This window comes from Chelon labrosus (genome assembly GCF_963514085.1).
Source record: "Chelon labrosus genome assembly, chromosome: 14".
NCBI classification, from domain to species: domain Eukaryota; kingdom Metazoa; phylum Chordata; class Actinopteri; order Mugiliformes; family Mugilidae; genus Chelon; species Chelon labrosus.
In genome coordinates this window covers 4,826,663-4,948,480 of record NC_140347.1, presented here as the reverse complement: position 1 = coordinate 4,948,480, position 121,818 = coordinate 4,826,663, and the positions used below count along the sequence as shown (strand labels likewise).

At 41.0% G+C, this 121,818-nt stretch overlaps 8 protein-coding genes and 1 long non-coding RNA gene across 10 annotated transcripts in view; all 9 read right to left on the bottom strand.

The window, feature by feature from the left end:
* Nucleotides 1-4,061: 4,061 nt before the first annotated feature.
* Nucleotides 4,062-13,610, bottom strand: LOC311499398 (protein NLRC3-like; the record flags this gene model as incomplete). The annotated part of the gene is made up of 6 exons (XM_084560348.1): nucleotides 4,062-5,785; nucleotides 5,908-5,954; nucleotides 6,098-6,271; nucleotides 9,998-10,171; nucleotides 11,220-13,020; nucleotides 13,565-13,610. 6 exons carry the CDS (start codon nucleotides 13,608-13,610, stop codon nucleotides 5,253-5,255), a joined length of 2,775 nt encoding a protein of 924 aa, XP_084416474.1. The 3' UTR covers nucleotides 4,062-5,252.
* Nucleotides 13,611-21,793: 8,183 nt separating this feature from the next.
* On the bottom strand, nucleotides 21,794-37,519 carry LOC311499818 (protein NLRC3-like). 2 transcript variants are annotated; one of them, XM_084560949.1, is made up of 9 exons: nucleotides 36,922-37,519; nucleotides 34,314-34,627; nucleotides 34,098-34,211; nucleotides 33,372-33,447; nucleotides 30,904-30,949; nucleotides 28,884-30,681; nucleotides 24,879-26,883; nucleotides 24,689-24,735; nucleotides 21,794-24,556 (listed from the first exon to the last, which is right to left on the bottom strand). In XM_084560949.1, the coding sequence occupies exons 2-7, from the start codon at nucleotides 34,400-34,402 to the stop codon at nucleotides 26,688-26,690; spliced, it is 2,319 nt and encodes a 772-aa protein (XP_084417075.1). In that variant the 5' UTR covers nucleotides 34,403-34,627; nucleotides 36,922-37,519; the 3' UTR covers nucleotides 21,794-24,556; nucleotides 24,689-24,735; nucleotides 24,879-26,687. The 2 variants fall into 2 exon arrangements, with proteins under 2 accessions (XP_084417075.1, XP_084417074.1); XM_084560948.1 differs by having other exon boundaries at nucleotides 21,794-24,735.
* A 69-nt stretch (nucleotides 37,520-37,588) lies between these two features.
* Nucleotides 37,589-78,685, bottom strand: LOC311499823 (protein NLRC3-like). Its single transcript, XM_084560957.1, has 8 exons — nucleotides 78,593-78,685; nucleotides 48,974-49,049; nucleotides 47,655-47,877; nucleotides 45,664-47,464; nucleotides 43,827-44,000; nucleotides 40,496-40,669; nucleotides 40,324-40,370; nucleotides 37,589-40,210 (listed from the first exon to the last, which is right to left on the bottom strand). Exons 1-8 carry the CDS (start codon nucleotides 78,655-78,657, stop codon nucleotides 39,693-39,695), a joined length of 3,078 nt encoding a protein of 1,025 aa, XP_084417083.1. The 5' UTR covers nucleotides 78,658-78,685; the 3' UTR covers nucleotides 37,589-39,692.
* LOC311499820 (stonustoxin subunit beta-like) lies at nucleotides 69,812-71,709 on the bottom strand. Its single transcript, XM_084560951.1, has 3 exons — nucleotides 70,868-71,709; nucleotides 70,667-70,713; nucleotides 69,812-70,539 (listed from the first exon to the last, which is right to left on the bottom strand). The coding sequence occupies exons 1-3, from the start codon at nucleotides 71,053-71,055 to the stop codon at nucleotides 70,013-70,015; spliced, it is 762 nt and encodes a 253-aa protein (XP_084417077.1). The 5' UTR covers nucleotides 71,056-71,709; the 3' UTR covers nucleotides 69,812-70,012.
* Nucleotides 71,797-76,413, bottom strand: LOC311499819 (NLR family CARD domain-containing protein 3-like; the record flags this gene model as incomplete). The annotated part of the gene is made up of 2 exons (XM_084560950.1): nucleotides 74,654-76,413; nucleotides 71,797-71,992 (listed from the first exon to the last, which is right to left on the bottom strand). The coding sequence occupies exons 1-2, from the start codon at nucleotides 76,174-76,176 to the stop codon at nucleotides 71,797-71,799; spliced, it is 1,719 nt and encodes a 572-aa protein (XP_084417076.1). The 5' UTR covers nucleotides 76,177-76,413.
* Nucleotides 78,686-79,216: 531 nt separating the features above from the next.
* On the bottom strand, nucleotides 79,217-81,936 carry LOC311499827. Its single transcript, XR_014699470.1, has 3 exons — nucleotides 81,508-81,936; nucleotides 79,431-79,744; nucleotides 79,217-79,328 (listed from the first exon to the last, which is right to left on the bottom strand). It is a non-coding gene; the product is annotated as an uncharacterized lncRNA (long non-coding RNA).
* Nucleotides 81,937-83,125: 1,189 nt separating this feature from the next.
* Nucleotides 83,126-90,751, bottom strand: LOC311499825 (NLR family CARD domain-containing protein 3-like). The gene is made up of 9 exons (XM_084560958.1): nucleotides 90,583-90,751; nucleotides 90,325-90,480; nucleotides 90,080-90,155; nucleotides 88,749-88,794; nucleotides 86,716-88,519; nucleotides 85,853-86,026; nucleotides 84,901-85,074; nucleotides 84,705-84,751; nucleotides 83,126-84,582 (listed from the first exon to the last, which is right to left on the bottom strand). Exons 1-9 carry the CDS (start codon nucleotides 90,669-90,671, stop codon nucleotides 84,053-84,055), a joined length of 3,096 nt encoding a protein of 1,031 aa, XP_084417084.1. The 5' UTR covers nucleotides 90,672-90,751; the 3' UTR covers nucleotides 83,126-84,052.
* Nucleotides 90,752-104,347: 13,596 nt separating this feature from the next.
* On the bottom strand, nucleotides 104,348-106,892 carry LOC311499397 (protein NLRC3-like; the record flags this gene model as incomplete). The annotated part of the gene is made up of 3 exons (XM_084560347.1): nucleotides 104,348-106,185; nucleotides 106,380-106,605; nucleotides 106,869-106,892. 3 exons carry the CDS (start codon nucleotides 106,890-106,892, stop codon nucleotides 104,381-104,383), a joined length of 2,055 nt encoding a protein of 684 aa, XP_084416473.1. The 3' UTR covers nucleotides 104,348-104,380.
* Nucleotides 106,893-118,073: 11,181 nt separating this feature from the next.
* The window catches only part of LOC311499396 (uncharacterized protein), a gene marked incomplete at its 3' end in the record, with an annotated part of 14,321 nt that continues 10,576 nt past the window's right edge, over nucleotides 118,074-121,818 (bottom strand). Inside the window, 6 exon segments of the mRNA XM_084560346.1 lie at nucleotides 118,074-118,621; nucleotides 118,744-118,790; nucleotides 118,934-119,107; nucleotides 119,754-119,927; nucleotides 120,987-121,545; nucleotides 121,548-121,818. The exon segment at nucleotides 121,548-121,818 is cut by the window's right edge and continues 968 nt beyond it. Coding sequence (XP_084416472.1) covers nucleotides 118,074-118,621; nucleotides 118,744-118,790; nucleotides 118,934-119,107; nucleotides 119,754-119,927; nucleotides 120,987-121,545; nucleotides 121,548-121,818 — 1,773 coding nt within the window.

Here is a 121,818-nt window from a genome sequence, read left to right as displayed (position 1 = left end):
TGTGCCGGAATGGGATGAAGGCGGTAAAGCTCAACAAGGAAAATGCCATAGTTCTCTAGTGACGTACATTGTTCGGGACGAGAGATGTAGTTCACTAAGCGATCTCATACAAAACCTAATGTTGTTCAGCTTATTTACGTCAAATAATGTGAAAAATTATCTTTTAAATTCACACGCATCATATGTGAAATTTATGCCACAATTCGAACGGGACCAAAAAATAATTATGCCGTTCATATTTTTTCGAAAGATGGGTCCCATGACCCGGAAGTAGAGGGGCGGGACTTCGGCTCTCTATTACAGACACAAAAAATCAATGCATCACACATTATGTGGTTAGCTGCCTGTGATTATACACCTGGCCACTAGGTGGTTTCATGTGCACATGAAGCTTCGAGAGATGAACCCTTTCTCGAACCAGTTGGCTCAAGTGGTTCGATGCCTCATGAGGCTTCATCTCACCATCACTAATTTAGAGTCACTTCAGGTTTAGTCCTGGTGGTTTACTTCTGAACGGGCAGATGGAAACAAACAACAAAATTTATTTGTTTTTATTTTATTTGTAATTTATTTGCTCGGAAACTGTAATATCCGCAATTGCGCTATACACCGGAACTGACTGCTCTCTCTCTATCTCAAATTCAAATTCAAATTCAATTGTGTCTGTGTGTGTGTGTGCCTCGATCACTCACTGTCCCTCAGGGTGTGGCATGTTAACACATACTGGGCAGCAAGGTGTGCCCGCTCTCCTTCTCGAGGAGTATTTTTAATTTGGAGCGGTTGTCCAGCTCTTTGAAACCTGGAACCAAAGAGCTGAACTTGTTCCAATAAATTTTTCTCGTGTCATTTAATTTTGTACATTGTAGGAGAAAGTGCATCTCCGTCTCAACCTCACCTGTCGAACAGTGACCACATTTTCTGTTTTCTTTTGGTTGCCATGATTTTTTGTGTCTTCCTGTCTGGATTGCCAGTTTGTGGTCACTGAGCCTGTACTTGGTTAGGATCTGTCTCTGCTTTCTATCTCTGACAGTAGAGAGATATTCTGCTAATTCATAATCTCTTTTAAGGGCAAGATAACATTCCAATCTACTTTGGTTTTTAGTTGTTTCTTCCCAATGGTCCAGATAGCTTTCTTTAGATTGTGCTATAATTTGCTTTACCCTGATTACTGTTTGTAGAGCAGTGTTGTTGTGAGGCTGGTCAGAGTGTGTCTGAGAGGGGGCAGTTAGCCTCAGGACCAGCTGACATAGGGGACTCTTCTCTGGGCTCAGCTCTTGGGTTTGGAGGGCTTTGGAGTGGAGGGTGTCTGTGGGGCTGGATTTCAGGTGGTTAAAGAAGTTGAGCGTTCTCTTCTGAATGTTAATTATCAGTGGGTATCTGCCTAATTCTGCTCTACATGCATTTGTTGGTGTGTTTCTGTGTACATGTAAAATGTATCTGCAGAATTCTGCATGTAGAGATTCTGTTGGATGTTTGTCCCAACGGGTAAAGCTCTGATGACTGAGTGGACCCCATACTTCACTACCGTACAGCGCAATAGGCTGGATGACACTATCAAATATTTTAAGCCAGATTTTTATTGGAATATGGACATTATAAAATTTTCTCTTAATTGCATATAGAGCTCTTCGAGCTTTTTCTTTTAGTGCATTCACTGCCATGTTGAAACTCCCTGATGCTGTTATGGTTATACCAAGGTAGGTATAACTCATGCTGTGTTCAGTGACATGATTATTGATGGTAAATTGGTGTTTGTTCTCATGACACCTGGGGCGTTTTTGAAAGATCATGACATTGGTTTTCTTCATGTTTACTGCCAGGGCCCAGTTCTGACAGTACTTTTCTACTACGTCCAGCTGTAGCTGTAGTCTTTGTTCAGTAGGAGACAGTAGAACAAGGTCATCAGCATAGAACAGAGACTTCAGCTCTCTATCTAGGAGGGAGAGGCCCGGAGCAGCACATTTATCGAACTCAACAGCCAGTTCATTTATATACACATTAAATAAAGTCGGACTTAGATTGCAACCCTGCTGAACGCCTCTTCTCTGGGGGAAGAAATCAGTTCATTTGTCTCCAATTTTAACAGCACACATGTTTTCCAAAAACATCGATTTAACCAAATCATACATTTTGCCACCTATGCCACATTTTCTCTCTCTCTCTAGCTCTCTCGTTTGTCTTGTATGTTTGTTGCTGTTAATGTTAATGTATGGTCATATTTATTTCTATAAAGAAATATTCAAAAAATTCAAAAAATTAAAAAATGGGAAAAAAAAGAAAGGAAACAAAATGAGCCATAATGTCCAATTATCGTCTCTTGGTGATACTACTAGACTTCTTTCTAATACACTGTCAGTGTTTTACCAGCAGGAGGCAGTGTGGCGCTTTGCTTCTCCCATGGACTCTTGTTATTTTCTCAGTCTGCTGAGTGAAGCTGCTCTGAACAAAAGCACTTGTGGCCTGTCTCATTCTTTCTCCTGTTTTCCATGAATCTTATCTACCTATGGGTTCTATAGTCAGGGACCTGGAACATTCCCTCATACCTGTGGTGACATGTTATGCTGATAGTTATCACATTAGAAGATCGTCCTTGATTGGTGGCGCAATTGGTGTGGAGAAGGAGCCAGGAACCTTTTATCATCCTATGATCAGAATAAGAAAGACATATATGAACAGAACTATCTCCATAAACAAGACAATATGTTGATGATCCTGCTGATGCCTTTTGATGTTGATATCGTGGACATTATACAGAATACTGGAAGTTTTATGGCTGTTATTTGGGACCTCCAGCCCAGTTCTGGTTCTTTCAAATGAAACAATATACATTGCCTGACCAAATGAAAATAAAAAAAAAGTCTCCACCTGGATTTAACTAAACAAATAGGTAGGAGCCTCCTATTGGATAATTACTGCATGGGTGATTATCTTTCAGCTGGCAACAAGTTATTTAACCCCAACAGACTCAATGAGTGGCTTCTCGTTTCTTCAACAACCATGTCTAAAGACGCATCCTGTGGTCGTGGAAAAGATGTTAGTCTGTTTGAGAAGGGTCAAATCATTGGCATGCATCAAGCAGAGAAAACATCTAAGGATGTAAGAACTGTCCAACGCATTATTAAAAACTGGAAGGATAGTGGGGAACCATCATCTTCCAGGAAGAAATGTGGTCGGAAAAAACATCCTGATTGATGGTGATCTGTGATCACTTAAACATTTGGTGAAATCAAATGGAAGAAAAACAACAGTAGAACTCGGGGCTATGTTTAATAGTGAAAGTAAGAACATTTCCACACATACAATGTGAAGGAAACTCAAGGGATTGGGACTCTGGTGGAATGGAAGAAGGTCATGTGGTCTGATGAGTCCAGATTTACCCTGTTCCAGAGTGATGGGGGCATCAGGGTAAGAAGAGAGGCAGATGAAGTGATGCACCCATCATGCCTAGTGTCTACTGTACAAGCCTATGGGGGCAGTGCTATGATCTGGGGTTGCTGCAGTTGCTCAGGTCTAGGTTCAGCAACATTATGTGTCCAAAGAATGAGGTCAGCTGACTACCTGAATATACTGAATGACCAGGCTATTCCATCAATGGATCATATTCCAAGATGACAATGTCAGGATTCATGGGGCTCAGATTGTGAAAGAGTGGTTCAGGGAGCATGAGACATCATTGTCACACATGGATTGTCCACCACAGAGTCCAGACCTTAACCCCGTTGAGAATCTTTGGGATGTGCTGGAGAAGGCTTTGTGCAGTGGTCAGACTCTCCCATCATCAATACAAGATCTTGGTGAAAAATGAATCCAACACCAGATGGAAATAAATCTGGTGACATTGGAGAAGCTTATTGAAACAATGCCACAGAAAATGTGTGCTGTAATCAAAGATAAAGGAGGTCCAATGAAATATTAGAGTGTGGGACCTTTTAATTTGGCCAGGCAGTCTACAATGCTGCTTACATGTTTTTCTAAATAAAAATGACTCAAAACTTCACAAAAATCAAATCAAACAAATGAAACTGAAATATACTTTTTAAATAAATCAGGGATTTGTCTCAGTCTGATCTTCACAACACATGTTTGTGGACAAAGGAGCTTTCTGAGGAGCTCAGAGAAAGAGTTGTTGTTGCTCATCAGGCTGGAAAAGGTTCCAGAATCATCTCTAAAGAGTTTGGAACCCACAAATAATCCACAGTCAGACAGACTGAAGATGACGTGTTACCCTCCACAGGAGTGGTCCAACAACAAAGATCACTCATTGAGAAAATGTTTTGTGGCGAGATGAGACCAAAGCAGAATTGTTTGGTCTACTTTAGCACCTCACAGATATGTAATTTTGGCACATTTTCATGAATAAACAAAAAAAAAGAAGATGAACCAAGATGTCTCCCCGTCCCCAACATTGCTGTCCACATGGATTCCAGCTTGGTTCATCTTTTCAAACACTTGTTTCAACAACTTGTTGTTTCTCCCTCCATCTTTCTGTTTCCTCCTGGAAACTGTATCTATTTAGACGAGACAAACATCTGACCTAATGCAAACACACTGCCAAGTAAAATGAAAAAACATTCCTTCAGGACTGTGGTGCTACATCAACCTATACACAACCAAGACAGAGCACAGAATTATATGTACAGACAGAGCAAGACAATACAGTACAAGGAGACACAACAACAATAAAACTAAATAATAATAATAATAATAAAATGAAAAATAAAATAATAATTTAATTATTTTGACAACTGAGATGGAAGTAATGGGAAGAAAAAAATTACAAAACTATTTACATATTGAGAAAGAAAATCTAAATGCTCAGCCAATATGAACTATATATTAAAACAATTGTAAATAGACTGTATATGAAACTACTCCTTATCACCAATGGCCAGTCAATGGAAGCACTATTGGCCAATACAGATCACAGGGTCTTATTTTACATGTTTCAATGAGAGTAAAAACAAAGTACTTTTTTTTCCTCCATCAGTTCATCAGGAATAATGAACCTGTAGAAAATAAACAGCGTATATATTCGTAACACATAAAAGCAGAACTAATAAAGACTTGCTTTCCTCTGGAATAAATCATAAATCATTTTTGTAAATTAAAAAAAGTAGAAAAAAAGTAGAACGTGCAGAGAACATCAAGTTTGAGACACTCGTAACATCTTAATTTCCATGGCCAACACATGTGTGTGATGTGTCAAGACTGACCAATCATTGACTGTGTTCAGTCAGCAGTGTGTTTCTTGTCTACACCTCACAAATAGACACAGAGGAGTTGCATCCAAATTCAAAGCCAGGGTAGAGAGGTTCAGTGAATGTGGAGTGGAAGGTGTAGAGAGAACGCAGTTTGCCTTTAAGGACTTCATAGAAGGAGATGGTTCCAGCAGAGTAGTTCACATACACTGCTACTCTGTGAGATACAGAGGAGAACAAGAATGGAAGCACTGTTTGTGTTTTCTTGTGACAAACCACAGAGTAACCACTCTCAGAGCACTGCAGACTCCAGGACTGACTGTTCCTCCCAAAACAACAGTCTTCAGTATTTCCTCTTTCCTCGTTTGTTTTATAAGCCACTCCTATGAGTATGTCTCCTGTCCACTCCACCTCCCAGTAACAGTGATCAGTAACTCCATCTGTACAAAGAACCTGACAGTGGTCAAATGTCTCTGGAGTTAGATGACGTGTCTGCTTCTCTCTTAGCACCTTTGCCTTTGTGTTGTTGTCAGACAGGTGGAGGTATCTGTTTGCTGTGTCTGGGTCCAGTGTGAGTTTACAAGCATCTGATTGAGAAGACACATATATTTATTATTGGAACAGATCAGTGTTAGTGTCCTAGGTTTATTACATGAAAAGTGTCACTATGATTCATTTTATTATTCTGGTGAATCAAACACACACTTACACTTTCTCAGACCAGGTTTCATTCTCTGCTCTCCACCATGGTCCACCCTGAAAAGAAGAAGCAGCCAGACCACAATGTTATCTTATCTATAATTCTGAAAGATGTATATCTATGAACATTTCCTAAAGTAGTTGTCATCCAATATGAATTCTATCAAAGTTGAAAATGAAGAAATGTTGTGTGTTCATACTTGAGTGTGTCCAGTCTCCAGTCTGGATTCTCTTTTATATCAGACAGCAGCTTCACTCCTGAGTCTCCTAGATGATTGTAGCTCAGGTCCAGTTCTCTCAGATGGGAGGGGTTAGAGGTCAGAGCCAAGACCAGAGAAGAACAGCCCTCCTCTGTGACCTGACAACCTGACAAACTACATAGACACACGATTAGACACAGTCTATAAGCGTCAGTTCCTTTAAATAAAGACAAAATCTACTGTGGAGCCACTGATGCTGGTGTGTGTGACTCAAAGGAAAATGTTTTGTGGTTTTGGTGTAACCGGTGGATATCCAGATAATGGATATTAAGGACAAGAGATGCTGTAATAGTCTGAATAACAACTTAAAAAGAGTGAGGGGAGTAAGAGATGAGACGCTGTCTGAGACAGGGCTGTTTCACATTTAGCCATTTTTAACTGTTGTTGTTTACTTGATAAACATAAAATGTTAGTTGTGTCACTAACACATCTGCATTCATGATTTCTTGGACTGTCATTCCCATCAGTCTCAACTGTACTTTCTATTTAGCAAATGTTAATCATTAGCATTACTGGTGTTTTATATATATATATATATATATATATATTATGGCATGCCGTTCAGGAAATTAATCTTTGAATATATTGAATGAAACTTTGAATATATGGAATGAAACTTGAATATATTGAATGAAACTTTGAATATATTGAATGAAACTAGAATATATTGAATGAACCTAGAATATATTGAATGAACCTAGAATATATTGAATGAAACTTTGAATATATTGAATGAAACTTTGAATATATTGAATGAAACTAGAATATATTGAATGAACCTTAGAATATATTGAATGAACCTTGAATATATTGAATGAACCTTTGAATATATTGAATGAAACTTTGAATATATTGAATGAAACTTGAATATATTGAATGAAACTTTGAATATATGGAATGAAACTTGAATATATGGAATGAAACTTGAATATATGGAATGAAACTTGAATATATTGAATGAAACTTTGAATATATGGAATGAAACTTGAATATATGGAATGAACCTTGAATATATGGAATGAAACTTGAATATATGGAGTGAAAGTTTGAATATATTGAATGAAAGTTGACTGACGTCAGACTTCACGGCAGTGCCTGCGGCCATCTTGTTTAGCGTGTAGATGCTGCAGCAAAAAGTGACAATGAGTCAGGCCACTCGCAACCTCGTTGCGGCAATATTAAACAACGAGGACATGATAAACACACTGGCGAATGCGTGTACGGGCCAAAATCGTCCCGATACCCCTGCCCAATACCCTGCCCGTTCTTCTAACGAAGAAGTTCGCTCCTTTTTGACCGTGGCAGAACTATTAACGGAACACTCTGCTGTGTGTAGAGGTCTGCACGTAGGTCTGTATGGTTAGCTTGATATAGCCTAGTTTTCAGGTGATTTAATGAAGGTAAAACACAGTGAATGGCCGTGCGTAACGACACTGCGCTCTGACGCGGCTCTTCTCCGGGACTGGAGAAGCTGCTGTGGCTACAGGGATTTCGTGAACTGAAAGAGAAGCTCTTCATATATTGTTTAGATGCAAAAAGAATCACCCACATTCATAGACCAATGCAGGCTGAATATTTAGTTTAGTATTGAACGTATTTGATGATCGACGACACATTGTCAGCTTTGGGCACGTTACTCACACAGGGGACTGCAAAAAGGAGCGAACCTCTTAGAAGAACGGGCAGGGTATTGGGCAGGGGTATCGGGAGGATTTTGGCCCATACACGCATTCGCCAGTGTGTTTATCATGTCCTCATTGTTTAATATTGCCGCAACGAGATTGCGAGCGGCCTGACTCATTGTCACTCTGTCACTTTTTGCTGCAGCATCCCCACGCTAAACAAGATGGCCGCAGGCACTGCCGTGAAGTCTGACGTCAGTCAACTTTCATTCAATATATTTAAACTTTCACTCCATATATTCAAAGGTTCATTCTGTTGGGATCTGAACCTGGTGGTGCATAATCAGGTAACCACATGGCTGCTTTTGTCTTGGGAACAAAGGAGCCCTGGAAAAACCCCAGTATCCCACAATCCTCTAGGTGTGAAAACTGACCAAGCAGTTCACTGGCTGACAGTGGCATGTGACCTCTGAGGTCATCAGGTCATATAAAATGCACCGTTTGGCCTTTGTTCTCTCTCTTATTCTCTGATCCTCTTACCCTCTTCAACTCCACACCTCCACGTGGAGAACCCCAGCTGCTTGGCTGCAGCTGGGTGCCAGGCCTGTTCTCCTTACAGCAGCGAAGCGAGATCCTGCTGAGGAATCTACACCAGGTCTTTTAGCCAACAAACAGAAGGTTTGCAGGCTAAACTCCCAAACAACAGGAGCCACACGGCTAGTTAGCACCGAGCTGCTAACAAGCCACTTCAAAGGACTTCAAGGAGCGGCCAGTTTCCCTCCAACGTCTGCCATCAGGAAAACACAGCAAGGACTACAACTTTTCCCAGTTTGGCCTTCCATCAGGAACTGCCAGCTAAAGGAGCAACACACCAGAAATTGACTTTTCACCAAATCTGGTAGTATGACCTGGGCCTAGTCAAGCTAAGCTAAGCTAGAGTTAGAAATGTTGATTTGATGTGATATTTGTGTTTATTGAGTTGTTTATAGTATAGTGGTTTGATGTTAGTTTAGATTTTGCCACACATAGACTCAGGGTCTTGCATGCTTAACTAACCACTCTTCCTCTAACCTGGCACCTCATAAAACCCTTATCACATTCCACATATCTACTGGCCAGCACATGGTCTGAGTGTCCCCACTCAGCAGCCATCTTGTTTCCTTTGTGTTCAAGCGGCCATCTTGGCGGCCATCTTGGCACGCCCACCCGGCGGCCATCTTGGTACGCCCACAACTGGCGGCCATCTTGACACACCCACAACCAGCGGCCATTTTGGCTCACACACACACACACACACACACACACACACACACACACACATACCTGTATTGAGTACACTGTAGTTAGCTTGTATGTTTAATTTTATTCTTGTTAATAAATGTCTTTTAAACATACCTGTCTGTTTAATATTGCACAAGAGTGAATATTGCCAACTTCTACACTGCCAAGAACTCCAAATTCCTTCACCTTAACTAGTTGTTAACGTGGTAATTTTGGTTATAGTTATTAAGTTAATTATTAATCCGAACTCCAAATTGACAATTTAGTATAATTTATAAGACTGTTTTGATTAATTGGCTATCTTTTCCCTTCCTAGAAGGGTGGTGCCCCGAGGTGATCTAGTAATTCAGATCCAATTATTTAATAATAAATAATTATTTTTGATAATTATTAATTATTCATGATAGCCAAACCCCAATACTGAGTGCCTTAGTACCAGGCCCAACAATTCCATATATTCAAACTTTCATTCAATATATTCAAACTTTCATTCAATATATTCAAACTTTCATTCAATATATTCAAAGGTTCATTCAATATATTCAAGGTTCATTCCATATATTCAAGTTTCATTCCATATATTCAAGTTTCATTCCATATATTCTAAGGTTCATTCAATATATTCAAAGTTTCATTCAATATATTCAAGTTTCATTCCATATATTCAAAGTTTCATTCAATATATTCAGAGTTTCATTCAAAATATTCAAAGATTAATTTCCTGAAAGGCGTGCCATAATATATATATATATATATATATATATATATATATATTGGCATCTCCAGAAATCCAAACAAAAAAAAAAAAAAAGATTCTGGAAAAAAACAAAAAGCAATTATCTACCTTAGTTTCATTACAAATAAAATGTGTACAGATGAGAGGTAACATCACAGACATTCAGCAGCATTCAAACATCATCAACTACTGACTCCTGACCTGAGAGTTTCCAGTAGACAGTGTGGACTCTCCAGTCCATCAGAAAGACGCTTCACTCCTGAATCCTTCAGGTCGTTATCACTCAGGTCCAACTCTCTCAGACAAGAGGACTGGGAGCTGAGAACTGAGGCCAGAGCTTCACAGCTTCTCTCTGACAGGTTACAATCACTCAACCTGAAAAGAAGAAAGTAAGAGGACATAATGAGGTTGTCTGTCAGTAGTTGATCCCTATTTATTACAATCAGTATATTTCATCATTGATTTTTATTTTTTTTTTTACCACTCCACGGATATTGTGTTAAACCACAGTTTTGTTGTACTGAGTTTAAAGATAAGCCTTAATATACACGGATCAGCCACAACATTAAAACCACTGACAGGAGAAGTGAATATCATTGACCATGTTGTGACAGTTCAATGTTCTGCTGGGAAAATTTGGGACCTGGCATTCATTGGTGTGGATGTTACTTAGACATGTAGCACCCACCTAGACCAGACCAGGCACCCCCACCCCATAGCAATGACACTCCTTGATGGCAGCAGCCATCCCCAGCAGGATGCAGCCTGACACAGACACACACAGAAAAACGCTTTACGAACAACTAAAAAAACATGAAAAACAGCACAAGGTGTTGCCAAATTCACTGGATCCCAAATTGATCAAGTATCTGTGGGATGATCCACAGAGGCCCCTCCCCTCAAAGGCCCCCCCAACAACATTCTGCTGCTTGACACCACAGGACACCCTCAGAAGGCCCATGTCCATTCTCTGATGAGTCACCACAAAGGAGACCTGCATAATATTAGGAAGGTTGTCATAATGTTATGCCTGATCGGTGTAAATCCACAGGTTCATCTCCAATTCTATGTCATCTGAGTGAATGTAAACTTTTGACCGACTAAAATTGAGATAAATTTATATATATGATTAATCTAAGCTTTCAAACTAATTGTGTGTCATCTGTGCTTAGACTGCTATTTGACCGACTGGCTATGAATGTGTTGGATGTATTTAAATAGGTTCCTTAGATACATTTTAATGCTTTGCATTTCCTGGTTTCCTGGTCTGTACATGATAATCTTTATCTCTTGATAAAATGTAGTGCTCCAGAGAGGTTGTATTGTTAAATAACTTTGTAATTGTTTGATTCAAAGTGCTATATGTATAAATGTAAACATCATGTATGGTAATATACTGTATGTTGCAGACTTTTTCACTTACAGAGCTCCTCTGGAGGCTTTGATGACTGGCAGCATCCTGAGCAGAACATCTTCTGAAGCAGAAAATTTCTTCAAGTCAAACACATCCAGATCTTCTTCTGATGACAGTAACGTAAAGACCAGAGCTGACCACTGAGCAGGAGAGAGATTCTTTCTGGAGAGTCTTCCTGAACTCAGGTACCGTTGGATCTCCTCTATTAGAGAATGATCCTTCAGTTCATTCAGACAGTGGAACAAATTAAGGCTTCTCTCTGGAGGAAGATCCTCATTGATCTTCTTCTTAATGTACTTCATTGTTTTTCTGTTGGTTGTTTGTCTGTTTCCTCTCTCTTTCACCAGGCCGTGTAGAAGACTCTGACTGGTTTGAAGTGAAAGACCCAGGAGGAAACGCAGGAACAGATCCAGATGTCCATTTGGACTCTGTAAGGCCTTGTCCACAGCACACTGGTGGAGATGATCTAGATCAGCTTTGTGTTCAAACAATCTATACCACCAGGATTTTTGTGATTCTCTCAACAGATTGACACCATGATTAATGAATGTCAAATGAACATAGAGAGCAGCCAGAAACTCCTGAACGCTCAGATGGACGAAGCAGAACACCTTGTCCTGGTACAGTCCTCTCTCCTCTTTAAAGATCTGTGTGAACACTCCTGAGTACACTGAGGCTGCTCTGATATCGATGCCACACTCTGTCAGGTCTGATTCATAGAAGATCAGATTTCCTTTCAGCAGCTGATCAAAAGCCAGTTTTCCCAGAGACTCAATCATCTTCCTGTTCTCTGGACTCCAGTGTGGATCTGTCTCAGATCCTTCATCATACTTGACCTTCTTCACTTTGGTCTGAACCACCAGGAAGTGGATGTACATCTCAGTCAGGGTCTTGGGCAGCTCTCCTCTCTCTCTGGTTTCCAACACATTCTCCAGAACTGTAGCAGTGATCCAGCAGAAGACTGGGATGTGACACATGATGTGGAGGCTTCGTGATGTCTTGATGTGGGAGATGATCCTGCTGGCCTGCTCCTCATCTCTGAATCTCTTCCTGAAGTACTCCTCCTTCTGGGGGTCAGTGAACCCTCTGACCTCTGTCACCATGTCAACACACTCAGGAGGGATCTGATTGGCTGCTGCAGGTCGTGTGGTTATCCACAGGTGAGCAGAGGGAAGCAGTTTCCCCCTGATGAGGTTTGTCAGCAGCACATCCACTGAGGTGGACTCTGTAACATCAGTCAGGATCTCAGTGTTGTGGAAGTCCAGAGGAAGTCGACACTCATCCAGACCGTCAAAGATGAACACAACCTGGAACTCTTCAAAGCTGCAGATTCCTGCTTCTTTGGTTTCAGTAAAGAAGTGATGAACAAGTTCCACCAAGCTGAACTTTCTCTTTTTCACCACATTCAACTCTCTGAAAGTGAATGGAAATATGAAGTGGATGTCCTGGTTGGCTTTGTCTTCAGCCCAGTCCAGAGTGAACTTCTGTGTTAAGACTGTTTTCCCAATGCCAGCCACTCCCTTTGTCATCACTGTTCTGATTGGTTCATCTCTGTGAGCTGATGGTTTAAAGATGTTTTCACATTTGATTCTATTTTCCAGTTCATCTATCTTTCTGGAAGCTGCTTCAATCTGTCTGACCTCATGTTCATCATTGACCTCTGTTGACTCTCCCTCTGTGATGAAGAGTTCAGTGTAGATCTGATTCAGAAAGGATGAGTTTCCTGTTTTAGCAACCCCCTCAAACAAACACTGGAACTTCTTCTTTAGTCTTGATTTGAGTTCACGCTGATAGAGTCCAGAAGGAGTTCCTGACAAATGAAAGATTAAATAAACTGTAGATGTTACAGTAAATCTTGGAACCATACACAAATATTTGAGGGTATTACACCTTCTATTAAAAATATTCACCAGGATTCATAACACCATCAACCAAGTTTCTATATTTTATTTTATTTTTATTTTTTTTTTTTGTTTACGCGTAATGAGTCCAACAACACCAAAGCAAATTCCTTGTATGTACAGACATGCTTGGCAATAAAATCTTTCCCATCCCTGACTCTCACTCTTTCCAGATTTTTTTTTTTAACCAAATCTTTCATCTTATCTTATAGATATACTTTACTTGTAGTTTTTTAATGCTTTTGATGTCTGTTATGCATTTTAAACCCTGTTATACTTGTACGGTGACCTTGGGTGTTTTGAAAGTCACCTAAAATGTATTATTATTATTATCCAGCTTGTTTGTCAAGGACAAATATTTTTGTGTTCAGCTCAGAAAAATGTACTGCTCTGTTACGTATAAGTACAGACTATTTTCAGGAGAATAAAATGAAAATATTAAAGGTCGCTTACTACTCAGCAGACAGTCAGCCAGCTTCTCTTTCTTCATTTCCCTCATGTAGTGCAGAGTGATCTTCAGAAAAGCTTCTCTGATGATGCTCTTCTTCTCTTTCTCTTCACCATCCACCTCCTCATCCTCCCTCTGGCTCTTTAAAGTCTCTTGGTTTAGACTCAAAAGATGCTGGAATTTCTTCAACTCATCCGTCACAAAGCTGACAATGTTCTCTTTAAGAACCTGGAACAAGATGTTAAAATCATTTTGTGTATACAGTTAGGTCCACACATTTTTGGACACTGATTCAATTTTTGTTGCTTAACAGCTAAAGCCTTATAGAACCGGTCCATGATTGGGCCATTCCAGATCTGTCACAGGTCCCCCCTGGGATTATAGCTGGAATGATATCCCCTACGGTGATAAAGTGTGTACAGTTCCTGCTGGTAACGCTTTCTAATCATGTCTTGCAAAGCTTCATCTACACACAGAGAGAAGCCTAAATAGTTTCCTGCCATTAGCCCACTGTCAATATAAAGTTTAGTCAGTGTCATGAAAGCCGAGAGGATGCATTATTAGACAGAACTGTGTGAAAAAGGGAGCAGAGTTGTGAAGTGATCAGTGTACTGGATCAGGTGGAAAGAAAGTTGGACAGACCTGGTAAAACTCAAATGTGTAGTGAGAGACACCCGGGAACAGCAGAAGGGGCTAGCAGGACCTATGACCAGGTCATTGGTGCCTTTGTGGCTCAAACCTAAGAACACCCAAGTGGGCCCCAAGCAGAAGAACTTTAAATTGGTGTGAAAGATGTTCTGATAAGGCTTTGTGGATAAGACAGCCCAACAAACTTGTGGACAGCTTACAACCTTGGGCCAAGCTATCTTGTCCTTGTATAAGTGACAGCTGTGTCCATATCCACTACACTGAGTCAAGCATATTTACACAGTGTTTTGGACTCCACCAAGGCTGCTCCTTGTCTACAGTCTAGTTTATGATATTCGTGGCCAGAAGCTCAAAGCATAGCTTGTTGTTTAACAGCTAAGTTTCATACACACTCTAAATACAGAGTCCAGGTCTGTTTGTTGATCCTGAGTAGACTGAACCCTGGGATCCTCTGCACTCTCTTGAACTCTGCAAAGAAAAGAAAAAGGTTAATACAATATCATATTGACACCTACAGCAAATGTAAAGTGCTATGTTTCGGGTAAACAGTGATAAAACAAGACACAGTATGGTATTTGTTACAGGAATTTTGGAAAAAAGAAACTCTATACACCTCTCTACACCTTCATCATAATAAAATACTGGTATCAGTAGTTGGCTGTTGACCAGGAATATCTTGCAAAAATTATTGCACAAGGATTTGTGGGTGAAGTAAATGTCGTAGTTTTTTTTTCCATTTATTTGTTTTATTTTTATTAGTTTTTTTACAAAGGTATATTATTTTCAAATAATATTGCAGCATGGATATCTGAAGAACTGAGTCCCTCAGTCTGGGATCTTTTGGCCAAGCAGCGATAGGGGTGAGTCCTCCTCTTTGTGCGCTATAACATATATTATATATTGCCCAAGATGGTGGCACGGGTGCACACAGCGGCTCGGGGCTCTCGGCTTTTTACGTTTTCATTCATGTTTTTGTTCGTGTTTTCACCTGCATTTCAGAGGCTCAAAGCGCTAATCTAGTACGGAAGGGGTGAACTGTGGGAATTGGAGGAAAACGGATTTGTGTACGGCCCTGACTCACCTGCAGCATCCTAACACCTATGTTACGATGCTCGCAAACTTCTACAGAGCCACCATCGAAAGCATCCTGTGTCTCAGTGTGACAGTGTGGTACGGCAGCTGCACAGCACAGGACTGGAAGGACAGCCCAGGTGGTGAGGACAGCACAGTTGGTTGTGGTCGTCTACCAGATCTGGACTCAGTTTACGCTGCTCGAGTCCAGAAGAGGGCCAGATGCATTGCAACAGACCCCACTCAACCGGGCAACGCACTGTTTGCATGGCTACCATCAGGAAAGTGGTACAGGAACATTAAAACAAGCAAACAGACTCAGGGACAGGTTCTTCCCCAGAGCTGTGAAAGCAATCGCCCCCCTGTAGCAAAACCATCCCCCTACAGAACCCTCACACATGCACCTTTCCCCCACCAGTCCTCAGCAGTAGGACAATCACACATTCACAACATCTCATAGACTGAACTTGCACTAAGCTGTACTTTATTTACATTTACATTTCTTCTTGTTGTTTAATATTTTCCACAAGTGTTTTATTTAAATGTTGTGTTATTTATATGTGTGCCTCTTAAGCTGGAGTCTCTGCAAAAATTTTGTTATGTTCTCATAATGACAATAAAGACTCTTGATTCTTGATTGATACAGTATGTTGGATTAATTATAGTTAAATCTGTGAGGAAAAAATGTGGGAACATAAAATGTCTAATTATCCAAATTATCCATGACCCCTATTGAAAACCTCTGTTACAGAGCACAATGACTGGGTAGGGGAACAAAGTTAAGGTGTTTATGTGTTTTTATTTGGCTCCTTTTCATCTGATCATCCTCACAAGTGTTCTGTGTATATGACAAAACACTACATCTCTTTGTCTGCTCTGCTCAACTAATGCCCAGAGTGTCCGATGTCTTCTCATCTGACTGCTTGAGACAATCCACAATTCATGTACTTGTATTACTCATATGGTAACGTTTGTCCACCAGAGCTGTGAGCCATACGTGACCCCAACCTCTTTTCCTGCTCTGGACCGTTTCGCTTCTCTGAGGCATCAGATTTATTTGTAATTGTATAAAATTAACCATCCTGCTCTATACTGTAAGTTATGTACAGTTTGAAAGAAAGAAATAATACCTTAATATGAGTCAGCTTGAATCAAATAAGACTTTAAAGCTGTTATTGAATTATGTTGACTCACTTTGTTTCTGAAGAATGTTGTCCTTTAAATGGTAGCTCCATGGACCTGTCACTCTTCATGGACACACCGCTGGGTGGAGGAGGTTCTGTCCTCTCCTGCTTCTCTGGTCTTCAACACATCACATACAGAGCTTTGACAGTTAATGATGAAACTGGGATGATTTGAGTATTGAACTCTGTTATGAAGAACAATGAACAGTTACGGTCACTGGATTAATTTCATCACATTATCCTGTATCCTGTGTAAATTCTGTCACGTTTCAGGCCAAACCATTCAAATATATTTGAAAAAAAATTCCCTGAAGATAATGAGTCAGATGTATAGAAAGACAGAAAACTAAAAAAGAAAAAGAAAAAGTTTACTCCTTTTGACTTACTTAGTTTCAGAAGAACGTTGTCCTTTAAAGTCAACAGGTTCATACATGGACCTGTCACTCGTCATGGACACACAGCTGGGTGGAGGACAGTCTGTCCTCTCCTGTGTCTCTGACCTTCAACACAACACATCCAGATGTTTGACTTTTCCTGATGAGACTAGAGTGACTCTGAACTCTGACATGAAGAACAGTTGTGGATTAGGATCCAGATCTCACCTGTGAGCTTTGGTTTGGTCGTCATATTCCTCACATGGATCTGGTTTAGAGGCAGAGAGTCCCTCTTCTCTGTCCTCACACTGATCCATAACAGAGCCGACACCTTAACACAAACACAACACATCATTCCATACTAATGGATGGATGCCAAACTCATCACCTGATTGTAGAGGATCTCAACCCAAACATCAGTGAGGTTTGTACCAATCAGACTAAGCAGCACATTGGACCTAATGAAGTTATTTCATGAGAATAAAATGAGGTCTTACTGGTTTATGTTCAAGAAGAACTGAAGTCTGTCTCACATGCCCCCCCCCCCCCCCCCCCCCCAAACGACAGGTAAGTACCCAACCGTTAATGGAAATTAGCTGCACTGGTTTCTGGTTGTTTACACAACAAGCAGGTTCCAGTAGGAGTAAACAGTAGTTTGCACACAAGGTAAGCAATATAAGTGTAATGTACACCAATAGAGAATTAAAATATAAAAAAATAAAATAAAAAATAAAAATAATAATATAGACTGAATAGACTGAATAAAATAAAAGACTGAATAAAATTGTGCATACTGTTGGTCCCTGGGTAAAAAACTAATCCTGACCAGTTTGATAAAAGAGATAAAAATTAATATAACCCTAACATACTGTACATGTTTGTCCTTCCACAGTGTTTCTCTTTTTCGATATCCTGAGATTGTAATTATAATTGTACCTCACTATAAAGCGTTTCCAAGATTAGTAACCTTAATCTGTTATATTTACACGAGAAACAGCATTAAACTTTAATATTTATTTATTTTTGTTGATCCTGTTGATGTCATGTGAGCAGATCTGTAAACTGTCATCTTCACTAGTGCAAAAAATATTCACGAAACAGCCCCTGTTCTTACTTCAGCTATGATTCCTGTAAAATGGGTGGCTTTGTAAATCTTGTCTGTGACTAAACACAACTAAAACGTTTGTATGATGTTCACAAAGCAACCATTGGACATCAAACATTCAGGTGTATTTTTGGGAGGACGGGAAATTCAAGTACCTTGGTGTGACACTTGATTCCACACTATGTTTCAAGAGCCACATTAAAATAATATCTAATACAGTGAAATTCAATTTGAAAAATTTTAAACAAATACGACCTTTCATAACACTTGGTGCTGCTAGAATGTTTTTACACTCAATGATCCTGTCACACATTGAATATTGTTTTATATGTTGGTCGCTGGCAGGTGTAAATACATGCAAAATCATTGAATCACTCCATAAAAAACCTTTAAAGGTCTTTGATAGAAAACCAACGTCATTTGAGCCTTGAGAATTTTAAAAATCTTAAACTTGCTTGTTTGATGTACAAGGTGTTACATGGACTTGCCTCAACTCCCATGTCTGACTTTTTTAAAAGAAGGGCTCACAGCGGTCTCAGGACCAGGGCCTCCTCTAGAGGGGACTGTGAGGTCCCACACCGAATAAAACAGCCTTTGGACAAAATGCTCATTCTGTAAAGACCAGTAAGATCTGGAACAGTCTTCCACTCTCCATCAGGGAGTGTCCCACATTACAAAACCTTCAAAACTAACCTCCAGCAGCAGTTGAAAGCAAACCAGTATTGCAGCCATTGACTTTCATTCTCTTAGTAATGTACTGTCTTGTAATCTATTGTCCTGTCCTATGTTTTATCATGTTTTTGTTAGGGACTGCGGATGCAAATTAGCATTGTTGCTATAATCCAGGATATTTACGTCTATTGATGTCAGAATAGAAGCCCATTAATGTGCACTCCCCCTTCAAATGAATAAATAAATAAAAATGAGCTCCGGCACTGCTCTGAAAATGAAAGTAAAACTGTCTGTCTACGCAGAATACCACAAACTAAACACTAGCTCAATAAACTGCATAATAAATAAATAAATTCATATCAGACTGAATGTTTAGTCATTTCTTTACGTCTTTAGCAGCATTAGGTTTTATCTTTTATTTGAACTTATGTGCGTTAGTTGTACTTCCTCTTATCTGAGGCCTACAAGCGTGGATACACTACACACACACAGGAGTGAAAGAAACCAGGTTATATATCGGTAAAGGTAATTAATTACTATTATGTGTGGAGAAAGAGAACAAGGACACCAAATAAACTGTTTGGCAAAAACTTTCAACCACTCCGCACCAGTGATGATGTTCTAACAATCAAAAGTTTAAACCTTACCTGCAAAACTCTACTCAGAAGCTGGATTTAGAGTAGTGATGTTACGAGACATGCCGAGGTTTCGAAGCGTGTGTCGAGTAACGGAGGGGGCGTTTCCGCGAGAGGAGCCAAAAATAATGACGTCTCGCTGCCCGGCTGTACCACGTGACTGCTTCAGAACGCGGTTCGGATTTTGCCGCGAGGTTTGACAGCAATATAAACCCCTCGGAGTTTTTGATAGTCAATTCAGAGTGTGGATAGCGTTTATATAGTTTGGAGAGTTGAGAGGTGAGAGATATGGTTTAAAGATTTAGGAGAGTGAGGAGAGAAAGATAGGTAAGAGGATGGAGCCAGCTAGGAAGAGACATATTCAGTGCCCTCTTCGTTCCACAAGCACTTTCACTTTCCTCTGCCTGTTTAGGCCCATGCCATTTACCTAAAGTGACAGAAAAACAATATTACACAACCTGCCATATCATATGGCATATGGCATTTTGGGAAAATTTACACACAGAATACATTAAAAAAAATATTTTATCATACACATGTGATAATTTAAGTAGAGAAATTATTTGGTCATACACTTTTTTTGTAATTCATAGTCATTCCCAAGAGGCATTACAGACACAAAAAAAATCAATGCATCACACATTATGTGGTTAAGAGCTACAGCTGCCTGTGATTATACACCTGGCCACTAGGTGGTTTCGTGTGCACATGAAGCTTCGAGAGATGAACCCTTTCTCGAACCAGCTGGCTCAAGTGGTTCGATGCCTCATGAGGCTTCATCTCACCATCACTAATTTAGAGTCACTTCAGGTTTAGTCCTGGTGGTTTACTTCTGAACGGGCAGATGGAAACATACAACAAAATTTATTTGCTCGGAAACTGTAATATCCGCTATAGCACCGGAACTGACTGCTCTCTCTCTCTCTCAAATTCAAATTCAAATTCAATTGTGTGTGTGTCTGTGTGTGTCTGTGTCTGCGTGTGTCTGTGTGTGTGTGTGCCTCGATCACTCACTGTCCCTCAGGGTGTGGCATGTTAACACATACTGGGCAGCAAGGTGTGCCCGCTCTCCTTCTCGAGGAGTATTTTTAATTTGGAGAGGTCGTCCAGCTCTTTGAAACCTGGAACCAAAGAGCTGAACTTGTTCCAATAAATTTTTCTAGTCTCATTTACTGTTGTACATTGTAGGAGAAAGTGCATCTCCGTCTCCACCTCACCTGTCGAACAGTGACCACATTTTCTGTTTTCTTTTGGTTGCCATGATTTTTTGTGTCTTCCTGTTTGGATTGCCAGTTTGTGGTCACTGAGCCTGTACTTGGTTAGGATCTGTCTCTGCTTTCTATCTCTGACAGTAGAGAGATATTCTGCTAATTCATAATCTCTTTTAAGGGCAAGATAACATTCCAATCTACTTTGGCTTTTAGTTGTTTCTTCCCAGTGGTCCAGATAGCTTTCTTTACATTGTGCTATAATTTGCTTTACCCTGATTACTGTTTGTAGAGCAGTGTTGTTGTGAGGCTGGTCAGACTGTGTCTGAGAGGGGGCAGTTAGCCTCAGTACCAGCTGACATAGGGGACTCTTCTCTGGGCTCAGCTCTTGGGTTTGGAGGGCTTTGGAGTGGAGGGTGTCTCTGGGGCTGGATTTCAGGTGGTTAAAAATGTTGGGCGTTCTCTTCTGAATGTTAATTATCAGTGGGTATCTGCCTAATTCTGCTCTACATGCATTTGTTGGTGTGTTTCTGTGTACGTGTAAAATGTATCTGCAGAATTCTGCATGTAGAGATTCTGTTGGATGTTTGTCCCAACGGGTAAAGCTCTGATGACTGAGTGGACCCCATACTTCACTACCGTACAGCGCAATGGGCTGGATGACACTATCAAATATTTTAAGCCAGATTTTTATTGGAATATGGAAATTATAAAATTTTCTCTTAATTGCATATAGAGCTCTTCAAGCTTTTTCTTTTAGTGCATTCACTGCCATGTTGAAACTCCCTGATGCTGTTATGGTTATACCAAGGTAGGTATAACTCATGCTGTGTTCAATGACATGATTATTGATGGTAAATTGGTGTTTGTTCTCATGACACCTGGGGCGTTTTTGAAAGATCATGACACTGGTTTTTCATGTTTACTGCCAGGGCCCAGTTCTGACAGTATACTTTTCTACTACGTCCAGCTGTAGCTGTAGTCCTTGTTCAGTAGGAGACAGTAGAACAAGGTCATCAGCATAGAACAGAGACTTCACCTCTCTATCTAGGAGGGAGAGGCCCAGAGCAGCACATTTATCCAACTCAACAGCCAGTTCATTTATATACACATTAAATAAAGTCGGACTTAGATTGCAACCCTGCCGGACGCCTCTTCTCTGGGGGAAGAAATCATTTAATTTGTCTCCAATTTTAACAGCACACATGTTTTCCAAAAACATCGATTTAACCAGATCATACATTTTGCCACCTATGCCACATTTTCTCTCTCTCTCTCTCTCTCTCTCTCTCTCTAGCTCTCTCGTTTGTCTTGTATGTTTGTTGTTGTTAATGTTAATGTATGGTCATATTTATTTCTATAAAGAAATATTCAAAAAATAAAAAAAATGGAAAAAAAAAGAAAGGAAACAAATAGAGCCATAATGTCCAATTCTTGTCTCTTGGTGATTCTACTAGACTTCTTTCTAATACACTGGCAGTGTTTTACCAGCAGGAGGCAGTGTGGCGCTTTGCTTCTCCCATGGACTCTTGTTATTTTCTCAGTCTGCTGAGTGAAGCTGCTCTGAACAGAAGCACTTGTGGCCTGTCTCATTCTTTCTCCTGTTTTCCATGAATCTCATCTACCTATGGGTTCTATAGTCAGGGACCTGTAACATTCCCTCATACCTGTGGTGACATGTTATGCTGATAGTTATCACATTAGAAGATCGTCCTTGATCAAATCTGGATGTCACAACGTTGGTTTTATTCTGCCTGCTGTCTATTTTAGTCTGGATCATGTTCATCTTCTTATGGTGTACTCTATGTTACTATGACATATACCACTCTACTGTCCATGTTTGTGGATCATCACCTGACGCCAACACGTCCTGACTGGATCTGAAAAGCTGTGTTGATTGACAAAGTGTTTCTGTTATTTATTTACCTTCATGAGGTATTAAATCTCTAGTAGATGACTCTCATCACTGAGTGTCAGTAAAACCCAAGACTGGAGACTGACAAATGTTCTGTCTTCTTTTTACTGCAGTCTTGTTAGTGTATGTGTGGTCCTGTAACAGCAACTAGAGAGAAAAATAATCAGCTCAATTCACTGAATACCTGCCTCTTTATACCCTTTATAACAAGGGTATTAAATCAGCCTTCCACTAGGTGGCGCAATTGGTGTGGAGAAGGAGCCAGGAACCTTTTATCATCCTATGATCAGAATAAGAAAGACATATATGAACAGATCTATCTCCATAAACAAGACAATATGTTGATGATCCTGTTGATGCCTTTTGATGTTGATATCGTGGACATTATACAGAATACTGGAAGTTTTATGGCTGTTATTTGGGACCTCCAGCCCATTTCTGGTTCTTTCAAATAAAACAATATACACTGCCTGACCAAAAAAAAAAGTCTCCACCTGGATTTAACTAAACAAAAAGGTAGGAGCCTCCTATTGGATAATTACTGCATGGGTGATCATCTTTCAGCTGGCAACAAGTTATTTAACCCCAACTGATGCAATGAGTAGCTTCTCATTTCTTCAACAACCACGTCTAAAGACACATCCTGTGGTCGTGTACCAAAGTAGAATTGTTTGGTCTACTTTAGCACCTCACAGATATGTAATATTGACTCATTTTCATGAAAAAACAAATACAGAACTTTATTGAGAAAGTGGTTCTGCTGACAGGAGTTTTTATTATTATTATTTATTTTTTTTTTTTTATTCAAAGCTTTATTGACAGTCCTAAATGTCCTGAGTAGAAGAAGATGAACCAAGATGTCTCCACGTCCCCAACATTGCTGTCCACATGGATTCCAGCTTGGTTCATCTTGTTTCAACAACTTGTTGTTTTTCCCTCCATCTTTCTGTTTCCTCCTGGAAACTGTATCTATTTAGACAAGACAAACATCTGACCTAATGCAAACGCACTACCAAGTAAAATGAAAAAACATTCCTTCAGGTCTGTGGTGCTACATAAACCTATACACAACCAAGACAGAGCACGGAATTATATGTACAGACAGGGCAAGACAATACAGTATAAGGAGACAAAACAACAATAAAACTAAATAATGATAATAATAAAATGAAAAATAATAATTTCATTACTTTGACAACTGAGATGGAAGTAATGGGAAGAAAAAAATTACAAAACTATTTACATATTGAGAAAGATAATCTAAATGCTCAGCCAGTATGAACTATATACTAAATGAATTGTAAATAGACTGTATATGAAACTACTCCTGATCACCAATGGTTAGTCAACAGAAGCACTATTGGCCGATACAGATCACAGGGTCTCAATTTACATGTTTCAATAAGAGTAAAAACAAAGTATTTATTTTTTTCTCCATCAGTTCCTCAGGAATAATGAACCTGTAGAAAATAAACAGCGTACACATCCGTAACACATAAAAGCAGAGCTAATAAAGATTTGCTTTCCCCTGGAGTAAATCATAAATCATTTTTGTAAATTAAAAAAAGTAGAAAAAAAGTAGAACGTGCACAGAATACCAAGTTTGAGACACTCATAACATCCTAATTTCCATGGCCAACACATGTGTGTGATATGTCAAGAGTGACCAATCATTGACTGTATTCAGTCAGCAGTGTGTTTCTTGTTTACGGGTCACAAACAGTCACAGAAGAGTTGCATCCAAACCCAAAGCCAGGGTAGAGAGGTTCAGTGAATGTGGAGTGGAAGGTGTAGAGAGGAAGCAGTTTGCCTTTAAAGACTTCATAGAAGGAGATGGTTCCAGCAGAGTAGTTCACATACACTGCTACTCTGTTAGATAGAGGGGAGCACAAGAATGTCTGACACAAAAATATTTCAGTATTATTGTGCCAGACAGAGTAACCACTCTCAGAGCACTGCAGACTCCAGGACTGACTGTTTCTCCCAAACCAACAGTCTTCAGTGTTTTCTCTCCTTCTGATTGGTTTAGAAGTCACTGTTACAAGCACATGTCCTTTCCACTTGACCTCCCAGTAACAGTGATCAGTAACTCCATCTGTACACAGAACCTGACAGACATCAAATGTCTCTGGAGTAAGTGCCTTTGCCTTTGTGTTGTTGTCAGACAGCAGGAGGTACCTGTTTGCTGTGTTTGGGTCCAGTGTGAGTTTACAAGCATCTCATTGAGAAGACACATATATTTATTAATGGAACAGATCAGTGTTAGTGTCCTAGGTTTATTACATGAAATATTCTGGTGAATCAAACACACACTTACACTTTCTCAGACCAGGTTTCATTCTCTGCTCTCCACCATGGTCCACCCTGAAAAGAAGAAGGCTTATCTTGTTATGTTGTAATTTCATCTAATACTGAAAGATGTATATCTATGAACATTTTCTAAAGAAGTTGCCATCCAATGTGAATTCTATCACAGTTGAAAATGAAGAAATGTTGTGCGTTCATACTTGAGTGTGTCCAGTCTCCAGTCTGGATTCTCTTTTAGATCAGACAGCAGCTTTACTCCTGAGTCTCCGAGATGATTGTAGCTCAGGTCCAGTTCTCTCAGATGGGAGGGGTTAGAGGTCAGAGCCAAGACCAGAGAAGAACAGCCCTCCTTTGTGACCTGACAACCTGACAAACTACATAGACACACAATTAGACACAGTCTACAAGCGTCAGTTCCTTTAATTACAGACAAAATCTACTGTGGAGCCACTGATGCTGGTGTGTGTGACTAAAAGGAAAATGTTTTGTGGTTTTGGTGTAACCAGTGGATATCCAGATAATGGATATCAAGGACAAGAGATGCTGTAATAGTCTGAATAGCAACTTACAGTTTTTCTCAATTACTAAAACACAATTTCTGAAACCTTGCTCCATTTTCTCAAAACCTTAAACACAAAACCTCAGCTTCAAGCACGATTTACAAAACCTCTGACTCCTCTTGCAAAATCAAACTTTGGCCTCAAAACAGTTTTACGTGTGCCCAAAATGAAACTTTGGCCTCAAAACAGTTTTACCTGTGCTCAAAATCAAACACTGCTCTCAAATAATAAACAAATTGCTCAAAATTACATACACTATCAAGCAGTCAATAAACAATACACCAAAAAATAGAAAACACATTGTTCAAAACATATAGTTCTCAGGGAGAAGTACATTTTTAATCTCAAAACAAATTTCATATGTTTCTGTCATTATACAAAAAGCTCAAAATTGATCAGAAATTACTGTTTTGCTCTTTGCATTTCTTTTTTGTTCTTCCTCCTTCTTGTACCCTTAGTTTTACAGTGCTGTACCCTGCATCTCAAAAACTTCATCTCTGTGATACTGTAATTCTTGTTCTTTGATGATATGAACCTGTAACCAGTCGAAATCTATTGAGCAGTCAGTACTGAAAACAAATGGAAAGCACAATGTTCAGGGCCATACAATTTGTTTATTGTACCATACACAGCCTACAATGCACTGTGCTACAGTATACAATGAAAGTGACAAAAATCAAAGGACAAAACATGTGATCAATGGGCTTCTTCTTGTCTTTGGGCTGGGTCAGGCCAGAGCACTTCATCGACATCACATGCAATATTTTCCCACCTTCAACAACCTGTTTGCTCTCTGAACTGGCTTATATTGGTTGTCACATCATTTGAAAGAAGTGAAATCAATTTTGACTGATTGTGTTCAATCAATGACATTTCTGCTCTCTTTATATGTAATTGTTGCCACTTGTGTTTACCAGTATGGATGACATGTGCATTAGAGTGCAGAATGTGTTTTAAGAATGAGAATGTGTTTAGAGTTTTGCTAAACCCTGTGAAATGGTTTAAGGTATTGACAACAGACTGAACAGTTAGCTTAATGAGTTCAAGCAACTGAGAATGTTCTTCAGCCAATGGATTTTAGTGTTTTAGCAACTGAGAAAAACTGTAAGAAGAGTGAGGGGAGTGAGAGATGAGACGCTGTCTGAGACAGGGCTGTTATACATTTAGACATTTTTAACCGTTGTTGTTTACTTGATAAACGTAACATGTTAGCTTTCTTGCTAACACATCTGCATTCATGATTTCTTGGACTGTCCTTCCCATCAGTCTCAGCTGTACTTTCTATTTAGCAAATATTAATCATTGGCAAAACCAAAGAAACAAACAAAAACTAAAAATTCTGAAAAAAATACAAAAAACTGTTATCTACCATAGCTTCATTACACATCATGAGTATAAACTGTGTACAGATGAGAGATAACATCACAGACATTCATCAGCATTCAAACATCATAAACTACTGACTCCTGACCTGAGAGTTTCCAGTAGACAGTGTGGACTCTTCAGTCCATCAGAAAGAAGCTTCACTCCTGAATCCTTCAGGTCGTTATCACTCAGGTCCAACTCTTTCAGACAAGAGGACTGGGAGCTGAGAACTGAGGCCAGAGCTTCACAGCTTCTCTCTGACAGGTTACAATCACTCAACCTGAAAAGAACAGTGAAGAAAATAATACTGTTTTACACATTGTTGTACAGAAAAGAAACCAACGTCCAAACTACCTTCAACCTTTTGTCTCGTGTTAATGCTGCAACTACAATGCATGATGCAGAATTACTTAGTTAAGAACAATCAATTCCAAGTACACAAGTCATAAAAGCAGATTTTTACCACTCCATAGAAATTTCGTTAAACTACAGTTTTGCTTGTAATGAGTTTAAAGAGAAGCCTTAAGCCCAAATTATGCTTCCGCGTTGACACAGCGCGTCCGTGGGTACGGACCTATTACGGACCTATTGCGTCCTTGCGGACCCCCGTGCGTCCTACGCAAGGGCCAGACGTGCACCTCCCAAAAATCCTCGACGCGCGTCGAGGCGACGCAACAGCAACGCAGCAGCAACGCAGCAGCAACGCAGCGGCATTGGCTGTGATTGGTCCGCTAACTACATCCGCTGGAGACCGCTTTTCCGGTTTCCACTCACAAACATCATTGTCTCCTTTGTCGTGCCCTAATTTGCAATAGAAGTATTTCTTCCTCTGCTTGAATAATTTGGAGCTCCAACGCCAGTCTCTCTGTCTCGGTGTCCATCGTACACTGTGACTACGACAAAAGCCGGAAGGTAAATAACGAGGCGAGATACGTCACAAGAGTCTCGGTCGGTCGGTCACAAAAAATCATAGCGCCCTCTACCGCTGTGGCATGCATTTCGACACGTAAACCCCACGCCGAACCATCACGGTCTCACGACTGCGTCCGAGCAACTGCGTGGCCATTGCGTGACCATTGCGTGATCACTACGCGGAAGCATAATCTAGCCTTTAGTATACACCAATCAGCCACAACATTATGACCACTGACAGGAGAAGTGAATAACATTGACCATCTTGTGACAACTGAATGTTCTGCTGGGAAACTTCTGGACCTGGCATTCATTGGTGTGGATGTTACTTAGGGCCCGTCCACACGTACGAAAACGATCTTTTCCCTCTCCGTTTTCGATCATCGTTTCAAGAAATATCCGCGTCCACACGGATCCGTTTCAGCACGACCGAAAATGCTACTTCCTATTCCAGGCCTATAAGTGGCGCTGTTTCAGTTTCAGAAATTCACCAAAAATGGAGAGGAAGATGCGGAGCATGCGCATAAAGCTTGAGCGCTGTTTACAAATCGCCTTTTTTGCTCAGCGTGGTGGCACAGGAGCATGATATTTTGCCCTGGTAACCCTAATAGGCTCAATATCGTCTCCAGCATGTAGCATGTAGTCCGCCATTGTTGTTGTTGTTGTTACGAGACATCTCGCGGGATGTGGAAGGCTGCTCGGGAGTGTGGCGATGACGTCATCGTTTTCCCCGTATTCGCCGTCCACATGAAAACGCAAGAGCTGCGATTTCGAATTTCTCCACCCTGGGACCCGTTTTCAGAAAAGTGCGTTTTAGGGCTATGCGGTTACAGGATACGTGTGGACGAAAGGCCAAAACGATGAAAAACTTATGCGTTTCGGCGTTTTTGCGTTTCCGTGTGGACGGGCCCTTAGACATGTAGCACCCACCTAGACCAGACCAGGCACCCCCACCCCATAGCAATGACACTCCTTGATGGCAGCAGCCATCCCCAGCAGGATGCAGCCTGACACAGACACACACAGAAAAACGCTTTAGGAACAACTAAAAAAACAAAACATGAAGAACAGCACAAGGTGTTGGCCTGGCCTCCAAATTCACTAGATCCCAAACTGATCAAGTATCTGTGGGATGATCCACAGTATTGGATGTATATAAATATGTTCCTTAGACACATTTTAATGATTTGCATTTCCTGGTTTCCTGGTCTGTACATGATAATCTTTATCTCTTGACAACATGCTGTGCTCCACAGAGGTTGTATTGTTAAAGAACTTTGTAACTGTGTGATTCAAAGTGCTATCTGTATAAAGGTAAACATCATGTATGGTACTAATATACTGTATGTTGCAGACTTTTTCACTTACAGAGCTCCTCTGGAGGCTTTGATGACTGGCAGCATCCTGAGCAGAGCATCTTCTGAAGCAGAAAAGTTCTTCAAGTCAAACACATCCAGATCTTCTTCTGATGACAGTAACGTAAAGACCAGAGCTGACCACTGAGCAGGAGAGAGATTCTTTCTGGTGAGTCTTCCTGAACTCAGGTACCGATAGATCTCCTCTATTAGAGAATGATCCTTCAGTTCATTCAGACAGTGGAACAGATTAAGGCTTCTCTCTGGAGGAAGATCCTCACTGATCTTCTTCTTGATGTACTTCACTGATTTTCTGTTGGTCGTTTGTCTGTTTCCTCTCTCTTTCACCAGGCCGTGTAGAAGACTCTGACTGGTTTGAAGTGAAAGACCCAGGAGGAAGCGCAGGAACAGATCCAGGTGTCCATTTGGACTCTGTAAGGCCTTGTCCACAGCACACTGGAGGAGATGCGTTAGGTTATGTTCATCTTCAAATAAAGTATACCAGTGAGGTTCTCCCAGCAGATTGACACCATGATTAATGAATGTCAAATGAACATAGAGAGCAGCCAGAAACTCCTGAACACTCAGATGGACAAAGCAGAACACCTTGTCCTGGTACAGTCCTCTCTCCTCTTTAAAGATCTGTGTGAACACTCCTGAGTACACTGAGGCTGCTCTGATATCAATGCCACACTCTGTCAGGTCTGATTCATAGATGATCAGGTTTCCTTTCTGCAGCTGATCAAAAGCCAGTTTTCCCAGAGACTCAATCATCTTCCTGGTCTCTGGACTCCAGAGTGGATCTGTCTCAGCTCCTCCATCATACTTGACCTTCTTCTCTTTGGTCTGAACCACCAGGAAGTGGATGTACATCTCAGTCAGGGTCTTGGGCAGCTCTCCTCTCTCTCTGGTTTTCAGCTCATCCTCCAGAACTGTAGCAGTGATCCAGCAGAAGACTGGGATGTGACACATGATGTGGAGGCTTCGTGATGTCTTGATGTGGGAGATGATCCTGCTGGCCTGCTCCTCATCTCTGAATCTCTTCCTGAAGTACTCCTCCTTCTGGGGGTCAGTGAACCCTCTGACCTCTGTCACCATGTCAACACACTCAGGAGGGATCTGATTGGCTGCTGCAGGTCGTGTGGTTATCCAGAGGCGAGCAGAGGGAAGCAGTTTCCCCCTGATGAGGTTTGTCAGCAGCACATCCACTGAGGTGGACTCTGTAACATCAGTCAGGATCTCAGTGTTGTGGAAGTCCAGAGGAAGTCGACACTCATCCAGACCATCAAAGATGAACACAACCTGGAACTCTTCAAAGCTGCAGATTCCTGCTTCTTTGGTTTCAGTGAAGAAGTGATGAACAAGTTCCACCAAGCTGAACTTTCTCTCTTTCAACACATTCAACTCTCTGAAAGTCAATGGAAATATGAACTGGATGTCCTGGTTGGCTTTGTCTTCAGCCCAGTCCAGAGTGAACTTCTGTGTTAAGACTGTTTTCCCAATGCCAGCCACTCCCTTTGTCATCACTGTTCTGATTGGTTCATCTCTGTGTGCTGTCAACTCTGGTTTAAAGATATTTTCACATTTGATTCTATTTTCCAGTTCATCTATCTTTCTGGAAGCTGCTTCAATCTGTCTGACCTCATGTTCATCATTGACCTCTGTTGACTCTCCCTCTGTGATGAAGAGTTCAGTGTAGATCTGATTCAGAAAGGATGAGTTTCCTGCTTTAGCAATCCCCTCAAACACACACTGGAACTTCTCCTTTAGCTTTGATTTGAGTTTACGTTGACACAGTCCAGAAGGAGTTCCTGAATGAACAAATGACAGATTAAATAAACTGTAGATGGTACAGTAAATCTTAGGAGCACAGACAAATACTGAAAGGGTATTAGACCCACTACTGAATATATTCAGCTTGTTTGTCAAGGACAAATATTTTTTTATTCTGCTCAGAAAAATGTATAGCTCTGATACGTATGAGTACAGAATATTTTTATCAGACTAAAATAAAAATATAAAAGCTTACTTACTATACAGCAGAGAGTCAGGCTGCTTGGTTGCAAAAGCAAAACTAATCTGTCAGAGAGATGGCAAAAACAGTAGAAGTGTGTAAATCCACAGTTTGGCACATTCTAAGCAAAAAGGACATACTGGTGAGCTCTGCAATAGAAGGTATGGATGTACACAAATGACAACAGGGAGTATGATCGCAGGTGAAGAAAAACCTCCAGATGAACCTTCTCCAGAGGTAGGCAGATCATTATCTAAGTCTACCATAGAGAGAAGGCTTCATAAGACCAAATGAACAGAAGGTTCACAACAAAGTGCAAACACTTCATAAGCCCCAGTAATGGAAGATCCAGATTAGACATTATCATAGGACATCTAAATCAAGCCAGAGCATTTCTAGAATAGCATTGTTTGGTGAAACTGAAATCATCCTGTACTAGAATGACAGGAAGATAAAAGTATGGAGAATTCTTGGAATGGACCATGAGCTGAAGCATACAACATCATCTGTAAAACATTGGAGGCAGTAGGATGGTGTAGGCATAAGGTACATGGTATCCAATGGCACTGAGTCTCTATACTTTATTGATAATGAGACAAAGACAGAGGCAGATAATGACCCAAATCATACTTTGTTTTAGATACATATATGTTTTAGATCAGGGGTCCCCAGGGAAGTAGTGCTGGTAGATTGTGTGCTATTCAGAGAAATGTTTTAATGTCATCTATCATCTATCCTCTCTGTGACATTTGACACTTGATTGAGGTACAACACAATATCAAATTGAAGCCTGGACTTGTCTAAGATCTCCCCATGCATTCATGGTCAAACACACCAGCTGCTGCAAAACTCTAGCATTTGAAGTAGTTAGCCTTCAAATTTATATCTACAACTAACTACAGAGGGGATATAAAAATAAGTGGGAGTGTTGGATCAAGAAAGAAATCAGTGCAGTGGCAGTCATCAAAGTAAAGTATTGTACCATAAGGTTCATGCAGATGAAGTGTGGGAACCCCTGTTTTAGATGATATTTTTCTTCAACCCCTTGAATTGAAGCTGAGCTTGAACTTTAAGCCTGTATTCATTATAAAACTATAACATGAACATGTTTTGGTAAATGCTTAAATCAACGAAAAACATAGATTGTTTAGGACAACACACAACAGTGGCCTCTTGGAACAGACTCTTGTTAATATTTGCTCCCCACATCAGCACATTTCATCTACTACACCTGGACTACATCAGTCTCTATGTGTATGTTGTGTTCCACATGACACTGATTGATGTCTGTCAAAAAGTACAAGATTCAATCTGTAGTACTCCATAAACCAGTATGTTAGTATTTCATTAGAGGCTTGTTATTTACAGTTTTTCTCAGTTGCTAAAACACTAAACTCCATTGGCTGAAGAAAGTTCTCAGTTGCTTGAACTCATTAAGCTAACTGTTCAGTCTGTTGTCAATACCTTAAACCATTTCACATGGTTTAGCAAAACTCTAAACACATTCTCATTCTTAAAACACATTCTGCACTCTAATGCACATGTCATCCATACTGGTAAACACAAGTGGCAACAATTACATATAAAGAGAGCAGAAATGTCATTGATTGAACACAATCAGTCAAAATTGATTTCACTTGTTTCAAATGATGTGACAACCAATATAAGCCAGTTCAGAGAGCAAACAGGTTGTTGAAGGTGGGAAAATATTGCATGTGATGTCGATGAAGTGCTCTGGCCTGACCCAGCCCAAAGACAAGAAGAAGCCCATTGATCACATGTTTAGTTCTTTGATTATTGTCACTTTCATTGTATACTGTAGCACAGTGCATTGTAGGCTGTATATGGTACAATAAACAAATTGTATGGCCCTGAACATTGTGCTTTCCATTTGTTTTCAGTACTGACTGCTCAATAGATTTCGACTGGTTACAGGTTCATATCATCAAAGAACAAGAATTACAGTATCACAGAGATGAAGTTTTTGAGATGCAGGGTACAGCACTGTAAAACTAAGGGTACAAGAAGGAGGAAGAACAAAAAAAAAAGAAATGCAAAGAGCAAAACAGTAATTTCTGATCAATTTTGAGCTTTTTGTATAATGACAGAAACATATGAAATTTGTTTTGAGATTAAAAATGTACTTCTCCCTGAGAACTATGTTTTGAACAAAGTGTTTTCTATTTTTTGGTGTATTGTTTATTGACTGCTTGATAGTGTATGTAATTTTGAGCAATTTGTTTATTATTTGAGAGCAGTGTTTGATTTTGAGCACAGGTAAAACTGTTTTGAGGCCAAAGTTTCATTTTGGGCACACGTAAAACTGTTTTGAGGAGAAAGTTTGATTTTGCAAGAGCAGTCAGGGGTTTTGTAAATCGTGCTTGAAGCTGAGGTTTTGTGTTTAAGGTTTTGAGAAAATGGAGCAAGGTTTCACAAATTGTGTTTTAGCAATTGAGAAAAACTGTAACAGCTGGGTTTTATACACACCGTAAATATAAAGTCCAGGTCTGTTTGTTGCTCCTGGGTAGACTGAACCCTGGGATCCTCTGAACTCTGCTCAACTCTGAGGAGAATATAAAAAGGTTAACATAATTACATAAAGACACCTACAGTAAATGTGTAGTGGTACGTTATGAAGAATGTTGATAAAAACAACACCAATATATGCTCTGTCAGGAATGTGTATGAGACCAGTACTGATAATAACTCAAATATAAGAAGCCTTATCTACTTGTTTTGTTTCAGAAGTGTTCTGTCCTTTAAAGTTAATGAGTTCACCCATGGACCTGTCACTCTTGAAGGACACACAGCTGGGTGTAGGATTCTCTGGCCTTTAACACATCACATACAGAGCTTTGACTGTTAATGATGAAACTGGAGTAATGTGAGTTTAAACACTGACATGAACAACATCCATGAACAGTTAGAATCCCTAATCACACAGGGAGCCTCTAATCTTTCCTGAACTCTGGAGAGAAAATATAAATATTTAGATCATATCATGAACTTTTACTGATGGAATTTAGGAGCTTTTCATTTCCAGTCAACTATGAGAAATGATGGTACTTAGCAGGTTTACTGTTTGCTTTGCTTCCACACCAGTGGTACAGCTTGACTAGTGTAACCTAGTTATTGCTCCTTTAGTTGCATTTAAATTTCATCATGTATGAAGTAATACTGATAATAACTCAATTATAAAAAGGGTCCACTTACTTTGTTTCAGATGTTTTTTGTCCTTTAAAGTCAATAGGTTTACCCTTGGACCTGTTACTCTTCATGGACACACAGCTGGGTGTAGGACAGTCTGTCCTCTCCTGTGTCTCTGACCTTCAACACAACACATCCAGATGTTTGATTTTTCCTGATGAGACTAGAGTGACTCTGAACTCTGACATGAAGAACAGTTGTGGATTAGGATCCAGATCTCACCTGTGAGCTTTGGTTTGGTCGTCATATTCCTCACATGGATCTGGTTTAGAGGCAGAGAGTCCCTCCTCTCTGTCCTCACACTGATCCATAACAGAGCCGACACCTTAACACAAACACAACACATCATTCCATACTAATGGATGGATGCCAAACTCATCACCTGATTGTAGAGGATCTCAACCCAAACATCAGTGAGGTTTGTACCAATCAGACTAAGCAGCACATTGGACCTAATGAAGTTATTTCATGAGAATAAAATGAGGTCTTACTGGTTTATGTTCAAGAAGAACTGAAGTCTGTCTCACATCATCAAACTAAACAAAGACACAGACACAGAAAAGTTATTCAGTTTGTCTAAACCAAATCTAAACCTCTTTATAAATACATGGGGTGATGTTGTGCGTACAGTTGGTCCCTGGGTAAAAAACTCATCTTGAACCAATTTGATAAGCAGTGGTGGTTCTACATTGAATTACGCCCCGGGCAAGACCCCCTCCGCCCCCCTCTGTTGGCTAATTACAGGACCTAACGTGGAAATAAATAATAACTGAACTTGGAACAGTTTTGTTGTAAAGCACATCTTACGGTGAAATTAGATCTGGTGTTTGTTAAGACGAATTACTGTTGTATATTGCAAGCATCATAGTAAAAAAGGTTAACAAACGTATACCACCAATTAACATTAGCCCTTCATTCATGACATGGATACTGTAATCATACAGAGAGAACATAGCATACCTTTATCTTTTCTTTTTTTCCCTAAATTGGTCACCTGATAGCTTTGACCTTTTTCTGTCCATCTCTGCGTTTATTTGACACTCGACAATCAACAGATTTCCATCCCCCAGCGCTGTGACTCACTATCAGAAGTCAAGACTAAACCAATTCACTTTGGTGACCACAGAATCGTTTTGTATTACCCAAGGGAGTAGGTTTGATTTTGAGATTGGTGGGGACACAAAAGTGCTCCAAGGCAGCACTCCTGAAAGTTGACGTTTTTTTACATTGGCAATCATAATTTCACATCATAATATTAATATTACCTAATATTAATTAATTATATTTTATAATTATAAAATCACATGATCATCTAGAATGTGAGGTTTTGTTGTATATCCACCACAAAGTTTCTTCATTTGTGTTTTTAAACCGTTGCTCACTTCTACACAAATACATGAAAATAAGAATTAAAAATAAATTTTTAAAAAGTGTTTCTCTTTGGCATTAAATATTCTCTTTTATTCAATATCTGTGTTGTTGAGCCTCTACCTATACACCCTTGAAGTAACTTACACATTGACTCCTAAAGAAGTCTTTTATGTCGAGTTTTCTTTTCTTTGACATCCTGATCCTTCAAATCCTATACAGCACACACGTACACGCACGCAAACAGACACAAACACAAATGTAAATGACACCATTGATATTAAAATCCGTCTAGCTGACGTGACCCATGAAGAACAAATGCCGAACATGTTGACAACTTACATGACTTACACTCGCAATGTAAGTTAGCGGGAAACCGGCAGCCAATCAGGGAGCGATATTTAGGTTAGAGGCGGGACTTCGAGCAGAGACCGACATTTAACCCTTCGTGTGCCATAATCATTGCCTAAACACTACGGACAGCGGTTGTATTGATAGTGACAACACAGTAGCGGCTGAATATTGGTAGGGACGTGTCCCCAGCGTCCCTACCCAATTTCTCTTTCTCACACACAGCTTCTGTGCACGGCACCTTCTCAGCAAGCAGGGGGCGCCAATTTGCCAGTTCCCCACACAGTGATATGACGGATACAGAAAACCATGTAGCGGCGCAGATTTCTTTGTTTATTTTTTCCAAGTGCTCGTGCCGCCGCCCTTGTGTCATGAAAAAAGGCCGCCCGTGTTGTTCGCCCGTGCCTAAAGCCGCTACTGTTGATGTGAATGTGAATATAACCCTAACATACTGGGCATATTTGTCCTTCCACAGTGTTTTCTTTCCTCTGTGTTTTCCTTCCTGATTTCAGGTATCTGAGGGTGGAGCTAAACTCTTATTATAGGCGTGATGATCTTTACAAGGGCTACGTCATAATTATAAAAACACATTTGTACCTCACTATAAAGCGTTTCCAAAATTAGCAACGTTAATCTGTTAAATTTACACGATAAACAACATTAAAAATGAATCTTCATTTGTTTTTGTTGATCCTGTAGATGTCATGTGAGCAGACCTTTAAACTGCGTCACTGCTCTGAAAGTGAAAGTAAACATGCCTGTGTGCGCAGAATAAAACTAATGAAGCACTAGCTCAATAAACTGCATAAAAATAAATAAATAAATAAGACTGAATGTGCAGTCATTTCTTTACCTCTTTAGCAGCATTAGGTTTTATCTTTTATTTGAGCTGGTTATGTACGTTAGTTGTACTTCCTGTTATCTGTAACGGTACTGGATACACACTAACAAGCGAGTTAGCAGAAAAACATCGATACACACTCTCAGACAGGAGTGAAATAAATCAGCTTACTGAAAGAGAACAAGGACACCAGATAAAAAAAAAAACAAAACAGTTGCAACCACTCCGCAGCAGTGATGATGTTCTAACAATCAAAAGTTTAAACCTTACCTGCAAAACTCTACTCAGAAGCTGGATTTAGAGTCACTTCAGGTTTAATCCTGGTGGTTTACTTCTGAACGGACAGATGTAAACAAACAACAAAACTTTCTCTGCACAGAAACTGCGACATCCGCTATTAAAGCCCCACAACAGACTGCTCTCTCTCTCTCTCTCTCTCTCCTTTGTGTTTGTGTGACGCACATAAAACATATGGTCACATTTATAATATTGGTTTATGTTTTTGTTCAAATAGTATTTCTGTAAGTAAATATTAATAAATAAATAGAGAAAAACAATAGAGCCATAATGTCCAATTCTTGTCTGTTGGTGATACTACTAGACTTCTTTCTAATACACTGTCAGTGTTTTACCAGCAGGAGGCAGTGTGGCGCTTTGCTTCTCCCATGGACTCTTGTTATTTTCTCAGTCTGCTGAGTGAAGCTGCTCTGAACAGAAGCACTTGTGGCCTGTCTCATTCTTTGTCCTGTTTTACATGAATCTTATCTACCTATGGGTTCTATAGTCAGGGACCTGGAACATTCCCTCATACCTGTGGTGACATGTTATGCTGATAGTTATCACATTAGAAGATCGTCCTTGATCAAATCTGGATGTCACAACGTTGGGGTTCTTCTGCCTGCTGTCTATTTTAGTCTGGATCATGTTCATCTTCTTATGGTGTACTCTATGTTACTATGACATATACCACTCTACTGTCCATGTTTGTGGATCATCACCTGACGCCAACACGTCCTGACTGGATCTGAAAAGCTGTGTTGATTGACGAAGTGTTTCTGTTATTTATTTACCTTCATGAGGTATTAAATCTCTAGTAGATGACTCTCATCATTGAGTGTCAGTAAAACCCAAGACTGGAGACTGACAAATGTTCTGTCTTCTTTTTACTGCAGTCTTGTTAGTGTATGTGTGGTCCTGCAACAACAACTAGAGAGAAAAATAATCAGCTCAGTTCACTGAATACCTGCCTCTTTATACCCTTTATAGCAAGGGTATTAAATCAGCCTTCCACTAGGTGGCGCAATTGTTGTGGAGAAGGAGCCAGGAACCTTTTATCATCCCATGATCAGAATAAGAAAGACATATGAACAGAACTATCTCCATAAACAAGACAATATGTTGATGATCCTGTTGATGCCTTTTGATGTTGATATCGTGGACATTATACAGAATAATGGAAGTTTTATGGCTGTTATTTGGGACCTCCAGCCCAGTTCTGGTTCTTTTAAATAAAACAATGTAATATGCAGAGCAGAGAAAGGCTTACCTGAAGTCTCACCCTTTATTTTTTTATCGAATTCTCTCAGTGTGATACAGTATACAGAACACACAGTTAACATCAAAATTATATGTGCTAAATCAACAGGTACACAATGAAAGCGTTTACAGTTGAAAAGTTTTTGAGTCATGCAAGTTAACCAAAGATCTAAAGACTGACCTGGACTTGGTCAGGAATATTCTCTTCACCTGAATGTAATTTATAAATAAAAACACAGAAATATACATATCTATATCTAAGAGATAGAGCAAGACACAATAGATACATATAGAACATGTTATTAAATATACAGTACACATATTATAGAAATAAATGGGATTAAACTCTTGATGCCCACAAATTCTAATTGACTAGATTACAAATCAAATGTCGAAAACTCATGCACAAAACTTCAAGTTAGAATAATTTAGTTTTCAGAAACATTTCTCTTTTTAAACCCATTTATACAAATCATATTGTTACAACCATTTCATCAGAATAGGTGAAAACTATTTGATTCCAAAAGCGTATATATTATATTTGATATAAAAAACACTTTTAGTGGAGTATGATGACTGATAATAATGTATGACTGAGAGTTTCAGATTGACATTAAAGAATCAGGGAAAACTCTCAAACTACCAAAATCATTCAAAAGTTAAAGGTTTCCAAGTATTTAATTTATTTATTTATTCTAGTTGCTGGGTTATTATAGATTAGGGGTTGGCCAACTTCTGATATTTTAAAGTCGATTAATATGTAGTGAAAGTTGAGTCAACTAAACACAGTAGAAAATAATGCTTTGAAACAATGTCTAAATTCTTGACCTGAATACATATCGCAACGTCTCACACAAAAGAAACTATGGAGGATTTTCTTCAAGGTAACTGAAGCTTGAACACGTGCTACTGTCGGCCGAAGACCACATCAACACCATAAACACTAATTCTAATATGCGGTTCTCGCTCGGCAAACTCTACCATAACTTCCATCTCGGGCATGGTGTGTTCACTGACATCAAGGACAAAAAAATTTAAAAAAACACACTCTAAAACCACAGCAACAATATCAACTAATAGAATACAACAGACTTACAATAGTACTTCACAGCGTGTTGTTAGATGGGATAGTGTATCAGGTATTTCTCTGCAGCTAAAGGTCTAATAACTTTATCACATAGTTGATGTTCAGCCTCCTCTCTGTTACCACAGGACGTTTGGTGAAGTTGTGAACTGACTGCTGTCCAGAGGATACGGACCGTTCCCCTGCTAGCATTAGTGGATGTCTTTTCAGAAGTCAGTTTGTCAGAAGAGGTGAAGAGGTCTATTATAGATTGATATATTTATAATGATAAGCTATCCTTCATGATCAGATGGCAGCAGATTTACAACTATAAGGTCACTGGTTCAAATCCTCTCTACGTCCATATCTGACGCAAAGCTCTTAAATATTCAAACTGCTCCCTCAACAGCTGTATCTATTCAGCAGTGTGTTTCTCATTTGATTACAGTTCACAAATAGTCACAGAGGAGTTGATTCCAAACCGAAAGCCAGGGTAGAGAGGTTCAGTGAAGGTGGAGTGGAAGGTGTGGAGAGGAAACAGATTGTCATGAGAGACTTTGTAGAAAGAGATGGTTCCAGCAGAGTAGTTCACATACACTGCTACTCTGTTAGATCCAGAGGAAGAGAATGGAAACTCTTTTTCTGTCTTCTTGCGCGTGCCAGAGTAACTCTTGTCAGAGCACCGCAGACTCCAGGACTGACCATTCCTCCCCAACCAACAGTTTTGAGTATTTCCTGTTTTATAAGCCACTCCTATGTATATGTTTCCTTTCCACTCAACCTCCCAGTAACAGTGATCAGTAACTCCATCTGTACACAGAACCTGACAGTGGTCTAATCTCTCTGGAGTGAGATGACGTGTCTGGCTCTCTCTTAGTATCTTCGCCTTTGTGTTGTTGTCAGACAGCAGGATATATGTTGTGTGCGCCGTGTCTGGGTCCAGTATGAGTTTACAAGCATCTGCTCAAGAGAACACATATATGTATATATGTATCAACAGATTATTGTTAGTGTCCTAGGTTGATTAAACGACACTATGATTAATTGTATTATTCTTGAATCAAAACACTTACACTTTCTTGGACCAGGCCTCATCCTTTCATCTCCCCCGTGGTCCACCCTAGAGTAATAAACAGCCAGAGCAGATAAGATAAGATATTCCTTTAATTTGTGGCGATAGCAACTGACATTTTCTCTGAAGGATTTGTCATCCAAAATGAATCTATGACAAATGATAGCTCATACTTAAGTATGTCCAGTCTCCAGTCTGGATTCTCTTTTAGATCAGACAGCAGCTTCACTCCTGAGTCTCCTAGATGATTGTAGCTCAGGTCCAGTTCTCTCAGATGGGAGGGGTTAGAGGTCAGAGCCAAGACCAGAGAAGAACAGCCCTCCTTTGTGACCTGACAACCTGACAAACTACACAGACATTAACAGACATATTTAGTCCCAGTATGCAAGTGTCAGTTCCTTTAAATACAAAAATAAAATAAAATAGTATGGAACCACTAATGCTAGTGTAGCTCTGTGGATTGCTGATGATGACTTAATGACCAATGTTTTGCTTTAAAGACAGATATTTAGTGTTTTGACTTGACTGGAGTGGTGCAACACAAAGTGGAGAAGTTACAAAAAGTTTATTTCAAGAATTTACATTACTAAAGACAAAATGGCAATGAGTGAGACATGGTTGAAACATCTGCAGCAAAAGAGTGGGGTCTCTTCAGGCCTCTTCAGTCACGCTTTTATCCTTATGAGAGACGGGGTTTTGCGACAGGATTGTTTCATACTTACCTCTTTTAACACTGTTTTAACAGTTTTTGTTTACTTGATAAACTCAAAGCCCCCAGAAGAAGTGCCACCTCAACATTATGGAGGGATTTTTGTGTCCTTGTGCAGTGTTGCCAGATTGGGCGGTTTTCCACCCAATTGGGCTACTTTTCTTTACGTCAGGTGGAGGAAAAATACATTGGGCGGATGAATAAAATTTGGGCTGCTTTTGTCCACATTTAGCGAGTTTTTAATATTGTGAAAACAGCACTCTCACTCTGTCTCTATCTCTTAAATAAATAGCTTTAATAAATAAATAAATAAATAAATAATTGACGTGAGTTGTAGGTTGACATTTTTTATTATTTTTTTTTAAATCAACATCATTTCATTTGGCAACTTAACCGTGACGTCAGTTCAGCAAACGCACTGTAGCCGCGCTGAATTTGAAGCGGGTGGCCTAGCTAAGTTAGCATCATGCCGAAGTGGGGGAAATATAAGAAATCCTACAGGAAGGAATGGGAGACCGACCCTGAACTTAGACCTGGATCGCGGCTGTCCCAGGAGACGACTCTAAAGCCCGTTGCAAGTATTGTAACACCGAAATAAGAGCTCAGCTTAATAATCTGAAAGAACATGGCACCACAAAAAAACACCAGTCCCGCTGTGTGCCGAGTGTGAAATCTTTTGCTGTACCGATGGGATCTAGTGTAGGACAAGGCACAGTCAAAGATGACCAAAAACGTCGTGAACTTAGGATTGCAACCTACGTTGCCTGCCACACTTCCATCAATGCTGTTGAGGACTTGTCAGATATACTCCAGGAGGAGATGGGAGCATTCAAAATGCACAGGACAAAGTGTACAGCTGTTATCACATCTGTTCTGGCACCACATTTCAGAGAGGAGTTAAAGGAAGATGATGGTGAGTCTCCATATTCTCTCTATCTGGACGAAACTACCGATGCATCAGTTAACAAGCTCCTCTGCATATGTGTGAAGTACCAATCACAGAAACACAACAGGTTTGTCAGTACTTACCTGGGGCTTGTTGATCTTCTCAGCGCTGATGCTCAAGGCATATCAGATGCGATTGTTTCTTTCCTGAGTGAATGTGGCCTGAAACATATGGTGGGGATCGCTACGGATGGGACAAGTGTTATGGTCGGAAAAAATCATTCCGTTTTCACACTCCTCAAACAAAAGCAGCCTAGTTTACATCTTATTCGCTGTGTTTGCCACTCATTGGATATAGTGGCTCATAAAGCAATGCAACTTCTTCCAAGCAATCTGCACTATATGATGAGAGAAACCTACAACTGGTTCGCACACTCAGCAAAGCACCAGAGTGAGTATAACAGTGTCTACAGGCCATCAATGACGGAGGCTATCCTCTGAAATTCATATCCCCCAGTGCAACCCGTTGGTTGGTGATCTCGGACTGTATCGAAAGAATTTTAGAGCAGGAAGATGTCCTCAAGCTACACTTCAGTTTGGTTTCAAGTGCCGAACACTGCTATGCAGCCAGGCTTTTGAATGAAACGTACAGTGACAAATCAAACAGTCTGTACATGCACTTCCTCCGGCCCGTGTTGATGGAAATCAAAACTGTGAACAAATATTTCCAGCTGGAAACGGGAGATACGCTGGGTGTTTTTAGGGATCTTGACAGGCTGCACATGTCGACATTGAGGAGAGTTGATAAGCCCAGCGTATTACGCATGAACAACGACAGTCGTCTCAGGGAACTTGACCTTAAATCATCCAGCCTCTACCTCTCACACCAGGACGCAGACCTGGGCTCCTCATTCCAACAGCAGCTGGAAGCCAGCACATTAGCGCCGGAGCTGAAGGATAGAATTTCCACGCGCTGTTTTGATTTTCTGAAAGAAGTACTGGTGCAGTATCAAATGCGTCTTCCTGCATCAATGGAAATGCTCCGGAAACTGGAGCTTTTTTGTCCGAAGCTGGTGATGTCAACAATAAACAGGCCAGGAGTAAAAGACTTGCCCGCTGAGTTTTTTTCTTGTTCGGTGGACACCTTGGAGAGCCAGTGGAGAAACATTGCATCAGCCGGCTTCTCAGGTGATCAGGCCATTGACACCTTTTGGCTGGAAGTTGAAGCATTTCAAGATGCTGGAGGAAACCAGTGTTTCACAGATTTAGCACCGGGTGTCATCAGATTGCTCACTCTGCCAATATCAAATGCCCACGCTGAGAGAGCGTTTTCCCGTTTTTGACGCTGCTAAAGGATGACGCCAGAAATCGCATGGGATTACGGCTCCTTTCCAGCCTCATGGATGTGCGCTCTGGCCTGGGCAGAAACGGATTGACGTCCTCATACGTAGTCCTCATACGGGTCATTTGTGATGTAAATAATGAAATTTATTAGGCCTACACGGCTTACAAGTGCACCTTTTTACGTGCAGCTGACATTTTTACTAATCTGGGCCTGGCGCTAGGATGCCAGAGGTTCATCTTGCAATTTGTGTAGCCTGTGGTTGATTTACTGCGCTCTTGTTGGTTGCAATTTGCAAAATAATTATTTATCTATCATTTATGTGTGGTTATTTGATGCAGATATGACGCTCTGAATATTTACGATGGTTTTCTATTTTCTATGTGTTACGGGTTTACACGGGTGTCTGGCAACTTCGTGGTTTGGGCTGGAAACTGTCAATCTGATCTGGTAACACTGTCCTTGTGGTCCTGGGAGCTACAGTATATTGCTATGTTGTGTAGCAATATGATCAATCATCCCAAACATAAATCAGCATTTAAACAGAAAAAGACTAATATCTCCTGACCTGAGAGTTTCCAGTAGACAGTGTGGACTCTTCAGTCCATCAGAAAGAAGCTTCACTCCTGAATCCTTCAGGTCGTTACCACTCAGGTCCAACTCTCTCAGACAAGAGGACTGGGAGCTGAGAACTGAGGCCAGAGCTTCACAGCTTCTCTCTGACAGGTTACAATCACTCAACCTGAAAAGAAGAAAGTAAGAGGACATAATGAGGTTGTCTGTCATTTCAACAAACTATATTTTAGCCATCTTTTTTGGGGGGGTTTTTTGAGCGCCGGTTGAAGCTGGCAGCTGCTTGCAACAGCTCTTACTCTCTCTCTTTTTTCCAAATTTAATTCACTTTTTGCTTCCCTTTTTGTGGAGATTACTTTTGTTTATACTTTTTCAGACAGCATTGCACTTTTTTAGTTTTGTTTTTTATTGGGAGTCTCGCCATAGCCAAATATTTTTAACAACATCCAGACCGGCTGGCGTAACTATGCAAGAAGTGGCCAGCCTGCGCATTGGTTACAGGAGGGAGCGGCTGATCGCCCTGCGTGGCGCTGTGGAGTTCCCTCAGGACGGACATGGGATTCCCCCGGAGATGCCTCGTGGGACCCGCCGTGGATGCCGAGCAGTAAAACAAAATCAAGAAGAGACGCTACACTTCTCAGCGCTGTTCTCCCCTCCGTTACCATGGGCAACGTGAGATCGCTGCCATTTAAGACGTTCGAACTGGCTGCACTCTGCAGGCTCTGTGGTGGCGTCCTGTACGGAGTGGTCTGCTGGAGCAGTGGCATAGCAGAGAGGGAAAGGAAGAAGCTGGATAAGATCATCAGGAAGTCCAGCCCCTTGGACTCGGTGGGGGAGGTGGGTGACGGGGGAGTTCTGGCTGAACTGTCCTCCATGCTGGACGATGAGTCCAGCCCCCTCTCCATGGTGACCTGACAGGACTGAGCAGCTGCTTCAGTGGCAGACTGCTTCACCCTCCATGTGTGAAGGAAAGATACAGAAGGTCTTTCCTTCCTGCTGCTGTTAGGCTCCACAACGAGCACTCCTAATATGTGTAACATTATTACACCTTATGGTGTAATAACACCAGTCTGTGCAATATGTCTATCATCTATTCTATATCTGTCATTTCTGCATGCTGTTGCAAACTGCAATTTCCCCATTGTGGGACAAATAAAGGTTTTCTTATTCTTATTCTTAAATACTCTTAATACTTACACATTGTTCTACAAAAATCATGTAATTCTTACTTACCGTTACCGTTACTGTTCTCAAACAACCTTCTTATCTCAATTTTACCTCTCATTTTAATGTTGTATCTACAATTGGCAATCCAAAAACTACCATAATATGTACACACCAACCATGGCAGAATTGCTTTGACTAAAAATTACTATGTTGAATGTATAAACACTATTAAATACACAGATCAGCCACAACCGGTGAATAATATTGATGACCTCATTAATGTTTTTCTGGGAAATCTGGGTCCTGGCATTTATCTGGAGATTACTTTGATACGTGCAATAACCTGAACATTGTTGAAGAACATATGTTCCATCCATCCTGCATCCATTTGTGTTCCCCAGATAAGCAACACACCTACCCGTCCAAATATAAGAAAACATGATCCATCAGACCAGAACCACGTTTTTCCACCGCCGAGTTCTGATGTGTCCATTGTTTAGAGTCTCATAATCAGATTTTGTTCTTTGATTACTAAGTTTTCCAGGGATGCAGTCTTGTTAAAATCACTTAGTAATCGTGTAAATGGGCGTTATCTATAAAAGTAGGGAGACCTCTCCATAAAAACATGTATGGTATTGATATATTGTGCAGAGTTTTTCACTTACAGAGCTCTTCTGGAGGCTTTGATGACTGGCAGCATCCTGAGTAGAGCATCTTCTGAAGCAGAAAATTTCTTCAAGTTGAACACTTCCAGATCTTCTACTGATGACAGTAACGTAAAAACCAGAGCTGACCACTGAGCAGGAGAGAGATTCTTTTCTGAGAGTCTTCCTGAACTCAGGTACTGTTGGATCTCCTCTGTTAGAGAATGATCCTTCAGTTCATTCAGACAGTGGAACAAATTAAGGCTTCTCTCTGGAGGGAGATCCTCACTGATCTTTGTCTTGATGTACTTCACTGTTATTCTGTTGGTTGTTTGTCTGTTTTCTCTCTCTTTCACCAGGCCGTGTAGAAGACTCTGACTGGTTTGGACTGAAAGACCCAGGAGGAATCGCAGGAACAGATCCAGGTGTCCATTTGGACTCTGTAAGGCCTTGTTCACAGCACACTGGTGGAGATGATCTAGGTTATGTTTGTCAAACAATCTATACCATAGTGTGGATTGTTGTAATTCTTCTATCAGATTGACACCATCATTAATGAATGTCAAATGACAATAGAGAGCAGCCAGAAACTCCTGAACACTCAGATGGACGAAGCAGAACACCTTGTCCTGGTACAGTCCTCTCTCCTCTTTAAAGATCTGTGTCAACACTCCTGAGTACACTGAGGCTGCTCTGATATCGATGCCACACTCTGTCAGGTCTGATTCACAGAAGATCATGTTTCCTTTCTGCAGCTGATCAAAAGCCAGTTTTCCCAGAGACTCAACCATCTTCCTGCTCTCTGGACTCCAGAGTGGATCTGTCTCAGATCCTCCATCATACTTCACCTTTTTCTCTTTGGTCTGAACCACCAGGAAGTGGATGTACATCTCAGTCAGGGTCTTGGGCAGCTCTCCTCTCTCTCTGGTTTCCAACTCATCCTCCAGAACTGTAGCAGAGATCCAGCAGAAGACTGGGATGTGACACATGATGTGGAGGCTTCGTGATGTCTTGATGTGGGAGATGATGCTGCTGGCCTGCTCCTCATCTCTGAATCTCTTCCTGAAGTACTCCTCCTTCTGGGGGTCAGTGAACCCTCTGACCTCTGTCACCATGTCAACACACTCAGGAGGGATCTGATTGGCTGCTGCAGGTCGTGTGGTTATCCAGAGGTGAGCAGAGGGAAGCAGTTTCCCCCTGATGAGGTTTGTCAGCAGCACATCCACTGAGGTGGACTCTGTAACATCAGTCAGGATCTCAGTGTTGTGGAAGTCCAGAGGAAGTCGACACTCATCCAGACCGTCAAAGATGAACACAACCTGGAACTCTTCAAAGCTGCAGATTCCTGCTTCTTTGGTTTCAGTAAAGAAGTGATGAACAAGTTCCACCAAGCTGAACTTTCTCTCTTTCACCACATTCAACTCTCTGAAAGTGAATGGAAAAGTGAAGTGGATGTCCTGGTTGGCTTTGTCTTCAGCCCAGTCCAGAGTGAACTTCTGTGTTAAGACTGTTTTCCCAATGCCAGCCACTCCCTTTGTCATCACTGTTCTGATTGGTTCATCTCTGTGAGCTGATGCTTTAAAGATGTTTTCACATTTGATTCTATTTTCCAGTTCATCTATCTTTCTGGAAGCTGCTTCAATCTGTCTGACCTCACGTTCATCATTGACCTCTGTTGACTCTCCCTCTGTGATGAAGAGTTCAGTGTAGATCTGATTCAGAAAGGATGAGTTTCCTGCCTTTGCAGTTCCCTCAAACACACACTGGAACTTCTTCTTTAGATTTGATTTGAGTTTACGTTGACACAGTCCAGAAGGAGTTCCTGAAAGAACAAATTACATTTGTTATTAATGAAGGATTAAATAAACTGTAAACGTTATAGCAATCTCATACAGAAATTTAAGTTTGACTTCTGCAGCATACCCCTGTGTTGTTCAGGTCTGATATATATGAGTACAGAATATTTTAAGGCAACTAAAATAAAAATGTAAAAGTTGTCTAAAGTATCTTACTACTCAGCAGACAGTCAGCCAGTCCCTCTTGCTTTATTTCCCTCATGTAGTGCAGGGTGATGTTCAGAAAAGCTTCTCTGATGATGCTCTTCTTCTCTTTCTCTTCACCATCCTCCTCCTCAGCTTTCCTCTGGCTCTTTAAGGTCTCTTGGTCTAGACTCAGGAGATGCTGGAATTTCTTCAACTCATCCGTCACAAAGCTGACAATGTTCTCTTTAAGAATCTGGAACAATATGTAAACATAATATTCTATTAAAATGCAGTCCATATGTTTTTGGAGGCTGACACAATTTTAGCTATTTTAACTTGGTTGCAAAGAACAAACTAATCTGTCAGAGAAATGGCAAAAACAGTAGAAGTGTCTGAATCCACAGTTAGGCACATTCTTAGCAAAAAGAACATACTGGTGAGCTCTGCAATAGAAAACATAGATGTGCACAGAGGACAACAGGGTGTATGATCGCAGGTAAAGAAAAACCTCCAGATGAAGTCTATGAAGTCTTGGAAGTCTACCATAGAGAGAAGACGTCATAAGACCAAATGAACAGAAGGTTCACAACAAAGTCCAAACACTTCATAAGCCCCAGTAATGCGGCCCTCCTCATTCAGAGATGAGGGGGGCAGCTGTGGCTCAGTAGGTTGTCCACGAACCAGAGGGTTAGCAGTTCGATCCCGAGGAATGTGCCACATGCCGAAGTGTCCTTGAGCAAGACACTAAACCCCCAGTTGCTCCCAGTGCATGGCACTGACGTGTGAATGTGTGAGTACTTGTGTGAGCGAATGGGTAGATGTGTCTGTGACTGTAAAGCGCTTTGAGTACCAATAGGTAGAAAAGCACTGTATAAAAGCAAGGCCATTTACCATTTAATGAAAGATCCAGATTAGACATTATCATAGGACATCTAAATCAAGCCAGAGCATTTCTGGAACAGCATTGTTTGGTGAAACTGAAATCAACCTGTATTTTTCTTCAACCGCTTTAACTGAAGCCGAGCTTGAACTTTAAGTCTGCATTCATTATAAAACTATAACATGAACATGTTTTGGTAAATGCTTAAAGTAACAGAAAGTATTAATTGTGAAGGACAACACACAACAGTGGCCTCTTGGAACAGACTCTTGTTAATATTTGCTCCCCACATCAGCACATTTCATCTACTACACCTGGACTACATCAGTCTCTATGTGTATGTTGTGTTCCACATGACACTGATTGATGTCTGTCAAAAAGTACAAGATTCAATCTGTTTTACTCCATAAACCAGTATGTTAGTATTTCATTAGAGGCTTGTTATTTAACAGCTGGGTTTTATACACACCGTAAATATAGAGTCCAGGTCTGTTTGTTGCTCCTGGGTAGACTGAACCCTGGGATCCTCTGAACTCTGCTGAACTCTGAGGAGAATATAAAAAGATTAACATAATTACATAAAGACACCTACAGCAAATGTGTAGTGGTATGTTATGAAGAATGTTGATAAAAACAACACCAATATATGCCCTGTCAGGAATGTGTATGAGACCAGTACTGATAATAACTCAAATATAAGAAGCCTTATCTACTTACTTTGTTTCAGAAGTGTTCTCTTCTTCAGACTCAATAGGTTTACCCTTGGACCAGTCACTCTTGAAGGACACACAGCTGGGTGTAGGATTCTCTGGCCTTTAACACATCACATACAGAGCTTTGACTGTTAATGATGAAACTGGAGTAATGTGAGTTTAAACACTGACATGAAAAACATCCATGAACAGTTAGAATCCCTAATCACACAGGGAGCCTCTAATCTTTCCTGAACTCTGGAGAGAAAATATAAATATTTAGATCATATCATGAACTTTTATTGATGGAATTTAGGATCTTTTCATTTCCAGTCGATATGAGAAATGATGGTACTTAGCAGGTTTACTGTTTGCTTTGCTTCCACACCAGTGGTACAGGTTGACTAGTGTAACCTAGTTATTGCTCCTTTAGTTACATTTAAATTTCATCATGTATGAAGTAATACTGATAATAACTCAATTGTAAAAAGGGTCCACTTACTTTGTTTCAGATGTTTTTTGTCCTTTAAAGTTAATAGGTTTAACCATGGACCTGTCACTCTTCATGGACACACAGCTGGGTGTAGGACAGTCTGTCCTCTCCTGTGTCTCTGACCTTCAACACAACACATCCAGATGTTTGACTTTTCCTGATGAGACTAGAGTGACTCTGAACTCTGACATGAAGAACAGTTGTGGATTAGGATCCAGATCTCACCTGTGAGCTTTGGTTTGGTCGTCATATTCCTCACATGGATCTGGTTTAGAGGCAGAGAGTCCCTCCTCTCTGTCCTCACACTGATCCATAACAGAGCCGACACCTTAACACAAACACAACACATCATTCCATACTAATGGATGGATGCCAAACTCATCACCTGATTGTAGAGGATCTCAACCCAAACATTAGTGAGGTTTGTACCAATCAGACTGAGCAGCACATTGGACCTAATGAAGTTATTTCATGAGAATAAAATGAGGTCTTACTGGTTTATGTTCAAGAAGAACTGAAGTCTGTCTCACATCATCAAATTAAACAAAGACACAGACACAGAAAAGTGATGTTGTACATACAGTTGGTCCCTGGGTAAATGACTGATCGTGACCAGTTTGATAAAAGTCAATTCAACCCTAACATATTGTACATATTTGTTAAACTGCAGGATTTTCTTTCCTTCATGTTTCTCTTCCCTCATTCCGGGTAACTGGGGGCGGAGCTAAGCTCTTATTACAGACACACAGTTTCATCAGATATAAATGCACCAGGACCTGCACCATTTCCTCTCTGTGTCCTTGATGAAATCATACTGCTTGTTATGCATCTGCTTACTGACTAGTAATTGTAATAAATATGGTATGGATTCATTGTGTATTTACGAGTCATATATATATATATATCGATATATATCTATATCTATATATATATAGATATATATATATATATCGATATATATATATATATATATATATATATATCGATATATATATATATCGATATATATATATATATATATATAATTGCTAGGAATAGATTATAATTATGAAGTTTTTCTACTTTTTGTACATTGCTATAAAGCATTTCTGTACTGACTAAGTCCTAAACGAAGTCTAGTACTGGTTGCTAATATGGCGGATTAATTTAAGACGTGCGCCCAGTATGCTCGAACATAGCAAATGGAGAGTTCAGTGTTAAATTTATCTCGCACGGTTTATTTACCTCCATATACAGCGGCAATAACTTTAACTCATAATACATGTAACCAAAATAACAAACCGAATTGCTCACTACAAAGGCAAGGTACAAGACACGTAGGTACATAGGCACAGTCGAAAACTGTTTGCTTCCCAAATCAGCAACACCTGTGTCTGGGTTTCCTCTCGGTTAAATGGCCTACCTGGCTGACCCGAGGTCAGCTGAGCCACAAAGCACATACAGCCCCCTAGTGGCACAGGGCAAAATTACATGACATAATACAAAATGAATATGGCTCATACACTCCAGCCCCTAATTGCGTCTGCCAGAGCAATTACACCAAATTCAAAAGAGCCATAAATACAAAAAAACAAAAAAAAAACAAAAAAAACCCCAGCCCATTTTAAATGGGAACCAATTACTCTTTAGCTTCATTAAGCAAGCATATTTTAGTTATGGGTCGTTCAATGATGTTTGTCTTGGTCTTCAAAGAACCACACGTACCAGACCTCTCTTATCAGGGAGGGTTTCCAGGACTCTTCCTAGCATCCATGACCCACGTGGTGCTGTGGAATCCGCAACCATGACCAGGTCTCCAGGAACAAAACTCCTCTTCTCCTGGTTCCATTTTTGACGCTCCTGTAAAAGCGGTAAGCACTCGCGAATCCACCTCTTCCAAAAGAGATCTGAGATGTACTGGGTTTGTTTCCACCTTCTGCTTGCGTAAACATCCCTTTTGTCGAACAGTCCTGGTGGGAGAACTGGTTTTCCTTTAAGGAGTAGCAGATGGTTTGGCGTCAATGCCTCAAGGTCGTTGGAGTCCTCTGACAGCCTTGTGATGGGGCGATAGTTGAGCATAGCTTCAGCCTCACAGAGCACGGTATGGAACCCTTCGTCATCCAAGGTTTGCTGATGGAGCACAGAGCACAAAATCTTCCTAATCATCTGTATCATGCGCTCCCAAGCGCCACCATGATGTGATCCAGCTGGAGGGTTAAAGCTCCACTTGATTCCCTTCTTCCCTTTCAGTGCGGTCATGATTCAAAGAGGCTAAGGCTTCTCGCAGCTCCCTTTCTGCACCCACAAAGTTGGTGCCATTGTCGGATCTCAAGTGTGAGACTGGTCCTCTTCGACAGATAAACCTTCGCAATGCGTTGATGCACGAGTCTGAGTCAAGGGAATAGGCCACTTCCAGGTGCACGGCCCTGCTTGTCATGCAAGTGAATACTACTCCATATCTTTTCACGATGCTACGCCCTCTTTTCACGTCAACTGGCCCAAAGTAATCTACGCCAACGTTAGTGAACGGCGGTAGATCAGGAACCACTCTCTCTTCTGGCAGGTCTGCCATTTTTTGCTCACCGGTTTTTCCACTATGGAGCTTACAGATGAGGCATCTTGATATGATCTTCCTCACTGCAGTAGGTCCACTTGTGATCCAGTACTTTCTCCTTGTAGCGGAAAGAACATGATTTCTACCTCCATGTCCAAGCTGTAAATGGATATGACGGAGGATAAGGTCGGAGATGTGTTGGTCTTTTGACAAGATGAGAGGGTGTTTAATGTCCTCAGGGATTGCTGCCTTTTTCAGCCGTCCCCCAACTCGTAGAAGTCCTCCTTCTAGAACCGGATCCAATTTGAGGATGCTGCTACTTCTCGGCACTTGTGGCTTGCCAGAGGTTAGTGCAGCAAATTCAGAGGGGAATCTCTCTTGTTGGCAAAAAGCGATTATGGAGGTCCCAGCCTCCAAGAGATCTTCCAGCGTCACCTTCTGATTCCCAAGTGATGTTGAGAAAGCTTGCATCTACTTTTGCACATCCAACCTTGCTGCTCCAGTAGCACTAGTGTTTGCACAATCCAATTCTTTTCTTTTCTTCCTCAGTTTGAGCAGAGTTCCTTTCAGCTTAATGAGCCACGCAACTGCAACCTTCAATCTTTGCCAATCAGAGAAATGGGTCATCAGTTGCGATGTGGCGTTGGTGTCAACAAGTATTGCATTGACCGTCAAAGTTCTCTTTACTTCTGGGTCGTCGGCAGTGACACTTGTATCCACAGGAAATGTTGGCCACGTTTCTTCAGGTTCCCGTAGGAATTCTGGGCCTTCTATCCATCTTTGCTTCACAAGATCTTCTGCCTTCAATCCACGTGAAGCATTGTCAGCAGGGTTCAGGGATGTGGGAACGTATCTCCACTGCTCAACTTCCGAGTTGTCCCTGATGGTGGTTACCCTGTTTGCTACAAAGGTTCGAAATCTTCGGTCCTCATTTTTTATGTACTTAAGAACTGAGGTGCTGTCAGTCCAAAAGCAAGTCTTCTTTAGTGGAAGCTGGAGCTCTGATTGAAGCATCTTGTCCACTCGTACTGCAACAACGGCAGCAGTGAGCTCCAAACGGGGAATGGTGACAGGCTTCAGTGGGGCCACTCGGGCTTTGTCAAATAAGAAAGCAACATGAACCCTCTCATCCATGTTCTGCATCCTCAGGTAAGTAGCCGTACCAAAGCCGTTCTCACTCACGTCGGCGAAGTGATGCAATTGGGCGCTGACAGTCCTCCCAAATCCTTTAGGCTTCATACATCTGTGTATCTTGAAATATGCCACCTTCTCAAGATCTGTCAGCCATTTGTTCCACTTCTGCTGGAAAGCTGGAGGTATTGGATTGTCCCAATCACACTTCGTCCTGTATAAGTCCTGCAACAGCAGCTTGGCGGGGAGTACTAGAGGTGCCAGGAATCCTAATGGATCGTAGGACCGAACTGATGATAGATAGCATGCCTCGCTTGGTTGCCGGCTTCTCCTTGATTTTCAACTTGCATTTAAAAGTGTCCGTCTCGATACACCACTGCAAACCCAAAGCTCTGTCCAACGGTAGTTTTTCCCTGTCCAGATCAAGCTCATGCAGGTTCTTGGACTTGAGGTGCTCTGGGAAGCTTTGAAGCACTTCTCGACTGTTACTGATCCATTGAGTGAGGGTGAACCCTCCTCTGCCGCAAATGGTTATAAGGTTCTTAACCATGGTGACTGCATCCTTTTCAGAGGGAAGACTCTTCAGTAGGTCATCCATGTAGAAGTTTCAGTTGACCGTTTCAATCACTTCTGTTGGAAAGTTAGCCTGATTGTCTTCAGCGGTCTTTCTAAGAGCGAGGCAGGCGACACTGGGTGATGAAACCGCTCCAAATAAATGGACAGTCATGCGATGCTCTACAACATCTTGCTCCAGGTTACCTTGAGGCCACCATAAGAATCTTAAGTAGTCCCTGTGTTCCTCTGCTACCTTAACCTGGTGGAACATAGCCTTTATGTCCGCCATTATGGCCACTTGTTCCTGTCTGAACCTCATAAGAACTCCAACTAACGAGCTGGTGAGGTTCGGTCCTTGCAAGAGCTGACTGTTGAGTGAGACCCCTTTGTACTCTGCTCCACAGTCAAACACTGTGGGTTGAAAGCTTTGACTGAAGGTAGTATTTGATTGTAACTGAGGGGGTTGAGAGCCTTGAATGACAGTTGGCTTTGGCATGATAGTTGACGTGGCTAATGGTGAAGTATTGCTTTGCAGTGGTAGAGATACATTGCTTTGCAGTGGTAGAGATGCATTGCTTTGCAGTGGTAGAGATGCATGTCGCTGTGAGGGTAGAGACACAAATATTGAGGCCTGTGGATTGAGAGAGGTGAGCGGGAGCTTAGATCTAGCCTCATGTAGGAAGCCATTCCATCAGATTGCCATGAATGGACACCACTACAACTACTGGACGCTGCTACCAACCTGTAGCACTGCTAGCTTAGCAGAAGTGGCAGCTATCTCAGTATCCAGCTCAAGTTGCTCCCTTTTTCTCCTCAAGATGAGCTCCTGCTCCTCCAATGCATGCTTATCCTTTAAAGCCGCAGCTCGAGCCAAAAGCGCGGCCTGTTCCGCCTTCGCCCTGCGTCTGGCTGAAGAAGTGGAGGATCTGCTACTTGAGGATCCACTACTTGAGCCATGGTGCCTTGAGTGCACATTTGAAATGCTGTCTTGAGGTCGAATCTGATCCTCCTCTTCCTCATCCTTTCCACCAGCAGCTCCATTTCTATTGCTGGCATCAACCTCATTTCCATTTCCAGCATTGACATCAACAGTTTGAGAACCATCCCTTTCATGTTCCTTTAAAGTGTTGTCAAGAACCGCGTGCGTTTCTGTTGGTGCAATTACATTTTTAGTTTGGACAGTTTGAGTTTGCTCAGTCTGAGTTTCAGTTTGACCCGGCAAATCATCATCATGATCATCACCCACTTTGGTAGCTGGACAAGCTTTAGTGTCATACAACCATTGATTTGTACCCACAATAAACTCATTGATATTCAACATTTTAGCTTGTTACCATATTTCATGTTTGTTTGCTTCATCAGCAGGCAATAAACCCAATAAAGATGTATGCACCTGCTGTATTTTGTCACACAACTCATTGAACATGTTAAATTCATTTTCAACCTCACTTACATGCTCTTTATCACCCATCAATTTAGCAATAGATTCTTTTGCGTTAGACAGTTTAGCAAATCTAAATTTCTTTCTTTTTCTAAAGTGCTTATTTTTTCCAACAAAGCTTTGGATGTTAGTTTAACCACGTTTTTCAGTTACAGATTTTAACCCTGCACCCACACAAAGTTCAGTCTGAAGGCCAAGTTGGCCTTTTTTCTCTTCGGCCATAATGACCACACAAAGTGAATTGGCTTGTTAATCAATAAGCCTCGCAAAATAGTTTGTGTTGCGCAACAACTCGTCTAAACGCGCAAAGTTATTTTAGACGGTTGCGAGTTTGCTACCAATGCATTGGGTTTACGCGAATGTGTGCACACAAATTACAATGGCCATTCACAATATCAGCGCTGATCACCACGTACCCCAATCGAGCGTTGGCCAGCTTTGATGAATGGTGTCCCGGTGTGATGATGCTGGTATTCCGGTGGCCTTGTAGCTCGCTCCGATGCAGCTCCAATCAGCAATCGGCAACTCCAAACATTTGCCCACCTCACATCCGTGGTTTCCAAACGAACACCGTTAAATCCACAATGTAACAGGTCCGCGTCCTCTCGATGAACAGTTATCCAAATCGAATCAGTTTTCGATCTAAATGTACTGACTAAGTCCTAAACGAAGTCTAGTACTGGTTGCTAATATGGCGGATTAATTTAAGACGTGCGCCCAGTATGCTCGAACATAGCAAATGGAGAGTTCAGTGTTAAATTTATCTTGCACGGTTTATTTACCTCCATATACAGCGGCAATAACTTTAACTCATAATACATGTAACCAAAATAACAAACCGAATTGCTCACTACAAAGGCAAGGTACAAGACACGTAGGTACATAGGCACAGTCGAAAACTGTTTGCTTCCCAAATCAGCAACACCTGTGTCTGGGTTTCCTCTAGGTTAAATGGCCTACCTTGCTGACCCGAGGTCAGCTGAGCCACAAAGCACATACAGCCCCCTAGTGGCACAGGGCAAAATTACATGACATAATACAAAATGAATATGGCTCATACAATTTCCACAACAGAGAAAAAAACAGAAAACCATTAAACAGCAATACTAATTTATTTTTGTTGATCTCGTCGAGCTGAACTGGTAAACTGCGTCACTGCTCTGAAAATGAAACTAAACCTGCCTACCTGCCCAGAATAACACAAATTAAACACTAGCTCAAATGAAATGCATATTACAGATGAACAACTTTCAACAACACATCCTTAAACCTTTACTAATTTATTTACACCTTCAGCAGCATCAGGTTTTATTTCAACTGGTTTTACCTCGTTTTACCTGTGGCCTACAGACCTGGATACGGTCTGACAGCTTCATAAAAACCTTGACATACACTCTCACTCAGATGTAATAGAAACCATCTTAGAATTATTGATGAAGACATAACTTTTATATATTTAACATTATGTGAGGACAGAAATGAATGAAGACTCCAAATAAACCCTTTGGCAAAATATTTAAAACAATTTCACCCGAACCATAACAGTGATGATGTTCTGAGTCCTAACAAGTAAAAGTTTAAATCTTACCTGCACTTCTGGTCACTTCAGGTTTAATGAGAGTCACAATGGTTGTTTACTTCTGTACAGTGTGTGTGCTGGAAACATCATGAAAGTCCTTACCTGTACGAAACAGGTAAAACCTGATAGGGAAGTAGTAGAAGCACCGCCTCCAGACACAGATACAAAACTCTATTATACAAGTTTTCAGGTAATCTTTATTTGAAACTAATGGACTATGACCTTAATTAACAAACAAAGATTATTTTTCAAGATTGCTTATCAGATTTTATGTCTCAAAATCATAAAATGAAACAAGAAAATAAATGAAAGACTCATTTATGTGCAGTCTCACCTAGGTCTGACAATGAAAATGGTTTCTCCCCAAACATAGTCAGAATGAAAACACTAAGCTCCACCTCCAGACACACTTAGTTATACAACTTCACGTCCAGACACATTGTCACCTTAAGCCAATACGTCCTGATTGGATCTGAAAAGCTGTGTTGATTGACAAAGTAGAAAGACCACCGTGTTGAAACAGCATCAGAAAGGTGGTGATTCAGAGTGGGGGTGCCTGGTCTGATCTAGGTGGGTGGCACATGTCTAGGTTGCACTTCCGGGTTGAAGTGTTTGCGCTGCACGCCAGATCGTTATCGCATCCTGAGACCATTTTAGCGGTTTTTGTCCCACAAATCGTGGGTTGTTTTTAGTGGATTTTACTTCTCGTTTAGTTCACTATCGCAGTTCTTCCGGATTCGCAGAAATCGCCAGCTGCTTAACCTACATACACTGTTTGATACTACCTCTGCTGTTCGCCAGCCTATTAGCTGCGCCGGCTAAGCTAACCGCTACCAGCGCTCAGACCAACAGACAGCACTTAGCTAACTGCACCACCAACATTTCAGCATCGGCTGGGAGGAACTACAACTTTAACCACCTGATCCACTTACCGAAGCCGAATCAACGCAGCAGGCCCAGAAATGGGCCTCTGCCGGTAAGTACTTATCCCTCCCACACTCCACTGCTTTTTCCCCAGAACCCTCCACCCCTGGACGAGTCATGCCGCCACTCACCTCATCTCCAGGATGCGACAGTTGTCTCCACAAGTCACAGACCATCTCTGAGCTGGAAGGCAGAATCTCTGCTTTACATCAAATCATAAACGAAGCAGAATTCATGGACTCCATGTATCCTGGCGCGACTACATTGTCAGTCTCTAACGACTCTGTTGTCGTCCTGGGCAAGAAGTCTGCTCCTCTATCCACTGAAGAACTTGATAAAACTGTCCCCGCTGCTACCACTGATGTCTCTGCTGACCACTGGGATCACCGAGGAGCCAAGCCAAAGGTTCTACTGGGACCAACCTCCACCCCCGGCGAATGGACCGTTGCCGGCAGAGGCAGACATGGTGGAAAACTCCTCAATCGCCCCCACCCACCTAAAGCCCGCAAATTGTCCACGTCCAACACGTTTTCCAGCCTGGAGGAGCAGGAGCAGGACCCCCCTTTGCCCCCATCATCTCTTCCCCTGGAGTCTGAAGGCCCCTCCGCTGTGCCTCCACTCTCCGCAGTCAGGCCCGGCTTTCCCATCTCTCCCGCTGCCCGCTCCTGGCGGCGCTCCTCGGCAAAAATACACTTTACCCCTTGCCCCAAAAACAGGCCGCCGACTAAGCCCCTGTCCTCTGAGCATGTAAAACCATCTTCACAAAATTACCCCGACTCCTCACCGTCATCGTCTGCCATCAAACACTCCATCTCCCATGCCACTTCTCCTCCTCCAGCGGCTGCCCCAACTCCTCTTTTCCCTCCGACGGCGCTGATTCTCGGCGACTCGCTGGTGAGAAACATCCGTTTCTTCAATGCCATTACCCACTGCATTCCGGGGGGCACAACTGTTGATATCCTGAACAAACTTCCCAGTCTCTTAACGTCACTTCCATCATCCATCACAAAGATAATTGTCCATGTTGGCACATGTGACACCAGTCGCCGGCACTCGGAGATTACGAAAGCCAATTTTATTCGTCTGTTGGATCTCCTCAGCAACAGCGGTAAATCCATTTTCATCTCCGGCCCTATCCCAAAATTGGGCCGCGGCCCTGAGCCTTTCAGCCGCCTTCTTTATCTTCACACCTGGCTGCAGTCAATGTGCGGCTCATTCAAGATTAACTTTATCCATAACTTCGACTCTTTTTGGTCCCGCCCCTCTCTTTTTTCACCTGACGGCCTCCATCTGAACAAGTCCGGGAGTCGCTTGCTTGCAGCTAACATACAGCACGCCGTATTATATCAGCTGTCCATTCCTGCGTGACCATGATCATCATTACCATCACCTGGCCTCTTAGCGCCTCCACCCCTGCCCACCCAATACAACCGAGCACCTTTAATTAGTGCCGACGCCCTCTCGTGGAAGGATGTTCAAATTACCCATCCTCCGTTTTTTCGTGGCTGCTCTTCCTCGCCCTCCTCTCTGTGTGAGTCACCAGTTACAACTGATCTCACTAGCTCCCCCTCTAGGCCATCTTCATGCAGTACATAACCTATCTACATCATTGTATCCTCCAGCAGGCCAGTTTTGTCTTCATTTAGACGATTTTCTGTTAACCCCAACAATCTTGTTAATATTAAATGTCACACTAGCCCGCCCTTAGACTATGATCCCACTACTGCACAGCCTCCTCCCACTCCTGGCCAAACCATACTCAAATTTGGACTTTTTAATATCTGCTCTCTCTCCAGTAAAGGACAACTTCTACATGATTTCATCAGTGGCCACAGGTATGATGTCTTATGCCTAACAGAGACATGGCAACAACCAAATTATTTTTCCCAGCTGAATGAATCTTCTCCTCCCGGGTATGTTTACACCAGTCAACCCGTGCCATTGGACGGGGGGGAGGTATCGCAATAATTCACCGCAAGAAATGGAAAGTCTTGTCTGTCTCTATCCCAGCCCACCAGTCATTTGAATCTCTGGTCATTCAACTGAACGGACCATCTCCTACTATAATAGCCACTGTTTATCGTCCACCTAAGCCCAACACCGATTTCATCAGTGAATTCTCTACCTTCTTCACTCACATATCCTCACTCAGCCCTAACATAATTCTACTGGGTGACTTCAACATACATCTCGACAATTTGAAAAATTCTCTCACAAAAAGCTTCACATCCTGCCTGGACAGTTTTGGATTAGAGCAGTTTATTGACTTTCCCACCCACTCAAAAGGACACATTCTGGACCTGATCTGCTGTTCTGGTACTACTCCTTTTAACTGTTCTGCAATTGATCTCCCCATCTCTGACCATAAGCTTATATCATTTAATGTTAACCTTGCACTATTCAAATCTAAACTACCTTGCATCATATCATTCCGTAATATTAAGGACATTGACTTAACTGCTCTGAATACTGGCATCACTGCCCTCCCCCCCTTCAACCACTTATCCACTCCCGATGAACTGCTTTTCCATTACAACACTGGACTTCATAATCTACTCGATTCCCTGGCTCCACTGAAAACACGGACTGTCACCTTTACCCACTCTGCACCCTGGTTTACACCCGAACTCCGTCAGCTTAAGGCCAAAGGACGTCAACTGGAACGCCTCTACAGGAAATCTGGCCTCACCATACACCAGGACATGTTCCATAACCACATTCTCCACTACAAGGCCATGCTATCTACTGCCAAATCACTTTATTTTGCAAATCAAATCAATTCAAATGATGGGAACACAAAGGCTCTCTTTTCTCTGGTTAACAAAACTCTACAACCCCCGGACTCTCTTCCCCCTCACTTCTACTCAACTGATTACTGCAACGTCATTATGGAATTTTTTAACACAAAGATTGACGCTATCCACCAACAGCTAGCTCACAGCACACACACCTCACCCCTCCCACCTGCCCAAACTATCTCCTCTACATTTTCTAACGTCAAATTACCCTCGTTTTCCGACATATCTGACCTCATCGGGAAAGCAAAGCCATCCACCTGCCAGCTCGACCCCCTGCCAACTGGTCTTGTTAAAGCCTCCATACACTCTCTCACCCCTCTTATAACTGCCTTTGTCCATTCCTCTCTCACCTCTGGTCTTGTCCCTTCGTCTCTCAAATCAGCCTCAGTCACCCCTATACTCAAGAAACCTGGTGCAGACCCCAACAATTTCAGTAACCTCCGTCCTATCTCCAATCTGCCATTTTTATCTAAAGTTCTTGAAAAAACAGTTGCATCCCAGGTCCATGCCCACCTCTCTGACAATAACCTATATGAACAGTTTCAATCTGGTTTTCGCCCTTTACACAGCACAGAAAGAGCTCTGTTAAAATTCTCATTTCAATTCTCATTCTCCTTGACCTAACCGCAGCATTTGACACAATCTCCCACTCCATTCTCATTCATAGACTAGCCTCCATTGGTATCTCTGACACACCTCTCAATTGGTTCATCTCATGTCTCTCTGGCCGTTCATTCAGTTAAAAACATTTACATCCCGCCCATCCCCCCTTTTCTCTGGTGTTCCCCAAGGCTCTGTTCTTGGTCCTCTTTTATTCATCATCTACCTCATTCCCCTTGGCCAGATATTTCATAGGTATAATATTAATTTCCACTGTTATGCGGATGACACCCAGCTCTACTTGTCCACCAAACCCAGCTCCACCTTTCCACCCACTTACCTCTCGGGCTGTATTCAGGAAATCAGAACCTGGTTCTCCACCAACTTCCTTAAACTCAACAGTAGTAAAACCGAAATTCTTCTCATTGGCACCAAAACCACCCTATCTAATATAAACAACTTCTCTATTCAAATTGACAATTCCCCCAGTCTCCCCCTCTCCCCAGGTTAAGAGTCTGGGTGTCATCCTTGACACCACTCTTTCTTTCCATTCTCATATTAACAACATTACCCGTTCAGCCTATTTCCACCTACGCAATATCTCCCGTCTCCGTCCATCCCTCTCACCTGAAAATACTGCCACTCTTGTCCATAGTCTGGTCACATCCCGTCTGGACTACTGCAACTCCCTTTTATTTGGTTTACCTGACAAATCCATCCATAAGCTACAACTGGTTCAAAACTACGCCGCACGAGTCATCACTAGAACCCCCTCCATAAGTCACATAACACCGGTCCTGCAGCAACTCCACTGGCTTCCTGTCAAATTCCGTATCATCTACAAAGTCCTACTTCTCACCTTCAAGGCATTAAACAACCTCGCCCCTCACTACCTCACTAACCTGCTCCAAATAAACATTCCTGCCCGCACTCTTAGGTCATCCTCATCACAACAACTCACCATCCCACCTGCTCGCTTGACCACCATGGGGTTCAGAGCTTTCTCCCATTCAGCCCCCTGCCTGTGGAACGCCCTCCCGGAACACTTAAAAAATTCAGACTCAGTCACCACCTTCAAATCTCAGCTCAAAACTTATTTATTCAGACAGGCCTACTCCATTCCATAGTCTCACTTCTATCTCCCATTCTATCTGTCATTTGTATGTTCTATATGTTCTATATTATGCTTGTGTGTACTTTAATTGTGTTTTATTTTAACTATTTTGTGTATTGAATTGTGTTTTATTTTAAACAATTTGTACGGTGACCTTGAGTGACGTGAAAGGCGCCTATAAATAAAATGTATTATTATTATTATTATTATTAGTGCAGATGACCCAGCCCAGGAGGACCAGGACTGCCCACCTAAGAGGGCCTGAACTGGAAGCTTGAACCTGTGGGACATGCAACAAGAAATCCTTGCAGAAAATGATGTTCAGGTTTAGAGGAGACAGCACACAGACCTGCAGCGACAGACAAGAATACAGATTAGACCTGGACCGTGAAAGTTCTCAGTCATCCAGGTCATGGTATATCCAAAAAAGGTCCAGTTGCCTTTTTTGAACCTTTTTTGGATATTAGACCTGGAATAAAAAACTGATATAAAATCATATATATCACATAAAGAAGCTTTAATGTGTAAAGTAGTGTAAAAGGATGTATCACTGTAAGAACATCGTACAAAGACAGAGAAATAAATCAGTAATTTAAACACTTACCTGATGCAGCTATGATGTAGAGAAGAAAGGTCTCCATCTCTGTCTGTTCCCTGTTTGTCTCCTTTAGTCTGTGACTGTAGACAGTCTTCTTCTTTCCTTAAATCCATGCAAATGAATCAGGTAAACTAGTTTGTGTGTCAGGCAATAAATGAATGCTCTTCTGTATACAGACGTCAAGTTAAATGAAGAAGAACGACTTTATTTACATAATTCAGTCTCGACACTAAAAAGAAATGTGCCTCACGAAGCTTCATGATCCGTGCAGCTTCATCAGACATAAGACAGGTTTATCCCACGTAAGGGAAATTTCCTTGACACAGTAGTACGGAATTTGGCAAAAAAAAAAATATATATATACAGAAAACAGTGACAGGGAAAAAGTTACCAGAAAAAAACACAAATACAAAAATTTTGAAAAACATATACAAAAATTAACAATACTCTGAAAAATGAAAAAATATAGAGAGAAGAAAGTAGAAATATAAAGATATTCTGTAAATATAGTGTGGTTGTGGAATAAACTTTACAAATAAATAGATGCTTAAACATTGGAGAAAAAAAAACATGAGTTGGTGTACTGGAGAGACTACGAAAGGATGACACCTTGGCCGGTAGAACCAACCTCTCCCCAGAACAAGTCTGCGTGTTGCGTGGTCACCAGTGTTGCCGTTCGTGGCCAGTCTCTACATGGAGGAGGGAGTATATAAGAAACCCACTCACACTGATCAGTATTTATCATTTGATTCCCACCACCCCCTGGAGCACAAACTAGGGGTCATCAGAACTCTTCAGCACCAAGCACAGACTGTACCAACAAGATTGGACGGCAAGGAGAAGGAGCAGAAACACATCAAACAAACACCCAAGACATGTGGATATCCCATCAGGGCCTTTGTCAAAGGCACAAAAAGATTTCCCAGAAAGGACGGAGAGGAGTACAACAAGAGGGAGAACACTGTCATCCCCTACGTGGCTCGGGTATCGGAGAAACTCAGGAGAATTTTCAGAAAACACCACGTTCCAATTTATTTCAAACCCGGTAACACACTTATGTTAACTTTTGTATTTTAATGCTGTCTGTCTTCTGTGTTGGTAAAGTTCTATTCTATTCTATTCTATTCTATTCTATACTGTTCAGTGCAGTGAAAAGTGTACAGACTTGTACATTGGGGAAACCAAACAACTTATCCACAAACGCATGTACCAACACAAGAGAGCCAGCTCCTCAGGAAACAATTCAGCGGTCCACCTACAGGACAAAGGACACTCCTTTGAAGATAACAACGTCCAAATCTTGGCCAGAGAAGACAGATGGTTTGAAAGAGGAGTAAAGGAAGCAGTCTATGTCAGATTGGAAAAACCTTCTCTGAGCAGAGGAGGTGGACTGAGATTTAATCTGCCATCAATTAACAATACAGGTGTAACTTCTGTCCTAAAGAAGTTTCAACTCCATTCACACCTCGAGACTGGAGCCTCTGACTGATAATGGGTCGTTAGAGCCCCATTCACAGGGAAGAGGACGGGGACAAAACAGTCTCCCCTCAACAACAGGTAAGTATCTAGCTGTTGATGGAAATGAGCTGCACTAGTTTCTGGCTGTTAACAGAAACAAGTCAAGCAAGTTTCTGATGGGTACCCACTGAGTTTATTATTTAAACCACCAATCCCTAAGAACTAAAGAAGCTACCCGGATGAGTGGAGAAATTCTTGTCAAAAAACTCTACAAGTCCAGTTGCCTTTTTTGAAATGTTTTTTTGGATAAACCATGACCTGGATGACTGAGGACCTTCACAGAGCCTTAAACTAATTTTGAATTGTGCTGTGTGTCATATCTTCATTTACTCTTCACCAGTAACAGAAATACTGATATTTACACATCTCTACAAGTTCTCAAAGTGTTCCCTCTACTATGACACCACAAGTATTCAAACAGACATTGTGGTTACAGAGATATACTCATTTCATTATGGGTATAACATTTTCAAGCAGAGGCCTAAACTACAGCTAGCAATAGCCTCTACTTCATTGGACACTATTTTAAACAGACTACTCTGACTAACTAAAATATAATAAGTAAAATATCACACTTATTTCTATTACTCCGTCTGAAATTCTCTGACAAAAGCAAAAAAACGCCTCATATAACCTGAAACACAAATAAACTCTGCTCTGTCGTTATATTCACTTTACTGATTTGCTTTTGTAATGCATATCTTGTGTCGAGGAACCTTCTGGCACTTACCTTTGTAGCTGTCAATAAGTCTTGACATAAACTGAGACTTGTCAGTTCAAGACAGAATGTGTGTCTTTGCATCATCTGCTGGCCTGATTCGTCTTCTCCTTTGGGACATAATGGCTCTGTGAAAATAATTTTAATCACTACTACACATTCAGCATAAGAGAATTGTTCAGTGAGTCATGAGTTGTCTAGATCGCTAGCTGCGAATGTTAGCATGTCGGACGAGATGCTAATATTAGCCGCTAGCGATCTTTGCTAACGGTAAAAGTGACTGCTTAATGGTAGTTAGACAGCTTAAAAGTCGACAGTTCTCTTCAGATAAACGATTTGTTATATTGGTTAAAATTGCCTTTACATGCTGGGTGTAATCAATGCACAAAACGACTAACAGTAATAGGCTATTACAGCTAAACGCTAAGTTATCGTAATAAAGAAACTGACGTCACTAAGACAGGGCTGCCAAGTCTCACGCTTTGAGCGTGACAGTCACGCAATTTGACGCATTCTCACACCACACGCCATACTTGACATTTCTCACGCTTATCAATTCTCTCTCTATTTGTTTTTCATTTTAATAAACTTTGGTCCTCGCCTTGCTGTAGTCCGAGTGACTCTGATTGACTGACCGAGATAACCAATCCCAGACCAATCAATCAGTCCTTTCTGCCTAAATCTAACCAACTACGGGAAGGCACCACGCAATGTCAGTAGCAACGTAAGGCGGACCTTGGCGTCTCCAGCTTTCACTAGAGCATCCTTTCACACACAACAGCGCCGACATTAGAATACCGGACCGACATTCTTCTACTGCTTGCTGGAAGACGGGACGGTAGGTAAAACCAATTTTGTTCACTGTTGATTCGCTGTTTCTCATTGAGTTTTCTAGTTAATATGTACAGTTTTAAACTGTGTTATTCGCTTAACTAGGACGAGTTGACATGATGCCTAGCTAGCGTCTCAATGCGTGCACTCTTCCAGTGGCACTCACTTAGCCAAAAGTTTCCAAAAGAGATGAAGTTAGAAGCGACCAAACAAACACCTCCATGTTTTCCCTATTTAAAAACAGTAACACGAGTAGTTACACGACCAAGGTGACAAAGTAAAACGTGGCGCTTTTCTAAGCAGGTAAAAGGAGTACTCCCTTTTACCCGCTTAAAAACGCGCCACGTTTCCCTAAAAGAAACCAGAGTCCCTTGAATCCATTTTTAGAACCAATGTAAAAGTTTAAATGGTATTCAATCAAGCAGTAACATGTTGGCTATCTTAAGTTTTTGAAAAGATGTTAGGTAAGAGGAAGAGACCGTCAAGGCATCAAAATCTGCAACCAACACCTATAACATCAAATATGTCTCTGGTTAAATGATGGAGAGTTGGTTGAAATTAAATATTGACAAATAAATGTCTTTTGCCAAAATTTTTGTTACATTTCTCATTTCTAATTTCTGGTTAATTAAGACTAGCATTAGGAGGCCACAGAGTAGGGAGAGCCGCTGGCATGGAGGTGAGGACAACAGTCTTAAGGTATGAATCGATGTAAAATGGGCCAAATCAATGTCAAAGGCCAAATGTTTTTTGCCGCTGGCAGCGGCCGAAGGCGTCACAACACCAAAAGTCTCACTCTTGGAATTTTCCAAAACTTGGCAGCCCTGCTAAGATATAAATGATATAAATTGAACAAAATCATACTTACCTATTACATGCAGATATATAACTTTACGGTAAATGTAGTAAAATATTTAATGATTGTCAACCACACACTCCATCTTCAGATATGTTCTTCTTCTTTAACCTTGATTATTGTTCTTCTTCGCGGGATCGTATAGCCGAGCAATTTGATTGGCCAAATGTACCCACTTCCGGCCCTGGGCACCCACTTCCGGGCGTTCGTACCTTTGGCCAATCAAAGTGTGTATAAACACTTCCGGAAAGTGTGGGTGGGTGCAATACCACTTACAAGCTCCAGGGTTGCTAGTGTGCAAAACTTTCACACACACTTACACACACATTTCTAATGTTTGTCACGTTGTGGGCCAAGTTGAAATAAAGCGAGAGGGACACCAGACAAGTTTCAAAACAATATCCTGAGTGAACACTGACATATACCAGTCTGTGATAATGGATCAACATAAATGTCTCTGGTCATAATCATAGTGAAAATAATTCAGAATTTCTGCTGTTTTTACTGAAAAATAATTTGTAATTTTATGTAAATGAGGTGTATCATACCATAAATTACAAAAATACACGTGAATACAAAACGTCTGCAATAAACATGAAGACAACACAATGGTTAAAATCAGCAATATACCAATCAGGCATAACATTATGACCACTTTCCTAATATTGTATAGGTCTCCCTTGTGGTGACTCATCAGAGAATGGACATGAGCCTTCTGAGGGTGTCCTGTGGTGTCTGGAAACAGAATGTTGTTAGTGGGGGCCTTTGAGGGGAGGGGCCTCTGTGGATCATCCCACAGATATTTGATCAGTTTGTGATGTGGATCATTTTGAGGCCAGGTCAACACCTTGTGCTGTTCTTCATGTTTTTTTTTTTGTTTTTTTTTAGTTGTTCCTAAAGTGTTTTTGTGTGTGTGTCTGTGTCAGGCTGCATCCTGCTGGGGATGGCTGCTGCCATCAAGGAGTGTCATTGCTATGGGGTGGGGGTGCCTGGTCTGGTCTAGGTGGGTGCTACATGTCTAAGTAACATCCACACCAATGAATGCCAGGTCCAGAAGTTTCCCAGCAGAACACTAAATAGTCACAAGATGGTCAATGTTATTCACTTCTCCTGTAAGTGGTCATAATGTTGTGGCTGACTGGTTTATTTGTACTTTACTATAAAGCGTTTCCAAGATTTCATTTATCTGTTAAACTTGCATAAGAAACAACATTAAACATCAATCTTCATTTATTTTTGTTCATCCTGTTGATGTTATGTGAGATGAAACGTTAAACTATGTCACTGCCTGAAAATGAAAGTAAACCTGTCTACCTGCCCAGAATACCACAAGTTAAACACTAGTTCAATGAACTGCACAAAAATGTTTAAATCTCTAGCAGATGACTCTCATCACTGAGTGTCAGGCAAAACCCAAGACTGGAAACTGACAAATGTTCTGTCTTCTTTTTACTGTAGTCTTGTTAGTGTATGTGTGGTCCTGCAAAAGCAACTAGAGAGGGAAATAATCAGCTCAATTCACTGAATACCTGCCTCTTTATACCCTTTATAACAAGGGTATTAAATCAGCCTTCCAGTAGGTGGCGCAATTGGTGTGGAGAAGGAGCCAGGAACCTTATATCATCCTATGATCAGAATAAGAAAGACATATATGAACAGAACTATCTCCATAAACAAGACAATATGTTGATGATCCTGTTGATGCCTTTTGATGTTGATATCATGGACATTATACAGAATACTGGAAGTTTTGTGGCTGTTATTTGGGACCTCCAGCCCAGTTCTGGTTCTTTCAAATAAAACAATATAAGATGCAGAGCAGAGAAAGACGTACTTGAAGTCTCCACCTTTATTATTTAATTTGAATTCTCTGTGTATACACAACACAGTTAACAATAAGTACAAAATCAACATGTGCATGAAAGCAGTTAACCAATATTTCCTTTATTTGAATGTAATTTGTAAATAAAAAGACAGAAATATACATATCTATATCTAAGAGATAGAGCAAGACACAATAAATACATATAGAACATGTTATTATATATACACATATTATAAAAATATATGGGATAATACTGAATGACCAGGTTATTCCATAAATGGATTTTTTCTTCCCTGATGTTCACGGGCATATTCCAAGATGACAATGCCAGGATTCATGGGGCTCAGATTGTGAAAGAGTGATTCAGGGAGCATGAGACATCATTTTCACACATGGATTGGCCACCACAGAGTCCAGACCTTAACCCCATTGAGAATCTTTGGGATGTGCTGGAGAAGGCTTTGTGCAGAGGTCAGACTCTCCCATCATCAATACAAGATCTTGGTGAAAAATTAATGCAACACTGGATGGAAATAAATCTGGGGACACTGGAAGAAGCTTTTCCAAACAATGTCACAGAGAATGTGTGCTGTAATCAAAGATAAGGGAGATCCAACAAAATATTAGAGTAGGTGACCTTCTTTTAGCCAGGCAGTGTACAATGCTGCTTAAATGTTTTTGTACATAAAAATGACTCAAATTTTCACAAAAATCTTCAAAGTAGACAAAGAGTAACCAGTCAAACAAATGAAACAGAAATATTATACTTTGATATTTGTTTATTCAGGGAAATGAGCCGATATTACATATCTGTGATTCCAAGTTCATTTCCAGGTCCAATCAGAGTCCATGTGTTCAGAAGTGTCTCCATCAATGTAATGAGACTCAGGTGTGGTTCAGTTTAGTTTAAATAAATCAGGGATTGGTCTCAGTCTGATCTTCACAATACATGTTTATGGAAGTGTATGATGGCAACGGACAAAGGAGCTTTCTGAGTAGCTCAGAAAAAGAGCTGTTGTTGCTCATCAGGCTGGAAAAGGTTCCAGAACCATCTCTAAAGAGTTTGGATCCCACAAATAATCCACAGTCAGACAGATTGAAGACGACTGTTACCCTCCACAGGAGTGGTCCACCAACAAAGATCACTCATTGAGAAAATGTTTTGTGGTGAGATGAGACCAAAGTAGAATTGTTTGGTCTACTTTAGCACCTCACAGATATGTAATATTGGCTCATTTTCCCGAATAAACAAATACAGAACTTCATTGACTGTATTCACTCAGCAGTGTGTTTCTTATTTGTTTACAGCTCATAAATAGTCACAGAGGAGTCATCTCCAAAGGCAAAGCCAGGGTAGAGAGGTTCAGTGAAGGTGGAGTGGAAGGTGAAGAGAGGAAACAGTTCATCATGAGAGACTACATAGAAGGAGATGGTTCCAGCAGAGTAGTTCACATACACTGCTACTCTGTTAGATACAGAGAAAGAGAATGGAAGCTCTATTTCTGTTTTCTTGTGCCAGACAGAGTAACCACTCTCAGAGCACTGCAGACTCCAGGACTGGCTGTTCCTCCCAAACCAACAGTCTTCAGCGTTTCCTCTTCTTCTGATTGTTTTATAAGTCACTGCTATCAGGACGTCTCCTTCCCACTCAACCTCCCAGTAACAGCGATCAGTAACTTCATCTGTACACAGAACCTGACAGTGGTCAAAGCTCTCTGGAGTAAGATCACGTGTCTGCCTCTCTCTTAGCTCCTTTGCCTTTCTGTTGTTGTCAGACAGCAGGAGGTACCTGTGTGCTGTGTTTGGGTCCAGTGTGAGTTTACGAGCATCTGATTGAGAAGACACATATATTTATTAATGGAACAGATCAGTGTTAGTGTCCTAGGTTTATTGAATGAATAAATGAGTGTCACTATGATTAATTTAATTATTCTGGTGAATCAAACACACACTTACACTTTCTCAGACCAGGTTTCATTCTCTGCTCTCCACCATGGTCCACCCTGAAAAGAAGCAGCAGGCAGACCACAATGTTATCTTGTAAGGTTATCTAATCATGATATAATATATATAGTATAATGAACATTTCCTAAAGAAGTTGTCATCCAATGTGAATTCTACCAAAGTTGAAAATGAAGAAATGTTTTATGTTCATACTTGAGTGTGTCCAGTCTCCAGTCTGGATTCTCTTTTCTATCAGACAGCAGCTTCACTCCTGAGTCTCCTAGATGATTGTAGCTCAGGTCCAGTTCTCTCAGATGGGAGGGGTTAGAGGTCAGAGCAGAGACCAGAAAAGAACACCCCTCCTTTGTGACCTGACAACCTGACAAACTATACAGACACATGATTAGACTCAGTCTATAAGCATCAGTTCTTTTAAATATAGACAAAAACTAGCCAGTGTGGGTGACAAAAGGGAAAATGTTTTGTGGTTTTGGTGTAACCAGTGGGTATCCAGATAATGGATGTTAAGGCCAAGAGATGCTGTAATAGTCTGAATAGCAACTTAAGAAGTGTGAGGGGAGTAGGAGATAAGACACTGTCTGCAACAGGGCTGTTTCACGTTTAGTCATTTTTAACAGTTGTTGTTTACTTGCTAAATGCAGTATGTTAGCTTTTCTTGCTAACACACCTGAATGTAATCAGTCCAACTCAAACGTGATTTCTTGGACTGTCATTCCCATCAGCTTCAACTGTACTTTCTATTTAGCAAATGTTAATCATTAGCATTCTTACCTTATGTTAGCATGCTAGTGTTAGCATTTATTGTAAAGTACTGCTTTGTACAGCCTCACAGAGATGTAAGCATTGCTGCAGACCTTTAACTATTTTTTAATGGTTTTTATCATTGGAAAATAGAATCAAATTTAGAGAGAAACTGTCACTTTCACTACCATGAATAGATCATTTGTTTAGACATCATATCAGGTGACTTTTATATATCGGCATCTCCAGAAAACCAAACGAACATAAAACAAAAAAAAACTAAAACTAATAATTATCTACCAGAGCTACATTAAAAATCATTGGCATAAAATGTGTACAGATATGAGGTATAATTATAGATATTCAGCAGCATTCAAACATCATAAACTACTGACTCCTGACCTGAGAGTTTCCAGTAGACAGTGTGGACTCCTCAGTCCATCAGAAAGAAGCTTCACTCCTGAATCCTTCAGGCCGTTACCACTCAGGTCCAACTCTCTCAGACAAGAGGACTGGGAGCTGAGAACTGAGGCCAGAGCTTTACAGCTTCTCTCTGACAGGTGACAATAACTCAACCTGAAAAGAAGAAAGTAAGAGGACATAATGAGGTTGTCTGTCAGTAGTTGATACCCGTTTGTCACACTCAGTACATTTCATCAGTGATGACATTTTTTACACATTGTTCTACAGAAAAGAAACCACAATGTACGATGCATAATTACTTAGATGAGGCCACAAGTCTGCGTCATAAAAACTGATTTTTTTCAATTTTCAATTCTGACATGTGTGTAACACATACACAGGATTGAAATTTCTTTCCCCAGGCCTACAGTGCAACAACTTAAACATAGAATGTACACATTTGAGATAAAAACAAGAAGACAGAAAAAAAAAAATACAGTGCATCCGGAAAGTATTCACAGCACTTCACTTTTCCCACACTGCATTATGTAACAGCCTTATTCCAAAATTAATTCATGATGACAAAATTATTGTTTATTTTTTTAGATTTTTGCAAATTTATTAAAAATAAGTAACTAAGAAATCACATGTACATAAGTATTCACAGCCTTTGATCAATACTTTGTTGGTGCACCTTTGGCAGCATTTTACAACCCTAGTCTTTTTGAATATGATGCCACAAGCCTGGCACACCTATCTTCGGGCAGTTTTGCTCATTCCTCTTTGCAGCACCTCTCCAGCTCCTACAGGTTGGATGGAAAGTGTCTGTGCGCAGCCATTTTCAGATCTCTCCAGAGATGTTTATTCCAATTTAAGTCTGCACTCAGGCTGGGCCACTCAAGGACGTTCACAGACTTGTCCTGAAGCCACTCCTTGGATATCTTGGCTGTGTGCTTAGGGTCGTTGAACTGTCGCCCCAGTCTGTGGTCAAGAGCGCTTTGAAGCAGGTTTTCATCCAGGATGTCTCTGTACTTTGCTGCCACCACCATGCTTCACTGTAGGGATGGTATTGGCCTGGTGATGAGCGGTGCCTGGTTTCCTCCAAACATGATGCCTAGTATTCATGCCAAAGAGTTAAATCTTTGTCTCATCAGACCAGAGAATTTTGTTTCTCATGGTCTGAAAGTCCTCCAGGTGCCTTTTGGCGTCTGGCCACGCTACCATATGGGCCTGATTGGTGGATTGCTGCAGAGATGGTTGTCCTTCTGGAAGGTACTCCTCTCTCCACAGAGGAATGTTTGAGCTCCGACAGAGTGTCCATCAGGTTCTTGGTCATCTCCCTGACTAGTGCCCTTCTGTACCCTTCCTCAGGTTTGTGCCTCAAGACAATACTGTCACGAAGGTTTACAGACAATTCCTTTGACTTCATGCTTGGTTTGTGCTCTGACATGCACTGTCAACTGCAGGACCTTATATAGACAGGTGTGTGCCTTCCCAGATCATGTTCAATCAACTGAATTTACCACAGGTGGACTCCAATTAAGCTGTAGAAACATCTCAAAGATGATCAGTGGAAACAGGATGCTCCTGAGCTCAATTTTGAGCTTCACGGCAAAGGCTGTGTATACTTATGTACAGTACATGGGATTTCTTATTTATTTTTAAAACATTTGCGAAATTCTCAAAAATTACCTTTTTCACGTTGTAATTATGGGGTGTTGTGTGTAAAATTTTGGGGAAAAATTAATTTAATCTATTTTGGGATAAGACTGTAACATAAAATGTGGAAAAGGTGGAGCACTGTGAATACTTTCCAGATACACTGTACATATATAAAATATTCCTGTTAAGGGTCGCGGGGGTCTGCTGGAGCCTATCCCAGCTGTCATCCGGCGAGAGACAGGGGTACACGCTGGACAGGTCGCCAGTCCATCGCAAGGCCAACATAGAGACAGACAACCATTCACACTCATACTCACACCTACGGCCAATTTAGAATCACCAATTAACCTAATGAGCATGTCTTTGGATGGTGGGAGGAAGCCGGAGTACCGGCAGAGAACCCACGCAGACACAGGGAGAACATGCAAACTCCACACAGAAAGGCCAGCCGAACCGGTGACCTTCTTGCTGTGAGGCATCAGTGCTAACCGGCCCGCCACTGTGCCGCCACATATAAAATATATGAAATAAAAATAAAAATAAAAAATAAGGCACTTGACAGACAGACAAAGTGGCTAGTGAAACCCCTGAGTTGGGTTGATGAATTATAAAAGAACTAATCTCTCTAAACAGCTGCTGGAATAATTACTCAATTACTTACTCAATAATTGCTAAAGCAGGTGTCTTAACAGACTTGTTAAAAATAAAGTTTGTTAACAGAAAACCTGTGGAGTGGTTAAAAAATTCTGCGTTGGACTGCCTTTGGCAATTTGCACCTTTTCAGTTTAATGTCTGTAAAATACCTTTATGTTACATTCCTTAATATCCCTTGGGAATGTTTAAGTCCTATTATCTGATGTACTGTACTTGTACTTTAATTATTCAAACTAATTGAGTGTCATCCGTTTTTGACTGCTAGTTGATCGTCTGACTATGAATGTGTTGAATGTGAAGAAATATGTTCCTCAAACAAATGTTAATGCATTGTATTTCCAGGTTTATCCACGAAGCCTGTACATGATAATCTTTATCTCTTTACAACTTGTAGTGCTCTAGTGAGGTTGTATTATTAAAGAACTTTGTAATTGTGCGATTCAAAGTGCTATCCATAGTATAAAGGTAAACATCGTGTATGGTACTAATATACTGTATGTTGCAGGCTTTTTCACTTACAGAGCTCTTCTGGAGGCTTTGATGACTGGCAGCATCCTGAGCAGAGCATCTTCTGAAGAAGAAAAGTTCTTCAAGTTGAACACATCCAGATCTTCTTCTGATGACAGTAACGTAAAGACCAGAGCTGACCACTGAGCAGGAGAGAGACTCTTTCTGGAGAGTCTTCCTGAACTTAGGTACCGTTGGACCTCCTCTATTAGAGAATGATCCTTCAGTTCATTCAGACAGTGGAACAAATTAAGGCTTCTCTTTGTAGGAAAATCCTCACTGATCTTCTTCTTAATGTACTTCACTGTTTTTCTGTTGTTCGTTTGTCTGTTTCCTCTCTCTTTCACCAAGCTGTGTAGAAGACTCTGACTGGTTTGGACTGAAAGACCCAAGAGGAAGCGCAGGAACAGATCCAGGTGTCCATTTGGACTCTGTAAGGCCTTGAGCACAGAACACTGGTGAAGATGATCTAGGTCAGGTTTGTCTTGAAACAATCTATACCTTGAAGAGGATTTTTGTGATTCTTCCATCAGATTGACATCATCATTAATGAATGTCAAATGAACATAGAGAGCAGCCAGAAACTCCTGAACACTCAGATGGACGAAGCAGAACACCTTCTCCTGGTACAGTCCTCTCACCTCTTTAAAGATCTGTGTGAACACTCCTGAGTACACTGATGCTGCTCTGATATCGATGCCACACTCTGTCAGGTCTGATTCATAGAAGATCAGGTTTCCTTTCTGCAGCTGATCAAAAGCCAATTTTCCCAGAGACTCAATCATCTTCCTGCTCTCTGGACTCCAGAGTGGATCTGTCTCAGCTCCTCCATCATACTTGACCTTCTTCACTTTGGTCTGAACCACCAGGAAGTGGATGTACATCTCAGTCAGGGTCTTGGGCAGCTCTCCTCTCTCTCTGGTTTCCAACACATCCTCCAGAACTGTAGCAGTGATCCAGCAGAAGACTGGGATGTGACACATGATGTGGAGGCTTCGTGATGTCTTGATGTGGTAGATGATGCTGCTGGCCTGCTCCTCATCTCTGAATCTCTTCCTGAAGTACTCCTCCTTCCGGGGGTCAGTGAACCCTCTGACCTCCGTCACCATGTCAACACACTCAGGAGGGATCTGATTGGCTGCTGCAGGTCGTGTGGTTATCCAGAGGCGAGCAGAGGGAATCAGTTTCCCCATGATGAGGTTTGTCAGCAGCACATCCACTGAGGTGGACTCTGTAACATCAGTCAGGATCTCAGTGTTGTGGAAGTCCAGAGGAAGTCGACACTCATCCAGACCGTCAAAGATGAACACAACCTGGAACTCTTCAAACCTGTAGATTCCTGCTTCTTTGGTTTCAGTGAAGAAGTAATGAACAAGTTCCACCAAGCTGAACTTTCTCTCTTTCACCACATTCAACTCTCTGAAAGTGAATGGAAAAGTGAAGTGGATGTCCTGGTTGGCTTTGCCTTCAGCCCAGTCCAGAGTGAACTTCTGTGTTAAGACTGTTTTCCCAATGCCAGCCACTCCCTTTGTCATCACTGTCCTGATTGGTTTATTTCTGTGAGCTGATGGTTTAAAGATGTTTTCACATTTGATTCTATTTTCCAGTTCATCTATCTTTCTGGAAGCTGCTTCAATCTGTCTGACCTCATGTTCATCATTGACCTCTGTTGACTCTCCCTCTGTGAGAGAGTTCAGTGTAGATCTGATTCAGAAAGGATGAGTTTTCTGTTTTAGCAATCCCTTCAAACACACACTGGACCTTCTTTAATCTTGATTTGAGTTTACGTTGACACAGTCCAGAAGAGGTTCCTGAAAGAACAAATGACAGATTAAATAAACTGTAGATGGTACAGTAAATCTTGAAAGGGTATTAGACCCACTATTGAATATATTCAGCTTGTTTGTCAAGGACAGCTATTTTTTGTATTCAGCTCAGAAAAATGTATAGCTCTGATACGTATGAGTACAGAATATTTTTATGATACTAAAATAAAAATATAAAAGCTTACTTACTATCCACCAGACAGTCAGGCTGCTTGGTTGCAAAATTAATCTGTCAGAGAGATGGCAAAAACAGTAGAAGTAACTACACAGTTTGGTACATTTTAAGCAAAAAGGACATACTGGTGAGCTCTGCAATAGAAGGTATGGATGTACACAAAGGACAACAGATATTCGTAGGAGAAGAAAAATGACAGACTGAAGGCTTCATAAGACCAAATGAACAGAAGGTTAACAACAAAGTGCAAACACTTCATAAGCCCCAGTAATGGAAGATCCAGATTAGACATTATCATAGGACATCTAAATCAAGCCAGAGCATTTCTAGAACACCACACTGATTGATTCACATTGTTTGGTGAAACTGAAATCAACCAGTACTAGAATGACAGGAAGATAAAAGTATGGAGAATGCTTGGAATGGACCATGAGCTGAAGCATACAACATCATCTGTAAAACATTGGAGGCAGTAGGATGGTGTAGGCATATGGTACATGGTATCCAATGGCATTGAGTCACTATAGTTTATTGATAATGAGACAAAGACAAAGGCAGATAGACAGTGACCCAAATTATACTTTGTTTTAAATACATATATGTTTTAGATCAGGGGTCCCCAGTGAAGTAGTGCTGGTAGATTGTGTGCCATTCAGAAAAATGTTTTAATGTCGTCTATCATCTATCCACTCTATGACATTTGACACTTGATTGACGTATAATGTCAATGTCAGATTGAAAGCTGGACAGTCTAAGCTCTCCCCATGCATTCATGGTCAAACACACCAGCTGCTGCAAAACTCTTGGGGAAACTGAACTGTCTGTTGCCGGAAGAAAGCACTGAGAGCATAGAGAAGCACTGAACGAAGAGAGTTCAGTTTCCCCAAGATGGCGCCCGCCTGGATATGCGAGCCAGATGCGAACGGTATACTGTGTTCCTTTTTTAATAAACTGCCTGTATACTTGCAAAGTTCTCAATGCTTCGGTTTACATGTAAAGACCCTAGTTATGCTGCCGTGTAAGTGTGGTGATATTGTGAGCCTTGTTAGTGGTATAGAAATAGCGATTTCTTTTTATGTGTAGGTGTGCCCCGAAGGCTAGCGTTATACGCTAAATAGCGGTTTGCAAGAAAACTGGTCACATTTGACTAACAAAACAAATGCATGAAAACAAATACCAGAGAACGGTCGAACTCGGTACACATGTGTTATTAACCCCAGGTTCATTTTGCGCCGGAGTTCCCCTTTAACTGAGACTGATAAACTGATTTAAACTGTGTTCTTCCTACGATAACAGGAGGTGGTGCCCTAACGAGACATTTTAAAGGTGTAGAATACCCTACAATATTTTTCTTCAACCCCATGAATTGAAGCTGAGCTTGCACTTTAAGTCTGTATTCATTATAAAAATATAACATGAACATGTTTGGGTAAATGCTTAAATTAACAAAAATCATAGATTGTAAAGGACAACACACAGCAGTGGCTTCTTGGAACAGACTCTTGTTAATATTTGCTCCCCACATCAGCACATTTCATCTACTACACCTGGACTACATCAGTCTCTATGTGTATGTTGTGTTCCACATGACACTGATTGATGTCTGTCAAAAAGTACAAGATTCAATCTGTAGTACTCCATAAACCAGTATGTTAGTATTTCATTAGAGGCTTGTTATTTAACAGCTGGGTTTTATACACACCGTAAATATAGAGTCCAGGTCTGGTTGTTGCTCCTGGGTAGACTGAACCCTGGGATCCTCTGAACTCTGCTCAACTCTGAGGAGAATATAAAAAGGTTAACATAATTACATAAAGACACCTACAGCAAATGTGTAGTAGTATGTTATGAAGAATGTTGATAAAAACAACACCAATATATGCTCTGTCAGGAATGAGTATGAGACCAGTACTGATAATAACTCAAATATAAGAAGCCTTATCAACTTACTTTGTTTCAGAAGTGTTCTGTCCTTTAAAGTCAATAGGTTCTCGCATGGACCTGTCACTCGTCATGGAAACACAGCTGGGTGTAGGATTCTCTGGCCTTTAACACATCACATACAGAGCTTTGACTGTTAATGATGGAACTGGAGAAATGTGAGTTTAAACACTGACATGAACAACATCCATCAACAGTTAGAATCCCTAATCACACAGGGAGCCTCTAATCTTTCCTGAACTCTGGAGAGAAAATATAAATATTTAGATCATATCATGAACTTTGATTGATGGAATTTAGGAGCTTTTCATTTCCAGTCCAGTATGAGAAATGATGGTACTTAGCAGGTTTACTGTTTGCTTTGCATCCACACCAGTGGTACAGGTTGACTAGTGTAACCTAGTTATTGCTCCTTTAGTTTGGGGATTATTTTAAGGATATAGTTTGATCATAATAATTTATCTTGTGTATTACGTTTACTGACAACAGGATTTATGAATTAGACTTGTGCAGAAACAGAATGAAGCCGTCAGCCTTAAGTTGGTGGCGTTGATAGAAAAAGAAAAAAAAAAATTTCATCAGGTATGAAGTAATACTGATAATAACTCAATTATAAAAAGGGTCCACTTACTTTGTTTCAGATGTTTTTTGTCCTTTGAAGTCAATAGGTTCAATCATGGACTTGTCACTCTTCAAGGACACACAGCTGGGTAGAGGACAGTCTGTCCTCTTCCGTTTCTCTGGTCTTCAACACAACACATCCAGATGTTTGACTTTTCCTGATGAGACTAGAGTGACTCTGAACTCTGACATGAAGAACAGTTGTGGATTAGGATCCAGATCTCACCTGTGATCTTTGGTTTGGTCGTCATATTCCTCACATGGATCTGGTTTAGAGGCAGAGAGTCCCTCCTCTCTGTCCTCACACTGATCCATAACAGAGCCGACACCTTAACACAAACACAACACATCATTCCATACTAATGGATGGATGCCAAACTCATCACCTGATTGTAGAGGATCTCAACCCAAACATCAGTGAGGTTTGTACCAATCAGACTAAGCAGCACATTGGACCTAATGAAGTTATTTCATGAGAATAAAATGAGGTCTTACTGGTTTATGTTCAAGAAGAACTGAAGTCTGTCTCACATCATCAAACTAAACAAAGACACAGACACAGAAAAGTTATTTAGTTTGTCTAAACCTCTTTATAAATACATGGGGTGATGTTGTGCGTAAAGTTGGTCCCTGGGTAAAAAACTAACCTTGAACCAATTTGATAAGCAGCGGTTCTACATTGAATTACGCCCCAGGCGAGACCACCTCCGCCCCCCCGCGCGAAAAGAACATCCATGAATTGCGGATTTAAATAAACATGCCCTTACACGCTAAGTGTCTGCCATTAGACGCTATATTAATCTATCTTAGCTCCGTGGTTACTGCCTCAAATTCTATGCTTGGCTCAGTTTTAGCTATGACTGGTTAAACTATGTTTTGACACAAAATAGAGTTGGAGCAAATGGCAAATGTTCATCTTTGAAACTACCTACAGATATGAAAATTCCATTGGCTAATTACAGGACCCAACATGGAAATAAATAATAACTGAACTTGTAACAGTTTTGTTGTAAAGCACAATCTTACGGTGAAATTAGATCTGGTGTTTGTTAAGACGAATTACTGTTGTATAAGCATTGCAAGCATCATAGCAAAAAGGCTAACAAACGTATACCAACAATTAACATTAGCCCTTCATTCATGACATGGATACTGTAATCATACAGAGAGAACATAGCATACCTTCATCTTTTCTTTTTTTCCCTAAATTGGTCACCTGATAGCTTAAACCTTTTTCTGTCCATCTCTGCGTTTATTTGACACTCGACAATCAACAGATTTCCATCCCCCGGCGCTGTCACTCACGACCAGAAGTCAAGACTAAACCAATTCACCTTGGTGACCACAGAATCGTTTTGTATTACCAATCTCTTTCTCTCTTTCTCACACACAGCTTCTGTGCACGGCACCTTCTCAGCAGCAGGGGGCGCCAATTTGCCAGTTCCCCACACAGTGATATGACAGATAACAGAAAACCATGTAGCGGCTCAGATTTCTTTGTTTATTTTTTCCAAGTGCTCGTGCCGCCGCCCTTGTGTCATGAAAAAAGGCCGCCCGTGTTGTTCGCCCGTGCCTAAAGCCGCTACTGTTGATGTGAATGTGAATATAACCCTAACATACTGGGCATATTTGTCCTTCCACAGTGTTTTCTTTCCTCTGTGTTTTCCTTCCTGATTTCAGGTATCTGAGGGTGAAGCTAAACTCTTATTATAGGCGTGATGATCTTTACAAGGACTACGTCATAATTATAAAAATACATTTATACCTCACTATGAAGCGTTTCCAAGATTAGTAACGTTAATCTGTTAAATTTACACGATAAACAACATTGAACGTCAATATTCATTTGTTTTTGTTGATCCTGTCGATGTCATGTAAGCAGATTTTTAAACTGCGTCACTGCTCTCAAAAAGTGAAAATAAACATGCCTTTGCATTATAAAACAAATTAAACACTAGCTCAATAAACTGCATAAAAATAAATAAACAAATCAGACTGAATGTGCAGTCATTTCTTTACCTCTTTAGCAGCATTAGGTTTTATCTTTTATTTGAGCTGGTTATGTACGTTAGTTGTAGCTACTTCCTGTTATCTGTAACGGGACTGGATACACACGAACAAGCGAGTTAGCAGAAAAACATCGATACACACTCTCAGACAGGAGTGAAATAAACCAGCTTACGCATGAGATAATTAATTACTATTAAGAGTGGAGAAAGAGAACGAGGACACCAGATAAAAAAACAGTGTCAACCACTCCGCAGCAGTGATGATGTTCTAACAATCAAAAGTTTAAACCTTACCTGCAAAACTCTACTCAGAAGCTGGATTTAGAGTCACTTCAGGTTTAATCCTGGTGGTTTACTTCTGAACGGACAGATGTAAACAAACAACAAAACTTTCTCTGCACGGAAACTGCGACATCAGCTATTAAAGCCCCACAACAGACTGCTCTCTCTCTCTCTCCTTTGTGTTTGTGTGACGCACATAAAACATATGGTCACATTTATAATATTGGTTTATGTTTTTGTTCAAATAGTATTTCTGTAAAGAAATATTCATAAATAAACAAATAAATAAACAGAGAAAAACAATAGAGCCATAATGTCCAATTCTTGTCTCTCGGTGATACTACAAGACTTCTTTCTAATACCCTGGCAGTGTTTTACCAGCAGGAGGCAGTGTGGCGCTTTGCTTCTCCCATGGACTCTTGTTATTTTCTCAGTCTGCTGAGTGAAGCTGCTCTGAACAGAAGCACTTGTGGCCTGTCTCATTTCTTTCTCCTGTTTTACATGAATCTTATCTACCTATGGGTTCTATAGTCAGGGACCTGGAACATTCCTTCATACCTGTGGTGACATGTTATGCTGATAGTTATCACATTAGAAGATCGTCCTTGATCAAATCTGGATGTCACAACGTTGGTTTTCTTCTGCCTGCTGAGTTTCTTTTAGTCTGGATCATGTTCATCTTCTTATGGTGTACTCTATGTTACTATGACATATACCACTCTACTGTCCATGTTTGTGGATCATCACCTGACGCCAACACGTCCTGACTGGATCTGAAAAGCTGTGTTGATTGACAAAGTGTTTCTGTTATTTATTTACCTTCATGAGGTATTAAATCTCTAGTAGATGACTCTCATCACTGAGTGTCAGTAAAACCCAAGACTGGAGACTGACAAATGTTCTGTCTTCTTTTTACTGCAGGCTTGTTAGTGTATGTGTGGTCCTGCAACAGCAACTAGAGAGAAAAATAATCAGCTCAATTCACTGAATACCTGCCTCTTTATACCCTTTATAACAAGAGTATTAAATCAGCCTTCCACTAGGTGGCGCAATTGGTGTGGAGAAGGAGCCAGGAACCTTTTATCATCCTATGATCAGAATAAGAAAGACATATATGAACAGAACTATCTCCATAAACAAGACAATATGTTGATGATCCTGTTGATGCCTTTTGATGTTGATATCGTGGACATTATACAGAATACTGGAAGTTTTATGGCTGTTATTTGGGACCTCCAGCCCAGTTCTGGTTCTTTCAAATAAAACAATCTCATATGCAGAGCAGAGAAAGGCTTAACTGAAGTCTCTACTATTTAACTGAATTCTTCCAGTGTTATACAGTATACAGAACACACGGTTAACATCAAAATGATATAAGTGCTAAATCAACAGGTACACAATGAAAGTTTTTGACTCGTGCAAGTTAACCAAAGATCTCAAGACTGACCTGGACTTGGTCAGGAATATTCCCTTCACCTGAATGTAATTTGTAAATAAAAATACAGAAATATACATATCTATATCTAAGAGATAGAGCAAGAGAGAGACAGTAAATACATGTACATATAGAACATGTTATTTAATATACACATATTATAAAAACATATGAAATTAAATTATTGACGCACACAAATTCTAATTGACTAGATTACAAATCAAATGTTGAAAACATAACAACAACGTACAAAACTTCCAAGTTGGAAAACTTTAGTTTTCAGAAACATTTCTCTTTTTAAACCTATTTATACAAATCACATTGTTACAATCATTTGATCAGAAGAGATGAAAACTATTTGATTCCAACAGTGTATATAATATATTAGATATAAAACACTTTTAGTGGAGTATGATCACTGATAATAATGTATGAATGAGAGTTTCAGATTGACATTAAAGAATCAGGGAAAACTCTCAAACTCATTCATAAATTGCTTTAAAGGTTTCCAAGTATTTAATTTATTTTTTTATTCTCTTTGCAGGGTTATTATAGATTAGGGGTTGAATGACTTCTGATTTTTTTAAATCGACTAATACGTGGTGAAAGTGGAGTCGACTAAACACAGTAGAAAGTAATGCTTGAAACAATGAAATCCATATTCTAGACCTGAATACATAGTAGCGTCTCACACAAAGGAAACTTCTCTCTGTTACCGCAGGACATTTGGTGAAGTGGTTAACTGACTGCTGTCCAGAGGATTTGGACCATTCCTCTGCTAGCGCTAGTGTTAGCCTTTTCAGATGCACTGCAGTAGTACTTTAGTTGTATTTCAGGACTGACATGTCACGGTAGTATGGGCTTCATCTTTAGTGAAGTATTTCCACACACCTGATGCTTAATGCATCATGGTACAGCATTAATGTCGAAAAGTCGATACAACCCATTATATATTGATATATTTATTAGGATAAGCTGTCCTTCATGACCAGCTGGGAGCTGATTTACAACTGGTTCAAATACTGTCTACGTCCATGTCTGATGTCCCTTGAGCAAAGCTTTTAAAGGCTCAAACTGCTCCCACAACAGCTGTATTTAGTCAGCAGTGTTTTTCTTATTTGTCTACAGCTGACAAATAGATACACAGGAGTTGTGTCCGAAGCCAAAGCCAGGGTAGAGAGGTTCAGTGAAGGTGGAATGGAAGGTGTAGAGAGGAAACAGTTTGTCTTTACAGACTTCATAGAAGGAGATGGTTCCAGCAGAGTAGTTCACATACACTGCTACTCTGTTAGATACAGAGGAAGAATAGAATGGAAGCTCTGTTTCTGTTTTCTTGTGCCAGACAGAGTAACCACTCTCAGAGCACTGCAGACTCCAGGACTGACTGTTTCTCCCAAACCAACAGTCTTCAGTGTTTCCTCTCCTTCTGATTGTTTTATAAACCACTCCTACGAGCACGTCTCCTTCCCACTCTACCTCCCAGTAACAGTGACCAGTAACTCCATCTGTACACAGAACCTGACAGTGGTCAAAGCTCTCTTCAGTAAGATGATGTGTCTGCTTCTCTCTTAGCACCATTGCCTTTGTGTTGTTGTCAGACAGCTGGAGGTGTCTGTTTGCTGTGTCTGGATCCAGTGTGAGTTTACAAGCATCTGATTGAGAAGACGCATATATTTATTAATGGAACAGATCAGTGTTAGTGTCCTAGGTTTATTAAATGAAAAGTGTCACTATGATTAATTGAATTATTCTGGTGAATCAAGTACACACTTACACTTTCTAGGACCAGGTTTCATTCTCTGCTCTCCACCATGGTCCACCCTGAAAAGAAGAAGTAGCCAGACCACAATGTTATCTTGTAAGGTTATCTAATTCTGAAAAGAGTATAACTATGAACATTCCCTAAAGAAGTTACCATCCAATATGAATTCTATCACAGTTGAAAATGAAGAAATGTTGTGTGTTCATACTTGAGTGTGTCCAGTCTCCAGTCTGGATTCTCTTTTATATCAGACAGCAGCTTCACTCCTGAGTCTCCTAGATGATTGTAGCTCAGGTCCAGTTCTCTCAGATGGGAGGGGTTAGAGGTCAGAGCCAAGACCAGAGAAGAACAGCCCTCCTTTGTGACCTGGCAACCTGACAAACTACACACAAGCGTCAGTTCCTTTCAATACAGATTACATCTAGTTTGGGGCCACTGATGCACATGTGCCTCTGTGGATAATGACTTTTGTCTTGCTGTAACCATTAACTACTGGTTACATATAAGACTTCCTGTTCAGTGTGCTGCTCACTGTTATAGTCTGAATAGCAACTTAAGAAGTGCAAGGGAAGTAGGAGTTGAGAGACACTGTCTGCAACCGGGCTGTTTCACATTTTTAATAGTTTTTGTTTATTTGATAAATGCAACATGTTAGCTTTCCTGTCAACACATCTTGCGTCCCATCTCTTTTACTCACCTGCATTCAATCAGTCTAACTCAAAAGTGATTGGTCAATACAAATATAAACCAAAAGGTTCCATTGTTTACCTGGTGAAGTAAGTTGTCAGCTATGCTGTGACTTTTCTTGGACTGTCATTCTCATCAGTCTCAACTGTACTTTCTATTTAGTAAATGTTGATTATTGGTTATTATTTCATTTAAAGCACTCACAAAGCTGCAGTTCTTACCATTGGTAAATAGAATCAAATCACTTTCACTACCATGAATAGATCATTTTTTTTCAAATCATATCTGGTTTATTTTTATATATCAGCGTCTCCACATAATCAGACAAACATAAAACTAAAATCAAGTTTCTGAAAAAGTTAATAATTGTCTACCTGAGTTTCATTACAACTCATGAACATAAAATGTGTACAGATGAGACATATGATCACAGACATTTACCAGCATTTAAACATCACAAAGTTACTCCTGACCTGAGAGTTTCCAGTAGACAGTGTGGACTCTCCAGTCCATCAGAAAGAAGCTTCACTCCTGAATCCTTCAGGTCGTTACCACTCAGGTCCAACTCTCTCAGACAAGAGGACTGGGAGCTGAGAACTGAGGCCAGAGCTTCACAGCTTCTCTCTGACAGGTTACAATCACTCAACCTGAAAAGAAGAAAGTGAGGAAAATTATTTATTTTTTTTACTACAGAAAATAAATCAGAAAAATATTTAGTTAGTTAACGCGACAACTTCCAGACTACCTTCAGTCTCTTGTCTCATGTTAATACTGTAACTATAATGCATGATGTATAATTACTTAGATGACAACAGTCAAGGCTGCAAGTCATTAGAACAGGTTTTTCTTTACCACTCCATGGAAACTGTGTTGAACCACAGTTTCGTTGGTACTGAGTTTAAAGATAAGCTTTAATATAAATCCACAGGTACATCTCCAATTCTCTCATCTCCCTGTAAACAGTTGATGGAATATTTTTTTTTATACATAAAGCAGGTGTCCTCATCGACTTGCCAAAAGTATAGTTTGTTAACAAAAGTCCTATTTTCTGATATACTGTTCATGTAATGATTAATGACATCTGTTTTTGATAGCTGACCAGCTGATGAATGTGTTGGATGTATATAAATATGTTCTTCAAACACATTTTAATGCTTTGCATTGATTTCCACCAAGCCTGTAAATGATAATCTATACCTCTTGATGACATGTAGTGCTTCAGAGAGGTTGTATTGTAAAAGCACTTTGTAACTGTGTGATTCAAAGTGCTATATGTATAAAGGTAAACATCATGTATGGTACTAATATACTGTATGTTGCAGACTTTTTCACGTACAGAGCTCTTCTGGAGGCTTTGATGACTGGCAGCATCCTGAGCAGACCATCTTCTGAAGCAGAATATTTCTTCAAGTCAAACACATCCAGATCTTCTTCTGATGACAGTAACGTAAAGACCAGAGCTGACCACTGAGCAGGAGAGAGATTCTTTCTGGTGAGTCTTCCTGAACTCAGGTACTGTTGGATCTCCTCTGTTAGAGAATGATCCTTCAGTTCATTCAGACAGTGGAACAGATTAAGGCTTCCGTCTGTAGGAAGATCCTTGCTGACCTTTTTCTTGATGTAATTTACTGTTTTTCTGTTGGTCTTTTGTCTGTTTCCTCTCTCTTTCACCAGGCTGTGTAGAAGACTCTGACTGGTTTGAACTGAAAGACCCAGGAGGAAGCGGAGGAACAGATCCAGGTGTCCATTTGGACTCTGTAAGGCCTTGTTGACAGCACACTGGTGGAGATGATCTAGGTCAAGTTTGTCAAACAATCTATGCCTCAAAGAGGATTTTTGTGATCCTCCCATCAGATTGACACCATGATTAATGAATGTCAAATGAACATAGAGAGCAGCCAGAAACTCCTGAACACTCAGATGGATGAAGCAGAACACCTTGTCCTGGAACTCTTGTCCTCTCTCCTCTTTAAAGATCTGTGTCAACACTCCTGAGTACACTGAGGCTGCTCTGATATCGATGCCACACTCTGTCAGGTCTGATTCATAGAAAATCATGTTTCCTTTCAGCAGCTGATCAAAAGCCAGTTTTCCCAGAGACTCGATCATCTTCCTGCTCTCTGGACTCCAGAGTGGATCTGTCTCAGATCCTCCATCATACTTGACCTTCTTCACTTTGGTCTGAACCACCAGGAAGTGGATGTACATCTCAGTCAGGGTCTTGGGCAGCTCTCCTCTCTCTCTGGTTTTCAACACATCCTCCAGAACTGTAGCAGTGATCCAGCAGAAGACTGGGATGTGACACATGATGTGGAGGCTTCGTGATGTCTTGATGTGGGAGATGATGCTGCTGGCCTGCTCCTCATCTCTGAATCTCTTCCTGAAGTACTCTTCCTTCTGGGGGTCATTGAACCCTCTGACCTCTGTCACCATGTCAACACACTCAGGAGGGATCTGATTGGCTGCTGCAGGTCGTGTGGTTATCCAGAGGCGAGCAGAGGGAAGCAGTTTCCCCCTGATGAGGTTTGTCAGCAGCACATCCACTGAGGTGGACTCTGTAACATCAGTCAGGATCTCAGTGTTGTGGAAGTCCAGAGGAAGTCGACACTCATCCAGACCGTCAAAGATGAACACAACCTGGAACTCTTCAAACCTGCAGATTCCTGCTTCTTTGGTTTCAGTGAAGAAGTGATGAACAAGTTCCACCAAGCTGAACTTTCTCTCTTTCACCACATTCAACTCTCTGAAAGTGAATGGAAAAGTGAAGTAGATGTCCTGGTTGGCTTTGTTTTCAGCCCAGTCCAGAGTGAACTTCTGTGTTAAGACTGTTTTCCCAATGCCAGCCACTCCCTTTGTCATCACTGTTCTGATTGGTTCATCTCTGTGAGCTGATGGTTTAAAGATGTTTTCACATTTGATTCTATTTTCCAGTTCATCGATCTTTCTGGAAGCTGCTTCAATCTGTCTGACCTCATGTTCATCATTGACCTCTGTTGACTCTCCCTCTGTGATGAAGAGTTCAGTGTAGATCTGATTCAGAAAGGATGACCTTCCTGCTTTAGCAATCCCCTCAAACACACACTGGAACTTCTCCTGTAGTTTTGATTTGAGTTGACTTTGACACCGTCTTGAAGGAGTTCCTGGATGAACAAATGAAAAATAAAAAAAAAAGTGTAGATGTTACAGTAAATCTTAGAACCATACACAAATATTAAAGGGTATTACACCCTCTATTAAATATATTCAGCTTGTTTGTCAAGGACAACTATTTTTTTTTTTTTATTCAGCTCAGAAAAATGTATAGCTCTGATACGTATGAGTACAGAATATTTTTATGAGACTAAAATAAAAATATAAAAGCTTACTTACTATCCAGCAGACAGTCAGACTGCTTCGTTGCAAAAGCAAAATCAATCTGTCAGAGAGATGGCAAAAACAGTAGAAGTAACTACACAGCTTGGCACATTCTAAGCAAAAAGGACATACTGGTGAGCTCTGCAATAGAAGATATGGATGTACGCAAAGGACAACAGAGGAGTATATTTGTAGGAGAAGAAAAAACATAGAGTGAAGGCTTCATAAGAGCAAATGAACAGAAGGTTCACTACAAAGTGCAAACACTCCATAAGCCCCAGTAATGGAAGATCCAGATTAGACATTAGCAAAGGACATGTAAAGCAAGCCAGACAATTTCTGGAACACCACATTGATTGATTCACATTGTTTGGTGAAACTGAAATGAATCTGTGCATTAATCTGTGCTAGAATGACAGGAAGATAAAAGTATGGAGAATGCTTGGAACAGCTCATGAGCTGAAACATACAACATCATCTATAAAACATTGGAGGCAGTAGGATGGTGTAGGCATATGGTTCATGGTATCAATGGTATTAAGTAACTGTAATTTATTGATAATGAGACAAAGGCAGACAGACAATGACCCAAATCATTTTAGACCCATATATGTTTTAGATCAGGGGTCCCCAGTAAAGTAGTGCTGGTAGATTGCATGCCATTCAGAAAAATGTTTTATATATTCTATCATCTAACCTCTCTATGAAATATAACACTTGATTGATGTACAATGTCAATGTCAGATTGAAGTCCAGCCAGTCTAAGTTCTCCCCATGCATTCATGGTCAAACACGACAGCTGCTGCAAAACTCTAGTGTTTGAAGTAGTTAGCCTTCAAATCCATATCTACAACTATCTACAGAGGGGGTATAAAATGAGTGGGAGTGTTGGATAAAGAAAGAAATCAGAGCAGTGGCAGTCATCAGAGTAAAGTATTGTGCCATAAGGGTCATGCAGATGAAGTGTGGGAACCCCTGTTTTAGATGATATTTTTCTTCAACCCCTTGAATTGAAGCTGAGCTTGAACTTTAAGTCTGTATTCATTATAAAACTATAACATGAACATGTTTTGGTAAATGCTTAAATTAACAGAAAGCATTAATTGTTAAGGACAACACACAACAGTGGCCTCTTGGAACAGACTCTTGTTAATATTTGCTCCCCACATCAGCACATTTCATCTACTACACCTGGACTACATCAGTCTCTATGTGTATGTTGTGTTCCACATGACACTGATTGATGTCTGTCAAAAAGTACAAGATTCAATCTGTATTACTCCATAAACCAGTATGTTAGTATTTCATTAGAGGCTTGTTATTTAACAGCTGGGTTTTATACACACCGTAAATATAGAGTCCAGGTCTGGTTGTTGCTCCTGAGTAGACTGAACCCTGGGATCCTCTGAACTCTGCTGAATTCTGAGGAGAATATAAAAAGGTTAACATAATTACATAAAGACACCTACAGCAAATGTGTAGTGGTATGTTATGAAGAATATTGATAAAAACAACACCAATATATGCTCTGTCAGGAATGTGTATGAGACCAGTACTGATAATAACTCAATTATAAAAAGGGTCCACTTACTTTGTTTCAGATGTTTTTTGTTCTGTAAAGTTAATAGGTTGCATCATGGACTTGTCACTCTTCATGGACTCACAGCTGGGTGTAGGAGAGTCTGTCCTCATTTTCTCCTTCTTCTTCTTCTTCTTCTTCTTCTTCTTCTTCTTCTTATTCTCTGACCTTCAACACAACACATCCAGATGTTTGACTTTTCCTGATGAGACTAGAGTGACTCTGAACTCTGACATGAAGAACAGTTGTGGATTAGGATCCAGATCTCACCTGTGAGCTTTGGTTTGGTCGTCATATTCCTCACATGGATCTGGTTTAGAGGCAGAGAGTCCCTCCTCTCTGTCCTCACACTGATCCATAACAGAGCCGACACCTTAACACAAACACAACACATCATTCCATACTAATGGATGGATGCCAAACTCATCACCTGATTGTAGAGGATCTCAACACAAACATCAGTGAGGTTTGTACCAATCAGACTAAGCAGCACATTGGACCTAATGAAGTTATTTCATGAGAATAAAATGAGGTCTTACTGGTTTATGTTCAAGAAGAACTGAAGTCTGTCTCACATCATCAAACTAAACAAAGACACAGGCACAGAAAAGTTATTCAGTTTGTCTAAACCAAATCTAAACCCTAACATACTGTACATTTGTCCTTCCACAGTGTTTCTCTTTCCTAATTTCAGCTATCTGAGGGCGTCACTGCTCTAAAAATGAAAGTAAACCTGCTTGTCTTTGCAGAATATCACAAACTAAACACTAGCTCAATAAACTGCATAAAAATAAATAAATAAATAAAAATCAGACTGAATGTGTAGTCATTTCTTTACCTCTTTAGCAGCATTAGGTTTTGTCTTTTATTTGAACTGGTTATGTACGTTAGTTGTACTTCCTGTTATCTGAGGCCTACAAGCATGGAAACACCCTGACAGGCGAGTTAGGAGAAAAACATCGATACACACTCTCAGAGAGGTGTGAAAGAAACCAGCTTAGATATCAGTAAAGATAATGAATTACTATTATGTGTGGAGATAGAGAACAAGGACACCAAGTAAAGTGTTTGGCAAAAAGTTGCAACCACTCCGCACCAGTGATGATGTTCTAACAATCAAACGTTTAAACCTTACCTGCAAAACTCTACTCAGAAGCTGGATTTAGAGTCACTTCAGGCTTAATCCTGGTGGTTTACTTCGCAACGTACAGATGGAAACATACAACCAAGCTTTTTCTGCACGGAAACAGGTGTCTGTCTCTCTCTCTCTATCTGTCTCTGAGTAGCTAGTAGAAGGAGTGAGGTCGCTGAGCGGAAAGCGTGTCGAGCGGTTATCTGAATCATTTAAATTATCGTTGTACCAGGAAGCATCAATGTAGCGCCGGCTTTCCGTTGTTCGGTTGTCGGGTATGACAGCGTGTAGTCCGCTGCCAGGATGAATAATGCGGGGGTGATTGTTTTCAGACTCCGTGGAAAAGGCAAACACAGTAGTGGAGAACAGGATCGTAATTAAAGATGCGTTCGTGCCTGTCTCGCCTCATCAGTGTTTAAAAGTTACGCCCCCCCCCCGGTTGCTGTTCCTCCCCTGAAGTGACAGTTGTTAGGTGACAGAGCAAATGCAATAGAATAAAAAGTAGGCTAATGCAAATATATATATATATAAAGTAAGATGCATTAAAAGTAAAAGAAACAATAATGCCAGTCATCTCAGCCTTTTTTCTCCTCATATCCACAACCAGTTGCTTTGTCTTTGTCACATTTAGCTGCAGGAAGTTGTCCCCACCACAGCTCTGTTCTCAGCCTCCTCACCGTCACTGATACGTCCTGCTTCCACAGAGTCATCAGAAAACGTCTGAAGGTGACAGGACTCTGTCTGGCAAGGGCGGACTGGCATATGGGGACACCGGGGATTGAAAAAGAAAAATAAAGGGAGAAAGAGAGTCTATCACAACGGCCAACATAGTTGTAGTCCGCTGGGGGGCTGGGTCGGGCGGCTATTGTTGTGATAGGCTATACCTGTGTTCACGTATCACTGCCTATGCTGATAGCCAATCACATTTCGTCCATGTGGGTAAGTCCCACCCATTTCCTCAGGCTGCTGCAGCTGTCACTTGTAAATCACACTGCGCTAACGGTGCAAGGCAGCTTTGGTGGATTGAGAGTCTGAGCAGATGGAGCATAAAAAACAAGCCCAAAAACGTAAAGGTGGTGCTGAAAAGCTTACTATATAGCTTACTATATAGCTTAGCCTACTATATAGTAAGCTTTGTTGTTTATCTACTTTTAAATAACATTTTTATTGAAATGGGCTTATTGTTGTAATTATGTTGCCCTCTAGTGGTTTACTCATGGTATAGACAGTCAGTGTCATTCAGTTCTAACAGCCTGGCAAATTAGTCGGCCAAATTTTATTGTATCAAAGACCTGTTGACCTGTCACTATACTGCTGTAATTATTTAACTGTAGACTGCTTAAGGGTTCATGTTAATGATTACTATATGATTATGGTCCAAAACAGCATCAAATGCAGTTTTCTTCATCAAGGTACATGAAACTTGTGTTGCCGGCAAGCTGGCTGTCTCCCCACACCGTGCATGAAGTGGGCCGGTCTGTCAGTGACTCCCGGGCCAATTTCTTTATTTTTGTATCATCAGACAACATGAAATGCTTCGACTGTGGTAAAGAGGGGCATTTGATTAGTGCATGCCCAGAGACAACTTCCATAGCAGGACAAAATGGAGGCACAGACACAGCTGACAGGAATCGTGAAGGAAGTCAGGACAGTGTGGAAGGAGAGGACACAGGTGAGGGCCAGCAGGACAACCAGGTGCGTGAGGGAGGACAGGTAGAGACGGTGAAGGTCAACAAAACAGCCAGGTGACTGAAGAAAGACAGGAGGAGACAGAAGGAAGTCAACAGGACTGACAGGTGAGTGAGGGAGATTGACGTAGAGACAGGTTAAACAAAAGATAGGAATCAGAAAACAATTAAAGGGCAGAAAATGATAAAACAAAAAGGTAACAAAGAAGATGAAATGAGTGTTGTGTTGGTTGATAAGTGAAGTGAAGATGGAAGGAGAAGAAGAGGACAAATAGAAGAGGACACGTTCCTCAGTTAAAAAGAAAAAACAGGAGCAGCAGTGGAGGCTCTCAAGGTAAAGAAGGAGCAGTGAACAGGGAGGTGATTGTAGAGGATAGTGATAGTAACACTGAGGAAAAAGTGGTCGAGAGTCGAGGAACCAGGAGAGCTTAATAATAATAATAATGCATTTTATTTATAGGCGCCTTTCTTGGCACTCAAGGACACCGTACATACATTCATAAAAGAAACAGCAGAGAATAAAATATGGGGGGGGGGGGGGGGGGGGGGGCAGAGTAATTGTCATCAAGTGGAGTAGGCAGTTTTAAACAGATATGTTTTGAGTTGAGATTTGAAATGGGGAAATGAATCAATATTTCTGAGTTGGGGTGGTAGTGAATTCCAGAGACGGGGAGCAGAGCGGCTGAATGCTCTGCTCCCCATGGTGGTAAGACGGGCAGTAGGGACAGACAGATGTACGGAGGAAGATGATCGTAGAGAGCGGGAGGGAGTGGGAACATGGAGGAGATCAGACAAATATGGGGGGGTGAGGTTGTGAATGGCCTTGTGTATAAAAGGCTATTATTGGAAATGCGCCCCCTCCTTCCTGCCGCCACCGGAAGTGACAGCAGCATCACCGGAAGAAGCGAAAGATAAACTTTAGCCGGCAGCCATGCCAAGAAGTTTTCCTGTGCCTATTTAAACACCTGTACCTGAGAGAGAGCTAGACCTGAAGTTACCTGGTGTTTTTTGAAGTGGGTTTTTGTGTTGACACTCCACGTGAAGTTTATGACCAAACGTGAGTATTGTTCCTGTCGCAATGTTTATCGCCTCGTTAACTGCCTCGGCAGTGATGTGCGTATTTCTCGCTGCCGTGTCTGTTATGCCCACATCGTTAAAAGTACAGGGTGAATTTCCGCAGCGGTGAAGTTGTTTATACGTAGCTGATTGATATGTATACATGTAGTTATTATTTTAATCCTTAATTGCTCGTTAAGAGTCGGATATGTGTGCCGCGGGTGGGCGCTCATTTCTATGCCTCGCATAGGCAGCAGAGGGCAGTGTTCTGCCATGTACCTCATATTTATGTTATGTATATTGCTTAATACATTGGAGATGATCGTGTACAGCTTTATGTTTACTATTCATGCAAGACATCATCAAGGTAGGGATAATATCGTTTATTATTATGTTTATTATTTCAGAACTGTGTACACGGATGTGTCGAAATAAAGCCCCCCTGCCTTGAAGAGACGCTGGTCTTCTATTCCTTTGTGTCCTGACCGACACACCATCTTGGATGCTGTTAATACATAAACGAGTTAGCCCTTAGTCCCTTAGCTCACTTACACCTTGAAAGTAAGCAGGAGGACTTTAAATTGGATGCGAGATTGAACTGGGAGCCAATGAAGTTCCTTAAGGACAGGAGTGATGTGGTGAAAGGAGGGGGTTCGAGTTATGATGCGGGCAGCTGAATTCTGGACTAGTTGAAGTTTATGGAGAGATTTGTGTGGAAGGCCAAAGAGGAGAGAGTTGCAATAATCCAGACGGGAAGTGACAAGACTGTGAACCAGGATGGCGGCAGTGTGGGGGGTGAGGGAGGGGCGGAGGCGATTAATGTTACGTAAGTGGAAGTAAGCAGACCGAGTAATGTTATTGATATGGGATTGAAAGGATAGTGTGCTGTCAAGGATGACACCCAGACTCTTAACCTGGGGGGAGGGTGAAACGGAGGAGTTGTCGATGCTAAGAGAAAAGCTGTCGGTTTTGGATAGAGTGGATTTGGTGCCAATGAGGAGGACCTCAGTTTTGTTACTGTTAAGTTTAAGGAAGTTATGGGTGAACCAGGTTTTTATTTCGGAGATGCAATCAGTAAGGGAGGTGGGTGGGAGAGCGGACGAAGGTTTGCTGGAAAGGTAGAGCTGGGTGTCATCTGCATAACAGTGGAAGTGAATATTAAATTTGCGGAAGATATTGCCGAGGGGGAGGAGGTAGATGATGAAGAGTAGGGGCCCCAGGACAGAGCCTTGGGGCACACCTGAAGTGACGGAGGAGGGGCTGGATTTAAGGGACTTAAGTGAGTGCGGCCAGAAAGGTAAGATGTGAACCAGTCTAAAGAAGTGTGGGTGATGCCAATGGAAGACAGCCTGTTGAGGAGGGTGGTATGACAGATGGTATCAAAGGCTGCACTCAGGTCGAGGAGGATGAGGATGGTGAGGAGTCCAGAATCAGCTGCCATAAGGAGGTCGTTGGTAATTTTGATAAGTGCAGTTTCAGTGCTGTGGAGTGGGCGGAAACCAGACTGGAACTGTTCATACAGGTTATTATGGGATAAGTGAGAATGGAGTTGGGAGGCAACTGTTTTTTCGAGGATTTTGGAGATGAAGGGTAGATTAGATATAGGCTTACAGTGTAGGAAAAATCAAAAGTTGTTTTTATACAGTGAAGAAACAAAAAAATGAAAGGGGTTAAAAGAGAGGATTATTTCTCAGATACCAACTGCACCTGAGTATTAAAGGCTGGGGAGTGCTAACTGAACAAGAAATATACAGAATGAAAAAAAGAAATAGTTCAGAAGCTCAGACAATAACTAATCCCTGATGATGATGATGATGATAATGATAATGATGATGAATAGGGCTTCTTTTAACATCAGTAGATTAGGATTTTTCTGTCTACTTTTATTTTCATCAGGAGACCGGCGACAGGATTATATTCAGATCTCTTTACCTCTGACTGTAGAGAAGATGAGGAACTGTTCAGTTCTTTCAGCGAAGGGCTTCCTCGGGTTCCTGAGGACGTCAGGGCTTAGATGGAGAGACCAGTAACACTGGAGGAACTCTTCACGGCCCTGCAGGACCATAGAGGGAGGAAAGGCCCCCGGCATCGATGGGATTCCCGTAACGTTTTATAAGGTGTTCTGGAGAGAGATGATCTCCTGAATGTTTTTAATGAGAGTTTTAACGACATGCTGCTACCGCTGAGCTGCAGGAGAGCAGTGATAACTCTCCTGCCAAAGAAAGGAGAGCTCTGAATGCACCACAGACGGGAACTGAGGCCTCCCCTGCTGTGTGTGAGAACTTTCTTCACCACTTCATTGACAAAATCACTTCTACCAGAGCACTTATTTCACCTCCAGCTTCTGATCCTTCAGTGTTTGTCCCCTGTTCTGCTGTGTTGGACACGTTTGACCCTGTGACTCTTCCCTTTGTCCAGGAAATTGTGAGTCAATTGAAGCCCTCAGGTTCCCCTGATGATACTGTCCCACCTCGATTTTTTAAGGAGGTTTTTCCCACTATTGGGCCATCTTGTCTTGCAGTTATCAACAGCAGTCTGTCTTCTGGAGTGGTCCCTATACAATTTAAACATGCAGTTGTGCAGCCTCTGTTAAAAAAAAACCTGGGCTGGATCCTACTGTTTTGGCAAATTTCAGGCCAATCTCTAAATTGCCTTTCTTCTCCAAAATCTTAGAGAAGATTGTTTATTCCCAGCTCATGGACTTTTTAAATGAACAGAAAATTCTTGAGATTTTCCAATCCGGTTTTAAAACTTTGCACAGCACAGAATCAGCGCTTTTAAGGGTTTTTAATGATATCTTTTTAGCTACTGACTCTGGTCACTGTGTTGTCCTGGTACTTTTAGATTTGACTGCAGCATTTGACACAGTGGACCATGACATCCTGATTGCTCGTCTAGAGCAGTGGGTGGGCATCAGTGGCACAGCACTGGAATGGTTCAGGTCCTACCTGTCACATCGGACTTTCTGTGTCAGCCTTGATGACTCTGTGTCCTCCACTGCTCCTCTCTCATGTGGGGTCCCACAGGGCTCTGTGCTTGGCCCTCTTTTATTTTGCCTTTATTTACTTCCACTTGGCTCCATCCTCAGGAAACATGGCATTTCTTTTCACTGCTATGCAGATGACAGCCAGATCTATGTCCCCCTCAAAAAATCTGATTCATTCTCTGTTTACCCGCTGCTAAAGTGCCTAGACGACCTTAAAGCTTGGATGGCTTTAAATTTTCTGAATTTTAATGGAAAAAAGACAGAAGTCATGGTCTTTGGTGGCACCTGGGACCTCCCTCTCAGTTGATCTGGGCTCTTTGGCACAGTATCGCGTCCCAGTTGTAAAAAATCTGGGGGTCAAAGTGGACGCGGATCTGAAATTTGACAGCCAAATTAAAGCTGTGGTGAAGTCCAGCTTTTATCAGTTAAGGCAGCTAGCAAAAATCAAACCAGTCCTTCAGAGACAACAATTTGAGACAGTAATCCACGCGTTTGTGACCACTCGGCTGGATTACTGCAATGCACTTTATTTGGGGGTTAGTGGGTCCTTGATCAGTCGTCTTCAACTGGTACAAAATGCTGCTGCGCGTCTTTTAACTGGTACACGCAAGTATGAGCACATTTCACCCATTTTAGCTTCACTCCACTGGCTGCCTGTCCATTTTAGGATCCATTTTAAAATTATTTTATTTGCTTTTAAAGCCTTGAATGGCCTTGCCCCACCTTACCTCTCTGAGCTTCTGTATCCCTACACCCCTCGCCGATCTCTCAGGTCAGCTGACCAGCTGCTCCTGACGGTGCCTAAAGCTAGGCTTAAGCTCAGAGGGGATCGAGCGTTTGCCGTTGCAGCGCCAAAACTGTGGAACGAATTGCCGCTACACATTAGGCAGGCCTCCTCACTGGCTCATTTTAAATCACTTCTTAAAACCCACCTCTTTTCTTTGGCTTTTAACACCATGTAGAGTGTTGATTTTATGTGATTTTATTTTATGTGTATACGTGCACATTTTTACTATTTTAATCTTTTATTGTGTTTTTTATTGTTTTTATTGTGTTATTTATTTATTTAGTTTTATTCTTTTTTATGTTGTAAAGCACTTTGGAAACCATTGTGTTTGTTTAATTTGTGCTATATAAATAAAGTGGATTGGATTGGATTGGATAATCTAAGCCGTTTCACGGTTTCATCCATAATGAGGACATTCCTACTGGAAAACAGGTATGTCTTCAACTCTCTACTCTACCCAGACTGTATCTAGAGTATTTACAGTACTGTACCATATCACGTTACCATATCACATACTGTACTGCAGGGTGGCTAATGCTCCTTTTCGAACAAAAGTGGTAGTTTTGTGAAACATTCCGTGATCATGTGTTGAGATGTTTCAGTACTGTGTATGGTAAATACAGTAAAGTATAGTATATTCAGTACTGTAAAAAAGAAGCAAACAATAACAATTTGTGGATGCATTTTTCTACAGAATGGCTAGAAGACCTAATGGGGGTGGACGCAAACAGACGGCAGGATCCGAAAGCCCATTTGTGCAGAATTGTGTTTTTCTGTGTTTACCGTAGTGTACTGTTTGTTTTATTTTTGCTTTAACTAAATTTAATGTACTGTAAAATACACTACTGTACTGTAATGATTTTGAGTATTTCACTTTTTGGTTGTTGTGAAAACTTTCCGTCTGTGGAACTGAATAAAAACAGTGAAAACAAAAGACTGCTGTGTTTTATATAAAGCTGACTAGTGTGTTGCTGCTGATCTGACAGTGTATTCATATGATGCAAGTGGGTATCATTTTGTCATCAGAGTGACATTTTGACAAAGGATTGTTAAGTTTTGATAGCGGAGTTTCAATTTGACATAGATGTGAATGGTTTATTTCCCAGTGTTGTGTCTTTTTTGCTTGTGTGAAGAGTTTTGAAACACTGAGCCGAGTTTTGCAAAACGTGTTGAAGCAACAGACAAAAACTGTAAACAACCATGTCTAAAGACACATTCTGTGGTCGTGGAAAAGATGTTAGTCTGTTTGAGAAGGGTCAAATCATTGGCATGCATCAAGCAGAGAGTCTGCTGGAGCCTATCCCAGCTGTCATCGGGCGAGAGGCAGGGGTACACCCTGGACAGGTCACTGGTCCATCGCAGGCCAATGAAATATTACATTTTTTATTTTTTTTTTGGCTGCTTGAATGATTTTGTACATAAAAATGACTCAATACTTCATACAAATTTTCATAGTAGACAAAGAGAAACCAGTCAAACAAATGAAACAGAAATATTATTCTTTGATATTTGTTTATTCAGGAAAATGAGCCAATATTACATATCTGTGATTCCAAGTTCATTTCCAGGTCCAATCAGAGTCCATGTGTTCAGAAGTGTTTCCATCAATGTAATGAGACTCAGGTGTGGTTCAGTTCCTGGTTTAGTTTAAATAAATCAGGGATTTGTCTCAGTCTGATCTTCACAACACATGTTTATGGAAGTGTATGATGGCAACGGACAAAGGAGCTTTCTGAGGAGCTCAGATCAGGCTGGAAAAGGTTTCAGAACCATCTCTAAAAAGTTTGGAACCCACAAACAATCCACAGTCAGACAGATTGAAGACGACTGTTCCCCTCCACAGGAGTGGTCCACCAGCAAAGATCACTCGTTGAGAAAATGTTTTGTGGTGAGATGAGACCAAAGTAGAATTGTTTGGTCTGCTTTAGCACCTCACAGATATGTAATATTGGCTCATTTCCTCTGATAAACAAATACAGAACTTTGACAAAGTGGTTCTGCTGACAGAAGGAGAGGTTTTTGTCCAAAGCTTCATTGACAGTCCTGAATGTCCTGAGTAGAAGAAGATGAACCAAGATGTCTCCATCTTCTCTGTCCACATTGACTCCATCTTGGTTCATCTAGTTTTTCTACCTCCTTGTTTCTGTCCCTCCAGGAAACTCCTCACCTGACAGTATCAGCAAGTGAGGACAATACAGTACAAGGAGACAAAACAACAATAAAACTAAATGATAATAATAAAATGAAAAATAACTATTGAAATAATTTTCATTACTTTGACAACTATTTGAGATGGAAATAATGTACATGTTGAGAAAGAAAATCTAAATGCTCAAACAATATGAACTATATATTGAATAAACTGTAAATAGACTGTATATGAAACTACTTCTGATCACCAATGGCCAGTCAATGAAAGTACTATTGGCCAATACAGATCAAGGGTCTTATTTTGTGTGCTTCAGTAAGAAAAAACAAAACAAAACAAAACAAAAAAAAAAACACATACAATCAGAATTAAGGGATTTTTTTCCCCTTTGGAATAAATGCTAAATAATGTTTGTAAATTAAAAAAGTAGAAAAAAAGTAGAAAGTGCACAAAACACCAAGTCTGAAGATAAATTATAATGAAGCTTCTGAGATTCTTGGTTAGACTTTCTAAATGGCCTAAGAAGGTCAGTGGTGTACGCTTCACAACTTTGAAATACTCATAGCATCTTAATTTCCATGGCCCACTTGTGTTAGTGACATGTCCACAGTGAACAGTCATTGACTGTATTCACTCAGCAGTGTGTTTATTTGTCTGCAGCTCCTAAATAGTCACAGAGGAGTGGTCTCCAAAGGCAAAGCCGGGGTAGAGAGGTTCAGTGAAGGTGGAGTAGAAGGTGTAGAGAAGACACACTTCGTCATTAAAGACTTCATAGAAGGAGATGGTTCCAGCAGAGTAGTTCACATACACTCCTACTCTGTCAGGTTCAAAGAAGTTCAAGCATTGAAACTCTTTTTCTGTATTACTGTGCCAGACAGAGTAACCACTCTCAGAGCACTGCAGACTCCAGGACTGACTGTCCAGCCCAAACCAACAGGCTTCAGTGTTTCCTCTGCCTCTGATTGTTTTATAAGTCACTGCTACAAGCACATTTCCTTCCCACTCAACTTCCCAGTAACAGCGATCAGAAATTCCATCTGTACACAGAACCTGACAGTGGTCAAAGCTCTCTGAAGTAAGATGACGTGTCTCTCTCTCTCTTAGCACCTTTGCCTTTCTGTTGTTGTCCGACATCAGGAGGTACCTGTTTGCTGTGTCTGGATCCAGTGTGAGTTTACAAGCATCTGATTGAGAAGACACATATATTTATTAATGGAACAGATCAGTGTTAGTGTCCTAGGTTTATTAAATGAAAAGTATCACTATGATTAATTTAATTATTCTGGTGAATCAAACACACACTTACACTTTCTCAGACCAGGTTTCATTCTCTGCTCTCCACCATGGTCCACCCTGAAAAGAAGTAGGCTTATCTTGTTATGTTGTAACTTCATCTAAATCTGAAAGGAGTATATCTATGAACATTTCTCAAAGAAGTTGCCATCCAATATGAATTCTATCACAGCTGAAAATGAAGAAATGTTGTGTGTTCATACTTGAGTGTGTCCAGTCTCCAGTCTGGATTCTCTTTTAGATCAGACAGCAGCTTCACTCCTGAGTCTTCTAGATGATTGTAGCTCAGGTCCAGTTCTCTCAGATGGGAGGGGTTAGAGGTCAGAGCCAAGACCAGAGAAGAACAGCCCTCCTTTGTGACCTGACAACCTGACAAACTACACAGACATTAACAGTAAGTCATAGCATATACATGTGAATAGCTTTAAACACTGAACAAAGCATGTTTAAATCAGCATTCAAACATCATAAACTACTGACTCCTGACCTGAGAGTTTCCAGTAGACAGTGTGGACTCTTCAGTCCATCAGAAAGACGCTTCACTCCTGAATCCTTCAGGTCGTTATCACTCAGGTCCAACTCTCTCAGACAAGAGGACTGGGAGCTGAGAACTGAGGCCAGAGCTTCACAGCTTCTCTCTGACAGGTTACAATCACTCAACCTGAAAAGAAGAAGTAAGAGGACATAATGAGGTTGTCTGTCAGTAGCTGATCCATGTTTATCACACTCAGTACATTTCATCACTGATGACATTTTTTTTACACATTGTTCTACCGAAAAGAAATCAGATAAAGTCATAGTTAGTTCCTGCTGCAACGTCAATCTCTTGTCTCATTTTAATACTGTAACTACAATGCATGACGCATAATTACTTAGATGAGTACAGTCAAGGTCACAAGTCTAGTTTATTTAACCACTCCATGGATAGTGTGTTAGACCATAGTTTTGTTGGTACTGAGTTTAAAGTGGAAATGAAGCAATGAGAACTGTGATCATTTTTTGGTTGCTTTTTCATTTTTGGAAATACATGGATTTTCATTAAAGCTGAAATTCAAGTAGTTTCACTGGAAAATGACATGTAGATAACGACTTTCGCCACTAGGGCGCGGCCATGTTTTAAAAACATACGTCATCAGAATGGTTAGCGTTTGTTTTAGCCATTAGCTTCCTACCAACTTTGTCGCTAACTAAACATGGCAGATCTTAGAAAAAGAACAGGGGGGTCATTTTGTATTGCCCCTGGCTGTTCAAACGAATTCTATCGGGTAAAAGAGAGCGGTAAATTAGTTCATTTTCACGTTATTCCAGTCAAAAAGCCTAAACTGCTCCAAAGATGGTTAGCTGCACTGAAACTGAAACGCCTCCGTCACGTTTATTTATATAGCACACTTAAACGCAATGTAATTGACCCAAGGTGCTCACAGAAATAAAATATATACAGTAATAAAAACAAAAATATAAATGACAAAAAATAAAATAAATAAAACATAAAAGGACAGAGAGTATGTAGCGACCACTTTATAGAGTCTGATTACGTCGAAGAGGGAGCTTTTGATGAAGATGGGAGATTTGTTCGCCGTCCCACCAATCGCCTGAAGCCAGATGCTGTGCCAACAATTTTTAATTTTAGTGGCTATAGTGCTGGAGACACGGACAGACCTGTCAAATCGGACCCGTCAGGCGCTGCTATGCGCAGAGACAGAGCGCAGAAACGAGCTTGCTAGGCAGAGGAACGAGAGGCTCTGTGGGGGGCACTAAAACTCCCACTGCTCTAACAGGCTCAAAAGCATAGGCAATTGGATCCTGCCCTCATTGGTGGGTCTATCCCATTCGTCCATATCCATTTTGTTTAACATTTGAGGCAGTAAGCTAACTGTGAGGCTACGACAGCCGCTATGTAAACAACATAGAGTGTGGCACCAACCATTCTTGTGACGTCATCAGTTTCGGAAAACAAAGATGGCGGCGCACAGGCTGAATTAATGCAACTTGTTTGTGCTTTTTTCTGAATAACGGGTCATATTTCCGACTTTATTTGTATTTATGGTATATTTAAATATTTAACTAGTGCTATAGACATCTGTTTTATTTGACTGCTTCATTTCCACTTTAAGGATATGCCTTAATATACACCAGTCATCCACAACATTAAAACCACTGACTAATTCATTGGTGTGGATGTTACTTAGACATGTAGCACCCACCTAGACCATACCAGGCACCCCCACCCCATAGCAATGACACTCCTTGATGGCAGCAGCCATCCCCAGCAGGATGCAGCCTGACACAGGCGCACACACAAAAACACTTTAGGAACAACTAAAAACAAAAGAAACATGAAGAACAGCACAAGGTGTTGACCTGGCCTCCAAATTCACTAGATCCCAAACTGATAAAGTATCTGTGGGATGATCCACAGAGGCCCCTCCCCTCAAAGATCCCCCACTAACAACATTCTGTTGCCAGACACCACAGGACACCCTCAGAAGGCCCATGTCTATTCTCTGAAGAGTCACCACAAGGGAGACCATACGCAATATTAGGTAGGTGGTGGTCATAAAGTTATGACTGATCGGTGTATGTACAGTTGCACACGTTCTGGACTTTTTCAAGTCATTTAAAGACACAGCAGCTCAGTGCATGTAAACTTCTGACCGACTAGAATTGTGATATATTGAATCATAATTTAACTGATCTCTCTGTAAACAGTTGCTGGAATAATTACTTGCCATGCATAAAGTAGGTGTCCTATCAGACTTGCTAAAACTGTAGTTTGTTAACATAAAATCCGTGGAGTGGTTAAAAATTAAGTTTTAATGATTTTACCCTAAGTGTATGTGTACTAACCTTGACAGAACTACTTTTAGGCAATTTGCTCATTTTCCTGTATTGTTAAAATACTTTGAAGTCTTGCTCAGTGTATGAAGGTAAACATCATGTATGGTACTAATATACTGTATGTTGCAGACTTTTTCACTTACAGAGCTCTTCTGGAGGCTTTGATGACTGGCAGCATCCTGAGCAGAGCATCTTCTGAAGAAGAAAACTTCTTCAAGTCAAACACATCCAGATCTTCTTCTGATGACAGTAACGTAAAGACCAGAGCTGACCACTGAGCAGGAGAGAGATTCTTTTCTGAGAGTCTTCCTGAACTCAGGTACTGTTGGATCTCCTCTGTTAGAGAATGATCCTTCAGTTCATTCAGACAGTGGAACAAATTAAGGCTTCTCTCTGGAGGAAGATCCTGATTGATCTTCTTTTTAATGTACGTCACTGTTTTTCTGTTGGTTGTTTGTCTGTTTCCTCTCTCTATCACCAGGCCATGTAGAAGACTCTGACTAGTTTGAAGTGAAAGACCCAGGAGGAAGCGAAGGAACAGATCCAGGTGTCCATTTGGATTCTGTAAGGCCTTGTTCACAGCACACTGGTGGAGACGATCTAGGTCAGGTTTGTCAAACAATCTATTCCATAGGGAGACGTTTTGTGATTCTTCCATCAGATTAACACCATGGTTAATCCATTTCAAATGAACATAGAGAGCAGCCAGAAACTCCTGAACACTCAGATGGATGAAGCAGAACATCTTGTCCTGGTACAGTCCTCTCTCCTCTTTAAAGATCTGTGTCAACACTCCTGAGTACACTGAGGCTGCTCTGATATCGATGCCACACTCTGTCAGGTCTGATTCATAGAAGATCAGGTTTCCTTTCAGCAGCTGATCAAAAGCCAGTTTTCCCAGAGACTCAATCATCTTCCTGCTCTCTGGACTCCAGAGTGGATCTGTCTCAGATCCTCCATCATACTTGACCTTCTTCACTTTGGTCTGAACCACCAGGAAGTGGATGTACATCTCAGTCAGGGTCTTGGGCAGCTCTCCTCTCTCTCTGGTTTCCAACTCATCCTCCAGAACTGTAGCAGTGATCCAGCAGAAGACTGGGATGTGACACATGATGTGGAGGCTTCGTGATGTCTTGATGTGGGAGATGATCCTGCTGGCCTGCTTCTCATCTCTGAATCTCTTCCTGAAGTACTCCTCCTTCTGGGGGTCAGTGAACCCTCTGACCTCTGTCACCATGTCAACACACTCAGGAGGGATCTGATTGGCTGCAGCAGGTCGTGTGGTTATCCAGAGGCGAGCAGAGGGAAGCAGTTTCCCCCTGATGAGGTTTGTCAGCAGCACATCCACTGAGGTGGACTCTGTAACATCAGTCAGGATCTCAGTGTTGTGGAAGTCCAGAGGAAGTCGACACTCATCCAGACCGTCAAAGATGAACACAACCTGGAACTCTTCAAACCTGCAGATTCCTGCTTCTTTGGTTTCAGTGAAGAAGTGATGAACAAGTTCCACCAAGCTGAACTTTCTCTCTTTCAACACATTCAACTCTCTGAAAGTCAATGGAAATATGAACTGGATGTCCTGGTTGGCTTTGTCTTCAGCCCAGTCCAGAGTGAACTTCTGTGTTAAGACTGTTTTCCCAATGCCAGCCACTCCCTTTGTCATCACTGTTCTGATTGGTTCATCTCTGTGAGCTGATGGTTTAAAGATGTTTTCACATTTGATTCTACTTTCCAGTTCATCTATCTTTCTGGAAGCTGCTTCAATCTGTCTGACCTCATGTTCATCATTGACCTCTGTTGACTCTCCCTCTGTGATGAAGAGTTCAGTGTAGATCTGATTCAGAAAGGATGAGTTTCCTGCTTTAGCAATCCCCTCAAACACACACTGGAACTTCTCCTTTAGATCTGATTTGAGTTTACGTTGACACCGTCCAGAAGAAGTTCCTGAAAGAACAAATGACATTTATCATTAATGAAGGATTAAACAAACTGTAAATATTATAGCAAATCTTATGCAGATATTTAAGTGTGACTGCTGCAGCATACACCTCTTTTTTTGTTCAGGTCTGATACATATGAGTACAGACTATTTTTAGGCAACTAAAACGACAATCTAAAAGTTGTGAAAAGCCTCTTACTACTCAGCAGACAGTCAGCCAGCCCCTCTTGCTTCATTTTCCTCATGTAGTGCAGAGTGATGTTCAGAAAAGCTTCTCTGATGATGCTCTTCTTCTCTTTCTCTTCACCATCATCCTCCTCCTCAGCTTTCCTCTGACTCTTTAATGTTTCCAGATCTAGACTCAGGAGATGCTGGAATTTCTTCAACTCATCCGTCACAAAGCTGACAATGTTCTCTTTAAGAATCTGGAACAATATATAAACATAATTTTCTATAAAAATGCAGTTCGTATATTTTTGGAGACTGACACAATTTTAGCTGTTTTAACTTGGTTGCAAAAACTAATCAATCTGAGCGATAGCAAAAATAGTAGACGTGTCTAAATCCACAGTTAGGCACATTCTTAGCAAAAATAACAAACTGGTGAGCTCCGCAATAGAAAAGATAGATGTATACAGAGGACAACCGAGGAGTATTAATGCAGGAGGAGAAAAACTTCCAGATGAACCTTCTCCAGAGGTAGGCATATCATTATCTAAGTCTACCATAGAGAGAAGGCTTCATGAGACCAAATGAACAGAAGGTTCACAACAAAGTGCAAACACTTCATAAGCCCCAGTAATGGAAGATCCAAATTAGACATTATCATAGGACATCTTAATCAAACCAGAGCACTTCTGGAACAGCATTGTTTAGTGAAATTGAAATCAACCTGTACTAGAATGACAGGGAGATAAAAGTATGGAGAAGGTTTGGAATGGACCATGAGCTGAAGCATACAACATCATCTGTAAAACATTGGAGGCAGTAGGATGGTGTAGGCATATGGTACATGGTATCCAATGACAGTGAGTCACTGTAGTTTATTGATAATGAGACAAAAGACAAAGTTATAGAGACAAAGACCCAAATCATACTTTGTTTTAGGTACATATGTGCTTTAGATCAGGGTTCCCCAACACAATGATTGCGATCAACTGGTAGATTGCATGCCGTTCAGAAAAATGTTTTAATGTAGTCTATCATCTATCCTCTCTATTGCATGTGACACTTGATTGACGTACAATACAATGAAGGATTGAAGGCCGGCCAGTCCAAGATCTCCCCATGCATTCACGGTCAAACACAAGAGCTGCTGTAAAACTTTAGCGTTCAAAGTAGTTAGCTTTCAAATTTATATCTACAACTAACTACAGAAGGGGTATAAAAATGAGTGGGAGTGTTGGATCAAGAAAGAAATCAGTGCAGTGGCAGTCATCAGAGTAAAGCATTGTACCATAAGGTTCATGCAGATGAAGTGTGGGAACCCCTGTTTTAGATGATATTTTTCTTCAACCCCTTGAATTGAAGCTGAGCTTGAACTTTAAGTCTGTATTCATTATAAAACTATAACATGAACATGTTTTGGTAAATGCTTAAATCAACAGAAAACCTAGATTGTTAAGGACAACACACAACAGTGGCCTCTTGGAACAGACTCTTGTTAATATTTGCTCCCCACATCAGCACATTTCATCTACTACACCTGGACTACATCAGTCTCTATGTGTATGTTGTGTTCCACATGACACTGATTGATGTCTGTCAAATAGTACAAGATTCAATCTGTATTCCTCCATAAACCAGTATGTTAGTATTTCATTAGAGGCTTGTTATTTAACAGCTGGGTTTTATACACACCGTAAATATAGAGTCCAGGTCTGTTTGTTGCTCCTGAGTAGACTGAACCCTGGGATCCTCTGAACTCTGCTGAACTCTGAGGAGAATATAAAAAGGTTAACATAATTACATAAAGACACCTACAGCAAATGTGTAGTGGTATGTTATGAAGAATGTTGATAAAAACAACACCAATATATGCTCTGTCAGGAATGTGTATGAGACCAGTACTGACAATAACTCAAATATAAGAAGCCTTATCTACTTACTTTGTTTCAGAAGTGTTCTGTCCTTTAAAGTTAATAGGTTCAATCTTGGACCTGTCACTCTTGAAGGACACACAGCTGGGTGTAGGATTCTCTGGCCTTTAACACATCACATACAGAGCTTTGACTGTTAATGATGAAACTGGAGTAATGTGAGTTTAAACACTGACATGAACAACATCCATCAACAGTTAGAATCCCTAATCACACAGGGAGCCTCTAATCTTTCCTGAACTCTGGAGAGAAAATATAAATATTTAGATCATATATGAACTTTTATTGACGGAATTTAGGAGCTTTTCATTTCCAGTCCAGTATGAGAAATGATGGTACTTAGCAGGTTTACTGTTTGCTTTGCTTCCACACCAGTGGTACAGGTTGACTAGTGTAACCTAGTTATTGCTCCTTTAGTTTGGGGATTATTTTAAGGATATAGTTTGATCATAATAACTTATCATGTGTATTACGTTTACTGACAACAGGACTTATGACTTAAACTTGTGCAGAAACAGAATGAAGCCGTCAGCCTTAGTTTGGTGACGTTGATAGAAAAACAAAAAACATTTAAATTTCGTCATGTATGAAGTAATACTGATAATAACTCAATTATAAAAAGGGTCCTCTTACTTTGTCTCAGATGTTTTTTGTCTTTTAAAGTTAGTAGGGTCACTGTCCATGGACACACAGCTGGGTGTAGGACAGTCTGTCCTCTTCTTCTTCTTCTTCTTCTTCGACCTTCAACACAACACATCCAGATGTTTGACTTTTCCTGATGAGACTAGAGTGACTCTGAACTCTGACATGAAGAACAGTTGTGGATTAGGATCCAGATCTCACCTGTGAGCTTTGGTTTGGTCGTCATATTCCTCACATGGATCTGGTTTAGAGGCAGAGAGTCCCTCCTCTCTGTCCTCACACTGATCCATAACAGAGCCGACACCTTAACACAAACACAACACATCATTCCATACTAATGGATGGATGCCAAACTCATCACCTGATTGTAGAGGATCTCAACCCAAACATCAGTGAGGTTTGTACCAATCAGACTAAGCAGCACATTGGACCTAATGAAGTTATTTCATGAGAATAAAATGAGGTCTTACTGGTTTATGTTCAAGAAGAACTGAAGTCTGTCTCACATCATCAAACTAAACAAAGACACAGACACAGAAAAGTTATTCAGTTTGTCTAAACCAAATCTAAACCCTAACATACTGTACATTTGTCCTTCCACAGTGTTTCTCTTTCCTAATTTCAGCTATCTGAGGGCGTCACTGCTCTAAAAATGAAAGTAAACCTGCTTGTCTTTGCAGAATATCACAAACTAAACACTAGCTCAATAAACTGCATAAAAATAAATAAATAAATAAAAATCAGACTGAATGTTTAGTCATTTCTTTACCTCTTTAGCAGCATTAGGTTTTGTCTTTTATTTGAACTGGTTATGTACGTTAGTTGTACTTCCTGTTATCTGAGGCCTACAAGCATGGATACACCCTGACAGGCGAGTTAGGAGAAAAACATCGATACACACTCTCAGACAGGTGTGAAAGAAACCAGCTTAGATATCAGTAAAGATAATGAATTACTATTATGTGTGGAGATAGAGAACAAGGACACCAAGTAAAGTGTTTGGCAAAAATTTGCAACCACTCCGCAGCAGTGATGATGTTCTAACAATCTAACATTTAAACCTTACCTGCAAAACTCTACTCAGAAGCTGGATTTAGAGTCACTTCAGGTTTAATCCTGGTGGTTTACTTCGCAACGTACAGATGGAAACAAACAACCAAACTTTTTCTGCACGGGAACAGGTGTCTGTCTCTCTCTCTCTCTCTCTCTCTGTCTCTGAGTAGCTAGTAGAAGGAGTGAGGTCGCTGAGCGGAAAGCGTGTCGAGCGGTTATCTGAATCATTTAAATTATCGTTGTATAGTGTTTTTGTATCACAGTGGTGTGTAGGGTTTTAGGGAGTAGTGTGTGTTGTTGGTGGCTGGCCAGCGTCTTGCTGGTCAGCATGGATTTAAAAACTAACCAGGAAGCATCAATGCAGCACCGGCTTGTTCGGTTGTCGGGTATGACAGGGTGAAGTCCGCGGCCAGGATGAATAATGCGGGGGTGATTGTTTTCAGACTCCGTGGAAAAGGCAAACACAGTAGTGGAGAACAGGATCGTAATTAAAGATGCGTTCGTGCCTGTCTCGCCTCTCGCATCATGAGCGTGAAAAGTTACGCCCCCCGGTTGCTGTTCCTCCCCTGAAGTGACAGTTGCTAGGTGACAGAGCAAATGCAATAGAATAAAAAGTAGGCTAATACAAAAATATAAAAATAAAGTAAGATGCATTAAAAGTAAAAGAAACAATAATGCCAGTCATCTCAGCCTTTTTTCTCCTCATATCCACAACCAGTTCCTTTGTCTTTGTCACATTTAGCTGCAGGAAGTTGTCCCCACCACAGCTCAGCCTCCTCACCGTCACTGATACGTCCTGCTTCCACAGAGTCATCAGAAAACGTCTGAAGGTGAGAGGACTCTGTCTGGCAAGGGCGGACTGGCGTATGGGGACACCGGGGATTGAAAAATAAAAATAAAGGGAGACAGAGAGTCTATCACAACGGCCAACAGCGTTGTAGTCCGCTGGGGGGCTGGGTCGGGCGGCTATTGTTGTGATAGGCTATACCTGTGTTCACGTATCACGTGATTGGCTATGCTGATAGCCAATCACATTTCGTCCCACCCATTTCCTCAGGCTGTTGCAGCTGTCACTTGTAAATCACACTGCGCTAACGGTGCAAGACAGCTTTGGTGGATTGAGAGTCTGAGCAGATGGAGCATAAAAAACAAGCCCAAAAACGTAAAAATTGGTGCTGAAAAGCTTACTATATAGCTTCTATATAGTAAGCATTGTTGTTTATCTATTTTTAAATAACATTTTTATTGAAATAATAATAATAATAATACATTTTATTTATAAGCACCTTTCAAGACTCGCAAGGTCACTGTACAAAACATAAAGACACAAAACAAGACAGAATAAACAAATGGAACAGTGCAATCAAGGTGGATAGGCTATCTGGAACAGGTGGGTTTTGAGTCTGGATTTAAAGAGAGGGAAGGAGTCAATGTTTCTGATGTCCGGTGGGAGTGAGTTCCAGAGTTGGGGAGCAGAGCAGCTGAAGGCTCTGCTCCCCATGGTACTGAGGCGAGCCGAGGGGACAGAGAGGTGGATAGAGGAGGAGGATCTGAGGGAGCGGGAGGGGGTGACAATATGGAGGAGATCCGAGAGATAAGGGGGGGCGAGGTTATGGATGGCCTTGAAGGTGTGGAGAAGGATCTTGAAGTTGATGCGGGATTTGACTGGGAGCCAGTGGAGATGCTGAAGCACAGGGGTAATGTGGTGAAATGAGGGGGTTATTGTTGTAATTATGTTTCCCTCTAGTGGTTTACTCATGGTATAGACAGTCAGTGTCATTCAGTTCTAACAGCCTGGCAAACTGGTCGGCCAAATGTTATTGTATCAAAGACCTGTTTGCATTAAAATCACTACATGCTGTAAACTCACTATACTGCTGTAATTGTTTTACTGTAGACTACTTAAGGGTTCAGATTAATGATTACTATATGATTATGGGCCAAAACATCATCAAATGCATTTTTTTTCATCAAGGTACATGAAACTTGTGTTGCTGGCTAGCTGGCTGGCTGGCTGGCTCCCCACAACGCGCATGAAGTGGGCCGGTCTGTCAGTGACTCCCGGGCCACTTTTCCTCCCCAGTCCACCGCTGCTGTCTGGTGGTTGAAGCTGGTAGTTCCGTGGTGTAGACGATGAAGAGGAAGGGGGAGAGGACTGTCCCCTGTGGAGCCCCAGTGCTGCTGACCACCCTGTCAGACACACCGTGTTGCAGCTGCACATAGCTGTGGTCTTCCGGTGAAGTAGACAACAATCCAGGACACCAGGGAGGCATCAACCTGCATTACTTTGAGCTTGTCACCCAGAAGTGTCAGCCTGATGGTGTTAAAAGCACTGGAAAAGTCAAAGAATGTGACCCTCCAGGTGAGCGTATGCACGGTTGAGCGGGAAGATGATGGCATCATCGACTCCAAGTCATGGCTGGTAGGCGAACTGGAGAGGATCCAGTTGATAGTCGACCATGTCTCACAGCTGTCCCAGAACCAGTTGCTCAAAGGTCTTCATTATGTGGGAGGTCAGGGCCACCGGTCTGTAGTCACTGGGGCTGCAGGGGCGTGGTGTTTTTGGCACTGGGACGAGGCATGATGTCTTCCACAGCACAGGTACCCTCTGTAGGCTCAGGCTCATGTTGAAGACCAGTTGAAAGACTCCACACAGCTGGGTGGCACAGGCCCTAAGCACTCTGGGACAGACGCAATCCGGGCCTGCAGCCTTTCCTGCATTGAGTGTCCTCAGCCATCTCCTCACCTGGTCAGCTGTGAAGCAGGTATGATCCTCATTAGGAAGTGTTAGGGAGGAATTTGTGGTGATGCCGATGAAGAAGAAGAAGTACCAGAGTCTTGTATGTCTTAGGCTGAAGGAGTTTATTTAGGCTCGATCGAGGAGTAGGCTCGATCGAGGAGAACAGAAGCTTCGTCATCTCAACGTAAGTGCATGAGTCCAGCTCAAATTCTCAGGGACAAACAGTGAACTCAGATTCTTATACTAGCAAGCAAGGCCGAGGCAGCAAACGGGAGATGTGTTAGCATCCCATTGGCCATTGTACATAAACATGAAGATAAGCATTCACACCAGCTAGGAAATACAAATTGTCAAACAATGACGGAGGGCATTATCATCTAACTCTACAGCTATGCCTGTAATGCAAAGTATCCCCCAGAGAGTGAGATTGAAGACGCCAACAGAGGGACCTTGGTCTTGGTATGTTCCTCAAAGAGAAAATAGGGCAAATAACTGACACCAGAAGTAATCACACATTTACCACACAAACTATCCATAGGCAAGAGAAATTATTCTCTGACAGGAAGGAAGAGTTGAACTTAGCCTTCAGAATCAGAGTGGATGACTTTAAATATGTCATATTTGTATCATCAGACAAATGCTTCGACTGTGGTAAAGAGGGGCATTTGATTAGTGCATGCCCAGAGACAACTTCCATAGCAGGACAAAATGGAGGCACAGACACAGCTGACAGGAATCCCGAAGGAAGTCAGGACAGTGTGGAAGGAGAGGACACAGGTGAGGGCCAGCAGGACAACCAGGTGCGTGAGGGAGGACAGGTGGAGACGGTGAGGGTCAACAAAACAGCCAGGTGATTGAAGGAAGACAGAAGGAGACAGAAGGAAGTCAACAGGACCGACAGGTGAGTGAGGGAGATTGACGTAGAGACAGGTTAAACAAAAGATGGTAATCAGAAGACAATTAAAGGGCAGAAAATGATAAAACAAAAAGGTAACAAAGAAGATGAAATGAGTGTTGTGTTGGGTGAAAGTGAAGTGAAGACGGAAGGAGAAGAAGAGGACATGAAGGTTCCTCAGTTAAAAAGAAAAACCAGGAGCAGCAGCTCTCAAGCTAAGAAAGGAACAGTGAACATGGGGGTGATTGTAGAGTGTGGACAGTGACAGAAAAAGTGGTCAGGAGTCGAGGAACCAGGAGAGCCTACAGCATAGGAAAAATCAAAAGTTGTTTTTACAGAGAACCAAAAACATGAAAGGGGTTAAAAGAGAGGATTATTTCTCAGATAAAGAGCTGCTATGTAACTCTTATCGACTGCACCTGAGTATTAAAGGTAGATGAAGGTTAACTGAACAAGAAATATACAGAATGAAAAAAAAAATAGTTCAGAAGCTCAGACAAGAAATAATCCCTGATGATGATGATGATGATGATAATGATGATGATGAATACGGCTTCTTTTAATACTAGTAGATTAGGATTTTTCTGTCTGCCTTTATTTTCATCAGGAGACGGGCGACAGGATTATATTCAGATCTCTTTACCTCTGACTATAGAGAAGATTAGGAACTGTTCAGTTCTTTCAGCGAAGGGCTTCCTCGGGTTCCTGAGGACGTCAGTGCTTAGATGGAGAGACCAGTAACACTGGAGGAACTCTTCACGGCCCTGCAGACCATAGAGGGAGGAAAGGCCCCCTGCATCGATGGGATTCCCGTAAAGTTTTATAAGGTGTTCTGGAGAGAGATGATCTCCTGAATGTTTTTAATGAGAGTTTTAACGACATGCTGCTACCGCTGAGCTGCAGGAGAGCAGTGATAACTCTCCTGCCAAAGAAAGGAGATCTTCAAGAGATTAAGAACTGGCGTCCCGTCTCTCTCCTCTGCTCCATAGCACTGGCCAACAGACTGAAGGATGTAACGGATCTCACCTACTGTGTGCCTGGTAGGTCCATCCTAGATAATGTTTCATTAATTCGGGACCTTTTGGACATCTCTGGGTCTTTGGGCATCAAGACTGGTCTTATTTCTTTGGACCAGGAAAATACTTTTTACCAGGTTGAGCATCTTTACATCTGGAAGATCCTGGAGAGGTTTGGCCTCGGTCCTGGTCCCATAGCTATGATCAAGGTGTTGTACCAAGACACTGAAAGTGTACTGAAGATTAATGGAGGTCTAAGTGCCCCCTTAAGAGTGCGAAGAGGGGTGAGATAGGGCTGCTCTCTCTCAGGTGTGTTGTACACATTATCTATCAAATCTTTGCTGTGTAAACGAAATCTGGATGTCACAACGTTGGTTTGCTGTGTTTCTTTTAGTCTGGATCATGTTCATCTTCTTATGGTGTACTCTATGTTACTATGACATATACCACTCTACTGTCCATGTTTGTGGATCATCACCTGACACCAACACGTCTTGACTGGATCTGAAAAGCTGTGTTGATTGACAAAGTGTTTCTGTTATTTATTTACCTTCATGAGGTATTAAATCTCTAGTAGATGACTCTCATCACTGAGTGTCGGTAAAACCCAAGACTGGAGACTGACAAATGTTCTGTCTTCTTTTTACTGCAGGCTTGTTAGTGTATGTGTGGTCCTGCAACAGCAACTAAAGAGGAAAATAATCAGCTCAGTTCACTAAATACCTGGCTCTTTATACCCTTTATAACAAGGGTATTAAATCAGCCTTCCACTAGGTGGCGCAATTGGTGTGGAGAAGGAGCCAGGAACCTTTTATCATCCTATGGTCAGAATAAGAAAGACATATATGAACAGAACTATCTCCATAAACAAGACATCATGGGCATTATACAGAATACTGGAAGTTTTATGGCTGTTATTTGGGACCTCCAGCCCAGTCCTGGTTCTTTTAAATAAAACAATATAACATGCAGAGCAGAGAAAGACTTACCTGTAGTCTCCACCTATATTTTTTAATTGAATTCTTCCAGTGTTATACAGTATATAGAACACTCAGTTAACATCAAAATGATATAAAATCAACAGGTACACAATGAAAGCATTTAAAATAGAACAGTTTTTAACTCGTGCAAGTTAACCAAAGATCTAAAGATTGGCCTGGACTTGGTCAGGAATATTCCCTTCACCTCAATGTCATTTGTAAATAAAAACACAGAAATATACATATCTATATCTAAGAGAGCAAGACAGAGACATTAAATACATGTACATATAGAACATGTTATTAAATATACACATATTATAGAAATATATGAGATTAAATTATTGATGCACACAAATTCTAATCGACTAGATTACAAATCAAATGTTCAAAACTCATGCACAAAACTTGGAATAATTTAGTTTTCAGAGACATCTCTTTTTAAACCTATTTATACAAATCACATTGTAACAATCATTTCATGTGAAGAGATGAAAACTATTTGATTCCAACAGAGTATATTTTGTATCTGATATAAAAACACTTTTAGTGGAGTATGATCACTGATAATAATGGATGACTGAGTGTTTCAGATTGACATTAAAGAATCAGGGAAAACTCTCAAACTACCAAAATCATTCAGAAGTTAAAGGTTTCCCAGTAATGAATTAATTAATTTATTAATATAGGGGGTTAATATAGATTAGGAGTTGACCGACTTCTGATTTTTTTAAAATTGACTAATATGTAGTGAAAGTTAAGTCGACAAAAGAAAGTAATGCCTTGAAACAATGAAATCTATGTTCTTGACCTGAATACATATCGTAGAATCTCACACTAAAGAAGCTACGGAGGCTTTTCTTCAAGGTAACTGAAGCTTGAACAGAAGCTACGGTCGGCTGTAGACCACGTCAACACCATAAACACTACCGTAATTTCCGGACTATAAGCCGCTACTTTAGTCACTTGCTTTGGACCCTGCGGCTTATACAACGGATATATGGATTTTTACAGCTAACGGGCGCACTATCATGGAAGCGCAAGAGTGAGACAGACAGTTCGCGCCAGGTAACGAGAGCAAAACAAACCAAGTGAGCCCAAATGCAGTACGAGAGCTGCTTTTAAGTTAAAGGCGATCGATTTGGCTGACTTTTCTGGTATTGTAGGCTGGTTATTTTGATACAGTAAATGGCCGTGTTACTGCACCTTTACTGCTGTGTTAGCTGTTTTCGAAAAAGATGCTGGTTATTTTGCTGCCGTGTTACAGGCAAGCACTTTTAAAAACAAATTAAATTTAGCCATTTAACGTTATTGCCTCGTCAAGCGTTGTAAGCTTTGTTTTTTGTTATACTGCACTACTACGGTACTATGACTGCAGGAAGTGCGCTAGGAGCGCACCGTTGTATTATTTGTGCACTGCACGAATGCTGTTTGTAATGTCAAAGATGTGAAAGTTTGATCGATTGATTGATTGATTGTTTGATTGATTGATTGATTGATTGAAAGATTTATTGTGTTTCTCAAATGTAAATAAATGGGACGCTTTGCGTTTCCAAACAGTCATTTCTGTCCCGACAATCCCCTCCGTGGTAGAAGAAACCCTTACGGTAATTAAACATTAAAACACCAGCGGCTTATAGTCGGGTGCGGCTTATAGACCGGAAATTACGGTAATTCTATATGCGGGTCTTGTTCAACAAACTCTACCATAACTTCAGCTCCACCATAACCTCCATCTCTTGCATGGTGCATTCACTGACGTCAAGGACAAAAAAAATTTAAAAAAGCACACTCTACAACCACAGCAACAATATCAACTAGTAGAACACAACAGACTTACAATAGTACTTCACAGCGTATTGTTGGTTCGGATAATGTAGCAGGTATTTCTCTGAATCCCTCCCGTGTCCTGCAGCTAAAGGTCTAATAACTTTATCAAATAGTTGATGTTCAGCCTCCTTCTCTCTGTTACCACAGGACGTTTGGTGAAGTTGTAAACTGACTGCTGTCCAGAAGATTTGGACCGTTCCTCTGCTAGCATTGGCGGATGTCTTTTCAGATGCATTACAGTAGTACTCTAGTTGTATTTCAGGACTGACATGTCACGGTAGTATGGGCTTCATCTTTAGTGAAGTATTTCCACACACTTGATGAACCACTGCTAGTTTGCTGCAACGACACACTGGGCTCCTCAACTGTCTTCTAGGAGGCGTCCATGTTGTTATTCTCATGTGATCAGAGACTAATCGACATAATGCTTAAAGCATCATGGCACAGCAGTAAAGTTGGCAAGTCGGTACAACCCCTATTATAGATTGATATATTTAGTATGATAAGCTGTCCTTCAGTGTCAGAGGGCAGCAGATTTACAACTAGAAGGTCACTGTTTCAAATCCTCTCTACGTCCATGTCTGATGTCCCTTGAGCAAAGCTCTAAAAGGCACAAACTGCTCCCTCAAGAACTGTATTCAGTCAGCAGTGTGTTTATTTGTCTGCAGCTCACAAATAGACACAGAGGAGTCATGTCCAAATCCAAAGCCAGGGTAGAGAGGTTCAGTGAATGTGGAGTGGAAGGTGTGGAGAGGTTTGTGATTAAAGACTTTATAGAAGGAGATGGTTCCAGCAGAGTAGTTCACATACACTGCTACTCTGTTAGATCCAGAGGAAGAAGAGAATGGAAGCCGTGTTTCTGTTTTGTTGTGACAGACAGAGTAACCACTCTCAGAGCACTGCAGACTCCAGGACTGACTGTTCCTCCCAAACCAACAGTCTTCAGTGTTTCCTCTGCCTCTGATTGTTTTATAAGTCACTGCTACGAGCACATTTCCTTCCCACTCTACCTCCCAGTACCAGTGATCAGTAACTCCATCTGTACACAGAACCTGACAGTGGTCAAATGTCTCTGGAGTAAGATCACGTGTCTCACTCTCTCTTAGTACCTTTGCCTTTGTGTTGTTGTCAGACAGCAGGAGGTACCTGTCTGCTGTGTCTGGATCCAGTGTGAGTTTACAAGCATCTGATTGAGAAGACACATATATTTATTAATGAAACAGATCAGTGTTAGTGTCCTAGGTTTATTAAATGAAAAGTGTCACTATGATTAATTTAATTATTCTGGTGAATCAAACACACACTTACACTTTCTCAGACCAGGTTTCATTCTCTGCTCTCCACCATGGTCCATCCTGAAAAGAAGAAGCAGCCAGACCACAATGTTATCTTATCTATAATTCTGAAAGAAGTATATCTATGAACATTTCCTAAAGTAGTTGTCATCCAATATGAATTCTATCAAAGTTGAAAATGAAGAAATGTTGTGCATTCATACTTGAGTGTGTCCAGTCTCCAGTCTGGATTCTCTTTTATATCAGACAGCAGCTTCACTCCTGAGTCTCCTAGATGATTGTAGCTCAGGTCCAGTTCTCTCAGATGGGAGGGGTTAGAGGTCAGAGCCAAGACCAGAGAAGAACAGCCCTCCTCTGTGACCTGACAACCTGACAAACTACATAGACACACGATTAGACACAGTCTATAAGCGTCAGTTCCTTTAAATAAAGACAAAATCTACTGTGGAGCCACTGATGCTGGTGTGTGTGACTCAAAGGAAAATGTTTTGTGGTTTTGGTGTAACCAGTGGATATCCAGATCATGGATATCAAGGACAAGAGATGCTGTAATAGTCTGAATAGCAACTTAAAAAGAGTGAGGGGAGTAAGAGATGAGACGCTGTCTGAGACAGGGCTGTTTCACATTTAGCCATTTTTAACTGTTGTTGTTTACTTGATAAACATAAAATGTTAGTTGTGTCGCTAACACATCTGCATTCATGATTTCTTGGAGTGTCATTCCCATCAGTCTCAACTGTACTTTCTATTTAGCAAATGTTAATCATTAGCATTACTGGTGTTTTTTTATATATTTTATATATATATATATATATAAATAAAATATGGAGATGCCGATATATATATATATATATATATCGGCATCTCCAGAAATCCAAACAAACAAAAAAAAAAAAAGATTCTGGAAAAAAACAAAAAGCAATTATCTACCTTAGTTTCATTACAAATAAAATGTGTACAGATGAGAGGTAACATCACAGACATTCAGCAGCATTCAAACATCATGAACTACTGACTCCTGACCTGAGAGTTTCCAGTAGACAGTGTGGACTCTTCAGTCCATCAGAAAGAAGCTTCACTCCTGAATCCTTCAGGTCGTTATCACTCAGGTCCAACTCTCTCAGACAAGAGGACTGGGAGCTGAGAACTGAGGCCAGAGCTTCACAGCTTCTCTCTGACAGGTTACAATCACTCAACCTGAAAAGAAGAAGGTAAGAGGACATGATGAGGTTGTCTGTCAGTAGCTGATCCCTATTTATTACAATCAGTATATTTCATCACTGATTTTTTTTTTTTTTTCCACTCCACGGATATTGTGTTAAACCACAGTTTTGTTGTACTGAGTTTAAAGATAAGCCTTAATATACACGGATCAGCCACAACATTAAAACCACTGACAGGAGAAGTGAATATCTTTGACCATGTTGTGACAGTTCAATGTTCTGCTGGGAAAATTTGGGACCTGGCATTCATTGGTGTGGATGTTACTTAGACATGTAGCACCCACCTAGACCAGACCAGGCACCCCCACCCCATAGCAATGACACTCCTTGATGGCAGCAGCCATCCCCAGCAGGATGCAGCCTGACACAGACACACACAGAAAAACGCTTTACGAACAACTAAAAAAAAAACATGAAAAACAGCACAAGGTGTTGACCTGGCCTCCAAATTCACTGGATCCCAAACTGATCAAGTATCTGTGGGATGATCCACAGAGGCCCCTCCCCTCAAAGGCCCCCCCAACAACATTCTGCTGCTTGACACCACAGGACACCCTCAGAAGGCCCATGTCCATTCTCTGATGAGTCACCACAAAGGAGACCTGCATAATATTAGGAAGGTTGTCATAATGTTATGCCTGATCGGTGTAAATCCACAGGTTCATCTCCAATTCTATGTCATCTGAGTGAATGTAAACTTTTGACCGACTAAAATTGAGATACATTTATATATATGATTAATCTAAGCTTTCAAACTAATTGTGTGTCATCTGTGCTTTGACTGCTATTTGACCGACTGGCTATGAATGTGTTGGATGTATATAAATATGTTCCTTAGACACATTTTAATGCTTTGCATTTCCTGGTTTCCTGGTCTGTACATGATAATCTTTATCTCTTGATAAAATGTAGTGCTCCAGGAGTTTCTATTGTTAAATAACTTTGTAATTGTTTGATTCAAAGTGCTGTCTGTATAAAGATAAACATCATGTATGGTACTAATATACTGTATGTTGCAGACTTTTTCACGTACAGAGCTCTTCTGGAGGCTTTGATGACTGGCAGCATCCTGAGCAGAGCATCTTCTGAAGCAGAAAATTTGTTCAAGTCGAACACATCCAGATCTTCTTCTGATGACAGTAACATAAAGACCAGAGCTGACCACTGAGCAGGAGAGAAATTCTTTCTGGTGTGTCTTCCTGAACTCAGGTAATGTTGGATCTCCTCTGTTAGAGAATGATCATTCAGTTCATTCAGACAGTGGAACAAATTGATGCTTCTCTCTGTAGGAAGATCCTCACTGATCTTCTTCTTGATGTAATTCACTGTTTTTCTGTTGGTCTTTTGTCTGTTTCCTCTCTCTTTCACCAGGCCGTGTAGAAGACTCTGACTGGTTTGAACTGAAAGACCCAGGAGGAAGCGCAGGAACAGATCCAGGTGTCCATTTGGACTCTGTAAGGCCTTGTCCACAGCACACTGGTGGAGATGATCTATGTCAGGGTTGTCAAACAATCTATGCCTTGAAGAGGATTTTTGTGATCCTTCCATCAGATTGACACCATGATTAATGAATGTCAAATGAACATAGAGAGAGCCAGAAACTCCTGAACACTCAGATGGACGAAGCAGAACACCTTGTCCTGGTACAGTCCTCTCTCCTCTTTAAAGATCTGTGTCAACACTCCTGAGTCCACTGAGGCTGCTCTGATATCGATGCCACACTCTGTCAGGTCTGATTCATAGAAGATCAGGTTTCCTTTCAGCAGCTGATCAAAAGCCAGTTTTCCCAGAGACTCAATCATCTTCCTGCTCTCTGGACTCCAGAGTGGATCTGTCTCAGATCCTCCATCATACTTGACCTTCTT

Coding starts and splice junctions, on each gene's coding strand:
- LOC311499825 (XM_084560958.1), bottom strand. CDS start 90,671: ATGGATCAGTGTGAGGACAGAGAGGAGGGACTCTCTGCCTCTAAACCA. Junction 90,156..90,324: donor CAAAAAACATCTGAAACAAA/GTAAGTGGACCC, acceptor TATTCTCCTCAG/AATTCAGCAGAGTTCAGAGG. Junction 88,795..90,079: donor ACCTGGACTCTATATTTACG/GTGTGTATAAAA, acceptor TCTCTCTGACAG/ATTGATTTTGCTTTTGCAAC.
- LOC311499820 (XM_084560951.1), bottom strand. CDS start 71,055: ATGTGTCTGTATAGTTTGTCAGGTTGTCAGGTCACAAAGGAGGGGTGT. Junction 70,714..70,867: donor TGGAGACTGGACACACTCAA/GTATGAACATAA, acceptor GCTTCTTTTCAG/GGTGGACCATGGTGGAGAGC. Junction 70,540..70,666: donor GAAACCTGGTCTGAGAAAGT/GTAAGTGTGTGT, acceptor CTTCTCAATCAG/ATGCTCGTAAACTCACACTG.
- LOC311499818 (XM_084560948.1), bottom strand. CDS start 34,402: ATGGATCAGTGTGAGGACAGAGAGGAGGGACTCTCTGCCTCTAAACCA. Junction 33,448..34,097: donor CAAAAAACATCTGAAACAAA/GTAAGTGGACCC, acceptor TATTCTCCTCAG/AGTTGAGCAGAGTTCAGAGG. Junction 30,950..33,371: donor ACCTGGACTTTATATTTACG/GTGTGTATAAAA, acceptor TCTCTCTGACAG/ATTAGTTTTGCTTTTGCAAC.
- LOC311499823 (XM_084560957.1), bottom strand. CDS start 78,657: ATGACGAGTGACAGGTCCATGCGAGAACCTATTGACTTTAAAGGACAG. Junction 47,878..48,973: donor ACCTGGACTCTATATTTACG/GTGTGTATAAAA, acceptor ATATTGTTCCAG/ATTCTTAAAGAGAACATTGT. Junction 40,211..40,323: donor GAGGCCTGGTCCAAGAAAGT/GTAAGTGTTTTG, acceptor TCTCTTGAGCAG/ATGCTTGTAAACTCATACTG.